General features: G+C 39.6%; 1 protein-coding gene and 1 long non-coding RNA gene across 15 annotated transcripts; both read right to left on the bottom strand.

Annotated features, from left to right (window-relative positions):
* Nucleotides 1-29,856: 29,856 nt before the first annotated feature.
* ZFAT (zinc finger and AT-hook domain containing) lies at nucleotides 29,857-110,752 on the bottom strand. 11 transcript variants are annotated; one of them, XR_014942393.1, is made up of 17 exons: nucleotides 110,499-110,752; nucleotides 100,782-100,952; nucleotides 92,418-92,675; nucleotides 77,086-77,259; nucleotides 72,984-73,134; nucleotides 71,269-72,716; nucleotides 69,859-70,091; nucleotides 63,351-63,438; nucleotides 60,224-60,373; nucleotides 58,029-58,202; nucleotides 54,026-54,114; nucleotides 48,193-48,331; nucleotides 44,427-44,545; nucleotides 43,584-43,710; nucleotides 41,414-41,544; nucleotides 35,973-36,105; nucleotides 29,857-31,024 (listed from the first exon to the last, which is right to left on the bottom strand). XR_014942393.1 is itself a non-coding variant. In XM_015856355.3 (16 exons), the coding sequence occupies exons 1-16, from the start codon at nucleotides 110,515-110,517 to the stop codon at nucleotides 30,785-30,787; spliced, it is 3,711 nt and encodes a 1,236-aa protein (XP_015711841.1). In that variant the 5' UTR covers nucleotides 110,518-110,752; the 3' UTR covers nucleotides 29,857-30,784. The 11 variants fall into 11 exon arrangements, 6 of the variants coding, with proteins under 6 accessions (XP_015711841.1, XP_085393056.1, XP_085393055.1 ...); XR_014942394.1 differs by lacking the exon at nucleotides 35,973-36,105 and having other exon boundaries at nucleotides 43,584-43,750; XM_015856355.3 differs by lacking the exon at nucleotides 35,973-36,105.
* Nucleotides 110,753-113,812: 3,060 nt separating this feature from the next.
* On the bottom strand, nucleotides 113,813-138,003 carry LOC107310571 (uncharacterized). Of its 4 annotated transcripts, XR_014942392.1 has the most exons (4): nucleotides 137,102-138,003; nucleotides 136,126-136,319; nucleotides 124,460-132,468; nucleotides 113,813-119,625 (listed from the first exon to the last, which is right to left on the bottom strand). It is a non-coding gene; the product is annotated as an uncharacterized LOC107310571 (long non-coding RNA). The 4 variants fall into 4 exon arrangements; XR_014942391.1 differs by having other exon boundaries at nucleotides 136,126-138,003; XR_004306294.2 differs by having other exon boundaries at nucleotides 124,460-136,319.
* Between the last annotated feature and the right edge of the window lie 6,176 nt (nucleotides 138,004-144,179).

Raw genomic sequence — 144,179 nt, 5'->3', positions numbered from 1 at the left:
ACCTGTTATTATGGAGTGGCTCATTTCCTGTAATTCCTAACAAAAATATTTCCAGTTCCTATCTCTTTTCTGCACCAAAGAGTAATCTTGATAGTGCCTATTCTGTAGGGCTTTCTGTGCACAAGAGGATGAAGCATTCATTTATAAGACTTAAAACATCTCTGTTTACAGGCTGGATGTAAGATGAAATATGGTATCCATATGAAATATGGATATTACTTATTCTTAATCAACAAATACAAGGTATATGATTTACACATAAAAAGGGCAACAACTGGTGCAATCCTTGTGCTGGGAATAGTGGAAACTGCACAAGGTATCCCCATTATCCTATCAGCCTAATTTCGCTAAACTAATTTTAATGAAGCACAGAAATGTGACTGTCTGTTTAGCTTCTCATTCTGAGAACATATTGTAATTAACTGCCTGAGCAGCTGTACAGTATGCTAGGAGAAGACTTTAAATGATGTGACTCTGTGGATCTGATTAGTATTAAACTTATCTGGGATATTGGAAAGGAAGATCTGAATGCCTTTTATGGCAGTGTCTAGAGCCTAAATGTGTTTTGACATCCGAAGGAGGAAGAAAAGTTCTGAAGACTTAACATCATATTCTGCAAAATTCATTTGGGAACTTGATCACCGTGACCTAACCTTAATAATTATTTTAGCCCCTCCAGTTATTGTTACACATTTGATCCTCAAATGTTGTCTAAATGATACTACAAAAGCTAGCATAAATTCAATGGCAAAGGAGCAGTTACTCCCTGTGTAAACTAAAAGCTCCATTGCCACAAGGAACCAAGATACTACTGATTACTTTTCTCCTTGGCTAAACAGCAAAGCTTCATTGACAGCCTGTAAAAACATGCACTAGTAGAAGCTATTATAATACTTTATTAGATGGGAACAAATGGAGTTAGTCAAGCAGACAGCTACAGTCTGTAAAGCAAGGATGGGGCAACACTTTAAAGAATATATTTAAAATATGAATGAGAATGTATTAAAATATGTTCTATGAAGTGACATAATACAAGGTGATTGGTAATTTTTTTACCTAAAAATATGGAATTTTGAGTTAATCATGGTGAATTATCATTGAATTGAACAAAAGTTTACTTAAAGACTTCTCTATTTCCTTTAAATTCGTTACAGAAATATAAGGAAATGTATAAGCAGAAGGGAGACCAATGGTTTACATGAGCAGATAATGACAAAACAAGAGAGGCTCTCTTCCAATCTAAGCCATTCTATAACTCTATGTCTCTGTGTTCTTTTCAGGTCAATAAAATGAGATCTGAACATAGGAAGTCTTTAAAGTTATGCATCAACCAATTCAAAATCCACCCTGAATGAACTCTTGCTGCAAAACAGTAGCGGTAGGTTACCATGCAAAATAAATACTCAGTAGGAAAATACATGCTAAATTTTATGACCTATTTCTAATATCAGGCTTCAGCTGCTGCCTTTAATAGTCTCCATCACTCTTCCAACAAAACTTTTGGGAACATATATTAAGTTTTGAAATTGAATTCAGTTCAGTGTTTTGGGAAAGCTATATGTGGGCAGGCTCAGGCTCCCTCTAGAAATCGATGAGACATGATCCTTCAGATTACCACAGGCATATGCTTTGCTTGTCCACTGAGTCTGGTAAAGTCAGAGAAACTGAGTTGGGGATGTCAAGAATGTGCTTCCAAATGTGTGATCAATTGGAGGCTGTGGAAGCTCCAAGGAGGAGCATGGGAGAAAGCAAACATCTTATTCATCTTTAAGACATAAGCCTGCATCTGTCTGGGGGCTAATCCAATCCAAAGAGTGTCAGTGGAATGTGCAGATCTTAGTGATTCTGGTATAGGAGCAAACAAGACTAATTAAGACTTGCTCACAAATCTATTTTGCTTCTGTCTGTAAAAACAGGATATCCTCACAGCTAAGATTTACAAATAGCCTTCATAACTACATATATTGGTTAGATTTCATTTGCAAAAGTCACTTGAGGCATCATGTTTAAGAACTTAAGGTCCTGCATGCAAAAATAATTTTTCACAAACCAGTTTTAGTTCAATCTAGAAGTCCTGGGCCTTATTAGTGTAATTACTTTTATTTCAGAGAGCAACAGAGAGCTCTGACAACAGTTGTTTTTTAGATAGAAGAATGGGTTTCTCCTTGAAGAGCTGCTTTGGGGACATTAAAACTGAAAGTGGAAATGCCACAGAACAAAATGCACACAGTGGGATTCTGACACAGTTGAGGAGAGAAATATATTGCATCCATATTGGTACTAAGTACTAAATATCAGCATAAATATTTGTCTCTTCCAGCTGTAGAGTCTAACTGAGATTCAGACACAGAAGTGCCTAATAGCACCAAAGCTTTTGTTCTCAGAATGTGGATTCTCATATTTGTGCTGTCATGAGCTGTATTAATTTTTTACTTTGAAGTACATTTGTCTTCATCATTCTGAGTATCCCTTTTCACTAGCACTGGAAATTCAGTCAGAAACATGCTGTATTCATTCCACAGATTACGATCTGAATGACCCTCTTGGGTGAGAAATGCAAAATACATTTATTCTACTTTAATTAGACCTCTAGCAAATCCTTGGCAAATGACAGTTTCAAGCAGAAGATGAGCAAGCTATTTCCTTTAGCTTCTCTCAACCGCGTTAGCAGAATGACAGAAGGAGCTGGGAGTTAATAGGAAACATTAACCAAAATTTGCCCTTGTAGCGGCTAGCAGTTCAGCTGTTGTTTCATATTTCTTCTGTGGCATCATGCACACTTCCAGAGTTTAACATTTATCCAAGGCCTTCAGAGAGCACACACCATGTTAATAAGATGAACTGCTTTAAAAAGATTGCCTTAATACCATCAAGGCTGGCACAGCATTGATGTCAGTGGAGGTAAGGGAGAGTGCTGAACTCCTCACCTCCATTCCTATCACAGGGAAGATGAAAAATACCGTGATACTGCCAGCATTGCAAGCTGTGTCCAGCTGCCCACAAACAGCAATTAAAAGCAAAAGGAAGGGAGGGCCAGGGCCCCACATCCAGTGTGCTCTAGTTTTGTCTGCTGTGAAGGAGGAACAGAAATGGGGGGTCCTGGACAAGGAGGAAAAGGGGCACTGAAATCTCTCCCTTGCTCTTTCCCAGGAAACACAGATATGCCCATCAGATTAAAAGTGCAGTTATGCTTTCCAGGGATGTAGGCATATCCTGAGATGATTAAACTGCACTGAACCACTGCAGTGGTCCTTCATAAACCTCAGAGGTCTGTTGATCTCCTACATCACTTATTGGCCACTAACAGGTTAGAGAAACACACTGTATCTCAATCTTTTGTCCTAGAAATAAGACACAAGCTGATGGGAAAAGGAGGGACTAAAACACCACGGAGATATAATTAATTTCCAGGACTGCCCTTTGCCTGCCCTGTGACTTTGCATGTGTCACTGTACTTTATCCTCTTTCTCTTGGATGATTCATCTGTTCAGTGCAAATCTTTCAGGGCAGGAGCACCTACTTTAATGGGTTTGTCTAACACTCAACATGACCCAGTTCCCCAAATGCAACTTCAGTACATAAATGGTAGGAAATAAACCAGCTGTCTGTGGAGTATAAAAAACTTGTGCTCTTCATTGTTTTGCCTTTCCAAATTGTGTAAATTTACAAATATCAAAAGGAAAGAATCCAAAGGCAAAAGAGAAGTGCATGATGAGGAGGAAGAAGGGAAGAAATCATATACTAAAGCTTATGATAAATCACATGGTAATTCATCATCTGGCTTCTTTGAGATAAAAAGCCAATATAGAGAAATCAAGAGCAATTATGTCCCAGTTTATGAAATTTCTTAGGCTATGCTCAAGCCTTTGCTTTTGATTCTATGTATTTTGCACTTGGCATGTTTTGTCTCTTCTGCGAATAATGGAGTCTATCATCATTATTAGTTATTATCTTCATTATGGTATTTATTATACTCTTGAAGGTAAAAGATACAGCTGAAAAGTGACCAGACTGCAGCTGTAGAATATAGTGCTTTTTAAGGAGTTCTTTCATGTGCTTAGTGAAGATATAATAGCTATCAGAGGACTGAAAGCAGAAACTTAAAAATCCTGTCTGGAGTGCTTTGTGTTTGTTTTTTTTTTTTTTTTTTAAACAGCTGTAGAAAATTCCCACTGGAGTGAAGGGAAATAGAGAACACTCTTTCTGGGTACCTCAGACCAAACTGAGTGCATTTCCCAAAGCCTCATGGTGATCTTCAATGTAGCTTGGTGGAATACTGCCATATTGATGTACATCATAGCAAAGATCGGTTTAATTCATAACAGAGACCCTTTGGGGGCTTAAAAATAAAATACATAAAGCAATCTCTGTAGAGCTGAGAATACAAGACAGCCGTTGTAAAACTGAAGCCTTCTTTTAAGTAGGTAAAGGTAAAGGGTATGCCATACAGCAATAAGGTGAGTATGTTGTGTGAGATCACACGGTACGTGTAGGACAACCAGGGCATCAGGCCCAGCCAGCATGGGTTGGCAAAAAGCAGATGCTACCTTGGTGATTCTATGATTCTGTGACAGGAATAAGAACAACAAATAACCTGGAGTGGAAACAGAAGAAAATGGATTCTTCCTTAACAGGAAGAGCAAATGACTGTAGAATATTAATTTAGTCTGAGAGCACTTCTGTCCCAATCTTCCTCCTAAACTGGTGGGGTTGTCAGCTCCATTTGTTGCTGAGCTCATAGGACAAATAGAAGATGAGAGGCAAGATGACCAGGATAATACAAAAAGCACACAGCGTTAGTCAAGGTGATAAGGCCACTGTTCCCAGGAGAAAAAAGCGCTGCTCACACAGCAGACAGGAATTTCAGGGAGATATTTCAGAGAGATATTTCAGAGGACCTTCATAACAGAATAGCTTCAGAGCTGTCTGTGGGGTTTTCCTGCCTAGCACAAGGGGCAAGTTCAAAGAAGGCAAGGAGGAGATTGCATGAAAGCAGAAAGCAAGCTGCAGCCAATGCTTAGCCCAAGAAAGATTCTGAGTGGGAGGAAGAAGAGGATAAAAAAAGTAGGTTGTGGACTCAAGTGAAACCAAACAGTCTTTGCTGGATATGATATAGTAAACAGTCCAAGCAGTGGGAAGAGAGAACTGATGTTATGAGCAGCAGTATGTTGAGAGAAGAGTGGAAAGGGATGATGCCCGAGTCATGACAAAGAGGCAGATTAGCGATATATCCCTGACAATGAAGCCAAGGGAAGGCCAAGATGGCAGAAAGAGGGCTCAGATTCAGGGCCATGCTAAGACTGCATACTTGCAGAAGAGATACAAGAGACAGGCCAAGATGTTGGCAAGAGGCTTATTACAGTATAGTATTTGTGAACTGCCCAGCACAGGATTTATGCTCAAAGCAGCAGTCAGGACAGATTTCCTGTTGGCTACTCTTTTTGATTGTTTTATAATACATACTGCTGTAGGCCTGCTGCTAACCAGCTGATACATCTCTTGCTAGCCATCGGTGGGCAGATAGCTCAACACAGCCAGCAAATGTAACTCTATTGATTTAAAGATGCATGAGTCTCCTGCTAAAAAATCATTGTATTCAGTGCCTTTCTCATTGCATTTAATCATGGGAGTAGGTTCTCCATTATGTTCAAATGACATTTTTTCCTTTGCAAGGAGATAGATGGAAAAGCACAAAACAAATGCATTGAGAGATGCACTTTTAAACAAGTCAACACAATGGAAGCAAACTTTAGATAAGAAATATCAGTTGGTAGGCCCTATTCACACATGGGTGTACATTGCAGAATTTTCCCGATGCTACACCGTTACCTCCTTTTACTCTATCCTTCAGCAAAGTCTACTAGCCAAAACAAAAACTCAGTCTGCCTTTTTCAGAGTAGAGGCAAGTTATGATTTCTCTTCTTCTGGTATAGTATATCATGAGCTTCCATGTGTACCCCATAAGGGTATACAGTATGTCCCTGAAGCAGAATGGCATTTGATAGTGACTCAAAACATCTCACATTAAGAGGGATTAAACTCCTGCTAGTTGCTTACTGCCTTGTTCACCACTATGTGTTTGTACATCTGTGGTCTTTCAGCCTATAGATATATGCATGGTAAGGGATTCCTACAATATAGTACAACCAGACAGGAGTTCTCCATGCTCTAGGAATTAGGCTTTGGTGCTAGAATCTGAAAAGGATCTCAAAATGGACATGGGCATTAACTTCATCTGAACAGGTGACAGCAGAGTTGTGCATTGTTTGTATTTATATAGACAGGGAATTTTGAGACTGATTACAATTGTAGACAATAGATAATAGAGAGGGCACTAAGAAATCTGCTATTTTGAAACACTTTTCTGAACTGATAGTATCCAAATTCTGAAGATCAACAGTTAAAATTCAATGTTAATTTACATGTTTCAATCTCTCCTTCACTGCAGTAACATGGAACTGAATTGTGTCCCACAGTTAGTTCTGCAATAAACACTTAAGGAACACCAAGGTCTTTGGATTTTATCAAAACACATTTAGCATTCCCCTGTATTTTCATTAGTGTTGTGGCTGTGCCTTCCTAACCTGCCTGATTGCACCCATCAGTGCTGACATAGAAACAGTTGATCTGACAGAAGGGCCCTTGTCTATCTTCTTCAATATTTTTCTAATATTTCTAAAACTTATTTTAAGTTTGAAAGATAATTATTTGAGTCCATTCTTTCTTAGCTCACTGCTATTATTTTTGTTTTACCTTTAAGTGTAGGTGTAATCATAGCAAAGAACCTCAGACATGATCAAATAGGTTTACTCTTCTACCACTGATCCTCCAAAGCAGTAATTGGATTCTCATATAAAACTAATGAAAATAGCATTTTCCATTTTCAAGATCTTCACAAGTATATATCGATTTCTGTATCTTATGAATCAGCTTTGAAGCAGATAAGGTCTGTTACATCTACTTACCCAATAGATAAACAAGCCTCAGGGTCCCTCATAGAGTCCGAATGACATACTAGTATCAATATTTGTATTAAATCCTCTCTTTCATGTCAAACTTTTATAGAAGATTTCATTCTACGCTACCAAGCTTGGATGTGGACTTTGTAGTCCATGACTTTTACTACCCTGTTTTAGTTTACCGCGTTGCAGCAGAGTGCAGAAGCTAGGGCATGCACAGGCATGGTCTTCTCTTTATCTGCCTGTGATGTTATGGAGGTGTCAACCAAATACTACTGGAAAGGTTTCCTGGCCCCTGCTGGCTCTTAAAGTGTGCCAGGGATAATCTGCATAACGTGACACAGGCCATAAAGCGTGCAAGACAGCCTTCTGAAGGCACTACAGAGGAACCTGGATAGGCTGGATCGATGGGACAGGGCAAACTGTATGAATTTCAATAGGGCCAAGTGTTGGGTCCTGCATTTTGGTCACAACAACCCCAGGCAACCCTACAGGCTTGGGGAGGTGTGGCTGGAAAGCTGCCTTGTATGTTCTTTTCATGTTAGAAAGAAAGTTTCCACTCCACAGTCAAAATTCCTGTTATCAGGGCCTTGAGTTTTAGTCTGTTACATTTTAGGCCACTTCCATTCCTATGAACTCCTGAATGATATTTTTAGACAATTCTGAGATGGAAATGGTACTTGACTTATTGCTCAGAAACGATTTATTTTGGCATATCCCTGCTTTTTCTGCAGAGGCTGTTAACAGCTAAATATTAGTTTCCAAACCAGAGACATTTTTCCACTTAAATCCTCATGATCTACAGTTGTTATTATTATTTAATTTCATCCCTAATCATTTCACTAATGATCAGGTTATTCATCTTAATTAATAATGTCATGTCAAGGCAATATGTCAAAAACAGAATCATGGATTTACTCAGCGTATCTCATGTCTTATGAAAGATTATCTGGGGGAAATTGTCTTGGACAAAGTCTTGTAGCGTATTAATTCATTTAACTGTACATCTATGACTTCAAACAAAACCTAGCACCAACCTAATTGGGTTTTGGCAGAATCACAGAATTGATGGCCAGTTCCTTTTTTTTTTTTTTTTTTCTTACCCAAAAAAATAAACATTCAATTGTCTTATTGGACAATAAGACCAAGAGATAAGCAGAGAAACTGTGCGGAAGAAGAACACTTATCATGATACCCCAGGTCAGATATTTTTCCCTACTCTATTGAAATCCAATGAGCTGAACAGGAGATGATTGTGAATTCAGATATCACAGTCCTGTCCTTAAAAACACCTCTTTCACAAGACTTGGCAGTTCAGATTGGGGTGATTTAAAAGCTTGCCATCCCAAAATGTCCCTGTCAGATTACTGATTAGGTGATTTCACTTTGGCCAGTAAGTGCAAACCACCATCAATCTCAGTTTACATTAAAACATCCAGCTATAAGCTGTGCAGGCTGATGACTCAGATTCTACTATCATCTCTGATTTAGCTCCACCAGATGAAGAGTTTATCTTCCAGGCTGGTAACCTCTTTGGCTGCTGCAGGTAAATCCAATGTGAAACAGTCTGAATTGCTCTTCTTTTCTCAGTTATCCAGCTATCAGTTCACAAGGGGCCACGAGAGCTGTGTTGCAAACCTCTGCTGTCCAGTTCAAAGGTGTAAATCTTATGAGAAAAGATTCCAATTAGTTTTGGTAGTTTTTTTGCTATTCCAGTCATCAAGCAGTGACAATATATTATTATTATTAATAAGAATTTTATCTGATTATTGTAATCTAAGGCCCATGAAAGAAATATGTCAGGAAATAGATCCTCAGTGTTCATCTTCAAGGAAAAAGTCTATTTATTGTTGCAGCTTTTCTATTGGCAGTTACATCAACTTCAGGCTGGGAAATGTAGAGCTCCACACTTGGACTGCACCTCATGGAGTAAACCTTGGTATGAGCTCAGAGACTTGTCTGCTGCTGAGTGATGAGATTAGCTCATAACTAAACACAGAGAGGGGATAAGGACTGTAGCACCGACTGCTTTCAGTGGCAAATACATGTTCCACAGCCCACATCCATTCTAGTTAGCCATGGTAGTACCAAAAACAAAGTAGCTGCACTCAAGCCACCTTGGGGAGTGATCCCTGATCCAGTTGTCAGATTGTATAAAATATCTGCGGGGAGTGCATGAGTTGGAACAGGACAAAATCTTAAAGGGAAACAGTGCAGTGATTTGTCAGCACACAGAACTACATCCCTGTGCCCAGGAGCATGCTGGAAATTACTGGGAGAGAAGCAGAGCTGGTGTGCAGCTGGATGGAGAACTGGAACTGGTACGGCAGGAGCAGAAAAGTCTATACTAGTGCTTTTAGGATCCAACCTACAGGATGTGGTTCAGAGAGTTACTATTAGGGCTGGCTACTCTACCCACACAAGTACGGCATACAAGGAAATACCCAGTCCACTGTGTAATGGAGGAGACATGGAACAAAGATTAGAAAGCATGGACTGGTGATGTGCTTTGCTCCCTCTCATTGTCAACATATTCAGGCTGGATGGGGCAGCCCCATAGTTCTAGGCAGGCAACTGCTGACTGCAGAGCACCAAGAAGACTCACTGCCTTTGGAGCATGGAGTTTGGAAAGTATGTCCACTGTGTATCTACAAAAGCACATACATCCACTCTGCAGAGCTGTAGCAGTCAGATGTATAAGGAAATGTCTACTAGGTTTTGACTGAATTTCACTCAAAACATGATATTTTCTCCACTAAGCTACCTCATTTACCTGGTCTAGTACCATATCTGGAGGTTGGTGGCCCTGCCTATGGCAGAGGGCTTGGAACTTGGTGACCCTTGGGGTCCCTTCCTACCCAAGCCATTCTATGATCTTTGTATTAGTTTAGTCCATATAATAAACTCTGTTTCTCCTGAGAAATACAGGACATGGTATTTCATCAATCATGTGTCATGTGTGACGTTCAAAAATGATCTTGCAGGCAGAGGTTTTTTATTCCATCTGATTAAAGATGTTTCTAAATAGAAGCCAGCATGACCACATTCCTTGTGTAAGCACAACACCAAAGAGCAACTTCTTTTGAAGGTAATGAGACGAGAATCACTCTTCAGTAAGGATGGATTTTTACAAAATGCCAATATTAATGCATTTATGGATGCAAAAATCATGCACATGAAGATATCTATATGGCAAGTATTTGTTGTCGTTTCTTTTGTCTGACACTGACAACAAATAACTTCATCTTTCAAGTGACAAATGACTTCTAATTTGGCAGAGTTGATTAAATTTGTTTTGTGGCTAGAAGAAGAAGTTGTGCTACAACTCACTGAAACAGAAACAATTAAAACAGATTGGTTTTGCTGATGCAATTCTAGACGTGAAATAATTATCCCTTTATGAAAGGGATACACATCTGTAAAAAGATAATTGATTTGAATGAGTACAATTTTTCACAGAGACATGGATGAATGCAGCACCAATTTTACCTCTAGAATATTTTCCTATGGTCTTCAAAAACCTAACATTTAATAGTGTCTGTTTTACAATTTGCTTATTTTTATTTTGTGTGTACATTTCCAACACCCATATATAATTAGACATTAAAATGTTGGGCTTCAGGAAAACAAGAAGTTGTCATGGAGCACTGCGGAGGAAGCAGTTTGCCTCATTGACACAGTGATTCTTCAACCTTCTATTAAATTTTCATGCTTTCACAGGCTGTCCCAAGGAGTTCCTACAACACAAAGTGACTTTTATGTTTTCCAATATTAAGCCTCCTGTTTCTTTTGTCTATTGGATGCTATGCCTGGATAGAGGATTCTGCACAATGGCACATGCCCTGTCAACCCCTGAAGGCATCTTGACTTGCAGAAACAAAACCAGCATTGGTACCCGGGAGTATGAGATGAAGAGAAATAGTGCCAGACAAAGGCCACAGGTGACATAGTAGAATTTCAAGGTGTGACAAGGGAAAACAGTTAAAGGAATTTATAATATACAACGTAGAGAAGAGATTTGGCAATAAACAATAAAAGAATAGGCTAAAATAATGTCAGAAAGAGAGGAAATGTAAGTGTGCGATTTAGAAGTGATCGGTGGTGTTTAATTTAAGGTCAATAAGTGGAATAATTTATATAGGGTGGTAATAACTGGAACAACTGAGGAAAAAGGCTGGTTTGTATTTGTCTGTCGTGAGTAATTGAGAGTCTCCACTGCTGCAGCTGTGTGAAAGGCAAAGGTGTTCCTAAGACGCATGAGATTTTTCCAATGCATTCAGTGAAACAGAAGTGTCACACTAGTCATTATTCCCAGGGGCTTCATCTTCAATACACTGAGCCAGTGATGCTGCACAATTAAGAGCACAAAGCAGGCATGGAACAAAAATGGTCAACAATGCTGATGGGCAGCTGTGCAAGAGGAAGCTGGATGCAAAAGACTTGCTCAAGCTGTCATAACATAAAAGGAGAAAGATGTGATGGCTTTTTACTAGAAGTTGCTTCCTTCTCTCAGTTTCCTTAACGGAGAATAGATAACTAAAGGATAAGTAACCTGGACATGGGTACGTTTAAATAAACCCCAGAAACCTCAGCAAACACAGAAAAGGGATGTAGTTTTGAGACGGATTTCAATCAGTTGATCACAGGGATAAGAAAATGTGGATACCTGTAACAACAGGAGGCGGTGTCTGATGATCATTCTAGAGCAGCACTCTAGGTGAAGTGTAACAGTGCAGCCTCATTGCCTGTTGTACCAAAGAAGAACAAAGCACGACTCATGACTCTGTGCTTATTTTTGAGTGATCTGAAAAATATACAGGAATTAAGCACCTGCTTAACTACTGGGTTGCATTTAGAGCTTTACCAAGCACTGCACACTGATGTAGTTAATTTACAGGAAGTGCTTTTGATGATACAACACTGTGCAGTTAGAAGAAAAAAAAATGTCATCATAAAGCAAACTGAAAATGCAGCATAAGATAAAGTGAATTTAAGATGAAAATAATAACATTAATGCTGCAGTCCCAATTTTATTGTTCATAACAGAAAGTTGGCGGTGGTTTCTATTAACTAACAGAAAAACCATAAAATGTAAAACTTAAAAGTGGGTGCACTATATTATGCTATGCATTTATTCTGGCTATACATTGCATTGATTTTGTTTTATTTACTGCTTTGAAGTTTGCGCCATTTCCATGATGCTCTGCTTTTTGAAAACAGACCCTTATTAACACAGAGGAAGGAGGCTCTGACCAGCACCTTAGGAACAGGTTTTTACAGTCTATGAATATATACTTGACGCAGATTTTGGTGGACCTTGGGTCATCAGTGCCTATTGCTGAAAACAGTTTAGCAAAACAGTAGCTAAAGAAAAAAGAGAAAAGTTTGGATGTAAGTAACCAAGAAGGTCATTGTTTCCATTCTCTAAGCACAGATTCCAGTAACCTAGCAAGTTATTAATGGAGCCAGTGCGCTGATGATCAAAGGAGGAGCTTGAAAGTAGTAAAGATTTTCAATGCTGCGCTGTTTTTCTGGCTGCAGGCCTCCTACCAACATAGTTATTTCTCCTGATTAAGTGCAGAACCAGGTTAAAGCAATGAATTTTTCATGGAAGAATATGCTTTCAATTTTGGATATATGATGAAAACAAGTTTGAGTATGTTATTACTTACCAGATTGGAGCAGAGAACTTGACTTGGTTGAATTATTTCAACTGTTTAGGTATTCTTTTGTAATGAGCTCATTTAAGTCAGTTCTAACCAGCCTGCATGCCAATAATGTTCAATGCTTCATTTCCATGATTTACTTGAAATTTTTGATTTATAACTGCCCCACAGCACTGTGTCATCTATCGAGTGCACAGTCTTCTAATGTTGCCATTTTTCAATAGAGAAGCCATAGAAGAGATTACACAGAGACAGAAGGAATTGCCAGAAAGTTCATATTTTGACTGAAGGAAATGAAGGCATGCTTATCTATTCTCAAAAGTGTAGCTCTCCATGATACCGAACGCTATTTCTGATCCAGAAATCTTACTCAGTCCATAGATCCCTTTGGCTTTCAGTCTTAACAATCGTAGATACAGAGCCAGTAACATTTCATAGGGGGTAAATCTATGGGAGAGAAAAGCTAAAGATGATTAGGTGCTGCTCAGAGAACACAAGCTCACAGCAAAATCGTAAATAATCCCTATGGAAAAGGAATACAGAAAGTGATCTCTCTATAGAAGAACAGGAATAATGGTCTACATTAGCAGTAAAAGGAAGACCAAATAAACTGTTGATTAGTTTCTCAGTGGAAAGGGAAAACTGCTGAGGAGCAATGGTAAGGGAGTCAAAAGGTGGAGCTGTCTTTTCCTTCCAAATGCAGTGAATATTTTATGCCAATGAGAAAGAGCAGGAGGGAGGTACATGAATCAGAATCACAGAATGGCTTGGGTTGGAAAGGACCCCAAGGATCATCAAGTCCACCCCCCCCTGCCACAGGCAGGGCCACCAGCCTCCAGATCTGGTACTAGACCAGGTTGCCTGGGGCTCCATCCCACCTGGCCTTGAACACCTCCAGGGACATGCAACAGCCCTTTGATGTCACTGATTAGCCGTGGGTGCCTTTTTAGAGGCCCATCTCACTTCCAGCTGGTGGCAGAGAAAGACGCAGTACTCCTCACACCCCATATTCAGGCATCCCAAATGGTGTTTTATGTTAAAAATACTCATTTGAGCCATTGATATTCTCAAAGATTGGCCATATGAGGTTAACCTTAGGAGCCCTAAAAAACTATCAGAAAAAAACCTCAGATCTGTTGGTAGTGAAATGGGAGAATTTGTAAAGGATGGATTGACTGTCAGCAGACTGGAAAGGTGAAAAGGAGAAGGGAAATGCAGACATTTCAGCTTGGCTTATATCCACAGTGAAGTTCTGGATAAAATCATTAGAGCAGACGTGCAAAAATCTGAAAGACACAGAACTGAATAACAAATAGCATACCAATATGCGAGAAGTCTAATCGTGACTGCACCTAACTTATTTCCTTGCACTAGATACAAGTTCATATGACAATGAATAATTTCTGGATTTCATGCAGTTAACGTGGCACAATTTTTGACACTATTATCCATGACATGTTTTGTAAATAAGATAAAACACAGTCTGGATAAAATTATCTTTTGTAGGTGCAAAACCAATGGGATACCCTTCTGTGTTTCATAGTAGAACTGTTCATACTGTTGATGACCAGGGCTGTTATCAATAATTTTTTATTATTTTATTATTATTATATTTCCCAGTATGAGAAAATGCATTGGGTGAAGTGCCATCCTTCTGCCTGTTCCTTGCTTGGACATTGAGTCTTCAATGAATTTGCAAAAACTAAGAAGGCCCCTGTGAGTATCCTTGAGAACAAGGTCAAAATCCCAGCCAATCTTGACGTTATCTGACACATACAGGGTGAAATTCAATACAAAAGTGTGCAAGGCAGGAAGAATCAGCTGCACAAACACAAGATATAGACTAACTCCCCAGGCAGCAGCTATTCAGAAACAGAGATGGGGCATGCAGTGAGTCACGAGCTGGAGACGAGTCAAGAATGTCCTGACATTTGAAAAAGCAAACACAATCTTGATATGCTCGAGAAGCAGCATACGGCCTTGGGAAGATATGAAGCTGCATACCTTGCTGGAGACATTAATTACTGCTTGCAACTATATAAAGGTTTTACTGATATAGTAAAAAGAGCATGTTGCCTAGAAGACATGATCATAGATGTTGAACTGTTTGTCTAGGGCAATGTTAAGCATGTCAGGAGGCCATCAATAGCCCTGTGAAAACAAGGTAAGGAAGATCTATGTTGAATATCAGGTACATAGTGCCCTTTCCCAGGACTGGAATGTGCACTTTTCTAGATTACACAGAACAACACGGTATTATTTTGGTTATATGACATAAAGCTCATCTACTCACACATACGAAGGAGCCCAAAGACATGAGGGCACTGAGAGAACCTCACTGTCCCAGACAGAGACACAAGTCCCTGCTGGGCTGTCCAGGAGAGCCTTGGTCCCATGAGCTGTGGGCCAGTTGTGAGTGTGTTTGGGAATGTGTGGCTGTTCACAGAATGGCTTAGGTTGCAGGGGACCCTACGGATCATTGTGGGCAGGGTTTCCATCCACCCGGGCTATCCAGGGCCCCATTCAACCTGGACTTCAATGCCTCCAGAGATGGGGCCTTCACAGCTTCTCTGGGCAGCCTGTGATCTCCAAGTAAAGTATTTCTTAGTAATATCTGACCTAAATGTTCCCTCTTAGTTTAAAGTCATTCCCCCTTGTCCCATCACTGTTAGACCATGTGAAAAGTCACTCCCCTTCCTGCTTATAATCATATCACTAACCAAAGGTTAGTCAAAATCTACTGAAAAGCTTATAAGATTTCCAGCCACTGGCAAACTGGACATATTGGACAAGGACAGCAGCTACCTGCAAGGAGTTTTCACAGAAAATGAGATGATTGGTAGAAAAATAATCACAGGAAGAGCACAGACTGAATCCTCCTGATAGGAAATATTCCTAATGCTGTCTGGTTTCAGACTTACTCTGCTTCATGAGGCAGGATGCTTCCTTTGCCAAAAGCATTCTGAGAGCTACAATAAATGACTACAGTAAATTAAAGGAGTCTCTGAAGTTTAAAGGAAGCAATTTGCAAAACCATATTTTATGTACATCAAGCGCTTTTCAAAATCAGTGGCAACCATCTGAAGCAGACAGTTTAGGCATTCTATAGCTCACTACCAGCTGCAATGGATTTATTAGCTCCAAAACAAACTGATACAGAAATAGCATTTGATGCCTCTTTATATTCCATCAGTTTAATTTCTGAAGAAGCCTACTATTTAAGCTCCATTTTATAAATATGAAAGAAGAAAATAACATGATAATTGGTGGGTGCCAACAGAAAATATATTGAAGGAAATCTGTGTGTGTTTGTTTGTTTGTTTTACATAGGACTGGAAAGATATATCATAAGCTGTAGTGGCTCAGGCCACACAGCAGACCAAGAAAGTGCTACTTGAAACCCTGTGTCAGCACTTCTATTATTTCTTTTGGTTGTTTCCAGGCTGTTCCCACTCAATGAGTGGGGCACCCTGCAGGAGATGCCCACCCTGTTTCACTTCCTAGCCAGGAAGCGTTCCCTTCCCCAGGTTGTATTTGGTGGGAGGCAGCAGAGACCAGTCCCTACCCTGTGGTCATACAGATCTCAATTGAACTCCAATGAACCATCCTAAAAATGACTAAGCACCACAGATGGAGAAAAACCAAGTGGGCAGGTAGTGAGGCTGAGGATGGGCCAGAACATGAAGTGAAATAGCATACCAAATCAGCAACACGTCACATGCTGAGTTACCCTTTGGAAATACCTGTCCTCAAATTAGGGATGTGACAGCCATGTGAACTTGGGCTGTTTTTAAATGAGTGGATTGCCTGGTGCAACATAGGAAATGTGTTGCAGAGCAAGAGGGCCTCCAAAAATCTATGACGTTAAAAAAGGCCCATCTTAATTTTGCTGATGGCTTATCTTCAATATTCTGCTGCAGATGAAGCCTGAAACAACATACAGGATAAAGGCTGCAGGAAATATATCTTTTCAGTGATGCCTGGCAGCAAGTTAGAATAAGTCAAAGCTCCTCCTCCATTTTCACCCTCCCAGAAGAGAAGAATGCTGGAAATACCAAACAAGACACATAGACACTAAAAATTGAGATTTTTAATGCAACAGTATACTTTTAGTAAGCCTAGATGTTATTAATATCATCAATACAGGCATTCATTTTCCTCATGCTAAAACTAGAGTTTTAATCCCTTATTGATTTAAGCTGGAGTGGGGGACACGCTGCAATTTACCTGATTGATTTGTGCACCTTGAGGGAATCAAGTCATCTGTAAACCAATTTCTATTCTTCCCTTAGCGGTCCCTGTTAGATAAACGTCTCTGTAAGGAAAATATGTTCTTTACATTAAGGGCAACAGGTCAAATACACTGCTAGTAAAAGCAGGTGGCCCTTCAGCGAAGTCCAAATGGAATATTCAACCTAACAAATACATTTCCCTCATTTATGATGATGTAACTTGGATTCAAGAAAAATATTCTTTGGAAAACCTGAGAAATTATTCCATTCCATAGAGAACATTCATTTGGCATAACCAGAAACTGATATTTACCTATTTATACACATTGAGTGCATCAAGAGCACATTATTGCTGAACTCCAGTCCAATGCCCAATTCAAATAATAGCCAGGATGTGCTCTGGTTTATAGAAAGAGCTAAGTATTTCCCCTGTCAAAACCGCTCATCTTCACTTGGGCAATTTACAAAGTGGAACATCCCAGTTACTTCATGAAAGGAAGCCTGGATACCTGTACAGAAACCACAGATAAATCACCTTAGGAAGAAAGCCAGAAGGAGAAGACAGTCCTGGAAGTCTCTGGTGGATGTGCTGATGATTGACACCTCCTCAAGCATTCTCTTTAAAAGCTTCATGTCAAAGTTTCTCCAGCCTTTTCACAAACAAAGTTTTTTGCCCGTTCAGCCCAGAGGGAGAATGTGTGATAATGTAGGAGGATGAAACTTGAAAGTATTTCTGGCTCATTTGAAATATCAGCAACCATGATTTGGTGATAGAAAACAAAGCTTTTTAGATACTGTTGTTGATGTAAATCTATATGATTCTATCTCAGGCAGCAACAATACCATTTGATTTTTCTTCCACATTTGTCTTGCAGGGACTAAGTGCCCTGGGGGAGGAAAAGAAACATCAACTCACAGAATTCAAACATACATATGTTTGTATGCTGAATGACACCGCTAAGGAGGTGAGGACATACTACTGCACAGTAGCTTTCTGATCTACAGCATAGAATCATAGAATTGTTTGAGTTGGAAGGGACCTTTAAAGGTCCTACCCTCTGCAATGATCAGGGACACCTACAGATAGAGCAGGTTGCACAGAGCCCCATCCAGCCCAACCTTGAGTGTATCCAGGGATGGAGCATCCACTACCTCTCTGGGTAATTCTTGGCATTCAAGGCCAAAAAACAAGTAATCCATTCAGGGGTTTGGTCTTTTTATGTAAAAAGCTAATTAATATTTTCTTATTTTTTTGTTTCATGGTTGGGAGAAATCCACAGTGGCCAGCTTGCATTCCTCTTCATGCTGATCTGAACTGGAGTGCCAGTGTTTCTTGTCTACAGGTGGCTGATGTGGTTGATATTGAATTGGCTACTGTCTAAGCATTATGGAAAATCTGGTAGGAGCTGTCTGCTGCCTTTTCAGCTGAGACATCGCAGCACTGTTTGTCCCATGTTTACTTCTATCATCCTTAGCTTGTAAAAGCTGTCTATCAGCTCTTAAACCAGTGTGCCATCCACGCTCAGATCTCTGGTGTAAGTGTGGGTGACCACCAATCCCAACAGGCTGGCCTGGTACCATCCTGTTACCAATATGTTACCTCAGATGGACAACATGTGCTATAATGTTAATCTCTCTGCAGCCCATATGTAAAGGCTACTGGAGGTAGAAGATTCTTATGATATCCTTTTTTTCCTCCTTTCCTTTTTTATTTACAGCAGAGGTAAAAAGATTCAAGACTCCCCAGTGCACACGATCTTCACAACAGAGTAAACTGTGAGGACATTATTAAAACAATGGTAAAACAATGGTAAAACAAGGTAAATGAATCACTTCTTCACCTTCCCCACAGAGAATGATTTCTACTCATTACACCCTTACAAAGCTCTCCTGTTATATTTAGCTCAGATAAAACTATGGAGAGCATGAACTCTCCTTTCACTGAAGTCATTGAGCCAATGAGTGGAGATGGGAGATGCAGCATTTGGAAAACCACTTCTGTTTTCAGGACTGTGGTGAGTCATTGGAATGAACCCAAGTATTTAGTTCAATTCCCTCCTTCTTGTTGTGCTAAATAAGTCTTCATTTTCATGCATTCCTGTGTAGCTGCATCTCAGCTGGATCTAATAGTACCAGCAATCTGAAGCGAAAATTGCTTTTGGTGTCTCACAATATTTCATGCATAAAGCAGCTCTCACAGCCAGAAGCTGCAACTGCTCAGCCTGTGCAGTGCAGGGAAGTTACTGAGGTGTCAGGAAACAGATGGACTTTAATTTAATGTAGTTTTCCAATTTCCAACCAGCGCCAATCCATGATCCTTTGTGTCATGGCCCAAGGACACAGGACTACACCAGCATGGGAGTGCACTAAGGGAAAACACTACAGTATTTCCAGCCCAGTTTACCAGAGATGAGAGAAAGAGCTCACTGAATTTTAAGATTATTTGAAAACAAAGAAAAAAGAATGTGGTGTCTGCAAATCCAGTGTAGTGAAAATGGGGGTGTCAGGTTTTGCACTGTGGGCTGCAGTGTATGCACACCCCATCTGTGCCAGTCAGAAATACAGAAGAAAGGTTTATTGTCTACTGCCTGGAAGAGTTTACTGCATCTATTTAAATGGTTCTGAGAGAGGTTTCGGAGGAACAAGAAGCTCTATTTATGGGTGGCATTGCAAGAGCTGAAGATTTATCTCTATATTTGCTCCTTGTGGGAGGTGAGGATTGTATTTTTCATTTTAAAACACGTTTGTAGAAGGTGCCAGACACCATCATAAACACCAACCCTCTGTTCACCTGTCCGTAAAGCATCCTGGGCAGTGCCCCATGCCTGAAGCATTACTCCTCCTTGACTCCTATCCCTGAGGACTGGCAGCAGGAGGGCTGCAGGACATCACCGCCTCCAGCACCAGGAGCCTACACTGCTGCTCGGCAATGTACATCTCACTGTGAGATACAACTATTGCCATTTGGTATCACATTTAAACTCTTCTGGATTGATCACAGCCCTGCCTTAAACTGAAGAGAAGTTTGTCCTTGCTGATCCTATGGGAAAATAATCAGAACTCAGTAAAACACACCTCAGAATGACAACTCAGGTATGAACTTAAAGGCAAAGCATCAATCCAGCAATTCACTGTGACTGAAAAAAGAAGGCAGACTTCAGCAGAGTCTGTTGTGATAAAACAAAGGGAAATGGGAAGATTCAGATTGAATATAAAAAAAGGTTCTTTGCAGTAAGGGTGGTGAAGCACTGGAACATGTTGCCCAGAGAGGTGGTGAATGCACTGGCCCTGGAGGCATTCAACATCAGGCTGGATGGGGCTCTAAGCAACCTGATCAAGCAGTAGGCATCTGATTTGAATCAGATCTGTTCAATGCCACAAAGTTGCACCAGATGGCCTTTAAAAGTCTCTTCCAACTCAAATGATTTTATCATTGTGCAATACTTGTGGCTGAGTGGATGTGGTGATGGACTAGAAATCCACTGGGGTCCCTTGCAGGTTTGAATACTTCTGACTGTGAAGTGATTGATTTTAAGAGGAATGACTTAAAACTAAACAAAGGGTGATTCCTCCGTCACAAACGAGGTGCAGGAACTAATTTTGAGCCACCAGGAATGTTTTCAGGCTGTCAAACACAAGCTGTTTGCCACTGCGAGGGTGAAATAGAGGAAGGGACCTAAGAGAACTTGACAAAAAATTGAAGGCTAGCAGAAGCACATTGCTAATTCATAGAAATCCTGCAGCCAGGCTTCAGAACAGCACTGGTACAAAGTAATAGGTTACAAACCCTTGATTCCCTTAAAAACACTAATGCCAATCATCTCAAGTTTGTTATTTACTGCCTGCCCTCTGAGCTGCCTTCCAGTCTGAAAAAGAAATTTCCCTGGTCAACAGGCCAACGGTGATTAAAATTTAACATCCAATTCACTGCTTTAACCCTACACTCTTCTGTCTCCTGCAAAAGGAAAAACAGGAGTTTCACCTGATGTTCAAAAAAGGAGTGGACTCAATCTTTGCAAAAGGTGAAAACCTTTTTTTTAATTAAATAAAATAGATAACTTGCATGACTAAAACCAAGTGGGACGGGGCCATGAGCAGCTTGATCTGGTGATCTTTGGATGATCTTTGAGATCCCAACCCACCCTAAGATTTTATAAATGGGAGGGAAGGGAGGAGAGAAGCTTTATCATTAGTATCCAGGGCTTTGTGTAGAGGGTTTCATATAGGGCAAAGAAAGAGCCAAAATATTTATGGGGAAAAATCCATTCAGAATCTGTTTGGAATCCATGCTGTGTCACTTCAGCCCTGTGCACTTACTACATGAAAATAGGAGCAGCCAACCCAGAACTCTCCATCTTCTGATTAAAAAGAGGAACGAAGAGGGGAGGGAATTGTTATCGCTGTATTTGCAGCATGGCATGCTGACAATTATTTTTTTTAAGTTACTTTTACAAGTGCACCATTAATAATTCATGTTGCTCCTAATCGGCAGGGCAGCCGCTACTGCTTTGTCACTTCTCACAATGTCTGAGTGACAACGGTGGCTCTGACTCCGGGCGGCTATCTCTGACTGTGCCTGAGAGACACATCGCTGTCCTTCCTTTGCCATTCAATCTGACACGGCTGTGACAAATGCCACCGTGCCCTGTCATTCCCTTCACCCTCTGATATCAGAAATCTGCCACTTTCCAATGTGTGGTCTGCACTCTCATCCCCCGAAGAAGAAGCTGTATGCTAATGATGCACAGGTTTGTTTCTGGTTGCTTTTTCCCTGTTATGCATTTTGGATTGATGGTGCTTCAAAGTGCACAGCATTTAAGTGCTGCTGGGGACCAGCACCCAGCTGCAGCTTGTGTGGTAATGGCGTCTACAGGGGTAGAGGGATAAAATAAAGGCTGTCATTTTAGCTAGGAGACAAAGAACAGACAGTGAAAGACCACAGCTGGAAGGTGTCTGTTGACAGATGCTAAGGAGCTTTGGGGCCTGAACTGGAAGAGTGCAGTTGAACCCCCAACACTACTGAAAGTTTTCCATCACAGAATCATATAATTATTTGAGTTGGAAGGGACTTTTAAAGGCCATTTGGTCCAACTCCTCTGCAATGAACAGGGATACCTACAGCTAGAGCAGGCTGCTCAGATCCCTGTCCAGCCTGACCTTGGATATCTCCAGGGATGGGGTATCCACAGTCTCTCTGGGCAACCTGTTCCTGTGTCTCACTATCCTGGTCATGAAACACGTTTTCCTTTTATGCAGTCTGAATCTCCTGCTTTAGTTTGATACCATTTCCCTTTATCCTGTCTCAACAAACCCTAGTAAAGCAGTCCCTCTCTTTCTTACAGCCCCCCTGTAGATGCTGGAAGGCTATCAGGTCTCCCTGGAGCTTTCTCTTCTCCAGGCTGAACAACTGTGCAGGACATTGCATGCAGAATGTGCTATATATCCTGCTTCTGGCATATCCTGTGCTGCTTTGCAGAATTCCATAGAAGAAAACAATCCTGCTTTCTGTTTCGGGTATTGTGGATGTAGTGGATTGAAAGCTGTGAGGTTCGCTTTGACTCTGACAGCAGCTTGCAGCCCCTTCCTCCTGGCTGCCTGCAATTGAGGGCACACACCTGATGCATTCAAACAAAGCGACTCCATTCACTCAATGTGCAATACCTATTACAGCACACTGAAGACCCTGTTCAGGCTTCTGGTTCCAGGAATGGACTAGGAGTCTTAATGTGTTTCCTATTGTCCAGCACTTGTATCTTCCCAGATAAGCAGGTGTAGGCGAGTGCAAAAGCCACTGTAGCTGGAGATGCCAGTATCAGTGTTGTGAATCCTCTGAGCCCCAGAAGCTGCCTTCAGTGCCTAATTGGGGCATATCCAGCATTCAGCCATCATTCCTGCAGCGAATGTTCACTCCGTGTTGCTATTACAAACACATGGGACAAAGATGTTACAAGGGCATTCTTTTTCTTCTGGAGACATAGAATGCTGCTTCTTTTATCCTCCTCTGCTGCAGTGTTGTTACCAACTGCAAGCCCTAAAGGCGGGCGGTTGGCATTAGTTAGAACAGAAAACTTGCTCCCAAGTCCACTGAAGCTGATGGAAAAAGGATCTTTTATCAGATTGGGCCCTGCTCAATGGGACCTCGTGGTTTAGAAAACAGCTTTTGTTGTTGTTGTTGTTTGGAGGTTTTTGATGTGGATTTTCTTTTTTTCCTCATTCCTTTGTTACTTCTCCATCTCATCTTGTGACTATAAAGTGCTTTTTACATGCCATACCTCCAGTGACAAGAGGCTGAGGCAGCGTTACTCCTACCATTTGTATAACACGAGAGAAGTTAATTAAAAAGCTGCACAGCAGGGCTGGAACTGTTAGAAACTAGAAAGAGAGAAAGAATGAGGCAGTACAGCAAACAGGAGCAGACTTCTGATGTTCTCTGCACATGATGTTTTTTTCCCATTAAAGTACTTTCATGGCTGCTCCATGCACTTCTCAAAGATCAATTCATCTTGCACACAGGCTTTGCTGAAAGATAATGAGCAACTCCTAGCAAGAGTCAATTAACATGTAATCTTTGACATTTTGAATCATGAGCAGTTGCCAAATGGTTTTCTCTCTACACTGAATGAAACCTATTGCTTAAGCACTGAGAATTTGATTTTGTTACATCTTTTCATACTCATCCAGACTGCTCTGCTTTCCAATGTCAAAGTGGGAATGAGCCCTGAGTCTGTCCCAACACTTAGCATAGAATCATTAAGGTGGGAGAAGACCACTTAGACCATCCAGTCCAGCAATCAATGGATGATGCTTTGCAGGGACCTTGAGGAGAAGGATCTCTCATTTATCAAGACTTAAGGCTATGAAGGCTACGGAATAACTTCAGTTATTCTGGCCCACTTGCTAGAAATGATATGAAAGTTTTTTAGATCATCTGAAATCCTTGCAAATATTTATATGTATTTAATGTCTTTGCTGTCTCCTCTTACCACTTCTGAAAACCAAGCAAATTACACTCATCAGAGTGTAATTATCAGTTTTGTGTATTAATGATGGTTGTGGAAGAAAGGCTCAAGTGAGCTCTCAAATGAAAATGACTTCTGCAAAAGAATTAAGGGAAAAAAAATGAAGTCTCTGGAACCAAAATCCATGAAGAAGTTCTGTGAACTATAAAATCTTCTAGTAGAATAGAATTCACACCTTTTAACATGTGCTGCATTGAGAGTGCAGAGTGGTCCTATCCACTGGTACATGCTGACCCTCTTCAGATGAAATGGCTCACACCTCAGCTTCATCAGTCAGTCAAAGCACAGGTAAAGCAGCATAGAAGGCGCTGTTGCCAAGGCAGAAGAGCAATGCATGGAGCAGATGCAGATTAGCTGCTGTATATCCTGAGAGTTGTTGCCAAAGCAAGGAAATGCTAACTGAAATTAACAGTAACATGATCTACTTATGTACCAAGAAAGTTATGTTATGAAATGCATGACCCCCAACATTGTGGCTGATAACAGTGAAAATGAGAGTGAGATGCACTATGCCAAAGGTACCTCATCAGTAAGAGTTAGCAGCCTTTTACAATGAATAGATCAATGGAAGGTTCCTAATGAGAAAACGACTGTAGCTAGTGTTGATGGTACACAAACAGAAAGGTCACCAAGGGTCTGGGTGGAGCAGGATCTGAGAAGACTGAAGTTTCTAATTTACAGTGGTAGACGAATATGCTGAGAAAATACATTTGCAAGCTTGCAAAGGATTAATTGGGATGAATCCAGCTGCAGCCCACTGCATTAGTTGTGTGGGAGCAATTAATAAGCAGATTAGAAATAACACAGTTGTTTACTTTGCATTAAGGCAACATTTCCATTTCAGAATTTCACTGAGATCTCAGGTTTAGCACAGATACTTAGCATGGAAGATCTCTTCCAATACCAAAGCTTTAAATGTAGAGATTAATTGATTTTCCAGGCACCATTTTAATGCCGAACAACTTAATTTGGGCCTTAAAAATGAAGCTCCAGTTTTGCACGACAGATCTAAAAAGTGTTTAGGGAAACACTGTTCAAACGACTTAACACACAACAAGGTTGGTATGAATGTACTTGGATTGGCTTGTATTTGTGCTTTGCAGCTACATAAAGGCCACAGAGAGCATAGGACATGTTTAAATGTTAAAGGTAATTATTCCTAAGCATTCGTATTCCAGTAGCACTTACAAGTCCATCATGCAGTAGGGTCTAACTGCTTTATTCCATTTGTTAACACTGGATTCTAACATGGAGGCCATAGAGCTTCTCCTTCTGCCTCAAAGGAGGATCAACAGGACTTAAGTAGAGTTGCATGGCTTACATTTAAAATCCTGCACTGATGAAAGCCTTTCCCCACAAAAATCACCTCTGCAAAGTTGCATCTCTGTTCTATCTCTTCCTTCCTGAGTCTGTCAGGCACCCTGTGGGTCAGCAGTGCAGCTCCCACCTTAATGCACAGAGCAGCTGAACACTCAATTAGTGGCAATGAGCTCCCAAACTCATTGGCACTGGAAAATTAGTTCTGTTGTTTGCGTACTAATGCTTCAGAATCTCTAGACATGCATAGCTAATTTTGTTTTTAACCACTCTGGCTGCTCCCCTCAGTCTCCAAAAGCTCCTGAGAAGCACTATAACCCCCCCTGGTTCCCATTTCCATGATGCATGTTCCCAACACATGCAATTACTGCATGCATAATTGCCAGCTCACATACACTCAATTATTAGTTTCTAAAGCAGGTATTTAACTAGTCCTTCTAAATCACTGGGAGGGTGATTTAAGCATGATTTTATATACCCTTGTGGTGTCAGCCTTAGTGAAATGGTTTGAGTGTGCAGTAAATCACACGATCCAAGCCTTAGTGCTGTCTGTTTTATAATCAGGACCTACCATCACAGAACAAGTCCTTTAATACACAGAAACCTTTTAAATTTCTGAATATCTGGATAAAGCAAACTGTCTTAAACAAAGGCTGAAAAACAGACCAGCACACTCAGCATAACAAAAGAGCATCAAGAGATCTGAAAGCACAGCAAAAGTGGCGAGCACGTTCTGCTGAATATATAGCACAAGGGACTGAGCATGAGCATCCAATTCAGATGGATCTTGGCTCAACTGGGAAATATGCAATTAAATGACAATCCGGCTGGATGCCAAGCTGTGATATAGGACATTCTGACATCTAATGCAAAAACCTTATTGATGCCTCAGAGCACTCGATGCCTTCAAGTCTTTGTTGGAACAACTGAAGCATAAAGTGCAGACACTAACAACTAGCCAACTGGGCTGTGAAAAGACTGAATAAAGTAAAAAACAGAAGTTTGTATGTAGCTTAAGACAAAACACTTGCATTGCTTTGAGGAATGGGCAGGGGGACAAGAGTCCTGGTGGCTTACCCACAGAATCATAGAACAGTTTGAGTTGGGAGGGACCCTTAAAGGCCATCTGTCCAACACTTCTGAACAGGGACACCTACAGCTAGAGCAGGTTTACTTATTTTTCCTTTAAATTCTCATTCTGACAGTTTGGATTGGTTGTTCCTAAAATAAAATACTTATGTGCCAGGTTTTAGATTTGAGATCAAATAATTTCTAGATCCAGCTACCTTACACTTGCATCACCTGACCTGTAAATCACATATACAAAGAAGAAAGTGCATCACAGGAGCTGTATCGTAACAGCCACAGAAAGTTTCGCACTTATCTACTAATGAGTTTTTCAACTACTCTAGAGATTATCTCAAATTCAGCTTCATGTCAGTGTTTGAAATATTACTGTTTTGGTAAAAACTGACATGTGATTTCATTCCCAGTGACATGGAGAATTCCTGACTTGGGCCTTTCCTACTATATCATGATCTCTTTAACTTACTCAATTGCCATTAGTTTATGGAAATACTTGATTATTCCCATCTGAATGTGGATTTGACCAATCTGTATAGACCCAAAGAGAACACCTGCACATGCTGTTTTCAGTACCCCAAGTCCTTTCAGGTTCTAGAAAGTATTTTCACTCCTAATACAAGTAGCAAAATAAATACTCTTAAGGCTAATTTCCAAAACAAATTGTAAAAATATCGACTAGCCCTATAATCTACCACAATATTTTGTCCTTTAACTCCTTGCTTGCCCATAAAAAATATAATGGATGAGATTGCTTGTAGTGTCATATATCCTGCATGTTCCTGTAAAATACACTTACATGAAATTTCATTTGGATGCAAAACATAAAATAACTCCTTATTTTCCTGAAGACAATATTCCTTCAACTGCAGAAATCATAACGAAGCTTCCACAAATTTCTCCTGTTTGATTTCATTCCCAAGAGCTAAAGATCTTTTCAACCTTTTTAATTTGCCTAGGCTGATGAAGTTATTTCCAGCTTTTCAGAAAAATTCACAGCATTTGATAAAGCAGGCTGACCTCCATGTGATGTTTTGGTTATAATTTCCCTCCTTCATCCACATTTAGCAAAGATGACTCTAACAATATTTTTACAGAACGGGTCATTTACAGCATTGTCAGAGCTGTTTCTTTTGCGTTTTCATATCCTACTAGCAAGCATTTCTCATTTCAAGTCCTACACTGGATTCAAATGAAGAATAATCGGCTTAAGATTTAAGAAATAGATGTTGCAATCTTGCTCTTATTTAAGATTCCATCACACCCATCTCATCAATTACTACTTTCGAAAGCATCCTTGTGAGGTGTAGCTCTGAATACAAAACATACAGGTCTTACATCATTTTGTTCTCTGTTGTTGTTATGAAATCTGGGGGTAGGAGAGCAGCCTTTGAGGTCAGCTGCCTTACTCCCAGGTGCTCCAAGAGAAAGACGTTCTGCATCATGCAGGACTGAAAAGAATTATGTTTGCATATCAGTAGAGCATTGTCATCCATTTCTGTTTAACAGTAGAGAAAAATGTGTTGCTTTTCTATCTCTGCCTCATCCACATCAACTGTAGAGAACACAAGAAACTTGAACAGAGGATTTTGTTGGGAACATACAACAATGGCTCTCTAACTTCAACTGTCCTTTGAAATGTGTGGTACTACTTGTAATCACTAAAGCCCAGCACAGGTAAGTTGAGAACAGGGACGCATGAAAGATCACACAACTAATTACCTGTACCTTGTGGAATTAAAACAGAGAAGATGATGCTGCCTATTAATGTCATAAGTTTGATGCTCTCAGAATGTGCCAGAAGATAATTATGACTAAGTGGACATGAAAGTCTTCCAAGATAAAAAGTTCTCATTTCAAGGAGGAAAAAGAGGACAAAAAGAGTAGTGCTACTATTGATGGAAATGATGCCTGCTAACGATGTAAAAGCTGGAAATGTCAAGCCATGTACAGTAAAACTCAGTAACCGCACTGTGATCAGATTATAAAAGGGGAAGGAACATCTGCAGTTTGTTGAGTTATGAGCAAAGACTGTAATATCAGCATTACCCAAAGAAAGCACATTTTTACCAACGACAAGGTCTGCAAATGAACTCGTATCCTTCTCTATTTAACATTTCAGATACAGCTCAAACATATCTACAAAAAGCAAGAACTGCAATGTGGCATCAACAAAATAAACATAAAATAAACAAAAACAATCACTGTGATTTTGCGTACAGCATCTGTTCTACTCTGCTTCACTATGTGCACTCTGATAACAATCATTACTTTCAGATGAAGAGAACTGCAAAATAAAAGTCAACATCTTTTTCAATTCAATACTACTTGTGCTGTCCTCAGTTGAACCTTATTGTTCTTACAGATGTAAGACTTCAAATTTAAGTAGGGCTTTCTAGCTCTTGAAGCATAAGACTTTGATAGACCACCTCCTGCCTCCACAACTGATGCAAATTTGAAAGAAGTTCTTCTGAATTGGTCAATTTTGAGTTTTCAGTGTGCTTTTATTCTAAGAACTTGATTTTCAGAAGGGCTGAGTACTTAAATTTCATCATTGGGTCACTTGTCATATCTTCATTAACCTTACTGAAGCTTCAAGAAACGGTGCAGCAAATGATAAACCTCTTCTATAGGCAAGCAGCTCAATCCAAAAATCAAATCCTGATTCTGGTGCTAAACACAGCACCAAGAAGTTCCCTTCCATACCAAATTCTCTGTCTGCTAAGAGTTCAAAACATTTCTTTGAACTATTGAATATCTGTAACATCATTCATTTAGGTTCAACAAGGCCAAGTGCTGGGCCCTGCACTTTGGCCACAATCACCTCATGCAGCGCTATAGGCTTGGGGCTGAGTGGCTGGATGACTGTGAAGAGGAAAGGGACCTGGGGGTGTTGGTCGATGCTTGACTGAACATGAGCTGACAGTGTGCCCAGGTGGCCAAGAAGGCCAACAGCATCCTGGCCCGTATAAGAAATAGTGTGGCCAGCAGGAACAGAGAACAATTTTCTACATCACAATTGTTACTGAACGCTTTTCATCTAATCAAGTTTACTGAAATCAACACTGACATGTAATCAGTCCCAGCCAGTTACAGTAATTGGCAAAAACAGATATATATAAAAAATATCTCTGTCCTACAAATCTAGCATCCCTAGAACATCTTACACACTTTCAAGATTGAAACAGAAGAAATGTAGCAACCACCCTGCTTAATTTTCAAGTATTTGGTTATTTGTTTTCCATTAACAAATTTAAATTCCCTATCATCACAGTCAAGAGAGAATCTACCACAAAATGTTTGCACTCTAATTTTGCATGACGTGTAGAAAAGCAGATTTACAAGAGGTAGGCAACCAACTCAACACATTACATGAGTGTATTTAAAAGCTTTACTCTACTTATTCACTCAGAATGCCCATCAATAAGTTCAGTTACATAGATAATTCCTGCTAGACTTCATTACACTACCTTCCGGATTAGAAAGTACTAACTGAACAAATAATATGCCAGAGTCATGCAAAAAAACCCATTCTTTACTTAGCTGTGAAAAGGAAGTAAAAACTTAAGTAATTAGAGCATTAAAGGAAAACATGACAATTTTATTATTAATTAGTAACTTTTATAGCTCAAATTTAAAAATATTAAATCAGAAACAATTCAAATTCACAAAGAAAAATCTGGAACTATTTACATTTATAATTAAGAATATTTAAATTTTTGTCAGTATTTACTTACTCTTTGTACAAGTTCTTTCACACAGCCATATTTACAAACATATTTTTAAAACATACAAACAAACATATTTTATAGCATTTACAAATAATTTGAATATTATTTTTTCTTCAAAACTGAAGACTATTCCATTGAGTTGACAAACATTTGGTTTCATCATATGATACCGAACAGTTCCTTATTCTGTGGGATGGAAAGAGTCATTGTCCAATTGTCTAAAAAACAACTGGTACCTTGAATTAACATATTAAAAGCCATATGGCTTTAAATATCACCCAAACAATCAACTCACAAATACAAATTAAAAAAGATGTCCTTCCAATTTTTCCTTAAAAAAAATCCTCCCCCCCAGAAAAACCAGAACAAAACCAACCATTTCATTTCCATTGAAGTCAAGCACAAATTCATCTGTAAGGTGGGATGGAGGGACTTTTCTAGACAATCTGCTGTTTTAATTGATGTTTATTTCTATTGTGGTCAAAAATGATTTTGAGCAAACAATATTTTGGAGATTTACGGGAATCAAATGAGATCTTAGATGGGGAAGAATAACTTTTCCTGATAATAAGAACTTTTTTCAGGAAAAAGGAAGTCCAAAGTCGTTTTGTACTGAAAGTTACTGATTCAACCCAACCAGCCGTATCAAGTAACAAGCTTTTATCTCACAAATTAACAAAAAATCCAACTGCTTGCTAGTTTTTGGTTGTGTTAGGAAAATAAATACAAGTTTTAGCATTCACAAAACAAGAAGCCATCTCATTTGAATACCATTCTTTAGAGCTCCTGCACAGATTGTTCCACAGGTTGTTCTTCTACAGACTGCATCGCTTCCTGAACATAAACAATGAATTCTGAAGCCTCTCCACCCTGCGTGTAGACAGTCACTGTCTCAATTCCCTCCACTTCATCTGATGAGACTACCAGGTGATGCTGTTCAGACAGCTCCACTGAGGCCTGCTGCAGAGTCTCCTGAATCATCAATGTGTGATTGGTTGATTGCTCCTCTTCTTTTACCTAGGAAGAAATTGAAGTGTTAGCACAAGTTTCACTTTTCCAATAAATAACCACTATTGCGATGATTAATGCAAATCTGAAACAGACATAAGAAACTTTTGAAAGAAAATTTCAGTTTTACACAAAATTCATAACGATTACTTTTAATAGGTGTTCAGACACACAAAATACTGAGAGCAGTAATCCATTATTTCAGTTACATGCATGAAGAACTACGAAGTTACAGGAACGTAGGTCTCTTGAAACAGCTTTAATCTCTCACCATAATTAACTGAAAACTGCTATTATTTAAATAAACCAAAAGTCAAACAGCTCCTCCAGTATTAACGATATGAGAATCCATCCAAAACCACATTAAAGACATCCACATTTATAACAGAATAATCACAGAATGGCTTGGGTTGAAATCCTTAATAATCATCTTAAAACATCATCTGGATCCAACTCCCCTGCTGTGGGCAGGCAGTGTTGCCACCCAATAGACCACAGATCAATTCTCAGTTTTTTACCCAACAGATTGTTGATCATTGTAAGCTATAACAACAGTCACTGTAACCACAACATAATGGAGTAATTTATTAGAAAACTGTGAAATTTAAGTTTAGCTGAAATGCACCCCTAACACCTGCATGTGAGGTACTAATTTTTACATTACTGAAAGAATACTGAGAGAAGCAACTGAAAATTGCTTTTAATAAGCATTTTACTTTTTGTCAAAAAAGAAAGATGTGCAGCAGCTTTTGGTATCAAATTAAGAACTCAACTATTTGTAAATTATACTGAGACTACAGTACACAGCAGAATTCAAGATTGAAACTTAGCTCTTCACTGGATCCATACAACCTGTCAATGCATAATGTTCCAGACCAGTAACAACACATTAGAAGACTAAGTTAGGAGGAGGAAACTGATTCTAACAAATACTAATTATAATATTCTTTTGGGGACAGAATGGGATAGCAATTTTTACATGCACAAGATACATACAAAGGCATCTGTTAGGTGTTTTCAGCATAATACCACTCCCCTTCTTCATTGAAGAGGGCTGGCTTACTTGCTGGAGCATAAATACCAACCCACTTGCATCTGCAACATGCAGTTAATTAGCTGTTCTCTTTTTTTCCTATTTGGAAAATGGGTAGTTTTTGCTAAGGCCTAGTTCTTTTTCATTTAGGCTTAGAAAATGCTTTATGAAATGAACTTCCAGAGATAAATGATGTTTATTTGTCACTGCAAGAAAGTAGCTGACTGAATCTCTAGAAGCAATCTCTACAGAAATACTTTCTTCACATCATCGAATGGATCTATAAATCACCAACTTACCTATAAATCACGAACAAAATATATATTTATCACCAACAACAGAGCACGAACACAGACCCGTGGTTCACCTACATACCTTTGCAGAAAGCAAAACTTGATGGCATATCCAACAATCACAGAAAGGGTAATATGAAGAGAACACGGGATCAATAAATTATCAGTTTACTAGATTTCAGTGTGACCCTTGTACCTCAGAGCAGCGCATGCTGTGCTCCTGGCTGCACTGAAGTCACAAGAGGTTTTAAAAGATAAGTATGACAGATTCCTCTCTTTGCGGAGTCCACTAAATTACATACACACAGATCTGTAACAGGCTTTTTTTTTTTTTTTTCAATCAGAAACTGATACAAAAGTTCTCCTCTCCCCCTTTTTACTACATTGATTTCTAAGCAGTATTGTTAGAGCAATGGAGTCCAAGAAAGAAGTTCAGTATCACTGCTTAGGAGAAGAGTGGGAACAGGGGAAGAGTGTTCAAGCATGTGCCAGACTCCCTAGAGACTGTCAAGGAGAAATTCTGTATGTTCTTTTATTTATTTATTTTACACTTCACTAAGCAACCATTCCCATTTTTGCATACTGACTGTTTTGTGGGGTTTTGTTTTTTTCTTCCATGTTTTAAGTATCTGATAGATCAGGAAGATTTCAGACACACACAGACCCCCGTAGGATTTCATATCACATTGAGCTTTCACTCAATTCATCGAGCTTTACAAAGCTCTTTCTCAAAGAATAACAAGTATGTTCAGGTGTTAAATTATTCAGAGGTCCAAGAGTCAGTACGTTTGTGGTACAATGATGAAACATAAGTGGATCTTAACTGGTAAAAGATCAAACGTAAAGAGAACCTTAGCAGTGCCATTTACCTTACCTCAACAGCACAATCACAGCTTCTAATGCTGACTCTGGCTTTGTTGCACAGCATTCAGATTATAGGGATAAAGCTAGGGGATAAGGGTAAAGCCCAGTCCATCTTCGGCATCTTTTACCAAGCATACCTGAACAAACTAAACGACTAAAAGCAACATAACACTTTTCTTCTAATATTCCTATAAGCCTTTTTCAACACAAACAACGACTCCAACTGCTGCATAATCACTAAGAATTTCTTGAATTCAGACAGCACTCCTTTTTTTGTAACTGTTTCACTCTCTTTCCTGAGGCTACCTGCTCCAGTGGTGGCTCCTGCTTGAAACGGAAGGCTCCACACAACATCTACTAAAGAAGATCAGAACAGGAGGACAGAAGTCTAATCACCAGTGGAGTTGGATAGGAAGCTGCAGTTAAAAATGTCAAGACAATTAAAATCTCACATCTTGTTCTTAAGTCAGCTCACAGATAAAGTCCTTGATGCTACAGATCTTCACACATGTACAGAACGAGGTGTCTAAAAGTTGGCTTTTTAATTATGTAATGCACAGTAACTTCTCTGGTATTAGTGCATGATACATAATCCTCTGACAACACGCCTCGGGCCAGAAAAATTACACTACTTTGCTAAGAGCTGCAAGGATGCACAACACAGTCTGAAAAAGATCTTGTATGGTCTCACTTTAGTCACTTAAATCAGAATCCATAAATAATTTTAAAAATAGTTCTGAGAGTGTACATAAATAATGAACAAAGGAAGACAAACAAAGCACAGTTGACACGAAAATGAGATGAAACCAGAATCTCATTCAATTAAATAACAAGAATCTAATACTTGTTCAGTTTTATATGCTTTTGAAATTAAAATGGCCAATAAAGAAAGTTCATTTAACTTCCCTGTCTGCCTTTATCAATGTGGATTTATGCCCTTGTCAAGCAAGGTAAAGAAGACTAATGTGCTTATTTCTGGCTTTTCTAGCTTCCAGTATCTTTTTTGGACAGTTATCTGTAATCCTTTTAGTTTGACAAATTACCACTTCATTTTGGACATTTACATTTCAAATCAGTCCAATGTTTACATGCTTCTGCTTGGTTCCTGTTAGATTGTTCCACCGGGAATAATCTCAAAACGTTAATTTACATCCCTCAAACTGATGAAACAGTGGGACAGTTGCCATGAGACTGAATGAAGTTACTACACTCAGTTCCTTTTGGTGGCAAATGAGATCTTTTGAAGAGTAGCATCCATGACCTCTTTTCTGTTCAAGAGCCAGCTGAAAAGCATCTGCCTGCATATACTTTGCTAGAGAATGCCAGCAAGAATCTGAAGCCACACACAGCTGGTATACTAAACCAATTTAGTACCTGCATAAATATTCTTGACTGGCTTAGAGTGTTTCCTCACAGAAATTGATGGGTCCTCAGCCCCCACGCCTATACAAGAAGACCAAGATTTCTAAATTATCTCAAGATCTAAATGCAAATAGCCAAGCACTATCTAAATGACAAAAAATGGATACATTTAGAGGAACTTCTTCCTGTAAAACAAAACAAGTAATTTATATTTTGAGATATATTAACTCAAGCCATTAATATGCCAAAATATACTTTTTCATTTCCATAAAAAAGGAGAAAAAATAGAAATACATAAACTGCCAAGGCTGCTTTCTTATTCTATAGCTCATAGAAATAATGAGTATCTACATTTTTCATTGCAGTCAACACGAATTCCAGATTCACATGCTCAAAACAACCTTGCTGGGTTTGATTCACAATCCTCGGCATAATCTGTGCCTTGATTTTACCACAACGAAGAAGAGTTAAACCGATACTGCAGGAATTCAGAATCTTACACTAGGTTACAGAAGACTGTATTTATATTTTAGGAAACCACAGTAAGTAAATGTACATGTTATCAACTGAAAAGCTGAAAACAGTGATTAGAAGCATTCTAGATCATAGAGGGCACCTGGATACGTGACGTCCCAGCTTACGTCACTGCCTGCTGGACTACCTCTGCCATTTTGTTTGGGGCCATTGGAATTATCAGAACTCTCTCTGTTCTAGTTTACACACAGACATATTGTATGAAAAACACACAGATGCAGAGAAAAACGGTTTAATTTTATCACATGAATCTCAATCAATGAATCTCAACAATCTGGCGAACAATCATTTCAGAATAATAGGAAAAATCAATATGCAAGACTGAAGTTGCATAAAATTAAAAATGCAAAGTGGCAAATAAATCTTCATACTGGTGAAGTACATTTTTAAGAAGCTTTATCCTTTGGCTGGTCAAATAAATCCTGACTAAGAGACTGTGATTGGCAACATCTCTTGTCTGGCAGAATGTTTTATCATCAGATTTTCCTCTGAAGAAGTAAGGCAACAACGCCCCAATTTCAAGAGATCTGAAAGAGGGCACTGATGTTGATAAAAAATGTTACCTATATGTTATGCAGATGACAACAACTTCACCGAAACTAAGAAAATGGGGACCCAAAGTGCCTCAAATAAAACTTTCATTTGCTGGCATCCCTGAGTTAAAGAACAAACTGTTCCGTGTGCTGAAGGAAGATCAGTCTTGATAATCAGCACATATATAGCCCTGTGAATTAACAAATTTTCAGGATGAACAGTGTGCCCAGGATCAAGTAGGTACAAATCAGAGCCAGATTAAAATATGAGTGTTCCTGAGGTGCAACATGCAGTAACGGTTAACATGACAGCCACAGTAATATTATTAGATGCTTACTTTTGAAGATGTGTTATGCCATAAAATTCTGTTCTGTGATCATCTGCAAGCTGATATGTAATCCTTGCTACGCATTACTTCTGCTGTCATGTTGAAAAAAGCGGCTGTTGCCATGGTAGGATTTTACCAGAGCCTAAAGAGATCACAGACTGAAATGATGAAAGGAACTAAAATGAAGTGTGAAATGCACAAAAAACCAGTGTTTTCCTAAGCTTGACAAAAATCTGTCTGGTTAGCAAACAATTCATACACTTGCTCTTGAGATCAAGGTATTTAGAAGTCCAGGCTGAAAACGTGTCACTGTGCTTTTCAGGAACAGAGCTGAATTCCAAGCTGCAGAGGTACTAAGATCACTCTTGTCTGTGTTTTTGAATGGGAGAAAAAGAGAAAGTGAGCCAACAGCTGCTCTTCGTTGTTAGCATTAGTATAGTGCTTTGGACCAGGATCTGAACTCTATCAGGTATTCTAAGTGCAAAAAGTATTTCACATACAAAGGTCTTATAATTTCATCATAAAACATGAAACAGTAAGCAGACAAAGGAGTTGAGCAAGCACAATACCCTCAGACTGGACATTAGGAAAAACTTCTCTTTAAGAGTGGTCAGGCACTGGAACAGGCTGCCCAAGGAGGTGGTGGAGTCACCAACCCTGAAGGTGTTCAAGAAATGTGTAGATGTGACACTAAAGAGTGCCACTTACTGGGAAATACTGGTGATAGATGGACAGTTGGACTGGATGATCTTGGAGGTCTTTTCCAACCCTGGTGATTCTATGATTCTACCTTCATGTAACAGCAGCACTGTCAACACCGACAGCCTAATCACAGATAACTGGTGGTGTCTTACTTTTGAAGACATGAAATACGAATTACTCTTCATCAGAAATCCATGTAACTAAGGACAGCCATAGAATTGCAATGGTTGGAAGTGACCTCTGCAAGTCATCCAGCCCAACCACCCTGCAGGTTCCATGCAGTATGCTGCAAAGGAAAGCATCCAGGTATGTTTAGAACCTCTCTAGAGAAGGAGACTCTACAACCTCTCTGCACAGCCTGTTCCAGTGCTCTGTGAAAGCTCTCCAAGTAAAGAAGTTCTTTGTCATGTCCATAATGTTATGGAGAACTAGGAATTAAGGGAAAGTACAGGGATTTGAAGAGGCGAACAATACTTTGGGAATAGGTTAGTTGTATTTTGGAAGGGGGAGTGATTTGGTTTTGTTAGAGAGAACAAAGAGTGCTGCTCTGCTCTAGCAGTTTTCTGTGTACAAGGCAGGCAGGATTTGCTCTGAACAAAAAGGGATTTCAGTAACTTGCTCATACAGGAAAAATAATACTGAGGACAAGATTTAAAGCTTTATATAATCATCTACTGATGAGTTTCTCATATCGGGACAACAAGTTCTGTGCTAGTAAAAATACTCAAAACATATTTCAGGTCTAAAGACAAGCAAATTAACAACACATTTGTTCACTAATATCTACATAAAAACAGGAGATATTGCTAACATAGTAAGCACAGATAACATGCAACCAGACTTAACTGAGTAGTGATCTGTAAGTTTGACTGAAACTAGAAATCCAAAAATCTACTGCTCTGCTCATTAAATCGAGGCAAAAAATATGAGATATAGAATTCTACATAGTTTCTACCATTGGTTTCAAAGAGATTTTATAAAAATAATACACTCTGCCTTTACACAAAATAAATGTATTGAAACAGAATGTGTCTGGCTACCACAACTCCTAATGACCACTGGAAATGGAAGAGCAACATCTATAACAGGTATGAACTGTGAAACCAACAAAATGTACCTTGAATTTTATCACCACAGAGAATCATTTACAGACAGGACACGATGACAGACTGTTTTTCTGCTAAAAGAAATGATGTGAGTGTGCATTTGTGAGGGAAGCATTTCTTCACAAGAAGCACGGTATTTATATCAAACAAATGCTTAACACAGAACAATCTTCTCCTCCAGAATTAGTTGGCATCCTTGTTTGATGTATCAGCTAACTGAAATATGTCGTCATACTTCAAGGCAGTCTGTACTTGAACGGTTTTGAAAACACATCTGCAGACACTGCTAATCAAGTATGGCTGTGATACAGTCATGATTGCTCATCCTCTAATCCTGGCTCTATATTCAACGTGTGAGCTAAAAATACAATCCACCTATGTAAATTATGGACTGAACAGACTCTGCTAGCAAAATAAACAAAAACACAAACATATTAGTTTCCACCCTATAGCATAAGAGTGAGATGACATCTGTTATGAGTCACAGAGAGTTAAATCCACAGAAAGGAAAATGACTGTTTTACCGTACCAGACACTCCTTGCTATGTTCTGTTTCTGCAGAAATGCCCAATTTCTTGTCCATCTTTACCATTCACTGTGGATATTTCTTATTTTGTTAAAGCATTTATTAGTCTCTTTCCTTTTTTTTTTCTTTCTTTTTTTTTTTTTTTTTTAATTTAAAAAAAGCTTTTTCTTCAGGTAGTGCAGGACATCTCAAACGATATGCCATAAATATCATCACTATCTGTAGTGATCCAGACTTGATCACCAGTAACTGAAATAGATTCAATCTGACAAGGCTGTTCTTTTCATGTCATGCTGCGATCAAAGCCTTGCTGTGGATTTTTGCCAGTTTCAGAATATAATGGTAGAACACAATGGATTCTGGTTTTCTTTCAGGCATCTGGTATACATTACCTTCCGCATCAGCTGCATGTTCTCATAGCACAACATGACAGAGTTTCTTCCAAATCATAACACCAAAAAGGGTTAATCTTGATAATAATTTAATATACTGGCTCTCAGGAAAGAATGAGCTGAAGCCATTTAAAGTTCTAGACAGAACCTTTGAAAAGACTCACATCCATAGCACTATCAGAGCTAACATCAACTTCCATTTCCCAATCATAACCCAAGCTAGATAGGACTTATTTACAGGTTTTTTTTTAGTTTAAAGTCATATTATGAATAATGATTCAGCATGGGATTCATTTTTGTTATGCTATGAAATGATTTTCTCTTATAAAATCATTCCTATGAACAACAAATACAAAGTTTCCATAGTCAAAATTGATTTTTTTTTTTCTTCTCAGCACTCAATACGTGAGGTGGGAGCTCTGAATAGAAAATCTGATCTTGAATACAGCTGCATTATAATTCATACTCATGGTTTATTATCTAAGCAATATGAACACATAAAACTCAGAGAAATAATGTAATAGAACACTGTAAACTCCACAACCTTTCTGCTTGTGAATTAATACAAAATAATTTAAAAAGAAGATACCAGACAAAGCTAGGTATATATGTGACGTGTAGCAGTGTACTGAGAAGGACTTAAACAAAGCTTGTTTCTTCAGGCAAAAGCCTTGCATTAACATGAAACAGAGAAGACATCTGAACACGCAGTTTGGGGAAGTACTAAGGGATGACAATGGCTGCTTTATCAATGGGTACTACCTGGATTCACACAATTTTAGGGACGAAGTGTCAATGGCACATTTATAAGTGAAAATAAAGAGGAATACAGATGTTGCAGAAAGTTCCAGGGAGGAAAAGGAAAAAAAAACAATATATAAAGATATGTAAAGCAATATTGTAGTGTAATGTTCACAGAAGAAAAAAGACACAAAAATGTTTAAAATGTCCTACTAATTTAGCTTTTAGAAGAAGTTTCTAGGTGCATACATCAAAATATGAATGGAATTTGCTAGGCAAGCCAAAAATGAGAGACGACAGTGAGAACTGATGAAAAAACTGGGTTATGCATGCTCTTCATAAAAAAAAAAGAAACATAACAGCATTAAAACCAGAACAATAAATGCTGTTAAGGAAAAAAACACAACAAAACTGAGCTGCTAAGCAAGGACCTGGAGAGGCCACTGAAGAACAAGAATGGAAATTCAGTGACAGATGATGCTGATATATTGCTGACACCCTGAATGAATTTTTTGTCTCACAATTCAGAAGAGAAGCTGAAGGTCACAGAATAGAGTGCTGAATAAATTTTCCAGCGGAGAAGTGAAATGCAAACATGTCTTATGATCACCTCAAGGTTAACAATTAGGAACTCAGCATAATTAAAACCTGACAAAGTAGCAGGTACAAATGAGTGATATCCCACAGAAAGCAATGCAGTATTAAAGAAAAAAAAAAGAAAAGCTGTCACTTCCAAATAGGAGAGGATTACAATCATGTTAATAACATTTAAAGACTTCCCCGCATGCTAAAGTGGGTGTGGCAGTAATTCTGAAGCCATTCTCTGCTGGAGAGCTGAAAACAATAAATAGAGCAGTGTCATGGGCTAAACAGATTTAATAAAGCATCAGAAGTATAACATTAAAATAGGAAAAAAAAAAAAAAAATCATTAAAAAGCCAAACAGCTCTACAGATCTCCTTTGATCCTTACTCTAATTCCACAGAGCCCACCCAAAGCAAATAGGAAGCCAATCCAAGATAACAGAAAAATTCAACGTAAGCAGGGATAGCACAAGATCATTCAGCATGAGAAGTACTACAATTCTACATTTTGTTTCTCTGTAACTTCAAAATCAAGGGAAAAAGGCATTTGATCAACAGTGCTCTAACAGCAGGAACAGAAAAGAAAAGCAGTGAAGAGTCTGTGCTCTGAGATTTCAATATTTGATGTAGGAGTGAGTTGAGTTTACACCACTTTGACATTAGACCACTGGAAGTTCTTGATATATATAGAGCAAGGGAAAAGCAGTGATCAGTTCTTAACAGCTTGTAAACTCAAATGCTAGAACTATGGATTAAAAAGTGACAGACAGAATTAATTTGCAATATGAACACTTACAAAATGCTATCAGCAAATTCAGATGCTCTGACTAAAAAGAGGATAGAGTTTAAGATGAATGAGAAATTGATCAGATTCAATACTTGGAAGAGCCACCGAATGTTTTAAATTATGAATTTTCATAGAATCATAGAATCTTTCAGTTTGAAGGGACTGTTAAAGGTCATCTAGTACAACTCCTCTGCACTGAACAGGGACACCTACAGCTAGATCAGGTTGTTCAGAGCCCCATTCAGGCAGACCTTGAATGTCTCCTGGGACGGGGCATTATCCCGTATGCTGTATTTTCTCACTCTCACGTTTCTATATATACTTACCCACTCATATTTTATGTATTTATAGTGATGGCTATGTATTTAAAATAAATACATGTGTGTATTTATGTATAAACATGTGCATATAAACTCGGGCTGAGATGGAACTAGGCTGTTTAGTCTGGGGAAAAGGAGGCTGAGGGGAGACCTTATTGCTCTCTTATTTGCTTTAGGACAAATACTGTATGTGTCTTACAAAGTCATTCACAATTTAGGCCTTACAGAACAACATTGATTTCACAAGAAATATACCAAAATAAAACATAGCTGTTCTGAAGAAGAGCTCTTACCTGCTTTACTACTGTCACAGTTCCAGGTGCCATGGTAACTACAGAAGCAACTGCAGTGGCATCATGGGTTTCTGATCCCAACTCTATGATTTGCTGCAGAATGTTTACAGCTGTTGGATCAAGTCTTTCACCTTATCAGAAAGACAATAAGCATAAGGTCATTACAGTAAGTCAGGTCTAAGGGTATGTGAATCTAACTGCCAGAGACACTTTCCCCTCATGCTTTAGCCTTGATACATAGTGTGTCTGTAAATTCAAACAGCTCACTAACATGACACTTTAATAACAGATCTATGAGATGAAAGTATTCACAAAAACAAATTTGCCTGAGGAATGTGTGCATCAGCAAGTGAAACCACACTGCTCATTTTTATGACTATTTTCAAGATATCAAAAAGAATACATTGAATAAAACAATGGATACAACTAACAGCAGTAACTGTAAATTAGGCAGCTGCGAGCCTACACAAATCCAAATCTGTATTTGCCAGACATTCATAATAAACAGAATCTGAAATACCTATAACAAAGACAGCTGTTTGGTATATTAGATACCCGTGTTTATCATCTGTCTGACTGTCTGCAACACCTCTCAACCTAAAACACATTATCACTAATGTTCTGAAGTGAAAAAGGTAATTTCTTGAGAGAAACAATGCCTATTATATTATGTGTATGGGATAAGAACGTAAGTTCGTCACATTTCCAAATTATCTTTATCTGTGCAATTCTACCAAAGGAAAGGCAAGTTTACAAAAATAAATGAATAAATAAATAAATATTCATTTCTCTGTAAATGTGAAAAGGAAAGACTCAGCTACTGAAGAATGTTTAGTGATGTGCAGGAACAGGAATCCCTGTCCTGTGGTCTGCATGCTCATACAATTAGTAGTAACACGACAGACGTCAGTAAGGGAGGAAAACTCTCAAGGTCATGATAAAGCTGCTTTAATTTGCTGAAATCACTGCTGGAGTAAGGAAAGAGGCGCAAAGGAATCAGTCAGTGGAATAAAGCTCATGTCTTAACCCCCAACCTTTACAAACTGATACTGTGGTGGGAATGTAGCTCAAATCATTTAATTTCAAAGTAAGTAGTCACATTTTGTTATCCAAATGAAATACAGTTTTATCTGAGAACTGAAAAATGTTTTCTTTATTTTTTTTTTCCTATATAACTGCCTTCAGTTACATAACTGGTATAAACTGCTAGGTTTTCTACCTAGAGGGAATATGTCAGAAAACTTGGATGATTAAAGCAAATTGTTCTACTTTTGAATTTACTGCTTCATGCTTAAAATCAAAACTGTTATATACAGCATATTCCACGATCATGCTTACTTTAATTTAAATACATTATAGCTTAAGAAATTTTCTCAAGATATTTTTACTCATTCTGAATTCCCACTTATTAAAGTAAAATAATATACATAAAGTGCTGGTTGCATGTGACATGCTTGGAGATGCCAAAAAATAAATGGGAGCTTGTGAAACTTATGTGTATTATGAACCATACAGTTCACAGCAATGGTAAAATGCTCTCTTCTGTCAGCCACTACATTTACTTGCACACACACATTTCAGAATATATAAGCACTGATTCTAGTCTCTGTTTTAATACTCTCTTAGACCTGAGAGTTTCTTCTTACAGTTGTTACTGTTCCTGACTTATCAACCTAATCTAATTCCTCTTCTTCTTATCCAATGTGATTCTGAATATTTCATTCTACTCTCTGTACCATCAGAATTAAGTTTGGCTGTGCTGTTTCAGGAATATGGTAAGTTCAGTATTCCACTGTGTCAGTTCTGCAGGATGGTTGATTTAAGCGGGAAGTAAAATGACAGCTAAGAACTGCCATTTGATACACACCATCTGCTTTGCCAAGGCAGCTGCGTTCACAGTATATTGAATAATACAGGCATGCAATTCCACATATCGAATAATAAAATGCAAAGTAGAGCGTGGTAAGTATTAGTGACTTAAGGATACAGACATTCATTAAAAATGGTCACTACTCTCCAAGACAAAATATAAACTCAAAAGAAGTTCCGGACAACAAATTTCAGCATTTTTAATTGTTTCACAGGGACTGTATATTGCCCAGTATACTGAAAAGAATTAGATTTTTATTAACACATATTTGGTGTTCCAACACCCAGAAAAGTAACTTACCATTTTCAGAAGTGTATCTAAGGTTCTGTAATGCAGCTACAGCAGCCTGAGTACCCTGATCGTCTTCTCCAGCCTCTGTGATATGGAGATACTGTGTAGATGCTTCTTCAGAAACTTCAGCAGTTAACTTGAAAACAAAACCCAGCCAATGCATGGATAATCTTCCTCTTATTTAAGCAAATTAGAGAACAATCCGAGTTATATGTTTAAAATAATGTGTTTTGGACAATAAACAAGAGTTAAAGAAATTATCCTTCCCACAACTATGATTTTCAAATGAGGCTGTTAGCAGCCTCTGACTTGGCTTCCTAGATCTAAGTTATATTTTTGCGTTGATCCTAAACATAGATGCTGTGACTCCTATATACTTTGGACACAAGACGAAATAGTAGAAGACTTACTCTTTATAACAGTATCACGTTTAGCTGATTAACATATAAATTCAGTCTTCTGTATTTTAACATTGTCTGGACCAAATAATAAGCTTATTTCATTAATTCAATATAACCTCACAGCTTTGGGCACCTTCAAGTTAACATCAGTGAATATTTTGTATGCTTTTTAGTTTCACATACTTTTGCTAAAACTTTCATTCTTTTCGCAGCAGAGGTCTAGAGCACTCTCTATAACCACTTAATGTGTTATTAATCCAGTTTCTAGTCATGAAAGCAGTCAATATTAACAGTCACAGGAGTGTGCGTGTTGAAAATGGTGATGAGAGATCATGTGACCTCCTGTTCTTATATAAAGAGGAGAACGCACCTTTGAATGCTTGTTACCCTTAACTTTCTCTCCATAACTTTCTAAAATCCTGGGGCCAAATCCATGGAAAATTTGTTTTACCTCCCACTTTGCTTCCCCGTCATGTTCCACAAGCTTCATTCCATGCTTGTTCTTAAGATGTCTATTGAATTCCCATTTTGTACCGTATACAAAGCTGCAAACAGGACACTTAATAGCACCTGCAAGGAGACAAAAATAAATTTTTTCAGTTATTTTTCTATTAAGTATTTTTCAAGGAAGTAAACACCCACTTCATTTCACCTTATCTCTGCTAAGATTTAAAACTTAATTTATAAATCTTTGCTTTGGTAATGTAATAATATGAAAAAAAATGGGGAAAAAAAACAACCTCACAAAGTAGGTGAACTCTTACAATGCTTAAATGACAATTCTGGATGACAGTAACAGGAGGAGTCTGGAACAACTCATGTACCTGGAAAGGTATAGCAATCTTGCTTCCCCACCTTCATGCTTCCCTATGATGGATGAAAAGTTGAAGGAATGCTGTTTCCATCTCTCTTTGCTTCTACATCCCTCCCACAGCTACCAAGAACAGGAACATACAGCTACCTGTATTAGCTTGAGATTGCACTTCATTTCTGTATTTAAGTCCAAGTGAAAAATAGTGGTTTCAAGCCTGTTGAGCTCAATGTCAAAAGAGAGAGCTAGAATGTAACTGAGGGAACTTAAACTGCAAAGTAACACTTAGAGGGCAAGAGCCTGAGCTCAGTCATGATTCTGGTTGAAACACAAGCTTAACAGCACTAAGAGACCATTTGTAGTTTCCAAGTGACATTTCTTTGAAGTACAAGGGTATCTGAGACTCATATTCTGCTGTAGGCCCAGCACAAACTAAGACCAAAATGTGCATTAAATAATTCTAAATAAACAGAATATATTCAATATATAAATACTCTTTTATTTCACAATAAATACTCTTTTATGTCAAATCGTAGAGTTCTTTAGAGACTTTAATGCTTGCTCCAATGCACACCGTTGTAGCTTCCAATATAAATTGGATGTATATTAAAAAAAATCTACAGGAATGAGCTCTGTCAAGTTTTAGGTTTAAATATTGGCTTCCTGTTGTACTATTAAGACACGGATTGTCTTTGAAGACACTTGTTCCAACTTAGTCAAGTTTGAAACAACATCTTATTAAAGCAGACCAGGAAGAGTTAATAGTTTTAGAGTTTCGGTGTTGATGTTAACATACATGGAAATGTAAAACAGGTTTCCTGTCTTCCTACAAAATAAAACATGGCAAGAATTTGGTACAGTGTTTACTGAGTAAACATTTTTTTACAGGTAAAAAAAAATACTGAATATGACGAAATCATGTGCAGCCAATTTCAGACTAAGAAGGTTTTACGTCTTTCTCTTATTAAATTCATTTGGTTAAATGTCAGATCCCTGTTGCTTGCAATTACGCAAATAAGTGTTGTTTTTTGTTGGGCTTTTGTTTGTTTGTTTGTTAGTTTCCCCATTGACTAAATCAGAGCAGAAATAATCTACATGTGATAATTTGTTCCATTAGGTGACCAGAACTCACTCTAACAAATCAAATTGCTTTAGGAGCTAAGCCACCAGATGGCAAATGATGTCTCTTATTCATCATGTTCAAATGCTTTAAACAGACTCTCATAAACTGACAATAAGCCAAGCTCTCACTGCACACAGCCTTTTAAGCATAAGGTGATTAGAAAAAGCATTCCATTTTATAGTCATGGAAATCTACCAAAATCACCCTACCAGGTGAAAATAAATTCTGTTTTGGTAAAACAGAATGCAACTACACTCAGTCACTACAGTTGACACATTATTTGTCTATGCTTTCCCACTCTGCTCTCAGTGTAGTGTAAATCCTCACCAAAATTCACTATTATAGCAGATGCTTAATATTCTGTCTTAGTACAAAACTGAAATGGTTTCTCTATTAGTGGGCTTAAAACTCTGCCGGTTACAAAAGCAAAATACCGTGGCTCTGATGAGGACAATGGCATTATCAGTTTGAGAAAAGGAAATTAATATTTAATTCCACACTAATCTGTATTATTAGGAAGATATATCATTGTGTAAGAGAAGCCTTTCCTTACACATTAGTTACAGAAACCACTGTAACAATACACCAGATTAATTAAAGCACAACTTTTGTTACTGAGACTTTGAATAAAGAATAACTATGAAAGCACAGAATTGATGATAGTTAAGTCTAGGTCAGTGAATTGATATAAAAGCTTCTGAAAATTAGATTTTGCACAATTCTCTTAAAAATTGGCAGCAGAAAGTCAGTAAATGACACAGCTTTTCTGCTTTTAACATCAAATTGATCTCTGCAAAAAAACAATGCACATAAGTATTATACAGGTCTAATATTTTTTCCCGATTATGGCACTGACGTGCTCTCCAAACAATTCACTTACCTGCTTAACACTTCCATAAGACAACTGTTATTGTCTGCTAAAGTGATGACAGTGGTGTAATAGACCATAAGGCCATAAATGGATCATCGTGAATGTACTGCACAAGTTGCTACATGAACAGAACTAGAAAAGCCATACTCCAGAGAGTGCCGAAATACATAAGCAAAACAATGCATGGCAGGAAAAAAAAACAGTAAAGAAAAAGTAGGCAATTTATAGAAAAAAAAACATGTGACATGTTCAGCACTAGAGAACAAATTAAACTAAAATAAAAAAAGAAAATGAAACTATTAAATGAGTTGGCAGGGTCTTCTAATATAAACTCAGAAGAGAAACCCTCCTGGCTGTTCCCAGCAATACATAATCCTGTTGCCTCTTCTATTCTCTGAGCACTTCTAGGAATCCAGAGTGGAATCCAGCAGTTTACATGCATGTAAGTATTTACCCATTAGGATGATAAATTTTCTCTTATATGAACATATGAATAATTTTCCAAAATACCTTTCAGGTCTATGGGTATGCTAAATTGAAGCCTGACAGAGACTAGCGAGGCAGCAAGTTGCAACCACTGGCCAAGGCTGCTCAGAAAGTCATACCTTGTCATGCTGCATCATACGTCCACACTGATCTGTTTGTGCTGTGACCCAAAGATCTTCTGATTCCAAAATTACGAAAAATTTATTAACTTAAACAGCACTCGTGTGCTGCAAATCTTAATTAACTGAGTCTCACAAATATATTAGTGCAATACCAACACGCTGGGGGGGAAGGGGGGGAAAGAAAAATAATCTTCATATAGTGTGACAAGAAATCTAGAATTATTCCATTTTTGAGTGCGCATGTAATACTACCCACAATGGGCTACACAGGAGGAAGTGAAGCTGGCAAAGGTGGTTGCGCATGGGAAAACTGCATCTACTAACACAGCTTTCTTCATGATAGTTCTGAGATGAGGCACAGCCTTAGTAGCTATTACACAAATCTGAAGTCCTATCACTGTTCCTACACCCTATAGAGCAACTGAACAACTGGGAAGGAAGAGAAAGAAGGTTGCAAAGTTAGGGAGAACAGCAAGTCTACCAGAAAAAACATAAAGGCTAATTCTTTTTAATCTCATTCCAAGATCTTAATTCTCTGACAATTCCTGCATTCTCAACACAGTAGTGAACAGAACGGGCAAGGTCAATCAGAAGTTTGATTCAATCACCCTTAGAAACCAATAACAAAGGACAGTGAAAGAACAGCCAGGCTGTTCGGAATTACCAGAAAGTAGTACTAATTTATAACATACTACCCAATATGATATAATACCAACATAAGGAATATATACCCTACAAAAGTTTCTTGTACATGTTTGTTTCAGCAAGATAAAATCAATTTCTATAAGGTGGAGGGAAGTTTACCTTGTTGGATAAGGGCTTCTGTGGCAGGCTCCCCAGAACCTACATTTACATACTCTTCATTAGGATGCTTTTTCTTGTAATGCCTCTTCAGGGAACCAGATATGTTGCAGGAATAACGGCAATGTGCACAACGGAAAGGCTAGGAGCAAAAAAGGAAATAGCTCTAAGCTATAAGGCTTAGATCCATAGAAAACAGGTTGAATTCTAGTTCAGGCATTTTCCAAGGAGACCTTCCAAAATTCAATACAAATTAAAGTCGCAACTAAATTTTACCTACAATTCTGTACTTGCAATTATATGCAAAAACAAGCAAGCAAGCAAACGAAAACGAACAACAATTATCAACATTCTAAAAACAGTACTTAATTTCACAGTTCAATAAACTACATATTTTCACAAATGCTGATTTCAGGTCTGACTGCACAGAGACTTTCTACAAGTGAATTACTCAGTTGCCCTGCACAAAGTAATTTTTGTCTGAAAACTGGGAGTAAGAGAGCTAAAATAACTGCAGCTTTTGAGTGAGACATGCAGCTGTTGAAGGAAGCTAAGTAGAACCAGGTCTGAAACAGAATGCAGACACTGACTGAACTCCTTTGGGGAAAGCCAAGTTCCTCAGAACAAGCAAAATGTTTCATGCGCAGCCACATCGACCAGACTCATCTATAGCTAGTCAGCAGAAAACAGCTGGCTCAGAAATTCTGATTAAGAAGCTGAATTTAAAGCAGGGAAACGTCTGCTGTCAGGGTCTGCTGATCAGAATATTGCCCTAACGTTGTTGCTCATGACCTTCCTTGAGGCTCCAAGCAATAGCAATAAGAAAAAAAAGCAGTGTTCAGATTCCTTTCAATTCAGAAGGTGCTGTAACATTCAACTATTCAAGTGTTTTCATAGGAATGCTTTCCTGTTCCACTGCAGGTACCACATTTCTTTCAAGAAAATAATTCATGCAGATTGCTTAATTCTTGTATCCATTTAAATACACTTGCACGTACTGTGTGTTGTGTGCTTTATGAAATCAAGAATGGCAGCAGGGTGGGGAGAGGCAGTAAATATAAGTGCAGAAAAGCTTCAAAAATTGTTCATCCAAATCACCAGTATGAGATCACAACATATTCTGCTTGGTTCATCCAGGTTGCCAACATGAGGTCACACAGTATTTTCATGTTCATCTACTTACTGATGATTTTAATTAGTACTTTGGAAGTTTCAGAATAATCAACCTTTTACATTTGATTCAGTTATTTCAAACACGTCTAATGGTAACGAAAGTTCTGAACAATATGCAGTCTCATGCTATCTGGCATGTAATTACAATACTTCACACAATTCAGCTAAGTACAGAGAAGGAAATACAACAAGAAATCAAGCAAGCAAGCAAACAAAAAAACATCGGAAAATCTATCACTGGTAGAGAAATTTTCCGAAGACTTCTGCTGTTGTCCATTACTACTCAAAGTTCACCATCTTCAGCAAATTACATCAGCCCTAATGGAAAAAGGCTTTCCTGAACATTATGTTGATTCCTTTAAGCAAACTGTACTGTAACAGTGTAACAGCAGCAACTTTACTGCTCTACTACTCTCTACAGCACAAATTCATGGAGCTGATATTCAGAGAAAAACTGTTAAAATATCAAGTGACAATGTTTTTGACAACAAAGATTATCTGAATGCATCTTAAGACTGAACAGTACCAATATCTCAGTAAGTCTGTCTAAAAGAATGAATGCTAGAACTCAGCAATAGTAAAAAAGGAAATCAGCTTATCACTAATCATCATGTTCTTTTGCAGGTATAATACTTGTATGTATAGGGAAATAAATGAACAATACATCTGAACGGAACAATTTTATCAGAAACACTGTGAGCATGTTTAGTGCTCATGAGAATACACTAAATCACAGAATGGCCTGGATTGGAAGGGACCTCAAGGATCACGAAGTTCCAACCATCCCCCCACCAAAGGCATGGCCACCAATCTCCACATTTAATACTAGACGAGGCTGCCCAGGGCCCCATCCAACTTGGCCTCCAGGGACGGGGCATCCACAACCTCTCTGGGCAGCCTGTTCCAGCACCTCACTCTTATGGTAAAGAACTTCCCCCTGACATCCAACCAGAATCTTCCCTCCTTCAACTTAAAACCATTTCCCCTCGTCTTGCTGTTATCCACCCTTTCAAAGAGTTGACTCCCCTCCTGCTCAAAGGCTCTCTTAAGGTACTGGAAGGCTGCAATTAGGTCACTCCACAGCCTTCTTTTCTCCAGGCTAAACAAGCCCAAGCTCCCTCAGCCTGTCTGCACCAGGGAGATGCTCCAGCCCACTGATCATCCTTGTGGCCCTCCTCTGGACCCTCCCCAACAGCTCTTTGAAGTCTTTCTTGTACGTGAGGCAGACTTAGACACAGTACTCCAGATGGGCCTCGCAATGGCAAAGTAGAGAGGGACAAGTATCTCCCTGTCCCTGCTGACCACCCCTCTTCAGATGGAGTCCAGGATACCATTTGCTTTCTGAGCTGCAAGAGCACAGTGCTGGCTCATGTTAAGTTTAATCAGGACCTCCAGGTCCTTCTCTGCAGGGCTACTATCAAGGACCACTCTTTGCAGTCGGTACAGATGCCTGGGATTCCTCCAGCCCAAGTGCAAAACCTTGCACTTTTCTGTGTTGAACCTCATTAGATTCACCCAGGCCCACCTTTCAAGCCTGTTAAGGACCCAAGACAGATTCCTGGGGAACACAGCTTGTTACCAGCCTCCTCCTAGACAAAGAATCATTAATCACCACCAAAGGTCTGTGGCCTTTCAACCAATTTCTTATCCATTGAGTGGTCCACCCATCAAATCCACATCCCTCCAATTTGGAGATATAGATGTGGTGGGTGACCACATCAAAGGTCTTGCTCAAGTCCAGGTAAGTGACACTGGTCCCCTTCCCTTCGTCCACCAACGCCATCACTCCATCACAGAAGGATACCACAGTGCATGTTCACTAGAAATGTTTTTTTCAAAACAGGTTTTTAAAAGACACTTGACTGAAAATACACTAAATGTTAAGAAATAAACAAAACAAATTACAGATTTTTAAAGGTGCTTACAGTGAGAGTGGGGCTGGTCTCTTCTCACTAGTGACAAGTGACAGGACAAGGGGAAATGGCCTCAAGTTACACCAAGGTAAGTTTAGGTTGGACATTAGGACACACTTCCCTGCAGAAAGGGTAGTTAAACACTGGAATAGGCTCACCAGGGAGGTGGTTGAGTCACCGTCCCTGGATGTGTTTAAGAGCCGTTTGGATGTGATGCTCAGAGATACGATTTAGCAGAGTTTTGTTAGAGTTAGGGAACTATGGTTAGGCTGTGGTTGGACTTGATGATCTTTGAGGTCTTTTCCAACCTGAGTAATTCTATGATTCTATGAAATGACCTAAAAATGTACCAAAGTTATGTAACAGGATTACTTTAATAATGTGTCAAGCATAAGTAAATGGCACAAACAAACCAAAGTGCTCTTAGTAAGTTTTCCAGTTGTTTTATAGCAATACAGTAGTTTTTATTTTAATCTATTCCTCCCTTGTAGAATTTGGCTGATTCTAAGTAGATTTTAACCAACTTATTTTCCACTGCTTTTCAACTTCATTTATCATGACCAAAACAATTTTCTAACACTTAATTGGTTTTCTCTCGGTTATTCACATCTCTTCCAGGTTTTCCACATGTATTTTACTACTTTGTCACTTCACATATGCCCAACTTTCCAACTATGTCAGGAAAATGTAGCCCATTAAGTTCATTTGTTTCTTCAAATTCTATGCAGTACAGTTTTGGTTTTGTGCTTTTTTTTGTTTTTGTTTTTTTACCAGAATTATGTCTGAGCATTGGTGGATGTCCCAGCCCTGAGAACATTCAAGGTTAGGCTAGGCAGAGCTCTGACAAACCTGATCTAGCTATACGCGTTCCTATTTGTTGCAGGGGAGTTGGACCAGATGACCTTTAAAGGCCCCTTCCAACTCAAACAATTCTGATTCTAATTGCATTTCTTCTCATGTGCGGTTGAAGGAAATCTACGACCAGTCTCAGCTTATCCTAAATGAAATAAGCAAGTAAAAAAGTTCTAAACAGCAAGTGATTTAGAGACTAGAAAAGCAGCACAGCAGTAACTAGTCACCAAGAACTCATCTATCATTAAACAGATAAAGAAAAAACAAAACATAATCTATTTCAGTTTCTCCCACATCCAACATTTAAGTTGAACCATCAGATCTTGGTAATTTTTTTTTTTTAATTGGTTCTTGTATTTCTGAGCTTCAGGTTATTACCAGGAACACACTGTTCAAACAGAGGAAACAATGTCCAGCACACTAACAGGATTAACTTTGATTTCTGCAGCTCTGGAATTCATTTCTGTGAGCGTCCTGAGGTCCAGAATCAATCACCAGGGTTTTGTGACTCAAAAGCCATGTAGCTTGGAAATAGGATTGAATAAACTACTATTAGATTGTGTTACTACTGATGAGTTTGATATGCATGCAAAGAACTATCCCAGAGAGAGTTAGGTGTTACTAAGAGACAGTTAATGAACCTCTCTTAACAAATATTCCTGATTGACCTACTTCAGTGTTTTGAAGTTACCTTAATAATGCACTGAAGAGCCACAATTCAGTGCAAGCTTATAGAGGACTGGAAAGAGGCACTGGATCTATAATGCTAAAATGTGGACAGAAGTATCCATGTTTTAACTCATTATAAAGTACTCACTATGACTACTTTAATCTCACTAGCCATTTAAAAAGGAAAACAGTGTTTTTCCATTAAAAAATTGAAGAAAATATTTATTATTCATATAACCATAGAATGGCCTGGGTTGAAAAGGACCTCAAAGATCATCTAATTACAGTCCCTCTCCCATGGGCAGGGTCACTAGGCTGCCAGGAGTCACATCCAGCCTGGGATTTATCTTTTAGAAAAAGAATGTCTCACTAGATGATTTGCTTCATTTTTCTATATGGTCCTGTATTCCAAAACATTTAAATCATGAATCAAAAAGCTGTCATCCTTTTTGCTACATGGAGGAGCAACAAAAATCTATCCTTTATAGAAGCGAACTAATTTGTTAGATAATGAAAGCTGTTGCATATCAAAACAGTATGACATTGTCCATGATTAATATGTTCATTGCTAAGATAAGTATTACATTTAAATGAACATTTCATACACAAAAAATACCGATTTTTCTAGAAAAAAAAAAGGTATCGTTTCTGTTTCCTGAATACAGTATTTCACCATTCATAGCATCAAGATCACATTGAGAACCAACATGAAATTTGAGAATAAAACCATACTAGAGTTTACACATTTCTCAACACCTCATAGCAGCATTAACAATCTTCAAAACTCCCTCCAAAGTACATTTCAGACAAATGCTTTTTTTTTTTTTTTAAATCATCATTTTCATCAATTTTCTTTAAGTTTATGAACTCACATACAAACTTTCGCAGCAGATTAAGATGGGCAATGAGCAGTGATGTATAGGATGCATATCCCTACTTTAATAGGGAATTTTAAGATATATGTGAGATTAGTAATATCAAATCAGGCATAACGTTTACTCTTGTTTTATATTTTAAAACACGTATCATGGTCAAGAAAATAGCTCATGAACACAATAAATCCAACTCAGAAGTCTGAATATAAAGTGAAAATCCCCAAAATACTGAATTATTAAGATGCTGTAATGTTTTGTTTTGACCACAAAACAAAATGTGCTAGTTTTGAAACTGTTGCCTGAAGTTCCATGTATTTCTGAAAGTTATAACAATGACAACTTATGTTTTCTTACCTTGAAAGAGACATGTTGCTCCATATGACGTAGGAGTTGTGGCTTTTGAGCAGCTGTGTAGTCACACACTGTACATTTAAACTGCTTTCCTGAAACAGGTAGAAAATGGAATCAATGTTTTCTATTTAAATTCTAAAACTACTGGTAGCATTTCTTCATAATGATGATTTCCAAAGTTATAATAATGAACAATACTCAATTTACTACCTGTTATCTAAAATTTGGTTAAATAGACTGAAGAGCAGTAAGGAAAGGCTTGAGTGTCATCTTTAAACTACAGGTGTCAACTATCTGAGGTTCTCTTGGGATAGTCTTCTGGTGAAACAGAGAAAAAAATCACTCTAGCAGAGCCTGAATGGAAGAAGATAATTGAGAATTCACCACTACAGGCACCATTACTTTGCTATCCATAAAGCAGATTTGTACATCTTTAAAATACTGATGTGTGGTCATGGTCACGTGGGTTTACTCTACTTTTGTCTCCAGTACTGAGTTGTTAAGATTCAAATACATTTAAATTTTCTTGTTTTTCCCTGCATGCTTTCTTGATATATTTCTGGTACAGACCTATTATTTTTACCACAAGATTTCTTCAACATATTTTGCTCTACTCTTCCCATAATGACTCAAAGTATGTTAAAAAGATTTCTATGAAGGCTTAATCCAAGACACATGGAGAAATAAAATTGGTAACAGAATGAAATAGGATTAATATGGCAAATAACAGAGCCTTGTGTTCCCACCTTTCACTTTCGCTTACAGTTTTAAAAACAATGGTCATAGACTGCAGCAGAGAGCGTGATGCCTCCTTGCCTTGTTCATTATGAGTTTTTGCCTTTTCTCATCTAAATCTCTGCAGTAACCCTCAGAGTCACATACAGTCCTATGAGGCAAGAGAGAGCACATACTGGGATTAGCTCACACCTCCTGTGCAGTGTCAGGTGGCTGCCAATCAGAATTCTTTATTTTAAAAGGGACATGTTTCCTCAAAATGTATGGAGATAAAATAACTTTGGAACACCTAATCGGCAATGGGATATGAAAACAATTGGAGCATATTCGCACAAAATTTTGTTCGCACAGATACAAGGCTAAACAGTCAATGAAAGATTCGAGATGCGTTGTGTTTCTCAAGTACTTTGCAGATTGAAAGTCTGATTGTCAGTACAGTCATACAATTTATAGTGACTGCTCTGTGGGGAAAAAACAAACACCAAAAACCCTACAACATTAATTCAGTACAGAAGTGTTACGCAAAGAAAGGTGCTTCTTTATGTTCTGTAGAGAAGGCTAAAAGCTTATGTTGTATTCACAGTGTATTTTAAATTCTTTTTACATGCCATATTGAGTCATGCCTCAGTACTGCAAATACTAAACCAGAAAAGGCAGTAACAAAGCAGAAGAATAAGAAATGGAATTGCAGCTACTGAAGCTGATAGGTAGAACATTCAGTCTAAAAGTCAACATTTTTAACAGAGGGCATGACTAATGTCTAAGACAATTTACTCAAAAATCAGATAGATGCCCTGTCACATGAAGTCTTTAAATCAAGTCTGCTTAGATATAATACATCTAAAAAGATGTACTACACAATCCATCTGAAATATGATGTGGGATTATTAAATTATGGTCTGCATTCTGCAAGATATCAGACTCTGTGGTCGTAATGGCCTGTTTTTGGCCTTCAAAACATTACTCTAACAGGAATGAATTCTCTATGACATTTTCAAGAAACATCTGTTGCCACTTGTGGCTCCATTAAGAGGGAAGCTCTCAAATATATAACCATGCAGTACTTCCCTTTGTGCATCCTTTAGTTTAAAGAATTTTCTCTCCTGTATCTTTTTTTCATTTATGATATAAATACAAAATAGCTTGTCTCCATATTTTGTCTTGCTTTCAAACTCCCCTTCTCTATATATTTTGACCTTATTAGTCCTGCTATGCATTAAATGCAGAAAGGCTGCATTTCTCTATTAAATGCCCACGGTTGGCCAACTGTATCTGATAAAAGCAGTGTGAGGGCATGTTAAGGCTAGTCAAAAAGCAAAAGAAGTAATAGGAAGGTTGAATAAATATTGTCTTGAATAAATCAGGTTTCTTTAAATTCTGAATCTCACTCAAACAATTGCAAGTATTTTATAGCAAGTGTGAAAGCTTCCATAAAACAAACCTAAGAAAAAATCGTGTTACAATTTCTGATATCTGATTAACTAATGAAAAACAGCTTTTCTGATTTATTTCTAATCACAGTCAGTAATAAGCCTGGGCTGCAGAGTTGTTTTCTATCATATCACCCTTGAGTGGAATAAAACAGACAGAAAACTACTTTATATTCCACTGGCTAAATTGACCTTGCGGGGCTGATATTTGAACAAAAATTGCCTAGATTCATAAGTCAGGAAGACAAGACTCAAAGAGTATCTTTCAAATTCATTTGTTTGTGAAATAATTGAAAAACACTAGCTATATGCTAGTGAGAAGTTCTGAAGTGCTGTCAGTGTAGGAGAAGACGTTCAGCAAAAAGAAACCAGCAGCATCCAAGAGGTTTTGAGTCCCTTGACAAATCATACAGTACGTTCTTGATGACAAACGTTGTCTTTATTTTAACGATTGCTGGAAATATATGAAGTGTTAACTGAAGTGAGCTTTGTGAGGAGTAAGACTCTTTAGAGTCGCTCACTATCTACAGATAGTGAAATCTGTCACTCCAATGGCAGCATGCATTTTACCAAAGATAATGGGAATTTCCCAGAACACCATGTTTGTTTCATGGCCCATGCAGGAGACATTAATGGCACCATAGGAAGATGTTTTTTAAGCATCATATTCTGATTATATTCCAAATTTACTTTCAGTTCAAATACGACCTGCTCTCTCCCACTGCCAGGCATCAGGAAATGATTTGCTAAGAGAAATTAGTGATTTCTGCATATGTAATTTATACATATGTTCAGCACCTGTATGCTACTGATCAAGTTATTTGAAAACACTGGAAAGCACTTTTGGAATAAGGAATGATTTACTGAGTTGGCTACATTTCCTATAATATATATCACAGAATCCCAGAATTGTAGGGGTTGGAAGGGACCTCTAGAGATCATTGAGTCCAACCCCCCTGCCAAAGCAGGCTCCCTACACCACGTCACACAGGTAGGTGTCCAGGCAGGTCTTGAATATCTCCAAAGAAGGAGACTCCACCACCTCCCATATCATACCAATATGAAAGGGAACATTCCTTCTGTTAGTGTCCCATACACTGAAAAGAGCAGAGACAAAAATAAGAGAGTATCATGTGTTTAGGTGCAAGGGCAATGCTGGTGAACAGGAAAAAAAAATTCAAGAAAAAATAATTTGAATGAAATAGCCAATAAAGAGAGGTACTGTGATCCACAAAGTTGCGTGAGTAACAAAGACCATGCTGCTTAGGACATCACAACTTATCATGCTTATTGTGATTTGAAAGCGACAGGGAAATAAAGTTGTGTCCCAAATAATAATAATAATAATAACAATTTGAGCCCCAAATTTTGAAAGAAATTAGAATATTTTTATCTTGATTCACATCTGTCATGTTTTCTATCACTATCACAGAAATTACTGAGTAAATATTCCTATGCATGTGCCTACTGGGAATACATACGCATGTGTCCCACTTAGGACACACTGGGGACATAGGTGTGCAGTAATTTGCTTTTACTGGGCTACCGGATTTGGCAACTCCTACAATATTCCCTCAGAAAAAAGCAGATAATTAAGTTATTATCTGCATTTTCTGTTGAGATCAGAAGTACTCTGACAGCATACAGAAGGAAGTGATCACAATACAAGTTCAGAAAATGCAAGTAGTCCAAGGACAACTGTCTTTCACAGAAGTTGACTTTGAAAAGTTTTTGAATTAGTACATAAACTCCAATGAGAAAAAGGTTGTTAATATAGTGCTATGTTACAGGCAACCGTTATTGGCCTAAAACAAACTTGGATTTAATAAATGTGCGCTTACCATCAGCAGTATGAAGGCGTTTATGGCTCTTCAAAGTGCTTTTCGATTTGAACTTTTTCCCACACATATCACAAAGGTGTGTTTTCTCAGTGCTGTGACGATTCATATGCGCTTTCAAGTTACTCTTGCAGCGAGCGGCATACTCACAGAGAGAACATTTGAAGGGTTTGACACCTACAAAGAAAAAATGCACTAGGAAACAAGCTGTACGTTTTGATGTGAGAGTGGGCATTTCCGTGAGAGAGATACAGAAACTTTGAATTTTGAGAGCAAAACAGGCAACAAGGTCAGCATTTTAAATTTAATCTCTTGAGTCTAAGTAAACGACACCGAGTTCTTGACAGTGTCACATGATTTAACTCATTATGAGAATGGAGTGTTGAGGGGCTCATTTTAGAATTAAATTCTTCTATATTAAATGCATTACTTTTGTATTGGTATGCTGACTCTGCATTTAAATGCAGAATCCAAAACAACTAAATTTGAATCTAACTCACAATCAAATCAGTCTTCTGATAACTAACATGCTCTATTTACTGTAATAAAGAATGGAGAAACTTTTTTTAGGAAGACTGGTCCATTAGATAATTAATACATAGGCACAAGTTGAACACGTAAAGCTGCATTTGATTGTTAACTAGCTTCAGATTTGCTAATGGCTTGCCCAGTGGTACTTCTTTTCTGGTTAAGCCACAAGCACTTACAATTTCCCTTCTTTCAGATCATCCAAAGCATCACCATCTCACCTAGCAGAAAGTCGCTAGAACAAAGTAAATCTTTCAAAGAAAAGTTGGATATAACTGAACTGGCAAAGTAATTCAACAGTTTTATGAGGCTCTGACAGTTTTAGTTTGATATTCATGATCTTAAAACTAGATTTACAAGCATGAGGAATTACAACCTACTTTCAAGCAGGCTTGATCACATGCTTTGATTTTGGAATAAATTCCTGTCCACTTCTCCCTAGCTATATGACATGGGTACCAAGTTTTCTTGGCAGCATAAACTCTGTCTACAGAATACACGAGCAATTGTTCCAAGCCTTCAATTTTGAATTACCTAAGCTCCTAAAAGATCCTAAAGAAAACAACTTCTATAGTAAAAAGACAGATAAACTCAGAGTTGAGGCTTTCAAACACACAGTACTATAAATAAATGCCTGCACAGGCACAAATACTGGTAACAAAAAAACAGTTCAGAAGTACCAAATTCCATTATTCCCTTTATGCAAATTCACTGATAAAGAATCCAGAATAATGCCGAAAGGAGCAATCTGCTCCATAGTTTATTTACTATTTGAGTGGTCATATGAGCTGTCTCCCATCTGTTATAAGCGCAGATACACTGACTAGGCAGAAACTTCTACTGGACAAAGGTTTTAAGTTAAAGGAATTTTCAAACTCTGTGCTAGCACTGAAATGGGATTTCTTCCTGAGACACTTAAATAAATATATATATGCATGTCATATATTTGTGTATACAATTATATATATGCATATATATACACACATACACACACGCACATACATATAGGATCAGCAATTTTGTATGTTTTTTTTCATCACTGTTTAGATCCATGTCAGCCAGCTGCCATGCCTGGCATGATGCAATTATAATACACAAAGAAGTTGTAAGTATACATCAAAGCAACAGGATTTCAGCTATTTTATGTTTCCTCTAACAAGTATTTTTTGACAAACCTGAAAGAATAATAGCATTTCATAAGGAATTACTGAAAAATGCTGGTTTTAAGAGACTGAATTTGAATTTAAATCACTTCTCACTTTTTTTATTGAATAATTTTTGGATGTATATGAATGAGGTCTAGAAAAAAAAAAGGAATAAGAAGCTTTTTAATTTTCTTTAACCTTTAGGCTGTCTATTCATGTTGAGAACATGTACTTTTTGGATGCATATGAATGAGGTATTGAAAAAAATGGAATCAGAAGCTTATTAATTTTCTTTAACCTTTAGGCTGTCCATTTGTGTTGTGAAAATGTAATTTCATATGTGATTTAGAATCTATTAAACTAATTATATAAACATTGAGAACTACTCTACTGTAGTTTAACTTTTTTTTTTTTTTTTTTTTGATTCAGGTACAGCAGTAAATTTCAATTCCTTTTTATGTTAGCGAAGCTTGTGTAGAATAAGAAAGTGATCACACACCCAAAAACTCAAAACCAGACTTTTACCTTCATGAGCCCAAATGTGACGCTGAAGGTCTGACCCATTCTTCATAAAATAAAAATCACAATAGGGACATTTCACAGCTCGTTTTCCAATAAGTCCTTTCAACTGAACTCTTCGGCCAAGAATCTCAGAAATGGTACTCATTGAAACCTCTGAGAGAAAAGTAATAGATAATAAAAACAAGGACACTGGGGAATTTGTTCTCTGTTCCATAACTAATACTGAAGAGCTGGATCTGAAGAGCAAGAAGTTTTACCTTCCCCCCCTTCCACTCAGATAATACCTAAGTAATGAATACACTTCTACCTTAGGGCCTTTTCCTTTAAAGATTTTCATATGTTCTTACCTATCTCTCTCAATCTGCTTACTCAATAATCCCTACTATCCGGTTACAATAAATAAATAAATAGACTGATATATAGATACATAAATAAATCTTCAGTTGCCACAGGCTTAAAAACCATTTTCCAACTATGAACATTTCCAATAAACTGATCTAGTGCTTTTTTCCTCAATATTTTCAGAAGAGTTTCTTCAAAATTTCACCCCAGCTTTCCGGAGATGCTAAGGATCGCAATACTTCAGTCATAGCTACGATCCCAGAATGCCTGATAATCAGAAATTTTGAAGAGAAAAAACAGACTACTGAAACAAATGCATCTGGAAGGGTTCTAAGGTCACCAGTTCCAAGCAGGGCCAGATTAGCAGGTTCAATTAAGTTGTCAGGGTTCCCATCCAATCTTTAATTACTCAAACTAGAAAAAGACGGACAGGTCTGGACTCTCACCTACTTTCCATGGTGGATTCTTGGTACATGACTTCAGGCTTGTATGTCTGCTCAGGAGGAATCTATGAAAGTTGATGCCTCAATGTCTGAGGACTATTAATACATTTAATATTAAATCAGATAAAAGCTGGGTAAAACCTGGTGAAAAGCTAGGTAGATCTGAGAGATGGGATGAGAATCCAAGAGCCCTCTTTTACTGCTGAGTTCCATAATCATTGGGCAAAAGGGCTGAGTTTTATATCTCTGGTTTAAAATACAACTCTACAAAAATCTAAGGAGATTTTTGTCCTACTGACTTCATGGGACTAGAGTTCAACTTCATCTTCTGCAAAACTAGTAAAAAAAGGAGTATTATTTAATAACACTTTTTATACTTGATGAAAATTGAAGCAATGAGAGCAAGGCATGCAGAATTATATTAGGAAAGGAAGGAGAAAAGAGCTACAGAAATAACATTTTAATGATAAGTATGGTTTCAGTTTAAATTAATTTTTGATGTGTTGTTTTAAAATTCAATCCCTTTTAAGAGTATTCATCTTTTTCTTTCATCTTTGTTCTTTCCCATTTACACTCTTATAAACAATTGCAGTCATTTCATTCAGTAATTGACAATTTACAGCAACACATTCCTTACATTTATTTGGCTTGCAATTAAGTATGTTGGAAGAATAAAGGATTTCCTCCTGCTGACAAGGACTGCATGCACAGTGAAAAGAATTGTGCATTACAGCTGCTGCATAAGCATATCTTAGATGTATTCTGTTAGTACCACAGAGGTATACCAGATTTATTAGATAAGTTCTATTCACATATATGAATTAGAAATGAAGATACAAACAATAGGCTGTACATACATCATTTCTTAACCTTACTTTTGTTATATTCAAGAGTTTAAAAGAATGAAGTTTCCCAAATCAAAAAAAAATCATCCTATATTTTTAGAAGGAATCAGAAACAAAACAAATTGTTCAGTGTGTTTTGATTCCTGAGTTCAGTACAGAACAGCTCCAGAATTAACTGGTATTTCTGGACTCCAGGCACAGCATACACTAATAATTCAGCAGTCAATGGAACAGTGCAGACCAATGGCAAGCTTTAAGGGCACAATATACAGTGCATTGCTAATTCACAGACTACATTATTTAGAGAAGCCACATAATATATTCCCAGGCTAAGGCAACACAAAAGCTTTAAAGCCACAGCTCTTGAACTTTAATTTCTATGCTTACTGAATGTCTTATCTCCTGTCTACAATATAGCACATAAGTCTTTCCTCATCTCAGCCTGGTGCATCAGATACATCCTATAACATATGGGAAGCCCTCCACCAGGCACACTGTTGTAGAGTGGTCTGCAAATAAAAAGGTTTGAGAAAAAGAGAGCTGGAATGGAAGCCAGTCTGAACTTAGAGCAAAGGAAATTGTTAAAAACACGAGTCTAGCACTATCTAGTGGCAGTAGGAAGACAAGAAACTACTGCTTTACCTACTACGCTGTATTTCAGACAAAGACTGTGGAAGAGATTTTAAATGAGCTTCTTCTTTCCCAAACTGAACCGGTACTTTCCTACTTAATAATAAATTATGTCTAGTGGAAGCATTGCTGTAAAATGAGGTGATTCAAGTATGTCAGCCTATACAGTGAAGTCCCATTATACACAATGGCAGTGAGTCATTCTACTCAATATCATACAAATACTGTGAAGGAAATAGTGCCATTGTGCTAGAACTGATAAATCAAGGCTTCATAAAGCAAATCTTAAAAGATTTTGACTGGATTGCAGTAGTTAGCTTGGATCCAGCTTAATTCTGGCCGCTGAATATTACACCAGGTTCTAGCAACCACCCTACTGCAGACTTCAGGTGGCCCTGGAGATAAAGCCTGGCCACATCCTAAGGGAGCAGGCCTAGTGTCAGCCCAGTGACCTCTGCATCCATGAGAATTTATCAACAGACACAGCAAACTACCAACAGAAAAAATAACGTGCAATAAACTCACTTCTGTCAGTTAATGTACGGGCAAAAATGTGCTTTTACATGATATCTATGGAACTAATTCCAGATGCGCTGGTGGTTAATTTGAATTCACTTAAGTCATCTTGTGGATGGAAATGAGTTCTTTCCCAGGTGAAGTCAGATTGCTTAGTACAATTAACTGACATACCTGGAACAATAATCTTTTCATTCTAAATTCTAACATATGCAAACCCAATAAAATCCTTAATCAAAACAAATTAGATTAGACACAGACTTTTTCTTTGGAGTGTAACCACATTATATTGCTGACACTGAAGTTTATAGTTGAATTGTACTAGACTGAGTATATTTTCTTGATTTTTCTTACCAGGATGATTTATCTTGATGTGTGACTTTATAAGTCGATCTTCAGAAAATGACTTCTCACACACAGGACAGGAGTAGCTCTTTTTATCCTTAAGTGAGAAATAAGAAGAAAGAGAAAGATTGTATTTTAAGTCCACTGGTGTAATCATTACATTGTTATTCAGTAACACACAGTTCTCAACAAAGTTATAACCAAAAGTTCAGGGTTGTTTTTTGTTGTTGTTTTCCTTCCTTTAATTTAATAAATTCAGAGATTTATGGCAAAATAAGTGAAAGAGAAACATGAAAGGATTCTAAGCACATCATTAATCCTCATGAATGTACAGCTTCAAGTTAAAGTACGAGAGAAAATGCACAATAAATGTAAGCATTATCTTCTGGCTGACACTTTGGACAAAAGTCACAAAACAGATTTCAGTGATTTCACATATTCTCCAATCTGAAACCTAACTATCAGATTTCATTATTCAGAAGACATCCACCAGTATATGTATTTATAATACTGCTTAATGGCCTGAAATTGAGCAGAAGAGTTAACAATGACACATGCTATTACTTATTCAAAGTCTACATTTTGAACACTATAAATACGCAGCATTTTCACATGTCACTAGTAAATTATTCCACTGTAGTGACCTAAAGATTTCCAGATTTATCTGGATTTTATCAGTGTCACTGATGTTATAAAAGCTTTAACATCACCAAACAAGCTGATACAGACCAGGCGCTCAACCAAATCCATAGGTCATCTACACACCATTGCTCTGACCAGATTAATGAATGAGATGAGTATCAAAACAACAGACGGAGTGAAATAAGTCTTGTTAGTCCTGACAACTAGGTAAATAACACATCTCCCACCAGGTAGTGTATCTACCAAACCACTGTGAGATCATTGCAAAAGGTGAGTTGAAGCTACAAAGCAGGTATTTTACCGGTAATTTCAAGAGGACAGAAAGCCTCCTGAAGAGTACAGAATGAAGATTACTGTTTCAAAAAGAAAACGATCCCTATGTTAAGAAAGAGAAATGTGCAAGTAAAAGGAGAGTAAGAATCCTGGACACTGCTATTTCTGACCTGACGCTAACCAGGAAAAAGTGCAAAGAGGTAAATATTGTCTGTAGGCTGCAGTTATAAATGGATGTTCCTCTTAAAAGAAAAGCAAAAATGAAGGATGTTAGTCATAAATTGTTTTGGATCAGCTCGTAAGCATTTGCATTCAATATCATTTACATCTGAGAAAAAAAACTGGCTGCAAGAGCAATAAATAATTTCATGACAGTGGAATATGGGTTAGAAACTCCTGCTGTTAATATGGCAATAGTACAACAATAATTCTGACCACACGGCCAGAAAGCTGTGAAAAAAAACTATGCTAAGGATGGGGGACAGCAGCTCCTAGAGGATCAACACCTTGAGTAAAGTAAAGTATCTTACTAAGAGTTGGGTCAGTCACCACTTGGAACCCCAAGAACCTCACATTAAGTGGGAACAGCAGAGAACACCAGCTAGTTTATGGAGGAAGAGATTCAAGAAGCCTGTGCAATGCTTAGAAAGTGCCCTCAAGAAAAGAGCTGTTAATTCACAGAATTAGTATCTCTCAAACTATGTACCCTATTATCACTAAACCTGCTACAGAAGATTTTGGTCTTCTACATGAATGTGTTACCCAAAAGAAAATGGGTAAATTCATTCTCATAAAAATAAATCTTTAGACATATTTGTATCATTTTTTTTATTACTTTGATGATGTAATTATGGTAACTTCCTGCAGTTACTCTTGAGGAGAAGAATTAAAGTACAGGCATCAAGAACGTATTTTTCCACATGCATGTGGAAAACAAATTAAAACAAAATCAATAACAAAATAATCCTAACAGATTTCTTCAAGTAGTGAGAAAGTTTTCCACACCAAGTTCTGAAGTAAATGATCTTCAAAATTGTGTCCTTTGTAGATTAACAGGTTCCAGTTCTGAGCAGAGTTCCAAAAAAGATGCCCCCACCACAGCTCTAGCTCTCTGCTGATTGCCCTTGCCATAAGCAGTGACAGAGGCACTTTGAACATCTTGCAATGAGGCTGTAGTAATGCCTTCATCACATTCTTAGCATGCAAGTTTTCCTCTGCTATGAATAGAAGTACTTATCCTGCATGGTATCAGACTGCCTGCCCCTTAAATGCCTTTGAGAAGCAAAGTATCAAGAAAGACAGATCTACCTTTGTTGGAAACCAGCTGCATAATCCAATCAACTACTTCAATTTAAAGTCACATCCATACTTCCTGAGGCTTCATTCATCCCCGCATTATCCAATTTGAGAACATACAAGTAACTTAAAATAATTCCAAAGTAAAGTTAGTTTTTCTGATTGAAAGTACTGTTCACATCCCACACATCAGAATTAGTCAGGTTCATAAATATTTTAAAGCCAGTGAAAAATGTAGTCTACTACTATCACAGAATTTTCTTGGTTTATGTTATCATTCATTATCAATTTGCAGAGGAATCACAGTGCCTTTCTCTGTATATAAACAAGTTAAAATTGTGCTTAAGAAGGATTTCAGTATCTGTAGTACAACATACAGGCCTTAAAGAGAATTTTGTTCCTCTGATGTATGTTTTTCATGATAATTCAATAGGTAGCTGTACTAGTATATAGCCTTAAAAAAAACACTCCAGATCTGCAGCACTTAAAAAAAAAAAAAAAAAAAAAATTGGATCACTATGAAGTTCAATAATTAATCAAACAATGCAAAACACAACCAACACTGCAAAACACCAGGAGTGTAACCAGCCTACTCTAACGTGCTCATAAATAAAGAGTCTTTCTGATGACATGAGGATCTTATCCTATGAAAATACAAAGTAATGTGTGATGATGCCATACATCAATATAAATTCATGGACTGTAACAGCAGTTCTGGTGCTAATTTCAAAAGAGACTGTGTGAACTCCTGACTGCTTTGTAATTCGTTTTATTAGCAGTGTAAAATTAAGACCACAGCCACTATAAAAATCATTCAATTCATACCGTATCAGACTAACACGATATAGAAATCAACAACACCCTCAGCTTCTTTATTAGCAGTGACAATATTCTATGAGCAGGAAATAAAACAAAGCTCCACTAAACACTGGTGCCATTGGCAAAATTAAACACCTCTCATCTGCCCAAGGCCTCCCAGCTTGGCAGCCAGGTAAGTGTAGCACTCAGGCCAAATGGACTACACTGGCTTAAAATATATTTTTCTGCCATTACCACTCCTCTTTCTTATAAAGCTTTTCTGAAGCTAATGGTCAGCAGAGTATTCTCATGATGCCTGATGAGCTGCTGAGAAGGGATGTTTAGCATCATTTCATCCCTATACTGCAGAATCTGGCTCTCTCAACTTTTCCTGCATTATTATATTGAAAAGAATACAAGATTTTACAAATGTGAAAAGGAATTTGTTAAGATAAAGATGCTTCTACACTAAAAATAATATGTACATGTCAGAGCAGCAAAAAAATAAAACTAAAAAGAAAGGAGTGAATATCAAAGTGCTGAACAGAAACTGATGACTGAAGAAACATACACATTACAGAAGGTACCTATGCTAGCATCACTCTAAGTTTTATTGACTTAAAACCAAATCAAAACACTGTGAAGAGCACTGAAAACAACAAAAAATTAAATAATAACATAAAACACAAAATAGGGCTCCTAAGTTAAACTTGTAACAAGTGAAGACTGTAGAAATCCTCACCATGCTTGTCATGATGTTCAAACTGAAATTGTTAAGATTCCTGAATTAAGCTGATGTCACAATTAAAATGCAACTATGCTAAGCTGCTCTGATGTACCCAGAAAATCGTTACACACATATACAAAGGAAATTACTTAAAAAATTGTAAAAGGCTAGACAGACTTCATTACAGCATCATAACATGACAAGCAACTGCATGCAATACTTTTTATGCATTTTTCATGAAATAACTACTTAGAAAAATAAGCGGTCAGCTGAAACTGCTTATGGAAGCCAGTACCAAGAAAGAAAGCCACTTTTCAACTGAGATGCCAGTCATTCACTTAATTCGTTCTCCATCCAGTACCTTGCATTCTTGACTACACAGTGGCAAATATCACAGATATAGAAATATCACAGCCAGATCAGTAACATGAAAATGACACTCCTCAGGAGAGGGAAATGAGCAACAAGAGCACAAGTATCTCACATATGACTCAAAGCTCTAATGATGTTATTATTAAGGTTAGCAGCATAACAAAATTTCTAAGCATCCTTCCAAATAACAGTTTTTTGCATCCAGAAATGTACATGAAGTACATGTAGTCACCAAAGTACGGGTAGCTGTTCTGGATCTAAACTCCAACTCTGGATCGGATGTGCTTATCTTGGAGTATCACTTACAGGTTTATAATAATTTCAGACACAAACTTGTCTCTGATGTTTATCAGTACAGAGCAAATGATGGGTGCTATAGGAATGATAGGGATGAGCACAAAGTCGCTTTTTAATAATCATCATTTATCCTGTTCACCAAATAAGACAGGAATCCAGCTGAAAAGCAGCCAGGAACAACCTAATGAAATACGTGCATTTGTATAAGGAACTGAGATTTACATCTTGGCTATCACTGGGGAACTTTTAACATTAATATTTATTAAGTATTAGTTTTGCAAATGAAAACCAACATTAAAGTAGCTTTCTGTATTTGTCTGTGCCTACTTTTTTTGAAGTACTGTATTTTGGATGAGCAGCCCTGTTTACTGAAGGTATGCATTAAGTAAATACATCAAGCAGCAGACAAAAGGACCAATAAGAGCACTGCTAAGGTTAGTTACTGAGTAAATGCTAATAAATGATTTTTTCCATTCATTTAAATACTCAAATAGATCCTGCAGTAAGCACCACTAAGCATAATTTTGAAAGAGCTCATTTTCACAATGTTTTTAATTATGAGATGCATGTTCTCAGTTCCATTTAGTGTCATGAAAATGATCCTCCTGGTGGGAGATGTCGGATATTTATAGCACTTGAAAAAATAAAAGTAGAAGGACACAGAAGTCTAATTTTGGGCTCTTTTTTCAAAGTAGCCTCAGACACCATTTACACGGATTTTTTCCCATCAGGTGCACGTTAGAAACTTAATAAATACAAAAGCAGCCTAAAAAATATCTGCCTCATGATTCATAATTTTAAGTTCAGATTGATTGAGGAAAATAAACCTCTTTTTTTATGTTATTTATGCTTTGTTTGGCTTGTTTCATGGCTTGTTTGTTTGTTTTTCTGGTTGTTGGTTTTTAAATCTGACCTGCAGTTCCAAATAATCAGAGTAAAAATACCTTTAAGAACAACTTCAGTTGTCGAAAACATTCGCCAAGAGCCTACCTGTAAAGTGCGGAAGATGACCTGAAAACATCAGGCTGATATGTAAACACCTTTTTGAAGCAGTTATGCTACTTTAGTAGCTAGAAATTGTCCACATATGAGGAAAAATTTTTTCAAACTTTACATTTCACTTTAAAAAAATGGAACGCACCACCAACTGTAATAATGGCAGTTTAAGCAAGTTGTGATGTTATTTTCTCACATGATTAGGAGTAACATGCCTGTAAGTGGTGCATTCTACATTATTCATGTGATAATGTTAAATCAGAGAAATATCACCAAGCAGTGTTTTAGAGAAAAAGTGTTCCCAGTCCAGTATGCAGTCCCATACATAGTCTCAGAGAAAACATGTAACAGGGCACTTAAAAGCAGATTTGTTCTACCTCTTCTAATGCAAAAAAGCAATGGGCATTCAGGGCTGGAAGGTTTACTGATTAAGATGGGAGACTTTAAGATGAGATGTTTTATCTTTGTAACAGTTAAAGAAAATTGTGATTAGTCAAACAGATGGGCTGCAACTACTTAGGGCTATTGAGAAACAATATTAATAAAAAAGCTTTTCAGCAATTTAAACTTGTCTATATATTTAAAGGAGAAATAAATATTCATTTTGCCACAATCATCTCTCTGAGAAGGGAGGGATTCAACTTGGAGGAATGAAGTAACAGTATCAGATGTCGCTTCAGTCTTCCAAGACTCAAAGAACCTGAGAATACTGAGAAAACTGAAGGGAGAAAGCAGACACCAACAAACACAATGGGAAGATACAATAGGAGTGATTAAACTCAGTGAAGTGGTGGAGTCACCATCCCTGGTGGTTTTCAAGGAAAGGGTAGATATGGCAATGAGGGACATGGCTTAGTGGGCATGGAGGCAATGGTTTAATGGTTAGATTAAATTATCTTAGTTGTCATCTCCAACCAGAATGATTCTATGATTCTAAATATATGCTTCCTCTAGCTCTTGTAACCAGATCATCTAAGACTTCTCAGGCAGACAGAAGTGCTCATGTGCTGAGGTTAGAGCTCTATCATCAAGCACTGCCACATGATTCCAAACAAAAGGAGATGACACTGAATGCAGATAAGCATACTACTTGACTTGTTACTTTTGGTTACTTACCAGCTCAGAGTGAACTTTAAGATGCGCCTGGAGCTTGTATTTATCCGGAGTAGAGTAGTCACAATGTTCTGTAGGACATTTCAGCAAAATATTGCTGTGCTTTTGAATGACGTGACGCTTAAGGCAGTTTTTGGTGATGGAAGAGTAACTGCACTGGGTGCAATAATATAAATGTTCTCGAGTATGCGTACGAACATGCATGTCGTAATGCACTTGGTACCAAAATAACTTGCCTGAAAATAAAATCAGACATAGAGAAAGTGATTTCTAAGCAACTGTTAATGAACATTCCAATGCATACCCAGTTTTCTTTTACGACAAAGCATCCTGTTTGAATGGTGTCCCCTCTGGCTGCAACAACAACAACAAAAATTTAAAGAGTCTACTAACAAAAATGTTTTCAAGAATGTTTTTGTCTAAAAAGGTTGTGTTGTATGTCCTCAAATAGCTTAACAAGTGCAACTGCGTTATGTATAAATGATCCTCTTGCTAATGAGGAAGTCCTTTATATGTCTTCCTCCTATACAAAGACTCTGAATTTAACTGTTCAGTAGAAAAGATTGTCAGAAATTTTTTGGCTACTTCCTTTCATGTTATTCCTTCCTAAAAGTTCTTTTGATACAATGGCACCAATAAAAAGAAAAATGCATACAAATAAAACATATATTATGGTGTTTACAACTGACAATATAAGAAACAAAAACCTTGACTCCTTCCCCTTCTCAAAAAGGGAGACTGTAAGAAGAATCCCAACTATTTTACTCCTGCTGTGTCAGCCAAAAAATTTGCAGTTGGGATAAATGAGGATGCATAGTCTTCTCACTTCGGTAAATACAAAAATCAATTAAAATCAGAATAGTGCTGATCTTAAAGCACATAATGAAAATTTTCACTGTCAGAGAAAATAGTTCAAAAATACATCATGTATCCATTATGCATGATTTGTATGATTGTACATCTTCCCATGCTTTCCAACAAAGAATGAATTTTACACTAAGACGACAATGAAGCTTAAATGCAAAAGCACAGACTGTAATGCTCATCATGGAAGTTATGTCTGTTCTGCTTGGCCCCAGTGAAAGTTCTGAGGTAGGATAAGGCAGACAGGCAAAAAGAATCTGCCCAGTTCTATCAAGCTTCAAACCAACAGAAAATTGACCAGGGCAAAGCTCTGCTTTACTACATACCATGACTGTTTTATGAGGGGATTTGAATCACTTGATTTTGTTTAGACAGCTCAGGGTAAACTACCCTGAACTCCACAGTCCATACTGAACTAAAAAATACTGATGCAAAGATACACAAATTTACCAAAAACTATAGACCAGAGAAGTAGAAAAGATACGGCCCATCATATAACATTAAAAAAACAAAAACAAAAAAACCCCACGTCTTTATACTGCTTCTTACCACAATATTCACATTCCAAATCTCCATAAACCTTCCTTATCCTCTCACACAACTCAGTGTTCATTTGTCTCTTCTGTAAGCTATCCAAGATCTGCATAAAGGCAACAGCTCCACTCCGATTATCTGATTTATCTGTATTAGAAGAGGCTGCCTGTGGACTGATGGCTGCATTAGCATCTGTTGCTAGCAAAGGGTCAGTTGTTCCTGTTGAGTTCTGAACTGATGGATTGCTCGTTTCTGACTCACTAGAAGGAACAGACTGATTTTTCTCTTCAGAAACTGAAAGATCCTCAGTCACTGCATTGTTTTGACTCACATTTAAACTTGCATCCTCCGAGAGCAAAAGCTGAATTTCTTCACCCTGTTCATTTACTGAACTGCAGTGATTAGATTCCTCTCCATTTGCAGCAGAATCTTTTAACTCATCAGGAGCAGAGGTGCCATTTTTCAGAAGAAAGCAATCTGACATTACACAGGATTGAATGTTTGTGACTGCTGATGCCTCACAGACAGTCCCTCTTACGTTGTCTACAAGAGGATTTTCAGATTCTAAGGAAGGAACAGTATTTGTTTTTAAGTCACCATTATGCTGATCATTATCATTCACATCTGCAGCTATCGATTCATCTGATGGTGTGTTAACAGCATTAGTACTCATGATAGTCAATTCATCCGCAGTTTGTGCTAGCTGTTCACCAAGTGCTTCTGGCTGTATATCACCTCCAAGCTCAAGCAGGCAGAAACTCTGATTGATGGAACTGTTAAAAACAGAAGTTTCCTGCAAATCTGCATGTACTTCTTTGATATGAGCACGGAGTCTTACAGAACTGACAAATTTCATCAGGCACACAGAACACACGTAGACAAATGGGTGTTTGCGAACATGAAGCTCGAGAGCTTGGTATTTAGTGGCTCCATGACCACAGAGCTCACAAGCAAAAGGTCTTTCATCACCGTGGACAAGCATGTGACGGTCTCGATCGAGTTCATTTTTAAATTTGCGTTCACAAATATGGCAGTCATAAAGAAGCTGCCTTTTGCCCTCTCGAGTCATCAAGCGAAGCTCATCAAAAACATCTTTCACCTTCTTATCTTGAAGGTCGTGCGTTTCCTTGATATGCTTGATCAAATTTTTAATATCCGAGTATTGCTTTTTGCAGAAGCGACAATGCTGCTTAATTTTCTTGTGAACTCTTTCAATATGGACTCTGAGATGGCCTCTGCTGAGACATGTGAATGTACAATAGTCACAGCTAAATTTCTCCCCTGTATGTTTCCGCATGTGAACATTCAGGTTGGCTTTGATTGCACTGGCATAATTGCAGTATGAACACTTGTATGGTTTTTCATTTGTATGAATCCTCAAATGTGCTTGGAGGGAGTGTTTAAATTTGAACACCTTGTTGCAGTATACACACGTAAAGATCTTCAGCTGAGTTGGACCCAACCTAAAAAGAAACAAGAATAGCTGTATCTTAAAATATTGAAACTTGGTGTCAAACATTTCATAGATATTCATAGCAGACACAAATAATTACCTTTATTTTATAATAAAGAGATACTCTTTGTTTGTTTTTTAAATTCTACAACCTATGCACAGAGTATTTTTAGCTGTTCCTTTATTGAAAAGGCTCAGAAAATATGAATGCAAAGCTTCCCTGTTGATTTTAATAAAAATGAAATATTTTGTATGAACATAAATACTTCAAAATTACCTGCTTGATTTCATTGTCTGTTCGTATGGAGTCTGTTGAATTGCATACTCCTGATATCCTCTTCGTTGTGATGGGTCCTGAACCGCTGTTTCTGGAGTAGCTGGCTCACTTTCTTGGGGAGCAGCCTCAACAGGAACAATTTTTGTGGCTCCTAAAAGAAAGAACAAAAAACGTTTGTTAACAACATTTGACTAAATTCTGCATTATCTATAATATATGAGTGCAAATCACTGAATGCTTTAGTTGGAAGGGACAATTAACGATCATCTACTTCCAACCCCGCTTCCATTACACCAAGTTGCCCAAAGCCCCATCCAACTTGGTTGTGAACACTTCCAGGGATGGGGCATACACACTTTCTCTGGGAAACCTCTTTCAGTTCCTCGTCACCTTCATAGGAAAGAATTTCTGCCTCATGACTAATCTAAATATATCTTTTTTTAAAATTTGTCCTACTGCTGCACTGCCTGATAAATAAAACATTAAACTCAGTAATCATTAGTTCAACTATTTCAGTTTCTATTTTTAAATTCATATGCATATAATGACAGGTACATGTGCATAGAATGATGGGTACAATTCCAGAAGATAGCAGTACTTACGCCAAGCATCTGCTTAAATTACATGACAGAATTACTAGATCTGCAGAATTAGAGAAGTACTTGATGCCTACTACAATGAGATCCAATTTCCAATTACACCCACCTTTAAAAAAAACAAGTTTTCACAACTCAATTTTAATTTTTCAGTTTCTGTCTCATAATACTACTGAAAACTTCAACTGAGCTGCTGAGTCAGTTCCACAAATGAGGCTGGGGAAAAAGACACTGTTCTGTCTATATTTGAAAGTCTGGGCATGATTTCCTTGAACAAATTTTCATTGCTTGTGTTTTGGGACCTACTGCCATCCACTCGGAACAAAAGGACACATGACATGTGCACTTATAAGTCTCCATTAAAAGCAGAAGTAAAAGGGCTTCACTTAATGCAAAAAAGATCAGATACTATCCCACAGAGCTTTCACTAAAGGAGGCAAAAATAAACACATTTTGAGATGTGATTGAGATTGTTTCACTAAGTCTTCTTTTTCTTTTATTTCTTTTTCCCTCCCTAAACAATTGGATGGAAAATATTCCATGTCAAGCATCCACATTTAGCACTGAAGATAATCACGTAAATATTAATTTACAGTGCAAAGAGAAACCTCAAACAAAGTATTCATTATTGATTGATCCCCTCACTTTAATTTCCTAGTCCAACTATAATTCATCCACCCATGTGTTAAATGAGAATATTGCTAAGTTTATAAGTGGTAAAATGTATATATGTGTGTGTGTGTGTGTATATATATATGTATATATGTATACACATATATTTGTGAATATATATATATAAATACACATATATTTGTGAAATCCTTATATTCAACTAAAAAGTACTTCAGAAAAATATCTGAAGATAACAAAAACTGATTCCAGGGCTGATACTGAAAAACAAACAGTAAGCAAGGGACCGTAATACTGAGTAGCGAAGAGAAAACAATGTATTAAATATGTAGTAACAGATGACAATCACAGCACCTAGGAAAAAAATATAGCTGGACCTGTAAAGAGAGACTGTTCTATGATATACAGATGACAGAGAAGCAAGCAAGGTTGTACGTGAAAATATCTTTGAATTAAAAAAAGAACTTAACAACTTCATATAAAACTGAAATTCACTACATTTCACTTTATTTCCTTTTTCCTGGATAGTATGTTAGTATTTAATCTCACTTTAATGCACCTAAATAGAAGCCAAGTAAAAATGTTTAAAAAGCAGTACACTTCTGTGACAGAGAAGTTTATAGTATGAACCAAAACAATCTCACAAAGACATGGGAGCCTACAAAGATACAGTCAGCACATTTAACACAGCAGCAAGAATACAAGCATTTCTAAAATATAATACATGAATAAAAAGCAAAAACATTTAAAGAATGATAGGAATTGCTACTTTAATAACAGAATGAAGTTAAAATCCTTCTTGTTCCATCTAGAGAGAAATGATTAACCCAGGTAAAAAGCTGATTTCCCTCTTGTTTGTAAAATCTCCTTAAATATTGGGAGCCCGCAATGAGGTCTCCTCGCAGCCTTCTCTTTTCCAGGCTGAACAATCCCAGCTTCTTCAGCTTGTCTTATAGGAGAGGCACTCCAGTCCTCTGATCATCTTCATGGCCATCCTCTGGACCCTTTCCAGTCAGCTTGGTGTCATCAGCAAACATGCTGAGGGTGCACTAAACCCCATCATTTTAAATAGATGTTATAGAGTACTGCTCCCAAGATGGATCCCCTGGGGGACATTGCTCATTATGGGCCTCCACCTGGACATAGAACCACTGACCACAAACATTACCAGAATTTTAAAATGCTAAAAATATCATCTAAGTTTTCAGTATTTGTAAATTCTGTATGACAATTCATAACTGCTGTAATAGCAATTACTTTTTTATTGTATATGTTCTACCTGGGACCTTCCAAATTAGTAAGATTACTAACTGTCAATCAAATAAATGAAAAGATATTCAAGAACAGCTGCAAATCCACATTTGACTGTCATTCTCTTCAACCCATTTCAGGCTTTTGAATGAAACCTACTGTGCCCAAACTGCTCCCAAGTTAAAGTTATTTTTATTATTCCAAGTAATTTAAAAATCATAAAAAGAAGAAAACAGAAATTTCATGTTTGAATAATAAATTACCGGGATGTAATTAAGGCAACAAACATCCCTAAATATTCATTTCCTTTCTGTCTTCACATGCTTTGTATATTATTTTTATTGTCTGTATTTACCTCAGTAGGCTACCTAAGAAAACGGGGATAGCATCTTGATAGCACGATCTGTTGTGTCTTTTCTCTTGAAAATCTTGAAAAAATTGTTCACTCACTAACAGAAACACAAAGTTCTCAAAGATAAAAATTGTTACAATGCTCATAAAATTTAGCACCTGGATAGAGAAGACCCAAATTACAGCTCTTTGGCAATTGTTCGTGTATAAATCCAGTAACCGACACCTACGTAAGTCCCTTAACCAACCACCACACGTTCATCTTTGGACAAAGCAACAGAAGACATAAAAGGGAGCCTTCCATGTTGCAGTGAGAGGAATGGGGCCAGGATGGAAGGAAAAGCTGAATGCAGTGGGAAAGATGTAAAATAGCTGGCAGAGACACTGGGGAAAAGGAGTGTTCAGCAACAGATAGGAGAGTTCAAGGTCACATCCAGAAAAAGGATCAGGACTTTGGTTACTGAAAATCCAGATATTTTCCAACCCACAAGATTAAAATGAATAAACACATTGTAATTGTTCTGAGATCTGTAAGCAAAACAACTATTCAGAACTGTTAGCAACAGTGAAGAGAACAAACAGCTACAAAGCTGATGCACAAAAAAAATTGCACAGAACTACTAGAGGCATTTTGTCATTCAAGTAACTACCAGGCTTATATCAACAGGCAAATACAAGTTTAAGTTTGAAATTATTTCAAAATCCTTCAAAGCAAAGGCTCTACACAAAATGAAGAATCTTTAACTACTGAACAAAAACTCTATTTGATTTTGAAATTTATTTATCGTTTTTCTATCAATCTATTTAGAAACATAAGTATTAAGTTCTATATACACTAAGCTGTTTGTGTTTTCATAATCAAATTTATATTTATCATAAATATTATCAAGAGTCAAGAGCTGAAATAAAGATATGACCAGAGAAAAATACTTTTTTTTTTTTTTTCCTTGTTCAATGCTATTTTCCCTTTCTCCTTTAAAACCCCTCATAAACTCAACTCATTTATTGCAGATAAATATGTTCAGGTCCACGAAGTTCTTTCCCAGAATTTCTGTCACCTAGAAAGAAGTGTAACAATAGCTCTAAAATGATCCATCTGCCAGACACAGAGATCAAAATGATGTACCAAAATGTCAAAATGACCAAATAACTGAATATTTGATGATTCAGACAACATATACCCTAAGCATTTCAGTCTTAGACCAATTACTCTTTTTTACAGTGTCAACATGAACAGAAACAACTTTGATTAACTAACTGGTGATTCTGAATACCTGGAATAGCTTCATGGGCTGTCAAAACCACACTTATTATAGGATTTTTAGCTCCTGGAACCTGTTCAGTCTCCTTAGTTGATGGAGGTTTCTCTGTTTTCTGTACTCTGGGCCTCTTTGGAGTTTTTTCTCGCTCATCTTCCTTCCTGTCAAGGTCAACGTCAGAATCATTACCTAAAGAGCAAACATCAAAGAAAATACATATATAACTTCATGCAAAAAAATTACAGGTAATAGTTATGAATGCTACAGAAAAGTTAGAAAAAATGAACACTGCTATAGAAAATACTTTGTATTATTTAAATAAGGTTTGCTGCATGAATCCCCAATGGGATTTTTTTCTCCTTTCATTAATAAAAACAGTGTGACACTTATAGAAATAAAGAAAGTAGAAAAAAAAAACCCAAACAACTAATAACAAAAATTAGACTCCCAGAAACACTTTTGTTCCTGAATTATCTTAATATTATTGTGGATTTTTGTGCAAATTCTACAAACCTGGAACAATCTCTAATGATTTAATCATTAAAGAAGAGATTATTTTTCTCCTTGAAGTCATGTCCCGGTGACTTCAGGATTATTTATGCTTGTACTTGATTCACTACCCATCATATCTCATGGAAAATGTTCCAGCAATCTCTTTGGATTAGGGTTTTTCCACTGACCATTACAATGAATCACCAGACAGAAACATACTTTTCTTTCTCAGTGTTGAACACTGAGGTACAAAACAGTTTATTTGGTTCAGTCTGACTCCTGAGTTGTAACTTTGCCTTTTGAAGGCTTGCTCTTTTAAATGATGCCCTATCTTCTACTGTTCAGAACATCTTTGTATTCTTAAACTGGATAATTTTTGGACCTGCTACCTAGAAAGCTGCAATGTCTACAAAACACTCATCTGAAATAACACATAAATAATCAGCTCAGTTCTTTCTTGAAGCTCTTTCTCCTTAAAACAAATCAGGAATTCCTTACTGAAATTTGTTTCTGGAAGTGCTTATAAATGAAGAAGTAGAATTTTAAAAAAGAGTGCTTCAAGTTTATACTCAAACATTCTTTGTATTAGATGACGTGGTTGGAAATTCAGGCTAGAGAAACTCTCATGGCAAATTAGGGCATTATGCAAATATTCCAGAGGTAATGAGTAAGGAAAGCTCAACATCGACTGAAGAAAGAAAATTATAAATGAACTCAATGAATTTCAGAAGGTGGTTTTTTTTTTCCTGAATCTAAAGCAGCTGACACAACCTCCAGAGTATTCCGTGTCTATTCATAAATGGCTGTAACTGCTTACTGAGATAAAGAAACAATATATAAAAATAAAGCAATAACAGCACAAGCTGTAGTGTGCTGAGTTGTTTATAACATGTAAATAGCAAAAGCAGTGCCATGACATGCTACATGGAAATGGCTGTGTTTTAATTTCAGTAATATTTTGATATCCGTTCATACTCAGCTGAGTTTCTGGTTCCAAAACCATGGGAAACAAGGAGCTGGAGACAATAGGCAATTCTTTATAAAAATAAAAATATAAGAAAGGAGTGGGAACAAGCACAAACTAAGGCAGCATTCCTTGCTCTTGGATAATTTGCAATTCCTTTAACTAAATGCAAAACTAGAAGAAAAAAAAAAGTATGTGGGAGTTCATTTAGAATGCATTAGAAAAATACATCTATATATCGCTACCCTCAACAATTTTTCACTGTAGATTTCAATGGTTCTGGAAATTATTACTGCTTTATAAGCACAGAGTCTCATTATGTCCACATTTACTTCCTTGGAACAATTGTATGTAATTTATTGACTGATACTGAAACTGAGTAATTCTAACAGCAACATTTCACTGCAATTCTTCAAAGGGATACGTGAATATTAAGATATAACCCCATTCTGGCAGACACGGTTCATGCAGTGGGATGAAGGGTGTGTGGCAGCTTACTAACAGTGTATTTTTCCTTCATGGAACAGCCTCCCGTACTTTACTGCCAACAATAGATATTTACAAATTTCACAGCAGGAATGGATCGCAAACTTCTTATCTCCTCCATAGTGGGAAAGAACACATCAGCATGTAAGCTGCCTCTTGAACTGTATTTTGCTGAGGCTACTTTACATATAGTTTAAACGACAAATAGAGAAGTTGATTGAGTTGATTACACTGTCACACTCAGTGGGCAGTAATTTAGTGAAAATTAAAGACTGATTTGCTATGTCTGTGAACAAAAGACATTCTGCATGTGTAGCTAACAAAAATCCACAGTTACTGACTGAAGAACAAGATGTGATTATAACAACAGAAAATTCCCCATTTTGCTTAGGTCAGCACAGTGAAACAACAGTAGGAAAGTGTTTCCAAGCAAAGAGAAGGACAGAGCCAAGTCAGTTGAGCGACAGAGTTGAGTCAGTTGAGTTTGTTGGTTCAACACTAATGAAAACTACTGTTACAACTTTAACAAGCTAACAAATATCACTTGCTGCTTTCTTTCCTAATTATGCCTCTATTAGGCAGAGCAGTTTGCTAATTGATTCAGTTTGATCAAGGGTCAATGAAGAAAAGTTCTAGAACAGATATTACAACTATTATAGCTGACTATAACTCCCTGCCTGCAAAACAAACTCCAGAAATTTTAATAAGAAGCGATTGTTACATAATAAAGACAAAGCTGATAAATACTTCAAGCAAAGTCTTGCATCTCAGCTTCCACCTCTGAACTGAGAAAAATCTATTAACAGGAGTAGAATCAGCTTACACATAGGTGCTAGGAAGGCATTTAGTGCTGTGCAGACTCCTGTAACATAGAAAACCTGGCATAGAGATCTGTCCAAAAGCAGGTAAGAGAGAAAATTCAACTGTTTTATCTGTCATACATCTTGAACTAGTGTTCAACATTTGCATGAACACTCAAGTGATACATGCACAACACGAAACCCTCCTCTCTATGTAAGGCCAAGTTCTGGTACCTAACTTTAAAATCCACTCACTAATCCATACTGAAGCCCCCTTCCTCCTTCTGGGAGGAACAAGCATTATCCAGAAGCTGTCTGCTGGTAAGGAGCTGGGGCTGCACGCATGACCAATACGTTTTTGTAAAAGCGCAATTATGTTGCATTCTGTGTGTAACCCGAAAGAGTGCATAAAAATACACAACTACCTTCCATCAAATCACCAAATCAAAAACATCTTACCTCCTACTGACAGCCGCTTTCTTCTTGAACACTCTACTCATTAAAAAAAAATAAACCAAACCAAAAACACCTGAATTAGAAGGCCTTTTAGGAAAAGAACAGCGGGAGACAAAAGCATGTTCTTATTAAAAAGATGAGCTTCAGCTTTGACTACAGGGCATCGCCTTTCCATAATACAGGATAGCTTTCTATCTTAGTGTCACAGGTTACTTAATTAATTTAGGTATCTTCCTTACTAAAATTATTGTATTGTTCCCACTAGAGATTAGAGAGTCAAACTAAGTGTTTTTATCTTTCACCAATGGGACAATTCACCTGCTACTATTCTTATTACATTAAAAAAGCATCCACCAGTGATTCTGAGACAATTTAGGAACAAATGAAGTATATGCAACTCAGAGTAGCTAAACAAAGTTTCTCCAAACTGTGAGAATCTTTGCTTGCTCATGAACAGATTCATTTAGATAAACTGCCTCACTTTGCATCTCCCTCGCTAAGCAGTCAGCTCAGCACTTTGACAGCTGGCACTCTGTTTCAACAGACTAATAGACTGACCTTCCTCATCTAGCAGCAGGCATGCTAAATTCCGGCTGTGTTTGTGCAAGAAACATAATGTAGTGCCTGAATCCTCTAACAACTTCAAGGAGCGGTCATGTCTGTGCTGATGAGGAAAACTGTCAGCCCTGCATGAACCAATAGTTTCAAAGTTCTGCTGAACCAAGCTGTTCATCTGTCCTTTGCTTCTGTTTAAGTCCTTAATTGAGAGTACTGCTCTCTGCTTTCATAATTGGACTACTGTCATGGTTTTGTAATTTTGTAATTTTGCTATCAGTATTCCACATCATAACATCATGTCAAGTATGGATACTTCTGTTGAATGTGCAGTCCACAGAAGAAGACTACATATCCCAGAGAACAACAGGAGTAACAATAAGTCACGGGACCAGGACTCTATATAATCTCGTTCCCAGGCTGGAGTGCCCTCCTTCTTCTCTCGAACTGCTCGGAGAGTGGGAAGCGTTCCAGCCGTGTCGCCTAGAGTTCACAGTAGGCCTCTCGGTTTTCGGAGACTCTCTCTCTCTGTTTCGTTCGATTTGTTAGCCTTAATTATATTATATTGTGTTATCTTGTATTTCGATATCATATTTAGTAAAATAAGTTTTTCCTCCTTAGATTGTCGCTGTTTTATCCCACTCCCCTTTTTCCCCCTCCTTTCCAGGCCCCGGGGGGGGGGGCGTGGGGTGGCTTCCCCTGTCACGGGCATAGGTAAATCTAACTAACCCGTGACAGATTCTTTGGTGGAGAATGCGGGCATAGAGCTTTTTAGCTTTTAGAACAACTCTCTCTTTGCTCTTAAAGAGCTTCGTTACGGGAGTGTTGGGAGTGTTATCTTTCCGTAGCTGCTCACGGAGAACGTGACCTTGAAATACCAGACAAATTGTCAACATTAAGGGCTGCTGTACATTCTCAGCACTGCTATCTAACTTTTGTGTAGAAAACAAAGGGATTTCTTTCTCCCTTAGAGCAAAGCTAGCTAGCTCTGACTTTTACAGAGCCTGCCAGCTATGAATCCACTCTTCATCCCAGTTGCTCTGTTTAAGGGATTGAAAGCAATTATGATCTTCTTAAAGTATTGGTCAACTATTAACACCATAATTTGGTGTTGTGGAATTGTGCAGATATATAGCCTAGTAAGGTGGATACTGATGGAGACACCTGCCTGGTACTTTTATGAGATGTGGTATGGTCAGAATTTTGGCATCTACACCCCAGATGGAATTGTGAATCTTACTAACACTTGCATCCCAGATGGAACAGGCAATTTTACAAATACTTGCATCCCAGATGGAACAGGCAATTTTACAAACACCACCATGTTTAATTCATTGTACAGGCTAAATAAACCCTTTTTATTTAGGTTGTACTCTCAGATTTCCACACGCTTTTCAATAACTGAGATAGGGTTCATACTTGCATTCATGTTATCACTATCAATGCATGCATATATGTTCCTATGCATTCGTTCTATGCGGAAGTCTCCTCCAGAACCAGAGAATGATGACTGGCAGGGAATATGGAAAGGTTTAGGAAAAGTCTTAGAAGCATGGGGACCCGCAGTGTCATGGGATTTCACTCTTGAACACCTAAGGGACCCTAAGAAATTAAGTGAGTATTTGGGTCAGAGATCTAAGGAGGTAAACCTTATGTGGGGTTTGGCTTATGCATACCGTGCTTTGTATCATACTATTCTGGAGAGAGAGAGTTTCCGATCTGAGATTCAAGCCCAAGTTAATTCTAATCAGTCACAGGAGGCATCAGTAGCAATATCAGTTGCCCCTGTGGAAGGCAAGAAATGGAAACGGGTGTCCATGCGTCTAGAACGAAAAGAAGGAGAAGCACAGGGGGGGCCAGCAGAAGACCCAGGTGCCGGGCATGGAGCAGTACCGAAAAAAGCAAAGGCAAAAACCAAGAGGCATGAAGAAGAGACTGATGAGGAGGAGGAAATCACCTACTGTCGACCTCTGAAGCTGACTGAAATCCAAGGCTCAAGAAAGGAGTTCACACGGCGTCAAGATGAAGGTATCCTTGCCTGGTTGCTTCGCTGCTGGGACAACGGGGCCAACAGCTTGTCTCTAGATGGTAATGAAGCTCGCCAACTAGGAAGCATTGCCCAAGATGCAGGTATCGACAGAGGGATTAGCAGATGTTCGGATGGAGCTGCCACTCTCTGGTTGCGGCTGTTAGAAGCCGTGAGAGAAAGGTACCCCTATAAGGATGCTTTGAAGCCTAAATTTGATAGTTGGAATACCGTCCAAAAAGGCATTCAGCGCCTGAGGGAATTGGCCATGGCGAAAATGTTGTACAGCCCTGATCCAAGCGAACTTGACCCTGAGAGAGTGAGGGCCGATCCTGACATGTGGCAGAAAATCACAAGTACAGCACCAGAGAGAATTGCACAGTCATTGGTATCAGGATCTAAAGGATTCGTGGACAGATGGCCCCGAGTTGTTGAGCTGATTATAATGCTTCAAACCACCGATCAGCAGCTCCCCCAGCTGCATGCCGCAGTTTCTGCCATCTCACGGCTAGAAAACCGAGTAGATGAAATGTGCAAGAAATTGTTTCCATCAACTAATTGTAATGATCCCGTAATAGTATCAGAAACAACTGATGAAGGTCAATCCTCGTACGGGCCTCCAGGTCTAATGAAGGATCTGATCAAACTAGTCCAGTCCTACTCCCCACCTGCATCATCAAAAGTCTCAGCTGTTAAACGCACACGCTTCCCAGCTCGAGCAAAGAACAACAGTACGATTGCACCGCGTGTTTCCATGTGGCGCTACCTACGTGACCGTGGAGAAGACATGAGGAAGTGGCATGATCAGCCCACTTCTGCACTACGAGCACGGGTGAAAGAACTACTAGACATACCAACCACCAGTGGAGTTGCTCCAGTCATCACAGGTAACCAATAGAGGGGCCCTGCCCTCAGTCAGGGGAGGGAAAGGGATAATAGAGTTTATTGGACTGTGTGGATTCGATGGCCTGGCACATCAGAACCACAGGAATATAAGGCGCTGGTGGATACCGGTGCACAGTGTACCCTAATGCCCTCCAGTCATGAAGGGACAGAATCAATCCATATTTCTGGAGTGACTGGGGGCTCTCAAGAATTGACTGTGCTGGAGGCTGAAATAAGCCTCACTGGCAAAGACTGGCAAAAACATCCTATTGTGACTGGCCCAGGGGCTCCATGTATACTGGGTATTGATTACCTCAGAAGGGGGCATTTCAAGGATCCTAAGGGGTATCGATGGGCCTTTGGGATAGCTGCTGTAGACATGGACAACATTAAGCAGCTGTCTGTTTTGCCTGGCCTGTCAGAGGACCCGTCTGTTGTGGGGCTGCTACGAGTAAAAGAGCAGCAGGTGCCGATTGCTACAAAGACAGTGCACAGACGGCAGTATCGCACCAACAGGGATTCCTTGCTCCCCATTCATGATTTGATTCGCCAGTTGGAGAATCAGGGAGTGATCAGTAAAACTCACTCACCTTTTAACAGTCCCATATGGCCAGTGCGTAAAGCCAGTGGAGAATGGAGGCTGACAGTAGACTACCGTGGCCTGAATGAGGTCACACCCCCATTGAGTGCTGCTGTGCCGGACATGTTGGAACTCCAGTACGAGCTGGAGTCAAAAGCAGCCAAATGGTATGCCACCATTGACATTGCCAATGCCTTCTTTTCTATTCCTTTGGCCGCAGAATGCAAGCCACAGTTTGCCTTCACCTGGAGGGGCATTCAGTATACTTGGAACCGTTTGCCCCAGGGGTGGAAACACAGCCCAACCATTTGCCATGGGTTGGTCCAAACTGTACTGGAACAGGGTGGTGCTCCTGAACACCTGCAGTACATTGATGACATTGTTGTGTGGGGCGATACAGCAGAAGAAGTTTTCACAAAAGGAGAGCAGATAATCCGGATTCTTCTACAAGCTGGCTTTGCTATTAAGAGAAGCAAAGTAAAAGGACCTGCCCAGGAAATTCAGTTCTTAGGTATAAAGTGGCAGGATGGACGTCGTCACATCCCAGCAGATGTGATCGACAAAATCACTGCCATGTCTCCACCAACTAGCAAGAAAGAGACACAATCTTTCCTGGGTGCAGTGGGCTTTTGGAGGATGCACATTCCAAACTACAGCCTCATTGTAAGCCCCCTTTATCAGGTAACGCGGAAGAAGAATGATTTTGCATGGGGCCCTGAGCAGCAGCAGGCTTTTGAACAGATTAAACAAGAGATAGCCCGTGCTGTAGCCCTGGGGCCAGTACGGACTGGACAGGATGTAAAGAACATCCTCTATACTGCTGCTGGAGAGAAAGGCCCCACTTGGAGTTTGTGGCAAAGAGCCTCAGGAGAGACCCGAGGCCGACCCCTGGGATTCTGGAGTCGATCATATAAGGGGTCTGAAGAGTGCTACACTCCAACTGAGAAGGAGATCTTAGCCGCGTATGAGGGGGTTCGGGCTGCTTCCGAAGTAGTCGGGACTGAAACACAGCTCCTTTTGGCACCTCGACTGCCAGTGCTGAACTGGATGTTCAAAGGACAGGTTCCCTCCACCCATCATGCTACCGATGTCACCTGGAGCAAGTGGATTACGCTGATTACACAGCGAGCGCGAATGGGAAACCTCAATCGTCCAGGAATCCTAGAGGTAATCATGGACTGGCCTGAAGATAAAAAGTTTGGAACATCACCAGCAGAAGAGGTATCACGTGCTAAAGAGGCCCCACCATACAACGAATTACCAGAAAATGAAAAGAAATATGCCCTATTCACTGACGGATCATGTCGCATTGTAGGGAAGCATCGCAAATGGAAAGCTGCTGTGTGGAGCCCCACACGACAGGTTGCAGAGGCCACTGAAGGTAAGGGAGAATCAAGTCAGTTTGCAGAGGTAAAAGCTGTCCAGCTGGCCTTAGATGTTGCTGAACGGGAGAGGTGGCCAATGCTGTATCTTTATACTGACTCATGGATGGTGGCAAATGCCTTATGGGGGTGGTTACAGCGGTGGGAACAAAATAACTGGCAACGGAGGGGAAAATCTGTTTGGGCCGCTGAACTATGGAAGGACATTGCTGCCCGAACAAAGAATATGGTTGTAAAGGTGCGTCATGTGGATGCACATGTGCCCAAAAGTCGGGCTACTGAAGAACAACAAAACAACCATCAGGTAGATAAAGCTGCTAGAATTGAGGTGGCTCAAATCGACTTGGATTGGCAGAATAAGGGTGAATTATTTCTAGCTCGATGGGCTCATGAGACCTCAGGCCATCAAGGAAGAGACGCAACATATAAGTGGGCCAGAGACCGAGGGGTGGACTTAACCATGGACGCTATTGCGCAGATTATTCATGATTGTGAAACATGTGCCATAATTAAACAAGCCAGAAGGATGAAACCTCTCTGGGAGGAAGGGCGATGGCAAAAGTATAAATATGGGGAGGCGTGGCAGGTTGATTATATCACCTTGCCACGATCTCGCAGTGGTAAGTGTTATGTACTCACTATGGTAGAGGCAACCACTGGGTGGCTTGAAACATACGCAGTACCCCATGCGACTGCTCGAAACACCATATTAGGTCTTGAGAAACAAGTCCTGTGGCGACATGGCACCCCAGAAAGAATTGAATCTGATAATGGGACACATTTCAAAAATTCTCTTATAAATACTTGGGCCAAAGATCATGGCATTGAGTGGATTTATCATATTCCCTACCATGCACCAGCTTCTGGTAAAATTGAACGATATAATGGGTTGTTGAAAACTATGTTGAAAGCAATGGGTGGTGGAACATTTAAGCACTGGGAGAAGAATCTGGCAGAAGCCACTTGGTTGGTCAATACTAGAGGATCTGTCAATCGTGATGGTCCTAGTCAATCTAGCCCCCTACACACTGTAGAAGGAGATAAGGTCCCTGTTATACATGTAAAGAACATGTTGGGAAAAGCTGTTTGGGTCCTTCCAGCTTCTGGAAAGGGCAAACCTATCCGTGGAACTGTCTTCGCCCAGGGACCTGGGTGCACTTGGTGGGTAATGCAGAAGGATGGGGATGTTCAATGTGTGCCACAAGGGAATTTGATGCTGGGGGAGTGCAGTCAATAATTTTATGTATCTATATATATATATATATGTTTGCATGTGTAGTGTATTTTAGTTATTATAGTTGTACATTTAGTTATGTTACATGCAATTCTACTATTTAGCTATCACAATTTTACATACGTGTATATATATGTATATATATGTATATATTAACCATGATGTAATAATGTAGAATAAGGGGTGGAATGTCATGGTTTTGTAATTTTGTAATTTTGCTATCAGTATTCCACATCATAACATCATGTCAAGTATGGATACTTCTGTTGAATGTGCAGTCCACAGAAGAAGACTACATATCCCAGAGAACAACAGGAGTAACAATAAGTCACGGGACCAGGACTCTATATAATCTCGTTCCCAGGCTGGAGTGCCCTCCTTCTTCTCTCGAACTGCTCGGAGAGTGGGAAGCGTTCCAGCCGTGTCGCCTAGAGTTCACAGTAGGCCTCTCGGTTTTCGGAGACTCTCTCTCTCTGTTTCGTTCGATTTGTTAGCCTTAATTATATTATATTGTGTTATCTTGTATTTCGATATCATATTTAGTAAAATAAGTTTTTCCTCCTTAGATTGTCGCTGTTTTATCCCACTCCTCTTTTTCCCCCTCCTTTCCAGGCCCCGGGGGGGGGGGCGTGGGGTGGCTTCCCCTGTCACGGGCATAGGTAAATCTAACTAACCCGTGACAACTACATTTCACAGGCACAGTAACACATCCCTAATTGGCATGTTTTTAAACTACTCTTCATTCAAATTATTGTTTTTCTTCCTTGAACACACTGATATTTCATAGCAGCAAGAGTAGAGTAGCCCGTCAAAATGAATACACGTAATTGTTTCTCTTGCAGAGACCACCACACTACTTGCAAAGAGAATTCATGTAAATGAGAATCCAGATGTTAAAGAAGTTTTAAACTAAAGCTAAAGGGTCATTTTTAAGAATTCTGAAGGCTCCAGATCTCTATGACTCTCTTGAAAATGTCTAAAAGAATATCTAGACTGTTGCAATAAAATCTGATGAACCACCTGAAGTTAATTTTAAGAAATTAGATGCACTCATAAAGCCTCTTATACTGTTCCAGCTTAAGGATAACTTCTTTAGTTGCCTGAGCATGCTTACTTTTTGATTTAAATTGCCTTGTACTGTTGCAAGCTTCTCTGTATTGACACAGGCAATTCTTTAATCAAAACTAAAAATCCTTTTAGGTAGTGCAAAGTGATTTAGTCCAGAGAAAAGAGGAGAGTTGTCCACTGCTGTGCAACCTATCTGCCATCCAAATCCCATTTCCCAGACATCAAACATCTACCCTTATAACTCCCAGAGGTTCACATATGCTGCAGAGTGGAAAGGGGAGGCTGGTTACATTAATCACATGTTCTCTTGTTTTCTCAAAACAAGTGAGTGCAGAGACAGGTACTGGGGAACTGATCCAATTCACAAGCCAAAATGCCCAAACTCCACCCATCTCAGTGCAGGAGCATAGCCTTAGGAAAATAAAGTTTACTGAGCATATATATGGGGCGTTTGTAAGAGCTGGCTGGGTCTCTGAGGAACCTGATGTCATTGTTCATTGCAGGGGAGCTGAACTAGATAACCTTAAAAATCCCTCTCGCCTGTAACAACTCTGATTCCAAGGTGAAGGCAATCATTATGTTTCAAGGGAGCATATTAGCTGCACATAGGAATTCAGCAACCAGTAAGGCTTGATGACTCCTGAAAAAGAAGGACCATCTCAGTGAGAAACCGATCCCAGAGAAATCAACGTGAGCTGCTGATCACAGGAGCAAAGAACAGCAGAAGTCAATTACATCTATCAATTATTTCTCAGACCAACAGATATTGTTGTTTCAATACAGTTTTATTGTCATTTATCCATTGCAACTTTAAGCCTCCAATATGGTGTTTCATTACTTCCCTTAGGGGGTCTATAAAAAAGAGCAATACATTTTATTATTTGCAAAACTTTCCTGATAGTTTATCTTCAGCTCAATATACTTATTATGTTCCTCTCGGTAAAGAATATCACACAGAATATCAATATATGGCATCTCAATATTTAAGTTTAGTATATTTTAGCACTAGCTAAAAGACTAGTATGTCAACAGCATTATTTTGGTCATATATTAAAAGTGCAGCACATTATGAGTTGCTATGAAGAAAACTAACTCCATCCAGCCAAATCCAGTACAAGGTGAAAACTTAATTTATTATTAATAATATATCCAGATATCAGATATCCATATACTGATAAACTCTGCAAGAAATGAAAAACACGATAGATGGAAACAGTAGAAAAAAACACCTAGAAGCAGTGGAGAAACAAAAGCAATTGGAAGTCAGAAAGGCAAAAGCTTAACTGGAGAAAAAGGTTGGGGGAGGAACCCATATGCGTTAGGCAAGAAGATAAAGAATACAGAACTTGCTGTCAGAGGTCTTTACTATTTTTGACCATCTATTCTTACCACTGCGCCAGAAAAAAAGAAAGGGTATTTTAACTGGACAGTTCAAAGAGCCTCAACAAAATTCCCCATCCAGCTCCATGAACATCAGCAATAGAGAAATGTCATTGAGCCAGAAGTTTCAGTACTGCTTTTCTCACATGCACTAAAATGTGAAACTTTGAGAAGTTTTTGTCTCACTGATAGTTTACTCTAGAAATTGTTGACATCAACCACGTTGACTCAAGTAACTGTAATATTTCTTAAACAAACAAACGAAAAAAAAAAAACCAAAAACACACAAAATAAATATTTTTCTGCCACTGCCTAAATCAAAGATACTTTTGAACACTGCCTGTACTTCCACTTCTTCATCTCAAAACAGTGACAGCAGAGTTGCTGGGAAGAATGATATAACTGACCAGATACATATGCAATTTCCATATTATCTAGTCTGTTACTTAAGGCTCCTAAATAGAAAAGAATAATCTGAAAGCAAACATGAGCCAGCAGTGTGTCTCGTGGCCAAAAAGGCCAATGGCATTCTGGGGTGCATTAAAAAGAGCATGACCAGCAAGTCGAGGGAGGTGATCCTGCCCCTCTACTCTGCCCTGGTAAGGCCTCTGGAATATTGTGTCCAGTTCTGGGCTCCCCAGTACAAAAAAGACAGGGATCTCTTGGAAACAGTCCAGTGGAGGGCCTCAAAGATGGTGAAGGGCCTGGAGTATCTCCCCTGTGAAGAAAGGCTCAATACCTTCATGGTTTGCCATCAAAGTATGAAACTTTGGGCTGGAGGCATTTCATCTGCACTAGACACAAACAACTAAAAGCCCTCACTATTTGCTGTTCAAGAATGACATATTTTTCCTTGACAAGTTTGCTTTTGCCAGAAAGTAAATAAAAAACATTCAATTCACAAAAAATTGAGGCTGTTTTCTTTTTTAAAAGAAAAGACTAAGCAATTAACTTTGAAAAACCTGCCAATGTGTTTTGTAGCAAAACAGATCCAGATAAGATTTAGCAGCTCTAATGAGCTAACAGATCTAGCGCAGTTAATTTGAGCTGATACTCTTTTATTTTAAAAGGGCATTCAGAAAAGGCAACATTGACAAAATGATGCAAATACTAACGCTGTACCCAGCACATACAAACAGCAAAGGGCGCAGACACTCACGTTCTCAGAGACAAGACTGCTGGAATGCATGTCTCTACATGTATTATAAAAATCCTACCTATGATGACAGAAAAAAACCCAAAACAAAACAAACACACAGGTAAGAGTTTCTGTGCTGTCAATATATTCCAAGCCCATTTTAATTAAATTAGTCATAGCCACAGGAGTTGAAAAATACAATTCACTGGAAGCAAAATGCGGTCATGCTCACCATGCATTATAACGGTAGAGTGGACACAAAACAGTAATAGAAAAATGGGCGGGGGGGAAAAAAAAGCAATAGCAGATACTGGCTGTATGTAGGATCAACAAACACAGCAATATGCAATGCATGTTAAGCAATGCAGCTGAAGAAAAAAAATCAAGGCTGAATTGCTGTAAGGTCACAGCCAGAGGGTTGTTGTCAACAGCCCTATGTCCAGATGGAAGCCAGTCACAAGTGGTATCCCCCAAAAGTCTTTCTTGGACCTGGCACACTTAAAAATCACTATCAAAAACATACACACTGAGATCAACTGTACTCTCAGCAAGTTTCTTGAAGACACCAAGCTGAAGTGCAGTTGATATAACAGAAGGAAGGGATGCCATCCAGAGGGATCTTGAAAAACTCAAAAAGTGGGTTCACAAGGTTTAACATGGCCAAGTGTAAGGTGTTGCACTTAGGTGGAAACAATCCCAGAAATGAGTACAGACTGGGAGAGGAACTCACTCAGAACAGCCCTATGGAAAAGACCCATCGATCCTGATGGACAAAAAGCTGAACATGAGCCAGCAGTGTGCCCTTGCAGACTGGAAGATCAACTGTATCCTGGATAGCATCAAAAGAGGAGTAGTCAGCAAGGAGAGGGAAGTGATTGTCCCCCTCTACTCTGCCCTTCTAAGTCCCCATCTGAAGTACTGCACACATGTATAGGGTGCTCAGTACAGGAAGGATATGGAGCTGTTGAAGTAAGTCCAGAAGAGAGCCACAAAGAGAATCAGAGGGCTGGAGCACCTCCCCTATGAAGAAAGGTTGAAGTAGTTGAGATTGTTTAGCTTGGAGAAGAGAAGGCTCTGAGGACACCTCACTGTGGCCTTCCAGTACTTGATGTGAGCTTAAAAGCAGAAGACAACATGGTCTGACAGTGAAAAGATAAGGAGAAATGGCTTTAAACTACATGAGGGGAGATTTTGTTTAGATGTTAGGAAGAAATTTTTAACTCAAAGGATGATGAGGTGCTGAAACACGTTGCCCAGAGAAGTAAGTTGTGGATACCCCATCCCATCCCTTGAGTGCCAAGGCCAGGCTGGATGGGGTGCTGGGCAGCCCCATACAGTGTATGGCAACCCCGTCCATGGCAGGTTGGAACCAGATGATTGTTATGGTCCCCTCCAACCTAAGCCATTCTATGATTCTATGATACAGAATTTTTTGTAAAATAGAAGAGCTTTGCATTACCATTTATACAGTATAGCAAACTGTCCTGAAAGGCATTCTTGTTGTATACCACAAGAACAGAACAGAATTCAGGTTTCCCAAGTGAAGTGACAGAAACATTTCTATGGAATCACACCCTTTTACCTATGCATGATACCCACCTGTGTTGCTATATCAGTTCTCACTAGAAAACCGCAATCCTCTGTGCAAAACAGTTTATTGTGCAAAATAAGTATTTTAGTGAATCGAAGACTACTAATATAATAAGCCGTTGGTACTTTTGAAGAAAGAAAAAAAAAAGAAATGTCTAACTTCATTCTCAGTTTTGTTTCAACATGCTTTTTACATGACAAGAAACAGTCCATTCCCTTCAATTGAAAATCAGCATTAATGACTAGGAGCATTAATAATCAAGGTTATAAGATTGAAAAGTTTTGTATCTTTTCATTGGATATTTTCTTACCTCCATCTCCTTCTTCTGCTTCATTCAAAACAATAATACAGATATGTTTCCTCAGCTGACGCATGTTAGAGAACTTCCTATTGCATTTCCTACACTCCAAGCTGCCTGGTGAGACTTCAGCCACTTCTGGTGCTTCTTCTGACCCGGGCTGAGCTTCTTCATTCAGAACAGAATTATGTTCTGCAACATCTTCATCCACACATAACTTCTTAGTAGATCCTTTTGGCCTGCCCCTTTTCTTCTTCACTGAAAGAAGCTCTAGGAAAAAATATGAGAAGGAAGAGTTAAAAACAATGTGCAGTCTCATAGGGTTACTCTAGTAACTGGCTAATAGCTTTGAAAAAGAACAATATTAAATGAAGGTTCAGAGACTCTACACTTAAAGCTTAAAAAAAAAAAAATACAAAATGAAACAAAAAAAAGGTTAGTTTCACACAAATTTACTTTTAAGCAATGACATTTCTTGGCATTTCTGCTAGCCACAAAGCAATAACATTACTGAGATTGACAGGTATCAGAGTACTACAATATTATAGAAATCACACTGCAAGCATTTAGATTATTGAATAATTGTATCAGCACACATATTTTACAGAATTGCTCTACCGTGCTCTGACACTCCATTAAAAATATTTCCTTTTAATTTAAAACACTCTCAAATAAATTGCTTAAGCATTTGAGATGCATTCAGAGAAAAGAACTTTATCTTTCAAAACCAGAACTTCATTTTTCTTTTAATAACATGAGCCAATTACATTCTAACTCAAGGCCAGGTTGGATGGGGTTTTGAACACCCTGACATAATGGAAGACGTCCTGGCCCATGGCAAGGAGGTGGAACAAGATGGTCTTTAAGATCCTTCACAGCTCCAACCACTCTGTGATTCTGTGAGCCTGTAATTCCCACTATTCCTTATTAACACCCTCCAGTTTCATGCTCCTATCTCTCGCTTTGGACTGCTCTGATCACTCCTTCATAGTTACTTCAAAAGCAACTCTGCTCTCAGGCTCTCACAGACATAAAGAGGGACAGACCAGCGTGAAACTTCTAATTAATGAAAGCTGATACTAAGAGAGGAGGATTTTCCAGACAGTGTCCAGGTACTTTTCAGAGACTTCATCCTAGCTATCAGTTACTCTGGTGTAATTGTTTATACAATTAAGAGAGTCACTCTTTATCTTTCTTGTTAATCTCCAGATCTTCTTGTACTCTATGCTGGCTGTTTGAGGAAATATCTGACTGTTACTGTATGTATTTTAATTACTTTGTATCTGCTCTTCTGCAAGAAACTCAGTTCATCAAGAGCAAAGCACGCTAGCTTTTTCAAGCGTGTATTTGCTTCTGAGCAGGCATCTGGTGAAATATCAGATCTATTTCTGCATAGTTCTGTGAAAGAAAAACTAGTGTGCATCTAGCAGGGTTTGTCTGATGGTATATAGAGGAACAGGAGGGAGCCAAGCTTCTGCCAGACTTTTAGCTTTCATTTTATCAAATATAAGATACATACACTCTTTTATACTGAATGAATATAGAAAGTGCTCTCCAGAATGCACTTCAGATCACCTAAGGCCTGAAAGCGCTTTGGTTCCCATTTCAGAGCCTTCAGTAATGTGCAGTGACATTCAGCTTTGAAAATTAAAAGGCAAAAGACTTTGATACAGTCGCTACAAATAGTTGTTGTACCAACAACTACAGTATCAATGCATAAGAATGCTAAGTGTGCTAAAGTGTTAAGTGAAATAGAACATGTATGAAGTCCCTGTCTGCCATCATCTTTGTAATATCATGGAGAAAAACAAAGAACTAGCAAGTTTTGCCAGCAACCTTGTGTTTAATGCTCTAAGAAGAAGAAGGGAAAAAAGGAAATCTCTTGTACAAGTGACAAAAGCAAAGAGGTCCCTGTAAGCATTTTTACCACACATTTCTAAAATATGAGACTCGTGCAAAAAATAGAAATAAAATTACTCCTCTCAGAAACTTATGGCTGCTCTCTCCCTCTCTCTGCAAGGCACAGATGGGAAAAGTATGGATATGTTTTACTGGCTTCACAGAAAGAGGAATGCCCAGTAATTAAAGTGCTGCAATTCCAAACGTGAAAAGGTCTTGAGATTACTCAAGCTGAAACAGACTGGCAGTATAACTCATAAATTCTCCTCTTCATGAAAAATTTACAGTGCTTTCATTCCAGGATCTTTCACCACAATAGTGAACACTAAGAATTAGTCTAAAGCTTTTTACCAAACATTTATGAGCCAATAGCCTATTTTCTATCCAGTGAGCTGAGACTGACAATATAAAAGTCCCCAAAATTGTAAAAGAATAATAATTTTAAAACATAATGATTTTCACACAGATATGCCAAAAGCTCCTGCTAAATTGCTTGACTTAAAACGTATGGAAAAATAAATGACCTCAAGGAATCCAAAGGGAAGATGATGCAAGAGAACAGGAGGTGATAGCAGCATCATTTCTAAATCTGTTCATCATTTCCTTTAAGTATTACAGACAAACAAAAACCCACACAAAGAGACCACAGTATTGAGATAATCATGTAATTGATATCAAGTGAACAAGAAAGCATTCTGCCTTATTACAGTGGTGTCTGAGTATCCATCTACTTAAATACGTCATAAGAAAACTAAAAGCTCCATTATAAATTAAAAAAAAAAAAAAACAAACACAAAAACAACCCACTTTTCTCACACCACCTTTAGCAACTATTCATGAAGCAGCGCTCTGAATTTCTCTGCTACTGCACTTCGGAAAGTGTCAATTACCACCAAATAGAGAAAGGTGATTTCAGTACTTCTCTTTGTCACCACTCATGTTATTTTGACATCTGCCAACCACATAAAACAGTATCTGCTGCCTTTAGCTAGAGAAATTAACCTGCAATTAAAAAAAACAACAACATTTCAATGTCAACCTGCAAAAAGGTCAAATTGCCCACGTGTCAGGTATAATATAAGGAATGCAGATACTGCTTAATTTACTATGAGTAATTAAATCCCAGGTTGTAAGTAGTGAATATAACCTCCGGGTTATACACCCATGTGTACACCCATGTGAGAACTCCTTTAGAAGGCTGGTGGTAGATCCCTTCCTGTGGACTACAAACTTGTAGTTTCTAATGGTGTGGCAACCAAAATAAAGAATACGTAAATTTACACCTGTTTGTAAATGAGTTTACCAATTACCAATAGAAGAATAGCCAACTGCTATCAGACATTTTAAAAGGCCTGGTGGTAAGTGCTAGGTAGCAGCATACACTGGAACAGGATGGGTAGTGGACAACTGATAGAATCACCAGCACTTGCTCGTGTTCTTTCCTCCTTGCAGAACTAAATGTTCCTCAAGCTCCTTTAAGTTAACAATGCCAGAATACAACTTCTAATGATACACATGACCATAATGTCCAGCTGTTTGCCACCAGCTATCCTTTCACACTGCATTGTACTAATCACCTAAGATGAACTAGGCATAATAATTGAACACTACATTGTCACTGTCCTGCTGGCAAATAAGCAAAACAAAGAGAATGGTCACACCTTGCTAAAAGAATGTATTAAAGCACTTATTTCAAGAAAGCCTAGTGAGAAGCTTAAGTTTAAAATCTATTTAAAAGATTTTGTAAGTGGAATCTCACTCCATGATTGACTTCTTAGCTGTTTCTAGGTATTTTTACACCCAGCACAGATTCTCTGAAATCAAACTTTATGTTAACTGGTATTGGATAATATAAATAATTATGTACTCAATGGCACTAAATAAGGCATTTCAGAAACAGGACATGGAAATAAACTATATAAATCTACTTGTATGCTGTTCCTGCAGGGTAATTATTCACATATACTTCTCAACATCAGTTTAATAATCAGCTACCTCAGAAATGTTCAGAATGTACAAAAACGTGCATATATGGATGAAAATCCACAACTTCATGCAAATGTAACAGTGATCACACATCCCGGCACCCAGGAACAGCTCTTAGCCCTTCAGCCTCAACAGATGCTCCAGCTGCAGCCAGTCCTCAAGTCAGGATAAGGCTGATCATTTTCACATGACCTTAAGGAGTTACACCTCTTGTGGAGAATTTTCATACTCAGACAATAATTTCTTCCAGTTCTCATAATCTCATAAGACCTGAAAACAGTGCTGCAGAAAACACGTATCCCATAATGCAGATACAGCCTATAATAACAATGCGTCAGGGAATAATATTACAAATAGATGAACTTAGGATCATCCATGCTGCTCCTCAAACCATTACCAACCTGATTAAGTAAAAGTGAAAAGGCAAAGAGCTCTTTGAAAGAAAATTGAGATCGTTATGGAAAGTTATGAACAGAAATCCTACAGAAAAGTAGAATATGAGTGATTACTGTAAAGCAGTAGATATCTGTCATTTCCTAGATGAAGTTGCTATACTCCAGAGCAGAACAAATTGTGAGCTATCCATAATCTTCACTACAGCAGCATTTGTCTGGTCCCAAGTTTTCACAACTCTAACATCACCTGATCGAAGCAGTTAGGACAAATCAAGTGCAAATATATCATGACCTAATTATGGCAAAGTAGTGCGACTAACTAAAATTCAGCAGAGTGTATTACCAATAAAATAACTTCAGAGTAATAAACATGTATTACCAGCATTTTACTTTTTCACAGTACTTATAAAATCATTGATTTAGTATTCAGGCAGAACAGAGCTCCGTTAACAACTCAACATTCACTCATCTATACCAATTCCAAAGTAAATATATATTATTAACTCTACATGGAAGAGAAAATGTTTGCAAAAGACAAAAATATGTTCATCTATCAGGCAACTAAAAGGAAACTGCTCCATATTGTCATTCATAATTCACTTCTCACTTTAGTGACAATACTGAATCACTAAAAATTACAGAAGGCTCCACAGAGGAAAAAAAAAAAAAAAAAAAGTATACTAAAACCTGTATGTGCTCCAGATTTTATAACAGAAGGGGAAATTTTCAAACTCCTACATTCTGCTACGAAGCTTCCTAATTGTTTAAACAGAACAATGAAGAACAGGACTTCAGAATACACTACTCTCTTCTCCAACCGATTTGTGCAATGAGAAAGATTATTTGTTTATATTATAGGAATATTTTAGTATCTTTTCTTTGTGAGTGAAAAATTCATTTTGATACTCTTATTAAAAGGAGATATTAAAGAATTAGACCAAATAAGTTGACAAAGGCAGCACCACATGATCACATCAGATGATGCAAAGTATTGACCAAGAACAAGGAAAATGGTATCTTCATAGAATCAGAATCACATGGTAGGAATGGACCTACAAGATCATCTAGTCCAACCATCCTCCTATCACCATTGCTATCACAAGCCACTAAACCATATCTCGTAGCTCCTCATCCAGATGCCTCTTGAATACTGCCAGGGACAGTGACTCCACCACCTCCCTGGGCAGCCATTCCAGTGCCTGACAGCTCTCTCTCTGACAGAGAAAAAGTTGTTCCTTATGTCTAATCTAAACCTCCTCTGGTACAACTTGTGGCTACTTCCTTGGTTCCTGTTTGTTGCCTGGGAGAAGAGGGCAAACCCTCCTCATCACAGCCTCCCTTCAGGAAGTTGTAGAGTGCAATGAGGTCTCCTCCAGACTAAACAATCCCAGCTCCCTGAGCCGCTCCTCATAAGACTTGTGCTCCAGACCCCTCACCAGTTTTCGTTGCCCTTCTCTGGACACATTCTAGGGCCTCAGTGTCTTTCTCGTAGTGAGGAGCTGAAAACTGAACACAATACTCATGATGTGGCCTCACCAGTGCTGAGTACAGGGAGATGATTAAGTCTCTGCTCCTGGTCACTCTATTACTTACACAGGCCAGGATGCCGTTGGCCTTCTTGGCCACCTGGGCACATTGTTGGCTCATGTTCAGCTGAGCATTGACTAATACCCCCAGGTCCCTTTCCTCTTCACAGTTACCCAGCCATTCAACCCCAAGCCTATAGCACTGTATGGGGCTATTGTGGCCACAGTGCAGGACCCGGCATTTGGCCTTGTTGAACCTCATCCCATTCACCTCAGCCCAGCAATCCAGCCTATCCAGATCCCTCCGAAGGGTCTCCCTATCTAAGGCAGATTGACACCACCTCCCAACTTGGTGTAATCTTCAAACTTACTGAGGGTACTCTCAATCTCCTCATCTAGGTCATCAATTAAGATATTAAACAAGATGGGACCTAGTACTGACCCCTGTGGGTGTTGATCCTAACCCACAGACACACGACTTTATCATTCCCAACCCCAAGCTCTTCAACATCAAAACTGTCTTTAATATAAAGGGCTACACCACCACCCTCCCTTCCTCATCTATCCCTTCTGAAGAGCTTGTAGCCATCCATCACAGCACTCAAGTCATGGGAGTGGTCCCACCATGTTTAAGTAATAGCAACTAGCTCATCGTTAGCCTGATGCACAATCGCTTCCAGTTCCTCCTGCTTGTCACCCACAGTGCATGCATTAGTGTTGATGCACTTCAGCCAAGTCATCTGCCTCACCCCCAGCTGAAGCATTGCACCCCTAGGCTCATCTCTCATGAACCCTGTTTTGTCCCCTTGCTCTGTGATAGCTAGTTTAAAGCTCTTTTGATAAGCCCTGCTAGCTCCTACGCTAGGATTTGTTTCCCCCCAAACAATTTTATACATGAAAAATTTATTTTACATAATTAGATTTACAAAGCTATGCTCTTAAAAGATGCATAGGGCTGATTTCTGCTCACTCAGATCCTTATGGTAATTACATACAATCCCAATGAATGTGTGATGCTTGCCTTACAGCATACAACAACAAAAGTGCTGATAGTTCCTGCATATACAAGAAGAAGTTTACAGAAGGGCCTTTCTACTCGTAGGAATAAGAATGTGTTGCAGAGTACCATTATCGCTGTGCTCAGAGATACAGCTCAGTGAAGTGGCAACAGGAAACTACAAAAATGCAGAAAGGAAGATGGATTCTGCATACCTGAGATACTCATTCTGTATAATTGAAATAAAATGAGAAGAGGATTTTGAAATTTGATGCAAACTTTTCCTCACCATCCATCCGAGGAGGTAACAGCTGAACACTATGTGACCAGTTACTAGAAATAACTTATTACATTCATGACATCAAAGTAACTACGAACTACTGCAGGTAAGCAAAGGAAGAAATGTCACACACAAAAGTTAATGATAAAAATATTCATTCAAGAATATGGAATGGAATGGTTTTTAAGCTGCGCCAGGGAGATTCAGGCTGGACATTAAGAAGTATTACTTCTCGGAAAGGGTAGTCAGGCATTGGAATGCACTGCCCAGGGAGGTGGTGGAGTCACCGACCATGGGAGTGTTCAAGAAACGTTTGGATGTTGTGTTGAGGAATATGATTTAGCTTGGAAGTATTGGTAATGGTTGGACTAGATGATCTTCTAGGTCTTTTCCAACCTTGATAATTCTGTGATTCTGTGATATTAGAGTGGGTTATTTTTTTCCTTATAATCAGCAATCATAATTATAAAGGACTTGGGAAATCTCGGTAGTTGTACTAAGATAAGAGCATTGCCAACAATATGAATCCATTGTTCAATAAAACAGATAAAGCCTGAATCACATTGAACCCACTGCTAATATTACAGGGGACTGAAATGATCATCAGTTAAAAATAGTCATGAATCTGACTTCTTTAATTGTAGATAGCATCAAACTTTGCCTACATGGCGCAAGTGGTAGAAGTGCCGCTCTGCTACACAGGGCTCAAATCCCAGGGGTTGGACTCTGATGATCTCTAAGGTCCCTTCCAAACTGCACGAGACTGTGATACTGTGATACTGTGATACATGACTTTTTTATTTACTAGTACTAATATCAAAGCACAGTAACAAATTATGTATCATCCCACTGCCTTCTCAGAACAAACTATTAATATTATCTGAAATTCCGAAAGCAGTAAGTCTTGTAACTCAAAGCATTACACCCCCTTCCCTTTCCTAGCCCATGGTGCTCTGGCTGCTTGCCTAAGAAAACTGAACTGACTGTCACTTACACTCTTTCCGCTGCTTTCCTCAAATCAAAGCTTTAGGAAGCAGACTTTGCTGCACTTGACATTTCAAATTAATGGAGCACTGTAATCATCCCCTGTCACACACTGCGTTTATCCACGTCCATCCTCAGATCTAATCTGCACTAAACGAAATTCATGTTGGCAGCATGCGGTAACCGCTGCAGAAACAAACTATGTAAATTGTTCTACATACAAAGAAGAACCACCAGACCACATGTTTCATTAAAAAAAAGCCTAAATGACTGTTTGAAAATTACATTTTACTCAATCTATCAAAGTACCTTCTCCATTTCTGCTTATGTCTGTTGCTGCTGTTAGAGGCTGAAGTGGAATAATGATGTCGTCCACATTAGTCCCTTCTTCTGTGTGCTTCGCAGAGACGTGAGACAATAGTTCTGATTGATGTGGTGAAAATAAGTTACAGAGCTTACACATGAAGATGGAACTGATCCCTGAAAAGTAAATAAAAAAATATATATATAGGTTAATATTTCCAAATTTAGTCACTTATTCCTATTACCAGTAGTTACGAAGGTTTTGATTCTTTTAACACAGCTAACAAACCAGTGGAAATGTTACGCCATCAAATGAAGGCATTCATAATAAATCACAAAACAATCTTAAGAAATGGTACAACTTCTACCCAGACTCTCACAGGCCAAAAAACTTCTCCTGACTAAAATCTAAGAAACGTGCTTCATCCCTGGAGGTGTTTAAGGCTCAATTGGATGGTCCCCTGAGCAACCTGATCTGGTGAGTAGCTTGCAGCAAGGTGATGTGTGAGGTCCCTTCCAACCCAAGATGTTCTGCAACTCTGAATGCAAACAGGTTGGATGAAGTCATTTTCTTCCCCACTTCCAACCTTACACAATGCCACAATTTCATATTTTTTCAAACATTTGATAAACAGAAAATTGTTTAAGACATGAAGTCGTTGTTCAGATCTGATGCATAATCCATTGGTACAAACCCAAAACATCTTATCCTTTGCAAAGTAGCTCTGCAATACAGAGAAGCTCAGCTCTATGTCTAATTAAAGGTCAAGGACCTCACTGTTCTTTCCTTTACTTTTCAATTGTATTCAACCTTAGAACTTACCTAGGCACAAACCTGATCTCTAATCACCTATTTAAGTACTGGAAAACACAAATGGTGATACATATTTGAGTGTAAAAACAGTTTTACACTCAAAGCAAAACATTACATTGCAACCAGGGGCAGCATTAATTACATTTGACACCAAGAGAACTATCAAGATTTCATATACTTTGACATACAAGCTCTATGAAAAGTTCCCTTTAGTTCTCCAAAATAACACGAGACAAAACACTGAAAACTTAGGAAGCAGCAGTAAATGAAGAATGTCATTAAAATGCATATTGGTCAATGTTTTCAAATGAAATAATACAAATACCCCAAAACTAAAAGATGTGATACGCTTTCATTTCTTAACATAGCTTTGAAAAACAGCCAACAAACTACTCCTGTTGTACAAAATATACTGTATCCTATACACACATTCAGCAATATAAAATATATATTATACTCGCTACGGTCTTATGAGCACTGCAGGGCTCCTTCTCAGGCATTCTGCTGTCTCGAGCACACACACTTTCTTATTTTGATTGTACTAAGTTTACAATGGAAATGATCCTTTGAATCAGTTCTGTTCTCTGTTCTTAGAAATGAGACTGAAGCAAAAGAGAGGAAGAAATGCTTTTATGCAGAATGACTGGAAAAAGAGGACAGAGAGTAGAGGATGAGCTGTGCTGATTATGGGCCCAAACAATTAGATTAAAATAACTAAATAATAACCAATTAACCGGTTGTTAATTAGGTGATATAGCAATGGAGTAATGAATTACAGTCAATTAAGTGTAAAAAATCAAATAAGCAAAAAGTCAATTAACTATGCAGGGAATCAATGATTAAGTAGTGGATAATTAATTATGTGGGAAATCAACAGAGCAATTAATTAGATATCAATTAAATATGCGGATAATGAAAGAAATATTAATCAAGTATGCAGGTAAACAAACATGGGTTTCAGCCAAAACCAATCTGCAGCATTCCATCTACTAAGCTTGCTTTGTGTTAATTCGTTACCTCCAGTTTGCTCATATTAAATCCACGTACACTGAAATAAAAGGTAACAGTTACATTTTCTTTGAATTAAGGAGCAGCAAATTAAGCTAAAACATAAATGAAACCATTTCAATTTTTTTTCCTCCATTATTCCAAGGATCTCAGGGTACTTCTTAATTAGACAAAAACAGTTCTTTATACTGTGCATGTGCATAAAAGCATCTGTTCTGTTTCTCTTTGAATCCGGAGGAGGGACCGCTTATATTGGAAACATTACTGAAAGTAGAGTTATTTATGGAAAACACTTAATATTGTTATGTATACTTTTGATCCATGAGTCAAAAACTAAGAGTTTGTTGTAACAAGTCACAAACATCCCTATAGCACTAAGGACAAGCTGGGAGCTGTGTTTGGTTTTGCTTTTAAATAAGTGTTTTCATGAGAAACACGAAGGAAGTAAACACAAGAGAGATTATCCATCTGTGTTTGTATGTCATAAATCATTCTAATGTATCCGAAACTTTTCAGCAGCTATTTAATACAGACAGCACTTAAAAACTTTAAAGGTGATCACAGAAGTTTTTAAGTGCTGTCTGTATTAAATAGGTGCTACTGCACAGCCAGGGAGCATCACGTCCTTTCAGTTACGACAAGAGGGAATGCTCTCAAGTTGTTCCAGAGAAGGTTCAGGATGGATATCAGGAAAAACAACTTGTCCAAAGGAGTATTCAGGCAGCGGAACGGCCTGCAAAGGGAGATGGTTTAGCCAACATCCCTGGAGGTGATCAAGAAACACGCAGATGTTGTACTAAGGAACATGGCTTAATGAGAAATGTTGGCGGTAAGTTGGGCTGGATGATCTCAGAGTTCTTGTTGATACCTGAGGTCCCTTCCATCCCAAGAGCCATTCTATGATTCTATGATTTAAATAAATCCCTTTCTCTCTCCAGCACCTTCCAGCCTATCAGCCTCTCCTCCCTCACTGCTCCTCACTATGCACTTCCAAGCTTCAACTACTCACCTTAACTTACACTTTAATACCCAGACTTTTTTTCCTTGCAGCTAAAAGAACTTTGCTTCTCCCCTGGTTTGAATCCATCAGCACTCATTCTCAGCTAACAATCATAAAGGCAAACAGAGCACCCAGTTCTCATGACATTTGTACAGGTCAGAATTCTCAAACACAGGCTTCAATGGGATATTACACCGTGCAGCTACAAAACACTGTCATGGAATCCAGGCAGAAGACTCAAGTACTCTGCTTCATGTTAAGTACAAAAGCACACCTTTATTTTTAGGATCAAAGAATCATACAATTGTTTGAATGGACCTTTAAAGGTTATCTAGTCCAACTCCAAGTTATTTCCAGCATTATAACCCAATGACATCACAAGACACCTTTTTTTCTTCTCAAAAAATGCTTCTTTAGTCTGAATATAAGGAACAAATATTTTACAGTAAGTGTAGTGAGGCACAGGAACACGTTGCCCAGAGATGTGGTGGGGGCCCCATTCCTGGAAACACTCAAGATCAGGCTGGATGGGGCTCTGAGCAACTTGTTCTAGCTGTTGGTGTCCCTGTTCAGTGCAGGGGAGTTGGATCAAATGACTTTTCATTCATTCCAACCCAAATGGATCTACAGTTCTATGCACAGCACGGACTGTGTAGTCTGTCCTATTTCTCAGTAAATCCTTTCACAATAATCTTTCAGGGTAATCCCACTGTCTGTCCTCATATTCAAGTGCCAGCTACTAGAGGACCAGCAAAAACAGATCTGGTTCAGTGCCTGCAATCAGACTAAGGCCGAATATACCAAGCCTGGTGCCGGCCACTATAGAGTGCCGAGGCTTGTCGGCTCCAGACACTGGGATGGGACTGGTATGTATCCCAGGAGCAGCACAGAGGGGAGAACAGAATGTGTGTGCTTTCACTAATTAAATCTCTATCCGCTAAACAAGAGAAAGACTCAGCTCCTTACTTACATTACACGCAAACCCTCTACATAAACACTGCTGGAAACAGCGCCTTGACTGTGGAGCCTCCCATGTTGGTGTGTGTGATATGTTCTCAGTTTTGTTCCTGGCTGAACCTACAAATGGGAAAGCATTAGCAGTGTCCACCATCCTGGGACCAGCAGGCAGGCAAGAGGAAGCCTCCAGTCTGCAGAGTTGCTTGGAATATTCCAACAACAACATTAATTCTAAACCTCTTCAGCAAGTTTAACTTCCTTGAGGTGTGCTACTCTACAATTTCCAAGCCCAGACCTATAAAAGCAGCTATACTTGTGGATCAAGGAAAATCAAATCCCACGGTCCCACACGAACATACCTCAGTACAATCATAGAATTATAGAATGGCCTGGGTTGAAAAGGACCACAGTGATCATCCAGGTTCAACCCCCTGCTATATGCAGGGTTGCCAGCCACCACACCAGGCTGCCCAGAGCCACATCCAGCCTGGCCTTAAATGTCAGCTGCATTTTTCTATCCGATAAAAGAATCTCTACATGAACCTGTTTTGATTACATACATTTTAGCCTCAAAAAAGCTGTATTTAGCCACACGTTTATTCTCTAGACCTCTTCCTTCGTCTTTTACCATTTCAGTTATCATTTTAATAAAGGTGTTGGTATACAATAATTTTATTTCTCTTCATTTGGTAGAGCTGAAAAGAAAAAATCAATCCATCCATCCCTGTTTTCTGCTGTTTCTGTGTTTTGACTCATCAAAAAGCACAGGGTGAAATACACCGTATCTAAAGCCAAAAGCACCATAGCATCAGAAATACATTTATCAATCTCCCACCACTTGCCAACACCAGAGCAGCAGCAATAACTCCCTCTGCAAACAGCTCACAGCCCAGCAGCACCTGTGTTCAAAACTAACAAAATAACCGCAGCAGAAGCAGCAGGTTGAGAGAGTAGAACTATTTTAGTTCTACTAAAATCTTCACTTCACCTGAATGTGAACTCATGTCTGCAACTGCTCTTTTCTCATTCACCAGCACGCGATGCCGGGATGACTTCAAGTTTGCTTTCCTGGGTTAAACACTTCTGTTGAGTTTGCCAGAGCTACAGAGAGTTATAGTATAGCTATATATATAGTGGTGAAGCTGGTCTCTTTTCAGTAGTGCATGGGGATAGGACTAGGGGTAATGGGATGAAAGTACAGCATAGGAAGTTCCACACGAATGTGTGGAAGAACTTCTTTACAGTGAGGGTGACGGAGCACTGGAACTGGCTGCCCAGGGAGGTGGTGGAGTCTCCTTCTCTGGAGATATTCAAGACCCGCCTGGACGCCTACCTGTGTGACGTGGTGTAGGGAGCCTGCTTTGGCAGGGGGGTTGGACTCGATGATCTCTAGAGGTCCCTTCCAACCCCTACAATTGATTCTGTGATTCTGTGATAAAGTAAATTACAGTGAGCGTGTTGGGAGTTTCTAGATAAGAAGATAGATAAGAAACAAGCTTCGTCTAAAAATGATACTATGCAACTATATTATGACAGAGAAAACAAAAAGTGAGTAAAAAAAAAGCACAATGTAAGTCGGTGCTATTAACCACTTTGAACACAGCGATGTGACAGCAGTGCTGTGAGCTGAGCTGATAGCTCCATCTGTGCCTCAGGGAACATGACAAGTGGAGGATAAAACACCGAGAAGTGAAGGGTTCCAACGGGCTCAATCAAAACATTAAGGGGTCACGGAAAAGGTTTGGAACTGAAGATGTTAAGGGTAGGTGGCAAGTGTGACACACTGCGTGGATCAAGGTGACTCGGCCTGAAGTGATAAATCATGAAGACGATTTTGAAACAAAGAGTGAGACAGAAACAATGGGAGACGACAAAGAGCACAGAGCTGAAACAAACCGCTCTTTTTGTTTCTCATTTCTTTGTAGCTGCCTTAAAAAAATAACTTGCATGCTACTACAATAACTCAACAAGCCTAATAAGGGGCCAGAACCAGAATGCGGAGCCATAAACGAGGCTGTTGACTGACAGGCATCCAAACAAGACTCTGAAAAACACCGGTGGGATAATGCAAAATATAAAGCAGAGGGGAAGCAAAGCAGGATGCGCTGTTTGTGAGGCTGCGCTTCCTGGTAGGGGAAGCTTAGGGCCAAATCCGATTAACAGACTTGGCCAAAACTAGCAGGATCTCTGAGGACCAAAATGCTCACCCTGTACACAGAGGAGCATTAGGATGCGTTAGCAACAGCCTGAGCACAAGAACGACTGACACACTGAAGGAGATGTCACAGAGACACAAACAACAACACATCTTAGGCTTCAATTACCCTTATGCAAACTGGTTAAATGCCAGGTCAGAACACCAGAATGACAATATTAAGTGTTCGGAATGGCTACTTCACCCAGCACAGAGTAATAATCAGGGAACAGTTCTTGACATTATCAGAAGAAAAACAGGACCACATTCAATGGGACCCTACTTGAGACTTACTCTGCAATAAGGACTCAAGTACTACTCAAAAAATCCTTCAAACAAGTGATGAAAATGTTTGTGTTTAGCAATGTGGACTACATAAAGATTAAAAGCATCATTAACAAAAGAAAAGCAGGCAACAAAAAGCGTTCTAAAAAGTTAAATCCTTGAAAGCAGCATGAAGATTATTTAAAAGCATCATGCTCAAGGCAGATACTGATAGGACGCAACACAAACACAGCCCTTAACACAACCCTGTTGCAACAGCATTCAAATACTTTATTCTTTCACCAACAGAAGACAGGACCTTTGAACATTCACCAGCACTAAGTATTCCACATTGCATGGACGTGCTTTGGAGCTCATCACCAGAAAGCAGAACCTGTGATGAAGCCTTGTGATGAAGCCACAAGCACAAGGCATTTACCTCCCTCCTCTGTCTGAAGCGCATCCTTCCACTCTCCAAGTACCAAAGGCAGAGGGTTTACAGAGCAAAAGAAAGCCGACCTCTGCTGCTTAACTAACTGGTGCTTAAGAATGTTGGTGCTTAACTAAGAAAGACAGACAGCAGCCTCTTTTTTCCTCTTACTCACACCAGATTTATGTAGCTTTACAGAAGCACTCGTAGAAGTTATTCAAAAGATACTGCCTGCATACTTTGATGTTGCATAGAATACACAAACTTCGGAACTGGATTAAAAGGGCTGTTCGAATAACTAGTTCAGGCCAACAAAAAAGCTTTCCCTATAAATGGTTTTAAAAGAAAAGCCGGACAAAATAAGGAAATTTACTTTACTGCATTGGGAATAATCAGCTTATCAAAAGAAATAACAACAAAGCTTCTCCTTCATTAAAATAAGCAGAGATACCTACGAGCACAAGACTTTGCCTTTTCAATGTTGTAAGATCGCCCTCATGTGGATAAACGCAACATTACAGCGGTTACCACAAAGACCCACTCAGACACCATCATACATTAAGCCGTATCACTAGACATAACAAAATCATATGGGAGGCTCTGGCTGCAATCTGATTTCTGGAGCACACTTGATGGAATCTCTAAGGTTGGAAAATCCCTTAAGATCAAGTCCAACCATCAACCCATCACCACTACACCCACTAAATCATGTCCCCCAGTGTCATATCTCCATGTTTCTTGAACATCTCCAGGAATGGTGACCCCATCACCTCCCTAGGAACCCTGTTCCAATGAATAACCACTCTTTCAAAGGAGAAATCAGTCCGAATACCCAACCTGAACCTTCCCTAGTGCAAATGGAGGCCATCATTTCTTGCCCTGTTGGTTGTTACCTGGGAAAAGAGGCCAACTTCCATCTCACCACAACTTCCTTTTAGGGAACCATAGAGAACGATGAGGTCTGGGAATCTTCTTCTCCAGACTAAGCAACTCCCCTTCCCTCAGACACTCCTCACCAGACTTGTGCTTCACACCCTTCACAGCTTCCTGCCCTTCTCCAAAGATGCTTCAGGGCCTCAATGTCTTCATTGCAGCGAGGGGCCCCAAACTGGACACAGTACTTAAGGTGTGGCCTCACCAGTACTGAGTACAGAGGGACAATCACCTCCCTGCTCCTGCTGGCTGTGCTATTTCTGATACAGGTCAGGATGCCTTGTGCACCTTGGCACACTTCAGGCTTTGTTCAGCCAGCTGGCAACTAACACCCTCAGATACTTCACCTCTGTGCAGCTGTTCAGCCACTCTGCCCCAAGTCTGTAGTGATGCATGGGGCTGTTGTGACCAACACAAAGTACCCAACTTGGTCTTGTTAAAGCTCACATTGCTGGCCTCAGTTCATCAATCCAGCTTATCCAGGTCCTTTCTTTCCTCAAGCAGATTGACACTTCCTCCTTAACTTGACTTCATCTGCAAACTTAACAAGGGTGCACTCAATCCCCTTGTCCAGATCATCAAGAAAGATATTAAACAGGATGGGTTCAATATTGACCACTGAGGAACACCATACATGCCAGGTCACCAGTGTACCTGTCCAAGCCATGGGCTGACAGCTTCTCCAGGAGAATACAATGGGAAACATAGTCAAAGGCTTTACTAAGGCACAGGCAGATTACACCTATAGCCTCTCCTTCATTCTAGGCAGGTCACCCGGTCATAAAAGGAGATCGGGTTGGTCAAGCAGAACCTGTCTATCCCGAACTTGTGCTGGCTGGGCCTGATCCACTGGCTGAGCCACACCAGCTGCATTATCACAGTCGAGATGATCTGTTCCCTAACCCGTCTGGCACTGAGGCCAGGTTGACAGGTCTGTAGTTCCCCACATCATCCTTACGACCCTTCCTGTAGACGGGTGTCACATTCCCAAGTCTCCAGTCCTCTGAGCCCTCTCTGGTTGACCGGGAACACTGTCAGACGGTGGAAAGCAGCTCAGCAATCAGCTCCTGAGTGGATCCCATCCAGCCCCATGGACTTGTGACAGCACCTCACTGAATGAAGTCTGGGAATAATCTCAATGAATCACAGAATCACAGAATGACCCGGGTTGGAAGGGACCTCAAGGATCATGTAGTTCCAACCCCCCTGCCTAGAAGGGCCACCAAACATACACATTTACTAGATCAGGTTGCCCAGGGCCCCATCCAACCTGGCCTTGAACACCTCCAAGGACGGGGCATCCACAACCTCCCTGCGCAGCCTGTTCCAGGGCCTAACCACTCTCCTAGTGAAGAACTTCCCCCTAACATCCAACCTAAATCTTCCCTCTTTTAACTTAAAACCATTTCCCCGTGTCCTGCTATTGTCAGCCCTTTCAAAGAGTTTACTCCCCTCCTGGGAGTAAGTTCCCTTCAGGTACTGAAAGGCTGCAATGAGGTCACCCCGCAACCTTCTCTTCTCCAGGCTGAACAAACCCAACTCCCTCAGCCTGTCCTCATAGGGGAGGTGCTCCAGCCCCCTGATCATCTTTGTGGCCCTCCTCTCAACCCTTTCCAAAATCTCCATGTCTTTTTTGTACTGAGGGCTCCACACCTGGACACAGTACTCCAGATGGGGCCTCACAAGAGCAGAGTAGAGAGGGACAATCACCTCCCTATCCCCGATGACCACCCCTCTCCTGATGGAGCCCAGGATCCCATTTGCTTTCCGGGCTGCCAGAGCGCACTGCTGGCTCATGTTGAGTCTTTCGTCCATCAGGACCCCCAGGTCTCTTCTCTGCCGACAACCAAGAGCCAAATTTCAGCACAGAGGAATAGTTAAATCATTGCAACATCACCACTTCGCACAAGAAACACGGCCGGCATTCTCACGCCCCTGCAGGCCGCGCAGGCCCAGCACCGTAAAGCCGCCTCCCCGCCCTCCTCCCGCCCCCGCCGTGCTGAGGAACTACGTGTGGCGGATGGCGCTGCCTCCATACTGTGTCCGGAACTACTTCTCCCCATCCTCAGCACCAATAAACTCCGCTCGTTCCTCCGCCCTCTCCCCGGCTCGTTGCCGCTCACCTGCAGCCGCAGCCTCCATAACCGCGGCTGGGGGGGGCAGCCAAAGAGCTGGCTGCAAGCGAAGCGCGGCGGTCTTGTCACAAAAAAATAATAATAATTAAAAAAAAAAAATCAAAAAGAACACTTTCTCGCCAGCAGGCTGGGATTCATGTGTGCCGTGCCGCTCCTCCTTATAAAAATATAAATAGGGATGAGATTGGCCAAGCGGCGGATTATGGCGAATCTGCCGCCTCCGACACGGCGCCTTCTTCCTTAGCGACGTCACGCAGAGCGCCCAGCAGCTCAATGGCGGCCGGCGGCCGGCGCATGCGCAGCTCACTCTCCTCCCCCCTCCACAGCCGTGTTGGTTTCTGGCTCTTCTATGGCGGGTTGGGGGTCCGGGTTACCATAGGAGAGCCTGACACACTGAGATCCGGGATGCAGGGTTTAGATTAATTAATCTAATGTAATTAATCCTGCATTAATCACATTATATATCCAATCTCTGGATACTCCAGAGATTGCTGCTCTGTACTTAATTCCCGTCAGCTTTCTGCAAGATTAACACATTAGGTACCTCAGTTCCTTCTTAGGAAAGCAGGAGATGCCACATCTACATACATAAATGTTTTTAAGTCCTCAAGTTATGCAGAATTATAGAATTGCTCAGGTTGGAAAAGACCTTGAAGATAATCATTGAGTCCAACCACGACCTGACCATAGAACCCTAACTCCAACAACCCTCTGCTAAATCATGTCCCTGAGCACCACATCCAAATGGTTTTTAAACACATCCAGGGACAGTGCTTGATTCTTAAGTCTTTTGCATATTGTGCTGCAAATTCCACAATTATCAGTAATTCAGTCTCTAATGTAGTAAATACTGATGACTGGAAGCAATCCTCAAAGGAGAGAGGAGAAGGAGAAAGGGAAGAGCTGTAAATAAGATATTTTTCAGCCTGGTATTCCTTGAATTGCAACAAGTCCTGTTGTCAATACAATATGGCTGCGCTATAATGGGCCATAGTTCTGTAAGTGCTGCAGAAAGTTCAGTCTCCTTGAGGTCAACAGCAAAGCTCCTGTGTGCTTCCCAAGGCCAGGAAGCAACACTGTTGTCTCTTTTGCCAGCCTACGTTTCACACTCAAATTCTGTGCTTACACCTGTGCTCACACACCTGAATATTTCTCCTATTTATGGAGTGTTCTCGTGGACTTTTTCTGCTGAGGCAGTAAATGGAAGCTCAGCTTTAAAGGTAGCTATTTATCTTTCCGCCCCATTTATCTTTCCCTGAAAGAACAGCACAGTTGCATAATACGTGGAGTACGGTCCATGTAAACCATCTGCTCAGTCTACTTTCATCAGTACATCACATCAAGGGTTTGGGGGTTTTATTTTAATAAATGAGTCATCCCGGACATATTTTAGCTGTGAATTTTGCAGATCTTTACAGTTAAACCCACTTTAAGTAGTTATGTGCACATTGCATGTGCTTCATATGATGTTACATCTACACTGATTTAGTTCTTCCAGTTACATTCTGATCCAAGCCTGCTCCTGGTCTCACGGATATTAATGAGAAATAAAGGGAGACATTGAGGAATCCATGAGGTCATCCAGATGTAACAGAATCAAGAACGCGGCCTTCAGACACAACTGGTGAATAACAAGTAACTCGTCAACCTGTACTGTTATTCTGCAATGAAAACAATCAACAAATCTAATGAATAGATGTGAGCTATCACCGAGACCAGGCTCTGGAAGCCATTTCTTTGGTTGGGCTCAGTGATCCGTGGGTCCCTTCCAAACTGAGCTATTCCGTGGCTCTACGATTATAGCGTGACCTCATTTACCTGATTTTCTATAGCAGCTCAAACAAACAAGCAAACCAAACAGGGAAGTTCAGCACTTCACCGTTTTCAAAGCTAAGAGTTGAATACCTACAGAGAAGGAGAATCCACAGCCTGTTCCAATGCTCCATCACCCTCACTGTTAAGAAGTTCCTTCCCATCTTGATGCACTGCAGCCTAGTACATAATTTAATGTAGTGTCCATGTAATACTCCATATGATAAATATAACACATTGAAATAATAGAAATAAAAGCAATAACCTGCAGAATTAACACTTATACCTCACAAAAGTTTGCTTTGTTTTCCAGCAGGAGGAGGCCACAGCCATAGATTTAAGCATATTTACTGGTGGGAGATGTAATCATCAGTAGATAGCTGTCCCCTATAGAAGAATCAAATGGTACAGAACCTCACAAGCACTTCCGGACCTGTGCTCTACATGTTCAAATACTGCTCACTGAATAATCCCTTCCTATGCTTACTGTCCATAAACAGCATTTACGTACTATGGAAACTGGCAAAGAAAGCTGTCCCACATATCTCTGTTTAACCTCCAGTGTCCTCCAGCTTTGCATACATAGGGTTGTTAAGTATAAACTCCATTTATGCATAACTCCCTTACAGACAGCAGGACTTTGTCCAGTTACTGAAAATGTGGAACAGTTACTTCAGCCGAAGTTAAGCATCTTCTGAACGCTTTCTAATGGGTGATGCAAACAACCTATTTGAGTCTTAAAAAAAGAATGTTTACTAACATCCCCCAAACTAGCTCTAAAATCTTGTTAATTAGCCATCACAACCTCTAGATTCTAACTGTGAGACATATTTCCTACTACCTGGTACAAGTCAGTCCTGCTAGTTCATCAATATTGGGGAAAGTGGGTTTAAAAACTGCACTAAGTCCTGCATTCAAAGTATACACTGCCAGCAAGTTTTCCATAACCTTAAGTTAAACAGAGTTCAGTTCACAAGGCATCTTTCATCCTCGCCACCTCCCTTTCTTGCTGTCAGGGAGATAAGGCTTGTGCAATGTTTGGGAAAATAATTTTTCACATTATTAAACTGGCAGATGCCTTAGATAAAGCCACATTGCTTACAGGAAATTATTTCTCTCGAGAAAGAGATGCTATCAGATAACAAATGATCCCAGCTGACATAAAACTGCATTTCCTTCATGGGGCATGCAGAGCCCATGCATTGCTTTCTTGGGCTAGGCTCTCCTCCCTCAAACACACACGTTATGGGTGACAGACTTGAGCTGACAGCATGCATTCCCAGACTGTCTGAACAGACTCCCACATCAGAGTTAAGACTCCCACTGCTGACACTCAATTACTATAGGATCACATGGAATATTAAGTAGTTATTAACTTTGCACAGAGAAGCTTTAAAACATGGATGAAGCTGGCCAGAACTGGCATAGCTGGTTAGGAGAACAACAATTAATGGAAGAACAACCTCAGCGAACAAAACAGACAAGAACAATCGATATCAACATCCTTTTATTGAAATAAGTTTGGATTTTCACCATCAGGAAAACAAATTCAGGAAGAATCACACAGGAGAGTAAACACGCGTTTTCAAAATTAACAAAAAATGCATTATCTGTGCCTGTGTTCTTCGAGGTTATGAGATGACCTATGCTACACGACTTACCTTTGCCAACATATCTAAGCAGAACTTCCAGACCATCGTATAAATCATACACACTGCAGCCTTTCCTTTCTGTGCTTCAGAAGTGTTACGTTTGGTGGTGCTGTGCTTAGAATCTTTAGATTCTAGATTAGAAGTCTGACTTTTTGTTGCCCTTTAGTGCAAACCAGAATGGCGAGTGTTAACCAACAGCTGCTTTTCACACCAGCACATGCAGCAAAGCTGTACAAGCAAGGATGCACACGTCCAGTCAGTTACTGAATCCTCTCCTGAAGCCAAAACAAAAAAGGAACAAATACACGAGTTTGGCTTACCTTCAGAGCTCTCCTTCCATGCTATCGGTCCCGCTGCTCTTTCAGAGCAGGCCGTCTCCTTGAGGAGCAGCCAACCTACTTGGAATCCTTCAGCATGAGTATCGCTGCTGTCTAACATGCATTTATCCAAGGAAGCGCTACACTTCAGCTGTTTCCCTGACCGCTACAGAATTCAGACTGCTGCAAATACTCCCAAAAGGCATATATTAAATCTTAAACTTTCAACAGGTCGTTCACCAATTCCACCACTTAACATTTTTCTCCTGTATTTTAATAGACATGTCAAAAAGACACAATTTTCCTTTAATAAAACCACTAAGACTGCGTACCTACCCTATTGTACCTATTTGTAACAAGAATTTTACATCTCATTTAAACCCACTGAGACCCCACATACACACCCACACCCAGTCTGCTCACACTGCTTACTCACTACCCCCACAATATCTCTTATTTCCAGACAAATGGTGCTTGCTGAAAGGAGTCTTTGCACCTTTGGACTGGTGGTAATGTTGATTTGAGGATTCCTTCTTGCTGTCCAACCCTACTGCTCTATGCCACGGCTACATCGGCATGGCTGCACGTCATGCCAGCCGCTGCAGATGGAAAGAAACATCTCCATTAGCAATGGAGTGAAATCAGTGGTGTCATGTGGCATTTAACTGAAGAATAAAACACAAAGAGATGCAGACTGTTCTGCAGGTAAGCTTCCCCTTCATCGCAATATCTCTTCTAAAGAGGACAACTCACATCCCTAAGGCTTCCCCAGATCACCTCAACTGGAAAACTCAGAGGTCTGCACCAACTGAGCAGGTGACATCAGCTCAAAAACACACGAAAAAAAGGGTTTTAAACTATGCATTCACATACACAGTAATACGTGATTTTTACCTGTTTGCCTCAGGTAGGAAATACATCACGTATCAGGAGTCACAGCCTAATACTAAAGGAAATGCATTTTCAAAGGGATCCCCAGGAAAGCAGGTTATACGTCCCAACAATGCATCCCATGTCCTTCATTCTTCTGCCTGAACAAAACTGTTCTTGAGCTCTTTTTTTTGGAATGGTTAAACAAACATACTATTTTCTATTCTCAAAATGCCGGAGCTCTATTTCATTTAACAATACATCATCCACCACCAATAGGAATGGGATCCTGACACGAGACAATGTAAAATGAGTGAAATGGAAAGCTAAAGATCATCTCCTTCCCATGTTCTTCATCAAAGCAAGATACTTCTCATTCTGTTAGATACCAAACCCATCAGCATTGTTAAATCTATATAGCTCTACCACTGAAAATATTTTATATCATTATTTCTCTTTATTTATCATCATCCAACATATCCACTCTTTCTGACACTGAAGAAGTTGATCATAAATAAGAAATGGCTACTGCAAATTGTCCAGTTTACATCCAGTAATAGATTCTGGTTATATTCCTGTCTAGAGTGTAAGCTGGATGAGCTGAGGACACCACAATGTACTTTTCAAGACAAAGACACAGGATCACAGTTTATTTGCAATAAAAACGATACACATTTTAGCAGTTAAAACTTCTTTACAGTAATGACGCATTAAGACATTTACAGATATTCAATACTTCCACAGAAAGAAGAGTAATTACAGTACAATTGGCTTATTTGGATTCTACTGAAATATAGCATTCCGTTCTTGCCAAAATGTCACTTGATCATTCAGGAAAGCTGCCTTTCCAAGTCAGTTGAAGTAAACATCCACCTCCCAGCCCTACCACTTGTTATAGCTGAGTGTAGGATGTTTACAGGAACTAAAAGTTAGCTTAACAATATAAATACAGCATTGGCTTTCAAGATATCCGAAAATGAATCGGCACAGACATATTTCAATACACCGTGTGTGCTACAGCTTATGCTACTCAGAAGGCATTTGCAACAGTTATTAAACCTTACTGACATGAAGTTGGAGCGCTCCTTTTTAACATTTAACCTTATAAATATCAGGACATGGTAATATATTAGCACAGTCTCTAATTCTATGGAGATAACAGGAAAAAACCCACAGAATAAATCCATTCTCACATCTGCTGGAGTTCAGTAACACTGTTGCACTTACCTGCCAAGACTCTTGATGCTCAGAGTAGGCACCTTCTAGAAACCTCAAATCATTATCAGAATTAATACTGAACACCAAAAATATATATGTGACATCAACAGGGTGGTACAAGGCAGACAACAGTCCTCAAGGATGTCCCTCTCAAATGCTTTGTGTAAAAATACTCCTGGGGCACCAAACATTTCAGCAGTTTCCTTTACATGCTGAATTTTTCAGCTTTTATTGCTACCTTTGCTTGCTTTCCTAGTTGCACTACATTTTCCTAAACTAACTCCCATTCTAAAACTGCTTTCAACAAACTGTTGTTTCAACCTTCTCAGTTTTCTCCACGCAGATTGTTACTCAGAAGGATGAGTCATTTTAATGGTGAGAGAACAGAACGCTATCAATTAAGCTTCAACACTTTAGATTTTAAATGTGCAGCTTACTTAGCATCTAAAGCCTTGAATAACAGCAATCCAGGAACACTTCATAAACTCCATCAGCCTTCTTAAAGCTCTTGTCTGAGCAGGTGTTTTGCAGATTTATTGTGGAGAAGGAACCACAGATGCAGATTTCTCCTCATACACAGAGGCTGGTGGAAGCCTTCTGAACTCTTAACAGTTGGTTCTTTGTATGAAGAAAAAAAAAACCCACGAGCTCAAGCATTTCTAGTAAACGCAGCTGCAAGTTCACAGCAAGGGGAGATCTTCATGCAGGCCAGCACGTTGATGTGTTGCTTTTAAATGGTCATAAAAGCCACTAGGAGGAAAACCAGAGGCAACAAATTTAGACTCTAAACATGTATCTTCATAAGTAATCCACTTGCTCAGCAAGCAGGGATCATAGTATTCCACTCTATCTTCCACTTCCAAACATCTACATGTCCATTCCCACTTGTGCTAGGCATGACAGTCATCCAAAAATAGCAGCACATTCACAACTTCATTGCCAGCCTCTGGACTAGCAACCTCCTCCTTTAGGTATCTGCCTGCACTATGATGTTACTGCATCATAAAACACAAGAAACTGATTTACGTCTCCTTCTATCATAAGCAATAGTTGCAGTCATCACATTAACAATATGAAGTAATTAGCTTTGCTGATGATCAGGCTGACATGTCAAATCTGCCTCTTCCATTCCTAAAATTCAATGATTCCACTTAAATCACTGCGTAAACACACAACATCTGTAAAGACTCCAACTTCTTCAATTGCAAGCAGAAATGTTTGAGATCCGTTCAGATGTTCATAAGCTTGTATTTCACGTGCAGAAAGCAGAGATCCTGGCTTTTCAAACTCTTCACAAGAAAACTCCCATCAAAAATGCAGTGTGGCTTTATTTATTTCCCATAGTTACAAACCGCTTCAGCTGGCTTTCATGTAAAGAAGTATGATGGCTGTCTTTGAGTATGGCTATTAGATACCAGCACATAAATAAAACTCCACAAGACTGAGCTGATGAAGTGCACATGACTACTCTTATCTGGCTTGTGAAAAGGCTAAGACAGCACTAACAAAAACGACTACAAGATTAACTACAGGATAACATCCACTTTGATCACTGGGTAAAGAATGTTAACAGACAGCACTTCATTTCTTCTAAGTCCAAGTAGTATGTAAAACTAGGGAATGCCAGGCATTTTCAGCAAAGAACATCTGGAAAACTGACTAGCACTTGTGCTCTCTTTAAAAATATATATATCTGTAAAACCTGCTTATGTTTCTCTTTCTAATTTGAAGATGTACATGAGCCAAACATCACATTTAGGAGAACATGTTTTTTAATAGGGATTGTGTGTGAACTACTCTGGAAGTAGATCATTGCAGCAGCGCTATCAGTAAGCTCAGAACCTTTGATTACCACACACTGCTGCGCCAGCACACAGGTGACCCACGCCGCAGCAGCTCTGCATTTACAGCCATACAACTGCCCAGAAGAATGGCTGCCCTCAGTTCACTGGTGGCTATTCATGATCTTGTTGAGAATCATTGCCTCTGCAATACTTGTAATCCATCCTTTCCAGACCTAAGGAATCCTCAGAGTTTTTAAAGAAATCAGAAGTTGCATTTTTCCAAATATTTATATCTTTGCACATCACCTTCTACAGAATTCCTGTAGCAAAGTTAGATCTAGCTAACCCTTTTAATCTACACTGTCATACTATCAAATAAACTGAACATCAAATTCACCTTTTGAATGTCCAGGAATATAAAGCTAACATTTCCAGAGGAGAAAGACTGGAAAGCTAAGCTAATGCAGCACTGCTTACTACCCAAACAACTCATTTATGCTATTCTGCTCCCAACCTTTACAAATAAAGAACTAAACAGAAACAGGAGAAAAGAAGTCCCAGACAAGGCCCAGGAAATTACATCTGCAGAACACACCTCCTACATCCCTCACTGAGAAAAGTGGAAAGTACTGAAGTTGTTTTGTTGACTGCTGTTCTCAATGAACTGATTAAGTTGAGAATTAGTGAAGAGAACTCTGAAGAAGTACTTTCAAAAGCTGTTTTTTATGTGAAAAGTGAGCTTTGTTAATGATGGTACAAAGCAAGCAGACTGTACCATGAACAACTGTATACGTTTGGCACTGTTTAACTACAAAAATACATCCTGAGTGATTTTTTTTTAATCTTTATTTTGGCCTTGGTTAACACCCTGCTTACAAACAGTGAGAGCAGCACCCACTCAAAGGAGAGGCTGAACATGAAGTCTCAGGAAGAAATAGCAAGGCATAGCAAATAAAATATTTGCTGAGTATTCAATAATATCGATCATTTTTCTACATCTTAATAAGCAAGTCACCATTAAAAAAGTTAGTTCATAAGGTCAGTTTTATGTTTATTTGTACAAGAAATTAAACACCTCTTGCTGTTACATTCCAGAGGAGCATAGTTCTGTAGCTCACACCGTGGAGCAGCAGAGAATTCAGTTCTGAATAACTTATATGCAATACCTTTGGTATCTGCACCCTGTTACAGATTAGCTCGTAATCAATCATACTAGCAATATTAATAAAAATCAAGTTAACTCACTTGGAGGCAGTTCAGTGTGTCTATAGAAACTACTAGATACGTATCCACGCATGCAGGTTTATGACATCTTTTCCTCCAGGTGCTGTCCAGGTATAGCCAGGTGCAGCAAACATCTGACTGAAAGCTCGAGCTGCTACAGCTTCCAGTCGGGGATGTTTACAGCAACAGACTACTACACATCACTGCAGCTGTCCAGCAGCACAAAGCAGTCGGTCACCTTTAGGGGAGGGGGGAAGAGAAAATAATTTATGACTCATTTCTATGGCATTCCAATCAATTACCATTCAACTAATTCTGAAGAACACCTCATTTTCAGATTCATTTAACACATGCATTGATACAAAACCACCACAATTCTACATTTAAGATACATTTAATGTTTCTAAACGCAAGACATAAGAATATACATCCTCAATTCTTAAATACACGTTTTTAAACCTCGTTGGGTTCAAATACATTTATGTATACACGTATAATAAATTTATGTGTTTTACTTTCCTATAACTTCATTACCTTCCATTCTGGGCATCCGTCCTACCTACTCTTTCAGAGTTAGGTATGTTTCAAAATATGCATGTACAAAGTTAAACAAAAAAAATACAGGAAAACATGATCATAATGAAGGAAATCTTAGAAACAGAGGAGAGGAGCTCTGCAGAGAGAGACTTGGGTGTCCTGGAGGAACACAGGTTGGCCATGAGCCAGCAGTGAGCCCTCATGGCCAAAAGGCCAGTGACATACTGGGGTGCATTAAAAAGAGCGTGGGCAGCAGGTTGAGGGAGGTGATCCTGCCCCTCTACTCTGCCTGGTAAGGCCTCATCTGGAGTAATGTGTACAGTTCTGGGCACCCCAGTACAAAAAAAGACAGGGATCTCTTGGAAAGAGTCCAGCAGAGGGCCACTAAGATTGTGAAGGGCCTGGAGCATCTCCCCTATGAAGAAAGGCTAAGTGAACTGGGTCTGTTTAGCCTTCAGAAAAGAAGACTGAGAGGGGAACTTCCAACCCCTACGATTCTGTGAACAGACCTGGCGGAATTCTGAAAAACTATGTGTATTTCTCAGCATTGCAGTAACTGATCAGATCAAGGCTCTGTTACTCTCTCCCTGTCTATCTATATTTTGGGGTAAGTAGTAAAAGGGTCTGGGTGGGAATAAAACCGTAACAGCCCCTGGATGGAACCATTTTACTTCCCCCCTTCAGCAACAGAACCAGAAATCCCACAAGACTTCAGGAGTGTTATGGTGATGCAAAAATTCTCCCATTCTTTGTTAAAGAAAAAAAAAAAAAAAAAAGAAGAAGAAAGTAATGGAGAGTCTATGAGGTTATTTTTTTTTTTTAAATCCTATCATTCTGGTTTCATTGTATTCATATAACACTTTAATGCCTTTATATTCTAGTTCATAGCAGAAAAACTCTCCTTTTACTAACAGGACTAAGCAGACCCATTTATCCTTGTTTATCATTCTTTATGGTTTCAGAAACAAAAAGGCTCAGCCAGTAAGAAGTTCTCTGTTTCCAGGAAATATGCAGACTCCTGCAATTTAAAGTTGCTTGTTCTGAGGTTGTTCAGGCCTCCAAGGCAACACGTAAGGGGAAATTCTAACAGAGCTTAAAGAAGAAAAATCACTTGTTCAACATTTCTCAGTTACAGAAAATCAATCCCATACTGTTTTCCAATAAATGCAGTGTGAACACTTGTTAGTAGTAAGCGAGTGTAGTTATTGCAGGAGTTTGCCAAGACTAACGAGGAAGCTGCATGCAGTCTCTATGGATACCGTGCTGACCTTCATTATTTGAGAATAAATAGTTAAAAAGCCAATGGACATTTGCAACAAAGGCCTCTTCGGGCTGTTGCAAAACTGAAAATTCCTATTTTACTTTGTGAAGAAATGGGTTATTTCATGCAGAGGTAGGCACATGGTATTCGACTAATTAGGCTGCTAAGCATTGTGCTGCAGTGAACCATTTCTTATGCTGCTCTCCTTTAACACTTGCTTCTTGAGGAATTAATGAAGGTTACCACAATGTCACCTGCCTAAAGAAAGGACACTCCCTTCAGCTTCATTTTAACACTCAAACCATTGCAAAACAACCAATGTGAGTGACAGTGAAGCCTCCTGCTGTTTTATCCAACTCTCAGCTATCGATCCCAGCACAACATCTAACAACGTGATCATAGGAGTGAAATTTTCAGCTCCATCCAAATACAGTATTAAGAAGTATCTGCAGCATAGTTTCATGCAGCTACGCTTTTGAAGGATTGAACTTTTATAGAAGTCCTATGAAAACTGAAGATAAAGCATCTTCTGCTTTATCTCCTGAACAGTTTTACTTTTTACAAGCAAATATAAAAAGACAGCGCACTCCAGCTTTTGTTAAAGGCTCTTCTGTCCTTTAACTCCGCTAAAGCTTAAAAGCACAGCAGCAGGACTTATTCTAACGTCACTGCAAACTGAAGAACATTGATTGCTGGCTCCCATTAATGCTATTAGCTCTATTTGCTGAAGAACAACAATGAATGTAGCGTTACTTGTGGTCATACTGAGCTTGAACTGCACCAGAAAGTGAAACAAGATGGGAAGAAGGAAAGCAAGAAGGGAAAGGAAGATGAAGGTGAACAAGGAAGCTGAAGAGAGCTTCTTCCCACATCTTAAGACACCCTCATTGCATGATCTACATGTTTATAATTACTCAATGAATTCGAAGTCTCAGTTAGTTAAAGCAGATCCTCGCTAATGCTCCAATTATTTTAAGTCATGTCTATTGACCAGAACATAACTGAATATTAGACATCAAGTTATTTACCCTGAGTAAAACACTGCCTGAATCAGCACTGTATTTAAAGTGCCACAGCTTTCAGCTCTCACATAGTCCGAGTCAATTTCAACAGCATTAGTGTCACACAGATTCAGATAGATTACAGCCTGTCCTAAGTGTAGGGGAAGACTGATCTTTTAACAGCCACAAAGAGTTCACTTTAGCATTAAAAGTTTACAGTGCACGATGAATTACAATCAAGTAGGAAGTGCACGTAAGTAGTTTTAGAACTGCATTTCCTGTATATTTTCAGGAAACCATGCACTCTGCTTCTTATAATCACAGAATGGCTTACATTAGAAGGAACCTCAAAGCTCACCAAGCTCCAACTCTACACCATGGGCAGGGTTGCTACCCACCAGATCAAGCTGCCCAGGGCGCCATCCAGCTCAGCCTTGAACACCTCCAGGATGGGGTCACCACAACTTTTGTGGGCAGTCTGTTCCTGTGCCCCACCATCTGCTGAAAAAGGAATTTTTTTCCTAACATCTAACCTAAATCTCCCCTCGTTTAGTTTAAAGCCATTCTCCCTTGAGCTGTCACTAACAGACCATGTAAAAAGTCACTCTCCTTTCTGCTTATAAGCTCTCTTCAAATACTAGAAATATATATAAATATATACAGGAGTGCAAACGTTAAAACTGATAGTTTCACTGTGTAAGAAATAAAAAGAATTTTTAAATTGAGCTGTCAGGAAAAAAAAGCATCTCACATTTTAAGAATATATGGGAACATGTACAAATAGTACACTGTTAATGTATCTAAGACCAGATTTCAGTGAGGATGTAAATGTCATACATAACCATTCTGGAAAGCCAAACAAATAAATTCTTTTATCATAAAATACTTTTCTAATCTTCCCAAAGCAGGACAATAAACAACAAATCAATGATTGTGTGAGCCAAAATAAAGTTCAGATCCTGATTAAGGACAGCATCCACCCAGTTGCTCTGCATATCTCAAGGAGCTGTTAGAATCAAACTAAGTTTAGTCTCCTGTGACTAAGCAAGAAAATAAGCTGTCCTCCACACTCTGCCTCGTGATTCACTTGTTTTAAAGAACGGAGGTTTACTAGGTTAAAAAATAATTGTCTATAAATCTAGAACTGCATCAGAGAGAATTACTACAATCTAACAAGCTCGAGGACAGAGCCCTTCAGTTAATAGATGCTTTACAAAAGCACTGCCTCCACAGACACCATTCTGACTCTAGTGAGCATAATTTGAACAAAATAGACACGAGAAGTGATTATTGTAGAAAATCAGAAAGAAAGCTTAGAACAACAATAAGCCTTCCTGGTGAAGAAAAATCTTGAACTAGTCACCAAATGGAAACCACAAATATCTTACAGTGAAAATGACTTCTGTGTGACCCTCTGGAAATCGCCTACAGCAAACTCCCTGCTCAAAGCACAGTCTCTTCCACTCAAAATCTGAGCATCCCCAAGCAAAGATTTCATAGCCTCCATTCCCAATCCAGTCTCATGTCTGAGTAGCCACAGGCCTAACTTTTTTTTTTTTTTTTTTGCCTTATACCTAACTGGAATTTCCTTGGCTGCATCTTATGTCCAGCATTTCTTGCCCTTCTGCTGTGCAACAACAAGAATGATCTGGTTTCTTGTCATGATCCATTAGCTAACTGAAAGCAGCAATTAAAGACTCCCCCCAGAGTTTCCTCTTCCCTCTGGCTGAACAACACTGCTCAGCATGAAGAAATCATGTATTTATAAAACACCTTCTTGGCTCTCAACCTGATAGAGTAAGTTACTGAGCCAAATTAAGTCTTTAATTTAAGTAACCTGAGAAGTTCTGCAGCCACCTCAGGGGGTAGGAAGCAGCTAATCCAGATCATTTTGCTTCAGAAGTAAGCTAAGTAAAAAACAAAAATCTATCTGTCACTAACCATTTATCATAATGTATTACCCTCATAAAACCCCCCCACCAGTAGGCTTACCTGCAAGCAGAACAGAAAAAGGAAGAAAGAGTATTAGCATCCTTAGCTATGTTTTTGTTTTCTCTGAGATCAGGCCTCTAACAGATTGTTGCTATATAATGGATAGCCATATATGCTCTGCCATTTTTGCTTGCTCAGCAGGGGAGATGAATCAAAGAGCACTGAACACAAGATGAATAGCTGGATCTCCAAATTAAAGAGAAATACAAATACATCCTACATATTAGCTCGGAGGTCACATAAATAGCTGATGCCCTTCCTTGTTCTCATGGTAGTATTACCTCTTCAGAGGTGCTGAATTATTCTTTTCTTTACACAAATTTCTTTGGAGGATCATCTACGTCTTCCACTCAACCTGGAACACACAAAGGAAGTTCACACCACTCAATATGAAGAAATTAATCTGATCATTTCTTTTAAAGGGTGCAGAAGGCAGACATTGGAGGGCAAAAACAACCCTAGGACTTGACAAGACTTAGGATACAGGATACCTTTAACAGATGGAATCAGCTTGGAATAATATCAGAAGAGCTTTACTCGTAAGTTCAACTGAAAGTAGATTTTTATATCTTAAAGCAAGAAAGTCCATTAGGAAGTTCCTTAAAACACTGAAGCCCTTCCTGCCTTGCTGGCTCAAAAATGGTTAAGAGTGAACGGAAAAACCTTCCCTAAAATAAATAAATAGAAATCAAGACCAGAGAAGCTACACAACCCAGTTGTTGGGCTATCTTCTCTTCACATCCCCCCCCTCCCTTTTTTTGACTATCAGCCCAGTCTGATGTAGCACACTCCAAAATAATAGCACATTTTGAATGCTTCGTTTAATGACTGTTCACACCCATTAGAGATTATAACTCTCTGGTGATACCAGCTGCCATAAGTAGTCCTCTGCAACACTGCTGGAAACAAACAGAGAACTCCAGTGAGTCGTCAATACTGCAAAGTACACCAATGACCTCTGCTGACCAAAGGAACATTTGGATGTTCCGATAAGATCAGCACAATTAAGACAACATTATGTTATTCTATTGCTAGAGAAGCTGGTAAGGAAATAACAGGTTGGGCCAGGCCACCAAGAGATCTCAAGGGGATACAATACAGTAGTTTTACAGGCAGTCCCATGTAAACATATTTCATCCCTTTCAAATTAGTAGTTGTAAATACGATAAATTCTCATGGGGACAATTTTAGTAAGAAGAATCTGAAGGAAGCACTTTGGTGGAAGGGCAGTGCAGCAACAACTTGTTTTCCTTATGGTGTGAAGTGCAAGCTCAACTCCTCCATCACACTTAAACCTTGAAGGGCATCAGACAGGGAAATGATCTGTACAAAACTCAAAATCTTAACCCTGCTCCCAGCAGAATACATACAACTTTTGAATCACTCGAAGAAAATAAACAACCCAGCAAGCATGCAAGTCACGGACATCTTAAGTGTGAGGCACTAAAAATGTTTTGTTTTGCAATAATAACCAAGAGGCCCATTCTTTTAAGTACACGTACACAGCCTGCTATCCCCAAAGGGAGCAGCCCACACAAGGGCAGCACAACATCACAGCATCCATTCAAGCATCAATCTCAAAAGCAAAACAAAAAATGATACATCAGGAAAACAAAATAAAAATCGACAACTCTTAAAGCATTTATTTTCACAATGTAAGATTTTTTTTTACCAAGTTGCTCCCAGAAAATCCAAAAATCAGGATTTAACGACAGTAACCAGAAAGAGATGCAACCCACTGCCTGAACAGTTCATTTTGAAAATATTTCCTCATATTTTCAAGTCAATTGCACAAAAGATCTGACAGATACCTTTAGAAAATTACTCCTCTCATAGCCTCTGAAACAGCATTTGCTGTAGCATCAAGCCACCTCCTTATACAGTTTCTAACTCAAAGCAGCAAAACAGACTTCCCAGCCTGTAAATGCAGCAGTGTTATCTGTTGATTTTGAGTCATATTTCCTTACTTGGAACAACATAACTTCTAGCTGTTGGACTACTAAAAGAAAAGGCAATCGTTACTACACTGAGTTTGTAGTCTCCTTCATGTGGGAGATCTGATACAAAATATTCACAACTTCAATCCTGGCAAAGTACCCCAAGGGAATTGAAGGAAGATTCATCTTCTTTCTTCCTGCTTTTCATATGAAACAAACAAACCAAACAGGAAAATATATGTGTGTGTGTGTGTGTATATATATATATGAGAAAAAGTATGATCGGCAACAAAGAATGCCACTATACAACTTACAGCAACAGGTATTACGCAGATGACAACGTAAAGTCATTCCAAAGTCACTCCTGAAACTGTTTTTACTAGCTGAACTTTAAGTCACAGAACCCAAACACTTCATATCTGGGCACGTCTGAAAAATACAGAGTAATGTATAAACGCAAGAATTCCAGGCAGTTGAGATCTTGGTTGCACCTCAAAAGAGGACCCTGTGATATGAACTTCACTCAGAGATAATTAATCTTGTTTACCATCATTACCATTAGGCTGGCATCAATATCATAAGGGACCTTTTTCCAAAGACATGAACAAACTGCTATAGTACCTACACAGTGATTTCAGGGTGATTTAGATTGACTGCAGTAAATGTAGAGTAGCAGAAGGATTCTTGCTTCCTCCATTGTTACAGGAATTTGATAAAAAAATTATGATGCAAGTTTCTGGGACAAACCACTATATTTAGCTGCAAACTAATCCTGGTCAGGGGGAAAAAAAAGACCAGTTTTCTGCAGGCAGCTGGCAGGGCAGTCCCTGGCTCTGGCAGGAAGCAACTGTGTAAGGCAGGACTGTCTGTTTTAGTGATAGCAGAACTTTAAATCTGTGCAGGTGAATTGCGAAACCACAACATGAACCTCCTCTGACTCTGCAGCAAACAAAACCCCCACAAATTTGCCAAAATACTGTTCCCTTAAAAGCTTCACAGTCATTTAGATGTAGCTTCAATAGTTCCACACCTTGCAGCAGATAAGTGGCATTTGGAAAAAAAGCAGAGAAACACCAAGCTGCTTTTTGCTCTCTGCATTCAAATTCACCCCAGTTGCAAGTCTGAAAATTGCCCTTCAGCATTTTTTGTTAACGCTACATGTTAACACCAAACAGAGTCAGCAGCTTCCACCTCCGTGGAGATCACTATTCTATAATGCTAAGGAACTGTATTCCTCCCAGTCACCTGAACAGCATGACAGAAGCCCATTTCATGCTACCAATGCTCCACCTGCTGGTACACAGATAGTACAGATCAGTCCAGACAGCATTCTGACCTTAAAGAAAGGCAAAAGGCAAGCAAAAACAACAAAACCAAACAGAAATATTTCTCAGTATTCCAAAGCATCTACAGCGCCCACCACAAAACCTCCCTTGGAGAACTTGGCAGTGCAACAGATTTCTGAACAATCAAATTCCTAAAAAGCATTTGCAAAATCCACTAACCAAGGCGGCTGGTTATTAACAGACAAGCAATAATTACTTCATTAGGTGAAGGGTACAGGCCTGTGGTAAAGTCTGCCCACAAGATTTAACACAGAAACACCATTAAGTCTTGAGGTTCTACATGATAAATTAGGTTTTATCTAGATTTAAAGTGCACTTTCCTAGAGAACAAAGCTGTCATTAAAAAGAATAATTCTCTCCAACACAAACGAACCACAAAACTAAGAAGAAAACAAATTAGGTGGAGTAAATTTAACCATACCAACTCATTTCCACATATTTACACATGAACAACAACCACGTGCCTACATGAAAAACAAAACCTCCTTATAGGACTCCTGCCATGCTCAGTTCACACAGACCCACTGCTTTTATTCTTCTTTTGTAGTGACCAAATCCCCACTTTGTTTTACAGAACCGCTGCACCTCAAGCAGCAGCCTGCAGAAACTGTATTAGCCCAATAGAGAAGTAGTAAAATCATCTATAAGATGAAACTACTCCAGGAAATCAGCCTTAGAAGGTCAGTTTCACGTGGAGTTTGTGATCTGCTTCTCAATCTGAAGAATTCAAATGCACCTGAATGAGTGTTAACCCTATCATACCAGCATACTATGAACAGCCTACACTATTAAGTAGACTTCTACAACAGTACATTTATAATACATCAACAAATGGACTTAAAACTACTTCTGACCTTTTCTCCGTAAGTAGCTGACTTATAAAAACTCTCTTGGTGCAGTTTAATTAATGATTAACAGTCTTTAAGAACCACAGCAGAGGTCTGGTTGTATGGGGAAGCTTGGCTCTCTTATATATCTGTCCTATCTCACAGCTGATTCAAGTGTTGAACTTCAGAAGCTGTTTAGTTGTCCATTCTGCTAGATACCCTGCAGATACAGCAGACCAACCTTCATGAAGCTCTAGGAGTTACCCCAACTTCCCTTAATTTTTCCTTCAAGTGCTGTTCCCTTGACACAGGACAAACATGGGACAGGTTGCAGAACTGCTTTCCCAAATACCAGAATGCTCCCAGTGTCCCAGTGACCTGAATGCACCCCAGTGTGCCTGATGCACCAGCAGACAGCTTAGTTCTCCCATTGTGCTGCATTAAAAGGATGGTGTCATTGGCCTACAGAGAAATCTGGCAGCTAAGACAAGAGAACCTATGAAAACAAATCCTGGAGACCACTGTGTTAGGATAACTTGTACTCCAAAACCAGTCCTGGAAATGAGTCCACTATATATTCTTGTCTTAACCTAATTTCATAGAAAAAATGTTTAGTTATCTTTGTAGAAGTGAATGCAATGTTAACTAAGAAGTTTTACTAGCTAAATCCACCTAGAGAAGTTGTAGATGCTCCATCCCTGGAGGTGTTCAAGGCCAGGCTGGATGGGGCCCTGGACAGCCTGGTCTAGTAATACATAAGGACATATGGTCTAGTAATACATAAAGAGGTTGGCAGCCCTGCCTGCAGCAGAGGGTTGGAGCTTGATGACCCCTAAGGTCCCTTCCAACCTAAGCCATTCTGTGATTCTATGAGATCCCCAAACTAATAATCTAACCAAAGCTCCAAAAGCAGTAGATTGAAGGGAAACAATGAGAAAATTATATTTATTTGCAAGCACAGTCTATATATGATCAGATCAGTTATTATCAAGTTTTAGCAGCAGCCCAAATAATATATCATATGTGGTTTATATATAAACATCTGGAAGTACTCTCAGAAAACACGAGGTTAGCAGAGCATGTTATACTATCGTAGATAAGCAAGTTGTATGAATATATTCAAAGCAATGACGCATGTCAAATATGGACCATTCAGCAGAGTAAATACAGATAGAAAGAAAAAACCAACAGCCTTTAGGCCCAAAGATGCCCATCTCCAGGAAAAGCCATGAACAAGCAGCAGCTTTCACGACCACAAAGTACAAGACAAAAGGAACACAAAAGAAACAATGATGAAGAACTCGCAGCAATCTTAACTTTATATACTTAACGAAAAGGTAATTGAAGTTAAAGCTGACATGAGACTACTGCTGCAAACAGGGCCTCTCCAGGTCCAACAGCTGAGCTACATCTTAGAAATCCCAGGTAACAGCAGCTAAATACCTAGACAAGTCATCACTCACTTCAATGCCAAAACTGAGTTTTTAATGTATTGTACTTCCACAGGCTTTTTCCAAATAATACTTTACTGAACTGTGACCTCCATTTTACTCTGATGGAAACACACTGTGCCAGCCAGCAGCCCTGAGCAGCCTGTACCCTGGGATATAAGCTCTGGAAGCTCACACACTCAGAAGCACTTTCTGCCAAGCTGCAAAAGGTCAGCAGGGCATCTACTGTTGCCAAGCATCAGCTTTGGGAAACAGCAGTTTCCAGAAGGTACAAATTTGAGCCTTTTCTGTAGGTTATCAACACAATCACAATGCACCTCACCAATTACTCCAAACTGTGGACTTACACCATGACTTCTGCTAGTAAAAATGCTCTGTGTAATGCACTGAACAATTAATAAACTAAACAGCGTAAGACAAAGCAAAGAGGAGGGAGAGCTCCATCTTCAACATTTAGAAACACTCTGAACATCAGAACAATGACAACCTTGCATTTGGCTGAGCTGCGCTGTATCTGCAAAGGAAACAATGAAGTGAATAGATGAAGGAAGTCCTCTGAGTTTCACGTGACAATTTGATTCATTATACTCATGTTAAGCTTCAAGTGTTCATTTGTTCTCCACACAGCTCTTACACTGCAAAAGGATGTTTCAGGTGAACGGATTTCTATATACTTGTCATATGAATGCTAAAGTTTTCATAAATTCAATTAATACCACTTATAACATAGCAGTGATTCAGTATGAAACATTAGAACTGAAGTGTGTTTTGGTAGTATAACTGCCTCATTCCCACAGGATTCAGCATATCCTCAAACAGGAAGCAATCTTATCTAGGGCACTCCTTGTGAATACATTCATCTTTTTTCCTTTCTCTTTCTAACCGCCACTTCCGCAGAAATACAGCCTTAATTCCCTCAACCTCCGCACGCAGTAGAGCTCTTTACCAGCATCACTCAGGCTGAGGTATCTTAAAACAACAGTACACAAGGATACTGATACTATGGAAGAGTAATTTCAAGCGCAGCAAGTTCATGCGTGCCAAATAAGTTTTAAACTAGAAAAAGGGTTGTGCTTCTGCTTATTAAGTACTACCTTAGACAAAACAGTTCCCCTTCATGGTTAGAAGGGTGTTCTCCAGTTAGAGCAGCTCACTGCTATCCCAAGTTATTGAACTCCCTAAAAAAGAAACAAAGCAAGAATGTTTTGAGACAAATATACAGGAGGAAAGATGGATTTGACAAGTTATTGCTATGCTCACCAACAGCATCTCAATAGCTTTTGTACAGATCATAGCCTTCGTTATTACAGTAACAAAGTGATATCCTAAATTTTCTTAAGCAAAGTGGGAAGGGACAGCATTTCTACCTGTGGATTTTTTTTCAGTATAACACCTACACAATGCTAAGGGTTAAGGGATCAATCATTCATCACTACAATCCCTGTTTTCTTCATCACTCCAGTACTGCCTCCAAGCTATGATCTGGAAGAGATCACAGAGCTACACAATGGGTAGCTGTCAAGTCTAGAAAGTCTCCAAACCAGTTACAAAACTTCTTTTATCTAGTTAAAGTACCGCAAACACATCTTGCCATCTCTAGTTTGTTTCAGCAAAACCTCTCACAACAAGGAATATCTGTAGTATCCAGGCAGTAATATTTTAGAGCATTAACACCAAAACAATCCAAACAAACTTACAGGTGAGGTTTCTAACACAGAACAAATGGCTTTTGTGCTTTGTTTTTCCTTAAGTTCTTTCAGCCCCAAAGGCTCTGACCTTTCTGTTCCTCCCACAGGCCCCCTCACACAACAGCAGGCATGCTTCCACCACTACACACGGGGCAAGCTCATGATTCTTTTTTACCATTCTTTTGCATAGATCATAAAATAATTAAATCCCTATCATGGTAACTAAGCCAAAATTGCAAACACCACACGTGCTTCCACAGCCTACTCAGCTTGTTCCCAATCTGATTATTCACCTGTTTTGTTCTGACTGCCATCTGCCCACTCCTCCTCCTGTCTGCCTCCAACACACACTTTGTGCCATCTCAGAAACATTTCTGCTCTACCCCTTCCTGCACGCTTCTCCCAGGTCACTGATACACACACTGAATAAACATGATTGCAGAATTGCTCCTTGGCATTCATCTGTCACTACTTTTCAAATGGACTCCAGAGGAGAGCAAGTTTTGCTACCTAACTCCTAAAGAAAAAAATAAAAAAACATTTACTCCCCATCTAAGATAGATATTTAATAGGAATCATTTATTTACAGCCATATCTCACGTATGTATTTACATGGATCCTCAAGGCAGAAAGGAGATTCAAGAGCAAATCAGCTCTATTTATCTTCCATTTGAACTGGGACATGAGTACCCATCGCCAGCAGATACAAATATATGTACTAGAATAATCACGTAGGTATTTTTATTTTAGGCAAACAATCCACTGCTTTGTAGAACCTGACAGTTGTCTCCATTAGCTCTATGGACTGCTGTAGCCAAATCTTATCATGTGTTGAAAAGGACACTGGGATTAATTATGTAGCTCCAATCTGGCCCTTTTATTAGTATCAGGAATGTGAGTTTCTTAAGCCGTACATGACAGTCACTCAAAACTCCATCTGGCTCTTTTCATTTACACCCAGAACTTCCACGCTCAGAGTCCATGAATATATATTAACTGCACTGATTTGGGGTTGTCGGTTTTATTTTCTTTCCTGCTCTCCTAAAGAAAGGAAGAAAAGTTTTATTAAAAGGCTTAAGTATTTACAGGTCTGTTCCCTCTTCTTAGTGTATGGAAACGTAGGAAGTAGCAAAGAAACGTTCCATGCCTCTTTACAGAGAGATTTTTCATTCAAAAGAAGAAAAAGAAAGAAAAAAAGTAGGAAAATAAATCCAAGGGAGCCTTCACTTCACTTTGTCTGCCCTGACCTTTAGCCCTGACACCCACTGCATCCTGTGGGAAACATCCTCCAAGGGCCAACTTCCTTATAAATATTTTAGCAGATTTAAGCATCCTGAATAGATTCTGTCCACATGAACAAGATGAAAAGACTACTGAATATGGACAATATAGATGTGGATTCTGATAGTCACGTAAGCATCCATAAAGCAATAAAATATAATGCCATGGAATCCCAAGTGCACAACGTGCAGGTGCTTTCTTACAAGGTTTTACAACTTCTGCAAGTCCACCTTCCTGCATATGCTTTTAAAACATATTTCCATTTCCTCAAGAAAATAGCAAAAGCACTAAAAAGAGCCACTGCATTCTTAGATGTGTGATAAAGGCAGCAGAGATCATTCAATTCCTTACTGAAAACAAAAATTCAAGCCCTTCTTAGATGTTTCGCCAATAAATTTCCTTAAAATCTGCAAGATCTGCTCACTCAGGAATTTGTTTGGCTTCTAAGTGTCAAAGCATTGCACCTGTTCCTCCTCAGATGCCCAGTTTCCTGGTTAAGTCTCACACTCCAGCACAATGAGGAACTGTTTCATGCAGTGTGGAACGGATCACACTGGGAAGCCACGAGAAAGATTCCTTCATTCCTTCCAAGGCCTTTCCACAAACGCACTCCTACCCAGGTGCACTTCTCCTGCCCGTCAGCCTTTCCCATCAGCGCTTATAACAAACTCTACAGCCCTTCAAACACAGCTCTCCAGAACAAGCCACAGTGCCATGCAAGCACATTCACCAGAGCAGAGGAGCAGAAACTTGTCTCCTTCATAGTGCAGGAGCACAAACAGAAGAGACAAGAGTATTGAAGAAGCAGAGGGAACTTCACTTTGTAACTGGAGCACGAGGTAGCGTTTAAACAAGGTGGCCAAGTTACTTTCTCTGCGTTAACAGATATCACATCACTGAAGGATTTCATGCCTGATGACTTCAGATTTAGCAAGAAAGAAAAAAAAAAAAGAAATTGAAGGAATGTTTCTGAAACCGTGTAATGAAAGCTTTGCTCCAGTTTCACAGTACCTCCATTATGCATCGCTAAATAACTACAGGAACAAGAGTAAAGCATCGGTCCACCTGAAGGCAGAGTTTCTTTCCAAGACCCCTAACAAGCAGTGCACAGTAAGAGTATATAAAAGCCTCTCTCTTCTAGTCCTAACGTTATTAAAGCTTTTGTTGAAACCACAGTCCTTCGTTTTCTATGTCTGTTCTATCACCAGCCATCAAAACTGCATTAGTGGTCCATCTGCGCGTGATACAGATCAGGACTGCAGACTGTAGAAGTACAATTACCTCTGTAGCTGCATTACTTCATAGTGCCTATTACCAGAAAGAGCAGAGGACAGGCTGCGTTCACTCCAAGTTATCCCTCTGATGTTTCCTATGAAGACAGTATCATGCTCTTGGCATGGCTCTCTCTCCAGCACACTTGTGAGAGATTTGCATGCAGACATTTGAGACAACGAGAAGCCAGTAACTGCTCTGCTCTCAAAACGTACAGTAAGATAACGCCAATGATTTTCATGCATGAGAACAGCAGGACAGGATGTACAGTGGGAGCTTACATAAGACACAGGCACTGCTGGGAACCGACAGAAGTGAGCAGCATAAATGGCTCAGAAAAACGCTGATGTCACTCGCACACATTTGGGTTGTTCTGGCTTCCCACACCCCAAGTTCCCCTGATCCTACAACTGCCTTTCTGGTGGTCTGTGAAACCTCTGTGCTGAAAGCCAAGAAAGAAGCTGTCCTCAAAAACTCACATTCCTCACTAACATTAAGATGATAGATTAAGAAAAAGCACAAACAAAAAAAGACTCTAGGATTTACTGTAGTACTTACAAGCAAGAATCTAAAGAAAAACAGAAACTGTAATGGAGGAGTGGAAAAAAAGCATGTAATTATGTACACAAACACTTGCTCCTAATGCCTACTGAGAAAATGGTTCAAGCATAACTTATCTGCGTTAAAACATGACCTCTGCAAACCTACTAAGGTCAATGAGACTCAGTAGTTACTCAGCGAGCCCTGCTTGCATAAATTAGAGATGCCTAAGGGTAGCTATGAAACTGGTATTTGATTTTTCCAGGGCACCTACATCTCATGAATTAACAATGAATTGCCATTTTGCCAGAGCAACTTTCAGTTTTGTTGTTAAAACTGAAGACAAAAGTCTTCTGTTGTGCTCACCTCCTCCTCACACAGAACACTTGTCCTATTTAGCACTATGGAAGTTCCAAACAAACTTGAGCAGACAAGCGATAAAAACTACAGAACAAATTACTCTCAGAAGCAAAACTTAAAGACACCGGGCAGTTAGTGCTGCTTCGTGGTGTATCCTTCCAGAATAGATCAGAAAAGCAAACAAGCTAAAGAAACAAAAACAAACTCAAAGAACACCAGACAACAAGGCAGCTGCTCCAATTTGCATAAAGCAAAACTGCAGAGGAAAACTCAGCTGACTCCTGAGAGCAGCAGCTCCAGCTCACCTGCTATGGCGGTGGCAGCTCTGTTCTCGAGAGCGGCACGAAGCACTCCAGGCAACTCCTACAGAGTTTTCAGATTCCTCTAGTGAAGTGTTTGCCAGCGCCATACTTAAGGCAATTCATTTTCTACACAGATCATGTGAGAATAAAAAGACTGTTTCCCCGAACTGCTCAGCTTGTTGTTATGAACTTACTGTCACCTGCTTCAGTATTTTCTTGCTAATATGGAGGCACCTCAAGACAGTACCTCATAAACAGTACTTACACAAGTATAGCTGTGTGGTGGCACAGAGAGCTACAAACCAGTTCTAAGTAATTCCTTGATCACACCAAGATGTGAGCAGACACACTGGAACATCTCTCTTCCAGTTCCATACCAATAGCCTTGATCTACCTCCTCACCCAGAGACAAGCAGCCACATTAGAAACTCACTAGGTTTCCTTAACAGTAGTGGCGCTGTTTTAAGAAAACAGGAGAAAAAACTACTTGTACTGCAGAATGGTGGTTATTTAAAAGGATATTAGAAAACTTTCTGCATATAAATATGAAATGTGACTTCACACAGCCTGCAGAAGGGGGCTGGAACTCAACGATCCTTAAGGGCCCTTCCAATCTAAGCCATTCCTTGATTCTAACATTGCATATCACAGAGTATCATGAGCTATAAAGTGTCCTCTGAAGGAAGAGTCTACTTCTGTGCAATGTTACTACCACAGGAAGAGCTTGCAAGCAAAACAATCTTGGATGTAGTGTCTATGCTACAATAGAGAAACAACACAACTATCTACCTGTTGTTACTACAGCTGATAAGCATTTCAGGCTCATTAGTGTTTATTCACAGTATGCTTTTGGAAAGCACTACTATTTCTGATTCATAAGAAAACATGGGATTGATACAGAACAGTGACCCAAGGTCACAGAGTAACCAAGTAATAACTTCACCTGGTTTTGCCTCAGTGCAACTAATACTTCCTATTACTGAGTCACTCCTGTCCCTCTGCATGACTCTGAACACGAAGAGACAACGGCCTGTCGGTAGCACTCAGTCTCCGCACGCTGATAGCAGCTTCACTCCAGGGTTTGCTAGAGAGAGCCGTGCCCTGGGGCATGTAAGAGCACACAACCCTACTCCAGCACTGTGAGGGAAAAAAGAAAAGATACAGGAATATAAGAATATATAATATTATGCAGCCTGCTTGTCTGTGATACAGCTCTTTCACTAAACAACAAATAAAGAAGAGTCCTTCACAATTTTACTCCATCGTGCTACAGACCACCAGGCAAGGGCAAAGTGCAAGAAGGGACAGCGGGAGAGTTATGCAAAGCTGGGGGCAGAAGGAAGGGGGGGGAGGGGGAAAGAAGGAGGACGGGGGGGAATCAGTCCTGTCAGCCCACAAAAAATATTAATAACAACAATAATAATCCACACAGATAGAAAACAAAACCCAAACCCTCCGCTCCCCTCCCAGCTCAGCGGGCTGTGGGTGCGGGGCGGTCCCCAGCTCCCCCATTCTGGGGGAGGTCACGGTTAGGAGCGCGGGGCCCGAAGACCCCCACGCACAACGAGGGGCGGCGAGCAGCACCTTCCCCATCTCTCCGAGCCACCACCGGGGGATACCGACCCTCCGCCCTCCCCTCGGCTCCCGTGATGGGCCGCAGCGCCGTTCTGCAGGCCCAGGCCGGCCGGGCCGCTGCTCGCCTCCGCCTCAGCGCTCCCCCGTACCTGCCAGGGGATGCGGCGGCCGATGCCCAGAGGGGGGCGAGGAGCGGCCGCCTGGCCCCGCCCGGCCCTGCCCGCCCACGGCAACCACAGCCTGAGGCCGCCTCCCCGGCTCACGAGGCCGAGCCGCGGCCTGTCCCGTCCCGAGCCGCCCCAGCGCGCGTCCCGGCCGCGTCTCCTGCTCGCCTTTACTTTGACCTTTTCCGTGTCTCCGCTCCCTGTCCCCGGCACTCCTTGACGTCACTGCCATGGCAACCAATCCCCGCCCCCCCCCCCTTACACCAAGCGGGCGCTGCTCCCCGTCCCCGCCTCTTGCACGCACGAAGGTACGTACGTACGCACGCGGCTCAGAGAGGGGAGGAGCCGCCTCACAGAGTCACAGAATGAGCTGGGTGGGAAGGGACCTCAAGGATCATGTAGTTCCAACCCCCCTGCCTGGCAGGGCCACCAAACATACACCTTTACTAGATCAGGTTGCCCAGGGCCCCGTCCAACCTGGTCTTGAGCACCTCCAAGGACGGGGCATCCACAACCTCCCTGGGCAGCCTGTTCCAGGGCCTAACCACTCTCCTAGTGAAGAACTTCCCCCTAACATCCAACCTAAAGCTTCCCTCTTTTAACTTAAAACCATTTCCCCGTGTCCTGCTATTGTCAGCCCTTTCGAAGAGTTTACTCCCCTCCTGGGAGTAAGTTCCCTTCAGGTATTGAAAGGCTGCAATGAGGTCACCCCGCAACCTTCTCTTCTCTAGGCTGAACAAACCCAACTCCCTCAGCCTGTCCTCATAGGGGAGGTGCTCCAGCCCCCTGATCATCTTCGTGGCTCTCCTCTCAACCCTTTCCAAAATCTCCATGTCTTTTTTGTACTGAGGGCTCCACACCTGGACACAGTACAACAGATGGGGCCTCACAAGAGCAGAGTAGAGAGGGACAATCACCTCCCTATCCCTGCTGACCACCCCTCTCCTGATGGAGCCCAGGATCCCATTTGCTTTCCGGGCTGCCAGAGCGCACTGCTGGCTCATGTTGAGTCTTTTGTCCATCAGGACCCCCAGGTCTTTCTCTGCCAAGCTGCTCTCAAGGACCACTCCTCCCAGCCTGTACAGGTGCCTCCTGTACGGCCCAATGGACAGTGGTTTAATAGGAGTAACTGCCTGTGAAGTGGTTGACCACAGCTTTGCACAGCTTGAGCTACTTGATTTCCAATGCTTTCCAATGCTTTCCAATGCTGTGCTTGTTCCTCCAGCATCCGAACCACGAGCCTGACTGTGGCCTCAGCAGCGGTGCAGATTGTTACAAGCGTAACATGCAAGCTCTCGTTCATCACTGGTAAAAACTGATAGCTAATGAATGGTTGATTTTCACTGCCTTGAAAAACGGTGCTTTGCAGCTGAGAGTTTCCTCTGTCAAATCGTGTTGTTGTTCTCTTTGTAAATGTTTTAGTTTGTGTGGAAATAAATAGGAGGCATTACTTTTGGTGCAACCTGCTGAACAGGACATAGTGAGAAGGAGATGGTGTGAGGGAGGAGTTGAGGAATTGGTCCTAGGAAAGGAACTGGTTCTTGTCAAACATCAGATACCAGGGCTCAGCACTACAAATATCACCTCCCAGCAAGGGCAAAGAAAAAGCAACCTCTCTCCTTTGCCTTGTGCATGACACAAGACATCAAGTTGCTGATGAGGACACTGAAGTATGGGGCTGATTTTGGATGCCTGAGTGACACAACATCCCTAAGTGCCACTGGTCTCAAATCAGCCTCACGTGAGGATTTTATGAGCACTTTTCATTCATAGATCTCAAAGGGCTTCACAGAGGAGAGAGCTATAAACAAAACAGATGGGAGTGAGGGGTAGGTTGGGGCTTTTGAAAGGCAGTGTGTTGTTTCTTTAAGGGATTCTGTGGATAAGAACTCTGTATGAAGTCTCATTTTACCAAAAATAAAATATTTTGCAGTGACACGCTGTGCCAAATGACTCCTTCGTAGATATTTACATTGTAGAGGCAAAATTTAGTCGTGCTGCGTGCAAAATGTCAATAGTGAGGCTTTAGGAAAGTACAAAAAGCAGAGCATTTAAGGTTCATTTTTAACATAGTGCATGCATGTTTCAGGCACTTTTTAGATTGAACAGATCAAAGTCTTTCCCTCCTAAATGCCAAAACCCAGCGATATTTGTGTAACCATGTAATTTGGCCTGTTTGTCTTACATGTTCTTAAGGGGGCTATTATAGGCAGCTTTCAAATTGAGTTGGCTGGAACAGTTGATGCTCCCTTCCCTGGTTTTCAAAGGCCATGCAGATCCCATGCTGTGTGACTGACACTGCTGCTCAGATGGAAGCATTTGGGTTTGGTCACCTGGTGCAGAGGGGAAGGGGCATTACCCCAGTCCTGACTCTGCCACCCCTTCGTCCTTCCCCTCTGCAGAGTTGGGACCACAGTTTCCTCATCCTCTCAGGTGTCTCAAAGCCTAATTAACCTTGCACGTTTCAACCAGAAGGATCAGCATGGGTGTGAGCACTTAGTGCCACTTGCATGAACCCATTTGACCAATGAAGCTGCAGTGTTGCAAACTCATCCAGCTTGGGACAGCCTCCGATATTCCTCTGAGTTTGAAATAGCAACATTATATAACCAGGAGGCAGCCACAGGGGGATGTCTCCATAGTGCAGCAATCCTATCACCAACGGTGACCTTGTAACTGGATAATAACAGCTATATTCCGCTTTGATTGCACCTGTGCTGACACTATTTACATTGCAATAGCACCTAGAGGCCCCATTATGTAAGGCACAGTAAAACTGTCTCGATCTGGAATAGACTGAAAGTGGGAGGGGAAGCTGTAACAGAAGCAAAAATGTTTGTCTCAAGGTCAGATATCAGAGAAGTAGCTCTGGCAGGAGCAGAGCTCATGTCTCCTAAGTCTCAGTGCAGTGCCATGCAAGCAGTGCGTTGTAGGGATAAAAGGACATATTTACCCCCAAGACTGTAAATACAAATATAAAATGTTAGGAGATCACAGCATCTGTAGCACAATTTGCCCTTTGTTCTTCTTAAGTAAGCTCTTATTTTTTTTTATTATTGTGGGTTTTTATAGACATTTTAATATTTAATATAACAATAAGTTGCAATTAAATTGTCAGTGCCTTCATCTGTCAGCTGAAGCACGTTAGGATTTTCCTAATAACAGACCCCCAAGGATCAGTGTTTTTCTTTCAGATTATTCTTTGTTTGAAAAGTTAATTGGCCCTGGAGTGATCCTTGATGGTTTTGCAGGGGCCTTTTTTAGCTCACAAAACAATGAATCTTCAAGTCACATCGTCCTCTTTTCTGTCCCATGTGTTCCTGTGTCACCACCAGCTCTGCTCTGGTTTGATCTAGCCAGATGGTATCTCACAAGATGCTAGACATGAATATTTCATGTGGTTTAGAAGCTGTTTTTCCTCACTCACTCTTTTGCTGGTAAAAAGTGTTGATTTAAGACTTCTCACAACCCGAGAGGCTTCATGGCACAGTGCCGTAACTCAGGCCAAAGAAAGCTGAGCATTGTTGTCATCTCGGAATGTGGGAAGCTGAGAATGTTTTGGACCACTGGAAAAACTGAGCTGAAATTTTCCATTGAGAGAGGGGGAAAACAAATAAATAAAAGCACTTTTCAGGCAATGGGCTTCCAGTTCAGCTGTACTGAGGTTACAATTTCTGGACATTATGTGGAAAGTCAGAGGCAATAGATCAATGCAATTTCTGATCCACTGAGTGAGCAGCCAAGCTCATCTCGCTTCTCCAAGCACTCTATTTTCATTCTAAGTTGCTTTTATTTCATTTTAGGCCATTTGTAACACTGTTGTCTTCTTTACAGAATCAAAGCCACCGTATCCTGTGATGTAAATCCATTAACACTCACCTGCCGTTACCATTTTTCACTCAGACTTTGCTTTTGCTCCTCTTTGGAGATATCAGTGGTTTCCTTTGTCCAGGACCGTGTTGTTTGCAGCAGATAATCAATATTGAATTGCAGGTGCTTCTCTGAAATTCTGAAGCCTGCAAAACTGGCTTGTTTGGTTTCTTCAGCCACACATGAAAACTTTTGTTTCACCTGTAGGGTTTCTCTGGGATGATTCAGCTCCAGATTATGACAGACAGAGCTTCTTTCAGTTGCCCACACACAGACCTTCTGTGCCATTTAGGGTGTTCTAGAGGACATCTTCTGCCTAATCTCCAGCCCCTGCTTCAGAAGGTCACCAGTCCAACTGTAGATCCTGTGTAATTTCCTCCCATCCCATAAATACATCTCAGATATCCTGAGGCATCTCCAGTGACACTTGACATGTGTCAGTTCATTAAATATGAATGTCTGTGTCTGAGATGGGTGGCTAAATTCCTATTAGAGTAAATGGAGATCCAGTTGGTGGAGCACGGAAAGCATCCCATTGACCAGACCATTTAAAGGGATACAGTCATAGTCCTCCTCTGACTGACTTTTAGATAAGACATTTCTCAGGGCAGGAAAATCATCTTGCTCTTAAATAAGCTTGTTAGCAGCATTTAAACACCCTCTGCACACCAGACAACACAGTCACACACAGTTCACCAAGAGGATGGGGACTCATTTGAATTGAAAGGGACCTTTAAAGGTCACCTAGTCCAGTTCACCTGCAGCGAGCAGGGACACCTACAGCTAGGTCAGGTTGCTCAGAGCCCCGTCCAGACTCACCCTTAATATTTACAGGGATGGAGCATCCACCAGCTCTCTGGGCAACCTGTTCCAGTACCTCACCATCATTATGGTAAAATCTTTTTCCTTACATTCAGTCTAAATCCTCTTTGTTAACCCATCTGTGCTGTTTCTCTGTCCCCCAACACATGCCTTGCAATCTCCCGGAGCCTTTACATGTCCATTCATAAAAGTGAGCAGTTGTAGCACCTCCAGCCACAGTTCATATCAGTGTACATCTTCTCTTGTTTAATTTATTGTCTCATCATATGATACTCAGGTTAGGTACACACTTCCCACAGAATCTAGTAGGTATAGATTCCTATGTAATGTCAGTTTGCAGGTAAATAACACCAAACCCTCTTCAGGAACACATGGGAGGCAAGAAGTGGATGGTGATGAGAAGAGCTTAGAGCTGAAATCAGAAATCCAGGATGCTAAGGAGGTGGTAAAACAGTGCAGAAGAGAAGAAATAAGGAGGTAGTACAAGATGGATATAGATGAACAAGATGAACATAAAGGAGAAGAAGAAAGAACAGGGATGCTGTTGAAGAAGCAGTGTCAGATGGTGCTGGGTAAAACAGAGGATAAACCATGGAAGAAGGCATTGATCACACTTTAATGCACAAGAGCTTCTCCTTGAGATACTAGGGGAAGAGAGAAAGAAGAACAGTACTGAGATTAACAAGAACTGAGAAGCAAAAGAAGGCATTTAGGCTGTACGTAGTAAAGCAATAGCCATGTAATTGTGCCCTGACAGCAGTGTGGCACTGTGTGGCATCTCTGCCGTCCAATGCATCAGCCCCACAGGGACAGTGCTATTACGAGTGGTTCATCACCAGTCAGACTCTGTCAGAAAAATAACTTGGATGCCCCACCCACTGCTGCTATTCAGAAGCCTCAGGACATGCCTAAATGGAGATCTTCTGGGCTAATTTCTCTGATGCGACTTATACCATTTGTTTTTATGCCAGGATTGGCTTTTCACTTAAACAGTTTTCCCCAGCCTTCTCCTCCCGACCGTATTTACTGAAAGTAGTCATGTACCCTTGCAGCTGTATTCTGACAAAGTAAACAAGAGTTTACTTTGAAACAGGACATGATAAAATAGGCTCTCCATCCCCATGACCCTTCAAAAGGCCTTCCACCTGCCCCACTCTGAGTTCATCTTCTCTGAACTCGCTTGGTCAGATTTAGTCACAGTTCTTCAGAGAGAGGCCAGATGTGGGGCAGCAGTTCCTTGGGACCACAGCTGCACCAGTTTTCAGACACAGCCATTCCTTCCCACAGAGGCCAGACCCTGCAGATCCACTGTCTGATGGTAACTGTCTGATGGCTCCTTCTCACTTCCTAGAGGGACAGAAACCCTTTGCACTAGACAAGTTGGATTCAAATCTCTAATCAAATTTTCAGCTCTCAGCTCCTGCTTAGATTTGGATCTGCTGCCTGTGTCCAAGCATCAAAGGCCCGGAGTGCATGGGGGATTGTGCACAGCACATCCCAGCCCCTCTTGGCTGCTCCTTCCTCCTTATTTGCTTCATATGTTAAAACCTGTGTGATGGGCCATCTGACTTCTGTCAAAATTGCCCCTTAGCTCATCACATGAGACAGATCAGACAGAATCTGCCCTTGAGAAGTTTTCATCGATTGCTTCACCAGTACAGAGCATACAAAGGAAAATTCACTTAGAAAAATCATTAACATTGAAGTCATTCACTTTACTTAAAAAATTGATTGTTCTGATTTGTCTTCTGTTAAATACAAGCTTTTCTTAGTCAACCCTCAGTTCACCGTTTGGTGTGTTCACTTTGATTACAGTTTACAAGTGGATCTGCATTATGGCTTTTGCTCCACTTAGTCTCATCACAGCATCATGCCTGCCTTCAGGTTGCCCTTATTTCCTCTTCCTGCTACATTCCTCTTTCCTGCTACATATAGAATCATAGAAGCTTTTGGGTTGGAAGTGACCCTTAGAGACCATCTAGTCCAACACCCCTGCAACAAACAGGGACACCTACAACTAGATCAGGTTGCTTAGAGCCCTGTTCAGCCTGACCTTGAATGTCTTCAGGGATGGGGCATCCACAACATCCCTGAGCAACATGTGCCAGTGTCTCATCACTCTTACTGCAAAAAACATCTTCCCTATATCTAGCTTAAAGCTCCTGTTTATTTTGAAACCATTTTCCCTTGACTTATCACAACAGATGCTGCTAAAAAGTTGAGGTTCACCTGGGGCCACTGCTCAAGCCTGCCTAAGTTTCTCTGGATGGCATCTTATCCCTCAGGTGTGTTGACTGCATCACGCAGATAGGTGTACTCAGCAAACTTGCTGAGAGTACATTCAATCATGTTGTTAATGTCACTGATAAAGATGTTAAAGAGCACTGGTCCCAGTACAGACCCCTGTGGGATGCCACTAGTCACTGATCTCCATCTCAGGTTGCCCAGTGTGGTTGTGGATGTCCAATAGGTCAGGTTTAAGGTCAGGTTGGAAGTGGCTCTGAGCAATCTGATCTAGTACTTGATATAGTGGATGGCAACTCTGCCCTGTGGTGGGGGGTGTAGA

Source organism: Coturnix japonica, chromosome 2, assembly GCF_054131305.1.
Source record: "Coturnix japonica strain WE chromosome 2, WE-NBRP24, whole genome shotgun sequence".
NCBI classification, from domain to species: Eukaryota; Metazoa; Chordata; class Aves; order Galliformes; family Phasianidae; genus Coturnix; species Coturnix japonica.
Note: the sequence above shows the minus strand (reverse complement) of the source record. Positions and strands in the feature narration are given on the sequence as shown.

Bases quoted from the DNA above. Each gene is read 5' to 3' on its own strand.
- ZFAT (XM_015856355.3), bottom strand. The intron at 54,115-58,028 runs GTAAGCGCACAT...TACCTGTTTCAG, and splicing joins ACGCCTTCATACTGCTGATG to GAAAGCAGTTTAAATGTACA. The intron at 48,332-54,025 runs GTAAGAAAACAT...TTTTGCTCCTAG, and splicing joins AGCAACATGTCTCTTTCAAG to CCTTTCCGTTGTGCACATTG.